General features: G+C 46.9%; 1 protein-coding gene across 10 annotated transcripts; it reads right to left on the bottom strand.

Moving 5' to 3' along the window:
* Window positions 1-23,755: 23,755 nt before the first annotated feature.
* On the bottom strand, window positions 23,756-138,767 carry RNF144A (ring finger protein 144A). 10 transcript variants are annotated; one of them, XR_004352760.1, is made up of 11 exons: window positions 138,571-138,767; window positions 114,431-114,616; window positions 62,376-62,521; window positions 50,238-50,342; window positions 50,055-50,115; window positions 44,077-44,284; window positions 39,878-40,028; window positions 35,277-35,366; window positions 31,259-31,455; window positions 29,918-30,746; window positions 27,805-27,929 (listed from the first exon to the last, which is right to left on the bottom strand). XR_004352760.1 is itself a non-coding variant. In XM_032652610.1 (9 exons), the coding sequence occupies exons 3-9, from the start codon at window positions 62,508-62,510 to the stop codon at window positions 27,798-27,800; spliced, it is 879 nt and encodes a 292-aa protein (XP_032508501.1). In that variant the 5' UTR covers window positions 62,511-62,521; window positions 114,431-114,575; window positions 138,571-138,767; the 3' UTR covers window positions 23,756-27,797. The 10 variants fall into 10 exon arrangements, 4 of the variants coding, with proteins under 4 accessions (XP_032508501.1, XP_032508500.1, XP_032508498.1 ...); XR_004352763.1 differs by having other exon boundaries at window positions 39,878-40,025; XR_004352758.1 differs by having other exon boundaries at window positions 114,431-114,575.
* Between the last annotated feature and the right edge of the window lie 5,412 nt (window positions 138,768-144,179).

Raw genomic sequence — 144,179 nt, 5'->3', positions numbered from 1 at the left:
TGGCTGCGCCCGTGGGCCATGGCTGCTGAGGCTGCGCGTCCAGAGCCTGTTGCTCCATAACGGGAGAGGCCCGCGTACAGCAAAAAAAAAAAAAACCAAAAAACAAATGATTTCATGTGATCAGTACTCTTTCAAAGCAGTACAACACTGAGATATAAAGTAGGGAAAATATCCACTTTATCAGCTAGAAATAAGTCCACAATACTCATTGAGATTTTCAAGGTAAATAAAACTTATTATTTAGAGAAATGAATCCCAGGGAGATTCATCAATACATTTTTTTTTAAAGCTTTAAAATGAAATCTCACTCCTTTTTGGTGGAATTACCTCTGGGAAACCGAACATTAATCCCTTTCTGGTCATTTTTTAAAAATAAGTAAATGGTCTTCAATTTTGTCAAGTCCACGGGGCTCCATAGAAATGACTTGAGGGAGGAAACTATGCTTTGTTCATTTCTAGGGCTCTGTCTCACTCTGCTTCCTGCCAGGTGCCTTCCTGCCACGTGCCTAGGACCAGGATACAGAGGTTCTCAACAAGTTGAGAATTAAATGACCCGCTAGTAACAGCTATGTCTACAAAGCTCTCTAGTTCTAGAAGTGTTCTCACACCCCCATCTTTATCTGATCTTCACAACATCCTTATGAGCTGTTTTAGGAAGGGGTAGTCTTGCTTCCAAGGGAAGAAATGGTGGGCAAAGGCGTGAAGTGAGGCCCAAGACCATACAAGCAGAAGCAGAACCTGGGGTCTTCCGACTTTCTCCTTCTAATTCCTAGCTGGCAATAAGGCAACACACTGCATCCCAACCCAGAGGCTAAACGGAGCCGCTCAGAGTGAATGAGAAAGATCTGGAATCACTCTGCTCACTATGCAAAGAAGTCTTTTTACTTATGAAACAGTTTGCTTTGCAGCCCAAACATCTCACCCTTAGGACTGGTGAGCAAATGTTTCTGGTCCCATATTCTGAGTAGAATCTGGCAGTAGAAGGAAAAATATTAGGTCCCTTCATTAAAGTTTTAAATAGAGCTCCTTTTCATCCATGCATGGATTTGTAATCAGGCTAGACCGTAAGATACAATACTAACCACTGCAATGACTAAACCCAGTTAACTTTATACATGTTTATTTCAATGAATGGAACCCTTAGAGGATTCATACTCTTGTCCATATTTTACAGATGAAGAGCAGATGTGGAACCTGCAGTTCAGAGATGGAGCAGAGTGGGTCCAAGGTCCCACAGGCATTAAGGGGCAGAGAAGATGGGAAGGCAATGTCTACCTCAAAGCCTTTCAAAGGATTAAAAGTGGCTGAAAACACTTTCGAAGGGAGAAGGCAAAACCCGTTTAATTTTTTCTTATTCTCACTTCCTGGGGGTCTAAAGGGCACAGTAGTAAAACCTTTCCCAGGTGAGGCCACCGAGGATGAGTGAGGTTGAGTGACGTGCCTGAGGTGACTGGCAGAGCAGGGACCAGAGTCTCCCCTGAGCGGGTGTGTCTTTGGGGTTCCCTCTCATTCTATTAAGGAGAAAGGAGCCTATGGGGAGAAAACATTGTCTGGGCAAGAGCAAATCTCCTGGCCTGAAAAACAGAAAGCAGTTACTGAAGGACTTCTAAGGTGGAGGCTGATTTTCAGATTATCTTGAAAGGGGACCTCTTCAAACAGGTGTGTCCATCTGGGATGTGGACCAGGTGCATGGGGAGGAGGTACCTGTCCATCACCTGTCTCTGGACCCCAGGACGGGATTCCACCTACTCGCAGTGTGGCCCCCGGGGACCAGGGTGAGGCGATGGCCGCAGAGATCTGGTCTCAGTCAGAGACGTGCACGGCAGGGTCTGCTCAGCTGCCCTAAATATCACACGGTCCTTTCTGAACCTCAGCACTTGCTTTTTCTTTCTTTGCTGCCCTTCTTGTTTTGGTTAATTTAAGGGAGAAAGAAAAAAAAAGTATTCTGAAAGAAGTTGAAGGGAAGCTAGGTGCGTACAGGGTGGAAGGACAGGAGACAGACACAGAATTCGCCACTTACATGGCAAACAAAAACGACAAAATAAAAAATAACAAAAGACCTCAAAGCACAGGCCCGCCAGAAACTGGAAACACGAAGTGCTGCAGTGCCACCTGCTGGCTATCTCTTGGCACTGCACGCTGGCCGGCTTCTCAGAAACGCAGTGACGCTTGACTCAAACCCCAATTCCAGAGATTGTGAGCTCCAAGCTCTCGCCCACTTTTTCCTCTTGCAAACTTCTTCCGGCCTCCGTGGGCCCTCCTCTTCAGATGAACCTTGGGCTTCCCTCCATGCCAGTCCGGACCCTGCGCCAGGTTATTTCCACGAGTGTGCACACACATGCACATATTTCGCCCACCGCAAACACTTTGTGAGGTCCCTTAACGGCCCAGAAATGACCACACCAAGGAATTCACCCTCCACCACCTCCGGGTTCTCTCACCCTTCTTCCTGCTTCCATGTGTCCAACAAGAACCAGAAACTCCTCTCCAGGGCTGATCTCAGCTAGAAAACTTAAATATGTTCACGAAAGAAAACCTTCCTGAAAAACGTCACAATGCTCCACAGAGAAGGATTCTCCTGAAAACATTTGCTCCATCTTATTACACCTCGAAGCCCAAAAGGGCCTCGCTGCCCAAGTGCAGGGCAGCTCCCTAGAACTGGACGCCACTGTGAGCGCAGGTCTCGTTCCCCGCTGGTCCTTCTCCGCCATCTCCCTGCAGACCAGCCTTCTCTCTGCTCCTCAGGTGGGGACACCCCAAGTTTATCTGGCCTCGTGAGCATTAATATGACTTCGGACTTCCTTGAGAAGGACTCCGAATGGCCTGCCATGGGTTCCTGCCCATTGCCCACATTCTTTAGGTGGATGAGGGGTGTGTGGATCGTTTTACAAGATGCTGGCCACGCTGTGCAGCCATAAGGAAGCCCCCACCACCACCACCACCAGCAGCAGTCCTTGGCCTCGAGTAGATACTCGGAAAGTCCACTGTTCTGTGTCCTGACCAGGATGCCTGTGGTCAGTCCCGCTGCCTCCCTTCCATCCCCACCCTGTGCTCAGAGCCAGTGAGTAAGTGAACGAACAGGTAGAGCAGAGTACCTGTTACTCCCCTAAATCCTCACACTATGTGGCGTCCAGTTCAGGATCGCAGGGTCTGAGTACACGTACCACACGCCTTCAAGCTCAGCTGGTCCTACTCTCTCTTTCAAAAATCTGTAAACCAGAATAAAATAAAATCATTATAAGGCATAGGGCACGTAAACAAATGGCATGTCCATCCTCGGGGCTGAGGCTATGATTTGAGAATAGATTTGGGAACTAGAGACATAAAACTTTCTTTTGAAAAATCCCCACTCATGGCTGTTTCTGAATCTTTCAAAAGCTGTGCGGGAGCAAAAATCTTTGCAATATTCATTCATATACTTGTTGCTTCTTCAAAACGATTGCATCTTTGCCTAAGCCAACTTTAATTATGAGGGGAAAGTCTTTCTGTTAGGTGAGAGATGTTGTCAGTGGCTTAATTTTAACCTTTCTGGTGGGGGTGTAACCTTATTCCATTGCAGGTTTGGTTTGCAATTTCCTGGTAACTAGTGATGCTGAACACCTTTTCATGTGTTTATTAACTAATCATGTATTTTATATTGTGACATGTCTATAGAAGTCCTGTGTCCATCTTTTAAAATCGGGTTGGTTCCCTTTCATTATTGATTTGAAGGAGTTCTTTATATATTTTGGATATAAGTTCTTTGTCAGATACTATATCGTAAATATTTTCTCCCCGGCTTGTCTTTTCATTTTCTTTATAGCCTCCCCTTTCGAGCTTTAGTTGTGATAAAACCATTCTATCAATCTTGTTCTCCCACGGTTAAAATTTTTGTATCCTCTCAAAAAAATATTTGCTTACCCCAAGGCCACAAAGATATGCTCCTCTGTTTTCTTTCAGTAGCTTTTATGCTAAATCTATGATCAACCTCAAGTCATTTTTGTGTAGGTTGTGGGGTAGGTACTGAGGCTCAGGTCTTCCACATGGAGTTGTTAGGAAAACTCATGATCGAATTGTCCGGGCACTCTTGTTAAAAGTCAATGTACCACATTTACGTGCATCTATTTGGAGGCTCTCTATTCTACTCTTTTGATCTATTTGTCCAAAGATGAATAAGCCTATTTTGTAAAGAGCAAGCCAGGGAGTATTTTAGATTTTGCAGGCCATGTGGTCTCCGTTGAAAAGACTCACCTCTCCACTTGTGGTGTGAATTAGTCAGAGTGTGCGGTGTGGCTGTCTTCCAGGGGAACTTCTATAATACTGAAAGGCAAATTTCACATCGTGTCACAAAATATTCTTCTTCTTCTGATTTTGTCAAACTTTTAAAAATGTAAAAGCCATTCTTACCACTGTACAACAGCAAACAGCAGGCTGTTTTTGGCTCACAGCTGTGGTTTGTCAACGCATTTTTGTCTATCCTTATCCCCAAACCACAGGGTCTTGATTACTGTAGTTTTATAAGAAATTTTAAAATCGTGATGTGAGTCGTCCAAGTTTTTTTTTTTTTTTCAAGATTGTTTTGTCTATTCTAGGTTCTCTGCATTCGCATATAAATTTTAGAACCAACTTTCAATTTCTATATGAAACATCTGATAAGACCTTGAGAGTACGTTGAATCTACAGAGCAATTTGGGGAGAATTGACATCATGACACTACTGGGTCCTCCAATTCGTGAACATCACATCGTGTATCTCCCTTTCGTTCAAGTCTTCTTCAAGTTCTCTTACCAATGGGTTGAGATTTTAAGAGTAAACATCTTATACGTATTTTGTTAAATATATTTCTAAGCATTTTGTATTTTTGCTGCTGTTAAAAATGGATTTTTAAATTAAGTTTTCAAATGTTTGCTGCTAGCCTAGTGAAATACAATAAATTTTATATATTGACCTTGTATCCTGCAACATAACTAAATTTATTTGATGCGTCTAGTAGTTTTGTGTAGATTCCTTAGGGTTTTCTATGTAAGTAATCGTATCAGCTACAAACTAAGACAGTTCTACTTCTTATCCAAATCTTTATGCCTTCTAGTTCTTTCCTGTCTGTTGCATGAACCAGGAACTCTAGTACAATGTGGAATAGAAATGGAAGGATTAGATAGCCTTGCCTTGTTCCCAGTGTTACGGAAAAAGCATTCACTATTTCACTGTAAATTGTAGGTGAAGCGTCTCAACAGACCACAGTAGTTCCTGCCTATTCCTAGTTTGCTGAGATCTCTCACACAAATGGAAGCTGACTTTTGTCAAATGCTTTTGCAATATTCACTGAGATGATTGTATGATTTTTATTTTTATTCTGTTATTATGGTGAATTATACTTTTGGTATATTTTTGGTTTTCAGTTACTAAATTTAATGAGAATTTTCGCATCTGTGTTTCTGCAGTTTCCTTACATTCTAATCTTTGTCAGGCTTTGGTATCAGGGTTATAAATAAGTTGGGTAGTATTCGCTCTTCATCTAGTTTCTGAATGAGTTTGTATGTAAGATTTTTTAACATTTCTTCTTTAAATATTTGATAAAGTTTACCAGTCAAACCCTCTCAGCCTGGAGGTTTTTGTTTTGTTTGTTTCGGGAAGGTCTTTGCTTATAAATTCGGTTTCTTTAGTAGATGTAGAGATGTGTGGATTTTCTATTTGTTCTTTGTCGCTTGTGGTTAGTTGTGTTTTTTTTCAAAGACTTCTCTATTTCATCTAAGTTGTCAAATGTAGTGGCATGAATGTGTTCATAATCTTACCTTCTTTTTAGTGTCTATGATTTTTGCTGTGATATGTTGGGGTTAGCCAAAAAGTTTGATTGGGTTTTTCCACAATGTCTTACAGAAAAACTGGAATGAACTTTTTGGCCAAGCCAATAGTTTCTTCAATTCCTGATACTGGTAAAGTCACATCACTTTAGCATTTCAAATCTGAAAAGATCATTCCACTTTGTAGGGTTAAAGTGGAATGGGACCAGAGCTTTTGACTCACCTTTAGTGTGTGCACATCACATGGTACCTCCTTAAATCTTTTCCTTGAGCCACACCTGTTCAGGGAGGGACAGTAATTCTGTCTTTGACTTCTAAGAATTATTATAGTTCCTATGTTATAGTAGTAGTAATAGTAGTATAGGTCACATGTTGCTTCCACATTAAACCGTAAATCCTTTACTAACTATATTTTCATAGCCTAGCATGTCCATAAAGCCTTAATCATAAAAAAAGAAAGGGAGGGAAGAAGGAAGGAAGGAAGGAAAGAAAGAAGGAAGAAAGGAAGGAAAGGAGGAAGGGAGGGAGGGAGGGAGGAGAAAGGTAACGTTTGTGTGAGGATAATCTTAATAGTTCATATTGCCCTATCTTTAGAGACAAATTTTAAGAGCCTTTCCAGGGTAAACACAATGCTAAAAAATATAGTAGTGAAAAGATGCTCCACATTGTACATCATCAGGAAAATGAAAATTAAAACAACAATGAGGTACCGCTACACGCCTATTGTAACAGCTAAAATCTGGGACACTGACAACAGCAAACACTGATGAGTTTGTGGAGCAACAGGAACTCTCATTCATTGCCGGTGGGACTGCAAAATGGTGCAGACACTTTGCAAGACAGTTTGGTGGTTTCTTACCAGAAGAACACATGTTTTCCATATGTCCAGCAATTGCATTCCTTGGTACTTACACAAAGGAGTTGCAAACTTATGTCCACACAAATTCTTGCATGCAGATGTTTATATCAGATTTATTCATAATTGCCAAAACTTAGAAGGTAGGTGAATGAATAAATGAACTGTGATACATCCAATGTAATATTTTTCAGTGCTAAAAAGAAATGAGCTATCGAGCCATGAAAAGACATGGAAGAACCTTAAATGCACATTACTAAATGAAAGAAGATAATATGAAATACTACATACTGCGTGAATACAACTAGATAAACTTCTGATAAAAGCAAAACTATGGCGAGAGTAAAAAAAAAAAAAATCAGTGGTTGTCAGGGATTGGGGGACTGGGGAGAGATGAATAGGTGGAACACAGAGGATTTTTACGGTTGTGAAAATACTGTGTGTGATGCAATAATGGTGGATACATGTCATTACACATTTGTCCGACCACAGAATGTACAACACCAAGAATAACCCCTAATGTAAGCTATGGACTTTGGGTGATGATATGTCAGTGTAGGTTCATAGATTCCAGCAATGTGCCCTCTGGAGGGGGCTGTTGAGATTTGGGGCAGGCATGTGTGTGGGCGTGGGCAGACGGTAAACGGGAGATCTCTCTACCCCCAGCTCAGTTTTGCTGTGCACCTAAAATTACTCTAAAATACTGTCTTAATAATAATAAACCAAAAGGCTATCATTCCAGAGGGATGCTCAGTTACAGGTGGCTCTGATAGTGATGAGAACAAGTTCTTGATAAAACACCTCAACCTTCTTGCTCACAAGAAGGACAGGACACCCTACAGGACACCCATGGCCAAGAGACCATGGTTAATTTGCAGTAACTCCCTGCAGGATGGGCGGCGCCACAGACACCTGGGGACCAGCCGCTCTTAAGTTATGTGCCCCCCACCTCCAGTGCACGTGTGTTTAGAAGCTGGGCTACAACTAACAAGGAATTATTCTACTGATGACTGCTTAGGTTGGACTACTTTGAATCTTCTCTAGTTATTATATTTAGGAGGACTGAATACACCCAAGCTAATGGGGCTTCAAGGAGTTTAGTTTCACCCTCACCACCTGGTCGAAATGCTCCCAGACCTTGGAGATATCTCAGGTTCAGTTCCAGACCATGGCAATACAGCCAGCAGCACAATAAAGAAAATTACACAAATTCTTTCATTTCCCAGTTCATGTAAAACTTATCTTTACACTATACTGTAGTCTATCAGGTGTGCAATTGCATTATGTCTAAGAAAAAAACAATGTACTGAACTTAATTTAGAAAGACTTTATTGCTAAAAAATGCTAACTATCATCTGAGCCTTCAAAGAGTCATAACCTTTTTGCTGATGGAGGGTCTTGCCTCGATGTGGATGGCTGCTGAGTGATCAGGGCTGTGGCTGCTGAAGGCTGGGGTGGCTGCAGCAATTGTGTTTTTCTTGGATGGGCAGGATTGGGATCTTAGTGCCCTGACCAGGGATAGAACCTGCACCCACTTCACTGGAAGCGCAGTCTTAACCATTGGACCACTAGGGAAGTCCCAACAATTTCTTAAAACAAGACAACAATGAAGTTTGCCGCATTGATTAACTTTTCCTATCATGAGAGATTTCTCTGCAGCATGTAATGGTGTGTGGTAGCATTTCACCCACAGTAGAACTTTTAAAACTGAAGTCAATCTTCTCAAACCCTGCCACTGTTTTATCAACTAAGTTTGTAATATTCTGAACCCTTTGTTGTCATTTCAACAATCTTCACCAGGAGTACATTCCATCTCAAAAATAAACAAACACTTTCCTTGCTCATCCATGAGAAGCAACTCCTCATCCTTTCAAGTTTTATCATGCGATAGCAGCAATTCAGCCACGTCTTCAGGCTCCACTTCGAATTCTACTTCCTTTGCTGTTTTCACCACATCTGCAGTTACTTCTTCCACTGAAGTCTTGAACCCCTCAAAGTCATCCATGAGGGTTGGAATCAACTTCTCCCAAACTCCTTTAATATGGATATTTTGATCTCTTCCCATTGCTCATGAATGTTCTTAATGGCATCTAAAATGGTCCTTTCCAGAAGGTTTTCAGTTTAATTTGCCCAGATCCATCAGAGAAATCACTGTGGCAGCTATAGCCTTACAAAACGTATTTTTTAACAAGACTTGAAAGTCAGAATCACTCCTTGATCCACGGGCTGCAGAATGGGTGTTGTGTTACCAGGCACAAAAACAACATTCTTCTCATTGTACATCTCCAGTCTTGCTTGACTGAAACTTTACGTCCGACAATTAGTTAACTCCTCATTTCTTTTTCCTCTCAGCCCCTGGGAACCACTATTCCACTTTTTGATGCTATGAATTGGACTAATAGATACCTCTTGTAAGTGGAATCATGCAGTATTTATCTTTCTGTGACTGACTTATTTCACTTAGCATAATTGTCTTCGAGGTCTGTCAGTGTTGTCATGTGTGGCTGAATAGTATCCCAGTGTAGGGATACACCACATTTCCTTATATAGTCATCTGTGGATGGATACTTGTTTCCATACCTTAGCTATTGTGAACAGTGCTTCTATGAACATCAGAATGCTAATATCTTGTCAAGATCCTGATTTCAATTGCTTTGGATAAATATTCAGAGGTAGGATTGTTGGATCTTACAGTAATTCCATTTTTAATTGTTCGAGGAGCCTCTATACTGTTTTCTGTAGTGGCTGCACCATTTTGCATACCAACAGTGTACAAGTATTCTAATTTCTCTGCATCTTCACTAAAACTTGTTTTTTGTTTTTCTGATAACCGCCTTTCTGACAGGTGTGAGGTGACATCTCATTGTGGCTTTGATTTGCATTTCCCCCATGATGAGTGATATTGAACATTTTTTCATATACCTGTCAGTGCTCATATTTAAAACATGGGATAAACTACCCACTTCTCTGGGATGCCAGAGGAATTAGACATCATGGAAAATGTACACCTACTGTTTTGTCCCTAAGATTCCCCCCACCTCATCCCACTTCTCAGGAACCTACCCTTCCAGCTCTCCCAATTCTACAAGGTCAAGACGAGAGTAGCCATTTTTACATTTGGTCCAGTCCTCCTGACTTCAGTTGATGGAGCCACAGGAAGACACTTGATCAGTTTGTTCCAATCAGAGTTCTCCTCCAGGACTTTTGATTTGGAACTAAGAGATTCGAGCATCAACCTAAATCTTCTTTGAACAGAGGGAATATCAACTTAATGACAGTTGTTGTCAGGACACTGATGTGTGGGATACTGACAAAGTCAGGCTTCAGGGAGAAAGATGTCCATGCAAGGGAGAAGGAGAGAACATTCTGGGTCACTAGAAAAGCCACCACCTTTCTCCATCCCAGTAAAAGACTCACTTGAACACCTGCCTGTTTCATTGTCATGAATTCATCTTTTTTCTTGTGGGCTTAACAGAACTGAATGGGGTACTTGCAGCCCAAAGAGTCTGAACACCATGAACAGGGGTCATGGTTTACTGGGTAAGAGGTTCTGCCTCTGGGGTTGGAGCACCTGGAAGCCAGTTCTGTTCCATCACTATTAGCTGCCTGACCTCAGGCCGATTCCTTCACATTTCGAAGCCTCATGTGCTCAGTTTTAAAGTAAAAATGAGAGTATCAAACTCATAGAGTTGCTCAGGGGATTAAATTTTAAAATATGTCTCCCAAAGCACTAAGTACCATGCCGGTACTTAGCATGTTGAACACTCAGGAAATGTTAGCTTTTACCATTATTATTGTTACAGCCAAGAAAACGTTCCGACACCTACAAAGCACTTTAAACGTAATAGCAGCTTATAGTTACTGCAGACTGAAGCCTTGAATTTGTTCTGGCTCCCAATCTATTCTTCAAGATTACCAACGCTCTTCTTAGGGCAAAACTAATGGTTTTGAAAAAAAAAAATCTAACCTGAATTGTCTGCAGCAGTAGACATTAGACCATTTCTTCATTTTTGAAATCTTTTATTCTCCACTCCTATTTTCTCCCTCTACCTTGCAGATCACTTCTTCCGAGTCTCCCTTCTGTGGGCTGTTTCCTCTGACGAAGCTCTAATATTGGTCTGCTGCCTTGGGCTTTGGTAACTGTTTCAACACCTCTTTGGCTCCCATATCCTTACTGTCCATCTATATAACAATGGTTCCGAAGTTAATCCCCTGCCCTGATTATTTTCCTAAGCTTTGTTCTTTTATATCTACCTGCCCTTTGGACACTTCCACTGGGTACCGCATGGGCACGTCAAGCTTAACCTGTCCATAACCGAACCCACAATCTCCCTCCCAACCCCATCTTGCTCCTCCTCCTGTATTCACCACCCCAGGGCATATGCACATTCGTCCAAGGCCTTGAACCCAGAACAACAGCTGCTGCTTTCTCCCTGTTACCACCACGCTGCTACAGCTAACTGCCACGTTTTATCCTATGAACATTATTAAATTCATCCTCGTTTCTCCAACCCAATGACCAATGCCTCCATCATGACCTTTAGCGTCGCTTCCGTAGATTACTGCCAAACTCCGTTTTGTGTTCTCAAATCTAGTGTGAGTATTCACTCCGTATAGATGTGCCCTTTCGAAGTTGCAAAGCTGAGCGTGCCTCTTGCTTACTCACACCTTACCCACAGGATAAATTCAAACATTTTGGTTTTTCCACCTCTGTTCAGTACTTGGACCACATACACCTTACCCATAGGATAAATTCAAACATTTTCGTCTTTCCACCTCTGTTCAGTACTTGGACCACAAACAATTCCAATTGAATTTCTGTCACTGTTTTGTTTTTATATTATTAGTCTTATTATATTTCTGTTCCCCCCAGAAAGAAGAATTTCTAGAGAAAGGAGATGTTCCATACATAGACAGGAGCCTACCAGAAACTATGTCATCCCTAATATGACTGCCCTGATACATGGTGGGATCAGAAGCTCCCCATTTGAGCTGCTTAAGAATTAATGAAGCTGCTGATAGAACTTCACCACAATCAGCCCTCTGAGCAGAAGAGAGAATTCCCTTCAAAGTCAGCAGAGATTCAGAGAAAGAAACTGGATGTATCTCTCTCCTCCCTCCCCTGGTCCATCTCACTCAACACCACGCACGCTGGTATCAGTGGTGAACAAACCTTTATCGTTCTTTATTTGACTCTCCACCTGAGTTGTCTGTAATCAACTTGTTTTAACTTGGGACCATAATGTCCTTCATACCAAGGATGCAGTGTCTTCTGTGGCCTTTCTTGGTTGAGATTGAAGGCCCCGTATCTAATCTTCTTTTTGTCAAATTCCCCACATCATTACAAAGAACACATCTGTGACTGATTACATGGATGGCCCCCCATCCACCCCCTTTGCAATGTGATTTTACAGCTACTCACATCAAGAGGCAGAATGTACAATATTTCCCTATTTCTTAACTCTGGAACCTTCTTGAGATTTGCTTTGGCAAAAAAATAAAAAGGAAACAACAATACAAAAAAAAAAAAAAAACCTCAGCAGAATTAAAATGAAACAGTTTCAAGCCTAGACCTCCAGGGACCCTGCGTGTTTCTACTCTTTGTTCAACCTCTGCCCGGGTCAGCCTGAGGACAACACTTGCCAAACCTGCTAGAAACGGGCCGCCCCGTGAAGCGAGGCCAAGTCAGTTCTGGATCAGCAGAACCATGAACCCCGCTGACCCGAGCTAATCACAGGTGCTTGAATTAGCTCTGGGAACACAGGAAGAACTGCCTCCCTGACCACTAGGTTCACCGGCAATGAGAAATACTCATTATTTTAAACCACTGAACTTGGGAATGATTATCAATAGCAAACCGATCTACTATCACTTATCTTTTTTTATCTGTTACAGAGTAAAATGGGGAACATTCCTGTCACACAATATGTATTTGATAGGTAACATCTGTCAAAGGCACAGAGTGTCTAATGGACAGAGTGGGGACTCTTCCATATCAACCTCTGAGATTCTAGAAATAGTTCTCATTCTTTTTTTTTTTTTTTTTTTTTTTTAAACATCTTTATTGGGGTATAATTGCTTTACAATGGTGTGTTAGTTTCTGATTTACAACAAAGTGAATCAGCTATACATATACATATGTTCCCATATGTCTTCCCTCTTGCGTCTCCCTCCCTCCCACTCTCCCCATCCCACCCTTCCAGGCTGTCACAAAGCACCGAGCTAATATCCCTGTGCCTTGCGGCTGCTTCCCCCCAGCTATCTACCTTACTACGTTTGTTAGTGTGTATATGTCCATGACTCTCTCTCGCCCTGTCAAAACTCACCCTTCCCCCTCCCCATATCCTTAAGTCCGTTCTCCAGTAGGTCTGCGTCTTTATTCCTATCTTACCCCTAGGTTCTTCATGACATTTTTTTCCCTTAAATTCCATATATATGTGTTAGCATACGGTATTTGTCTTTTTCTTTCTGACTTACTTCACTCTGTATGACAGATTCTAGGTCTATCCATCTCATTACAAATAGCTCAATTTCATTTCTTTTTAAGGCTGAGTAATATTCCATTGTGTATATGTGCCACATCTTCTTTATCCATTCATCCGATGATGGGCCCTTAGGTTGTTTCCATGTCCTGGCTATTGTAAATAGAGCTGCAATGAACATTTTGGTACATGACTCTCTTTGAATTTTGGTTTTCTCAGGGTATATGCCAAGTAGTGGGATTGCTGGGTCATATGGTAATTCTATTTGTAGTTTTTTAAGGAACCTCCATACTGTTCTCCACAGTGGCTGAACCAATTCACATTCCCACCAGCAGTGCAAGAGTGTCCCCTTTTCTCCACACCCTCTCCAGCATTTATTGTTTCTTGATTTTTTGATGATGGCCATTCTGACTGGTGTGAGATGATATCTCATTGTAGTTTTGATTTGCATTTCTCTAATGATTAATGATGTTGAGCATTCTTTCATGTGTTTGTTGGCAAAGAAATAGTTCTCATTCTTATGTTGGGTAATTTATGAAGAGCTATGATAGCCTTACCAGAAGTAAGTATGAGATATAATTCTAGGCCGCAGCATTTGGCCGAAATCATGAATTCCAAAGACTAGGTGTGCTAACCAACCGACAAAATCCACAGCAGGAGACTTACACCCGAACTGTGCTCCTCAGCCGGCTGCGTGGTAATGGAATCCCACCTTGGCCTGTGGGAATGTGTGCAGATTGATGCAGGAGATAAGCAATCGGGGGGGAAAGCCTTGGCTGAGGTTATTATTTTGTTCATCTGGGAAGAAAAACCTCACCATGGAACTTGGCTTCTGCATTTTCCCTCAGAATATGATTAATTACTCTCTAAATAATAAAAGTCTTCCAGGAACAATAGAAGGCAGCTACTACAGAATATTCATAAATATTCAACTGAAGCCTGGTGGGAATGTTATACTCCCGTCAGGGTTCTGTGCTGACATTGGAAGTCAGACCCCAACTCAGAGACATAAAACTGTGCAGAAAAATATTTACATAAATGAGCTTGGAATGAGTTGTCAGAGTGCCACATTCTGCTTTTGCCTGGACACTGGGAATTCATTTGGACCTGATAACGAAACTCAGGTCTGAAATGCTGGCAGCCTCTTTATTTCTGTGACCAGCTCACATGAATGTCAAGGGTGAACAGAACAGGTCTACTCAGGCCACTATCTTAGTAGAACTCAGGTCTTCAAAACATTTTTATTTGACTTTGAGTTCTATAGTTTCCATCTACCCTTTTAGAAATCATTTGGTGCCCATCTACTAGACACTAGGAAAAACAAAGTGTAGACTCAGGGCCCAAGTTCTCCCAAGGAATACAGGCACATAAATAGGTCATTACAACTCATCTTAAGTGCCAGCACGGCAACTTGACCAAATGCAAGGGGAGCATAGGAGGAAAGCGGGACTGCCGGAGCTGGTCAGGGAGGTGGGGCGGACCAGTAGCTGGATTGACAGGAAAGGCTTTATAGAGCATGGGACATCTGAGCAGGGTCTCTTGGAGGAGGTCAAGAGTTCTTCCAAGTGAGAAGAGAAGGCAGGAGATCCCAGGCATCTCTGACGTGGTCTGGGAAACAGTGAAGGACGGTGGGATTGTGGTTAGGGATCGTGAGCTAGAAAAATCAGAGCTAAATCTGAGGCAGTCACTTGGAGTCCCAGAAAAACACTGTGACCTCTCCCTCCATTTCACTGTTGGTTTATTCTGGCTGAAGTTTGTGCACAAGGAAAACACTCTGGAGGGTCTTGGAGTATTTGTCTGGCTGAATCCTTTGGAATTTGTGAGGAGCAAAAGAAACATCCAGAACCGCCGATTACCACGTGCTTTGAGAATGGCTGAGGGTCTTACAGACCCCCTCATCCACTGGGGACACCGCCACGCTTTCTTTGTCGAGCCCTTTCAGCTGTGACCCTCTCTGGGAAAGCAGAATGCCGGCATAATGCAACTGGAGCCTGTGGGGGTTGAGAGGACATTGGTGACTTTAGCAAGAGATGCTTGGAGGGGGCAGTGGGTGTAGAAGCTGGTGAGTGTGGTGTAAAAGCAAACGCGAGGATTGGAAATCCAGCTGTGTCACTTGGGAAAAGTGGTTCATCGGCAAAGCCTTAGGTCCTTGCCCCTGTGAGAGTGTGGTAACAGATGAGATCTGATCATTGCTTCTCAAATTTCTATGTACACGAAAGACCCTAGGGTAGCATCCATGCTCACACCCTGTATAGTTCCCTTGCCTCAAGTGGGGCCAGTCCTGTAAGTTGCTTCTAAACAAGGCAAAGACGTCACTCCCATGATTAATCTACATACACACACACACGTATATATACATATGTTTATACATACAAGTGCATATATACATGCTAGCACACACTAGAGAGTGACTTTCTTAGCTGATGTGATGATGTAAGCCACCATGTTGAGGAAACCCACGTGGTGAGGAAGTGCAGGCAGCCTCTAGGATCTGAGGGGCCCCCCGCAGACAACAACAGGCACATGGAAGAAAATGAATTCTGCTAACATTATAAATGAGAACAGAAGTGGGCTTTTCCCCAGTAGAGACTTCAGATGAGAACGCAGCCCAGCTGACACCTTTCTGGCCTGGTGAGACTCTGAGCAGTGGACCTAGTTAAGCTTCCCAGACTACATACCCATAAAAACGGTGAGATAATCAACACGCTTTAAGACACTAAGTTTTTGCTAATTTGTTACACAGCCATGAAAAGTTAATATAATGTACTCACCAGTCACCTAGGGATCATCCTAAAATCCAGATTCTAACTCAGTAGATCTGAGGTGGGGCTTAGTTCCTGCGTTTCTAAGTAGTTCCACATTTTCAGTAAAAAGGAGATAAGACGCCTACCGAGATTCCTTCCAACTCTAGGAATATACCAGCTGGAGAAGAAAATCACGTGAGGATCGAAGAAAAGAAGTTATTGCCGTTTGCAAATATCTAAAACTGACTTTTGCAATTTCACTAAAAACTGAAAAAGTATGTTGAACAAGTTTAAATGCATATGGGAGTATTTCATAGAAGTCATTTTCAAGAAATACTCAAGGCTCTGCAGGAGAAATGAAAAGACTAATGATGAAATAAATGTTGGAAAGAGAAATTACAACAAAGTGCTAGCTCTAACTAAATATTACATGTGTAATGGTGTACGTGGGTCCCTGTGCACAACTTACCCTGTTTCATACACAAACCGAGAATTATGAGGAACAGGAGGGTCTTTGGTAAACAAGTGGCCCCCGTGATGTCACAAAAGAAGCCTGAAACATGCTCTCAGCAGGGGGACCACAAACCAAAGAGCTTCTCCTTCTAAAACACTGGACCAAAGGCACAAGTGCACAGTCGCTGGGCAGCATGGGATAAGTTGGCTTTGTTGCTACCAGTTACATCGCTTATGATACATCCTCTCTGAGCCATAATGAGCTTCTCTCTCAAAATAATGAGCCGTCCTGCCTCCACGGTACCCACTCTACAAGAGGCATTGGGAAAATGAAACAATTCAGTGGAGAGATCCATCTTGGCAATCCTAAGGACACCTGCTCAAATCCTGGCTCCATGGAATACTGACTTTCACCGTGCGCAGCTCAACTTATGGTTTCTCATCTACAAAATGGGTGCAAAATAATACAGACTTCTAGAACGTTTGTAAGGATTAGAAAATGTTAAGGGTTAAGGTTTCTCATGCTCCATGCTAGGCAGTAAGCTTCTCTGTTGAGTGAGGCATCACAGAAGAAAAAGATTAGTCATCCCCCTGACCATTTCCCCATGGTTTCCTTGGCCAAGATCATCAGTTTCTTTTTTCTCTTTCAGCATCAAGAAAAGGTGACTCTGAGAGAGTATCACCTGAGTTTTGAGGGTGAGCACCGACTGTCCCTGTGCATCTACTTCCTCCAGGCTCTAGCTACTGAGGCAATGGGGCACTTTGGCAGCATTTGTGGGATGCGTAATTAAGCATCATAATTAAGATGGATTGAAGGAGGGGGAATATGAGTAAGAAGTGGGCACACCCAGGCAAGAATTGCTCTGCGTATCTCCTAACACTGGACGTTTTCATGATTCTCCTGGAGGAGGGCGCTTAGCACAGGAAGATCCAGCAGTGTTGAAAGCAGAGGACGGGAACAGTCAGAGTAGTCATTCTTCCCTTGGTCATCCTGAACCCTGTGGACAAAGTGCCACAACACGGCCCAGGAACACACAGTCCCTGAGTCCAGGTCACTGTAGCATGTCCAGCAAACCGTACACCCAGAACTCGGCTGCCAACAGAGCCAACTCTGCAATTTCACCTCTGTTGATCTTAAGTCTTTTTACTGATGTTCTATCCTTTCTGCTTCCACTCCACAGTCTGGTACAGACGCCCACCCATTTTAACAGCCTCCTAGTCACTTTCAGGCCTCCACTCCCTTCCACTGCAGGCTCCCAACTGGTAGCCATGCTTCTCATGCCACCACCAGCCTTCATCCCGAATCTCCCAGGCTGGCCAAGCCTAGTGGTCTTATTCTTGCTGCTCCAGCCCCTTCACCACCTGTGTGTCCCCAACTCCACCCCGGGAGGCCTGCTTCTGTGATTCTGCTCACACAGGGGGTGTGAAGAGGCTCCCCTCCCTCCTGTCTGTGCTCAGGGAAGCCCTGTTCTCTCTGCCCACCCCCAAGCCCTGCAATCCCTTCTCCCCCAGGAGTTGCTCTGACTTCCCCTGAGGGATGCTGCTCCTCTCTGCCCCTCACTGTGCTTCAGGGCAGGTATAACCTCGGTCTCTGCACCCCAGTGGCCTTGATGCCTGAGGGCAGAATCCCACTGCACGTTCTTTGGTCTGTGTGTGGAATTAAGGTGCTGAGGATGGAGAGAGAAGATCTGCCGAGAAGGAGCTGTGGGCTGTGGGCGAGGAGATCTCCCCGCTGGGCGCCAGGCTCCTCGTTTATAAGAACAGGTGATCTCTGAGGGGTTTTTCCAGCCATGGGATTCTGTCAATTCTTCCCTGGGGAGCTTCGTTAGGGGTCAAAGCTTCACTGAAATGCTGGTATTCGGGGTCTCCTCCATGAGGTAGGAAGAGAGAGCCAAGAATCAGTCCTTGAAGGGAGAGTTCTTCTGCATCTCCCTGAAGCTCTCCAGAGAATTCGCACTCCTGGGATATGTTATTGTCTTAGAATTGTAAAAGCATAAATAAGGAGCAGTATGGGAAGCTGGGGGTCAAAATCTAATTCTTAAGAAAGTAAAAATCCAAAAAACTAAAAAGTATAGTGTAACAAACACCCATGCACTTTTCAGCTAAATTAAAAAAAAAAAATTAAAACCTGAATCCTATAGAGCTCAGTTATATGTCTGGTGTGTGAAATAAACATCACAGGTGAGGCTGAGAAGTCTCTGATGGGTGTCCCCTTCCTTTCCTCACCCTGCCACACCCCAGTTTTCTAGAAAGTAACTGCCTTCCTGGATCTGTTGTGCACTGTTTCTGTTTGCAAAACTTCTACAGAATATATTACAATAAACCATGCAGAGTGGTTTATTGTAGTATATTTACAATATATAATATATATTATATATATAATAATTTTTTTAAGAGTGGATCAAGAAAGAAAAGGCAGGAGAATAGTGTGATGGGCAGCAGATGTGTCCAGCAGGGCAGACTTGCATCCCCCGCCAGCTGTCACTTCCTACAGGGGTCCTTGTGGCCACGCCTCCCAGAGTCCCTTTCATTCCTGTGCTGTGGAGATGACAGTCCTTGCAGACCTGTGAGCACCCAAATCAACCCATGTAAGGGAGTGAGCAAACTGCCCAGCTTATGATAGGGTCCCAATTCATAATACAAGTATAGTGACACTTTTGCTTCTAGACTGTCTGTATACTTCCAGTTCAATTTTTTTTATTAATTATTATTGGAGTATAGTTGCTTTACAATGTTGCGTTAGTTTCTGCTGTACAGCAAAGTGAATCAGCTATACGTATACATATACCCCCTCTTTTTTGGATTTCCTTCCCATTCAGGTCACCACAGAGCATTGAGTAGAGTTCCCTGTGCTATACAGTAGGTTCTCATTAGTTATCTATTTTCTATGTAGTATCTATAGTGTATATAAGTCAATCCCAATCTCCCAATTCATCCCACACACACCCCTTTCCACCTTGGTGTCCATATATTTTTTCTCAACGTCTGTGTGTCTATTTCTGCTTTGCAAATAAGATCATCTATAGCATTTTTCTAGATTCCACATATATGCACTAATATACGATATTTTTTTTCTTTTTCTAATTTACTTCACTCTGTATGACAGTCTCTATGGCCATCCATGTCTCTACAAATGACCCAATTTCGTTCCTTTTTATGGCTGAGTAATATCCCATTGTATAAATGTACCACATCTTCTTTATCCATTTGGCTATTGTAAATAGTGCTGCAGTGAACATTGGGGTGCACGTGTCTTTTTGAATTATGGTTTTCTCTTGGGTATATGCCCAGTAGTGGGATTGCTGGGTCTGCCAGTTTAAATTTAATGGTTGATTTTTTTAACCAAATGACCCAAGCAATTGACCTTCCTCCTGTAAACACACACACACACACACACACACATACTCACAGAGCAATTAATTCCTTCATTTGATAAGCATCTACTATGTCTCTACTCTGTGTCAGACAGTAGTAGGAGTTAGTGATGCAAACAATAAAAACCCATATTTATAATGTTAATTTCCTAAACTCCTGGACAAAACTAACAATCGAGTTCACTTTTCTGAAGCTTTCAAAATTTATTCTTTTTACATTTTGGGCCTTTCATAAAAGCTGTGATAAACAGAGAGAATCTGAGGAGTGAGAACAGACTACGCTCTCCTGGAGCTTTCCAGTGTGATGAAAACTGCATTAAATATATGGACATTCTGAGTGGATTCTCTAAGTCGATAAAAAACTATATATAGAATGAGTTAAAATATGTATTTAAAAAGACCCAAATAACTACCTAGGGGAACAAGGGAATGACTTTTGGTTTTCCCATATGGAGAATTTTACTCCGTGTTTCTTTGTGTTAAAGAGTCCAACACAGCCATCACCAGCATCCCTGGCAGCATGGGCTGTGATATCAGAGGGAAAAGTGGTCAGATCCGGCATGTTTCACGGGTCTTAGAATGAGAAGAGGGGGAGGGGCCCTCGGTGTTTTGTAGTTGGAGGATGTGAGTGACTATTCTTGGTGGGGCTGTCACCCACATCAGAACCGGAATTCATCAATGACTTGACATGTTGCCCAACACTCTACGATTGACTTGCTTTTTCTCATTTATCCTTGGAAAGGTCCAGGGAAGGATACAGAGAACAAACTAGTGGTTACCAGTGGAGGAGGGGCAACACGGGGGCAGGGGAGAAGGAGTGTGAGGCACAAACTATTGGGTGTAAGACAGGCTCAAGGACGTATTACACAGCTCGGGGTATAGAGCCAGTATTTTGTGATAACTGTAGATGCAAAGTAACCTTTAAAACTTGTATAATTTTTTTTAATTTAAATAAATATTGAAAAAAGCAAGTAGAAAAAAAAAATCCTGTGAAGTATTTTAACCCTCATTTTCAAATGAAGAAAGGGACCCCCTGGGTAAGTCACATGCCTAGGAAGTCACCCATCTGGGACCTGAGCCCAGGGTGCCCTGAGCACAGTGGCCACACTCTTGACCGTGATGCTCTGCCTCCTGTTCCGTGTCGGCCCCATTCCTAAAACACACACGCTGAGAGATGCTAGAAAGGGAAGAATTGTAATAAACCAGTAATGAGCAGGAATGGCTGTTTTTAAACGTCTGAGTCACCCACGGGCTGAGACAGAGCCCAACATTTGACACTCTCTTCGGATCTGACCACATCAACAGCTACGTTCTCCCCTAGGAAGAGGGCACACGGTGAGGTCGACCTTCGCAGCAACCCTCTTAGGCGCACAAGCCGTGGTCAGTACCGACACCCTCCTGCACCCTGCAATCTGGGTCGCTAAGAGGCTGATGCTGGTGAGTGCTGGTACAATGAGGAGTAGTTTTTGTGAGGAGGCCGAATCCATGTGCCCATGTGTATACACACACACACACACACACACACACACACACACACGCAGACTTATTTTGCTTAAAAGCAGTTTCCTTCTCAGCAGAGTGTCCTCTGGGGTGATTCCCACGTTCCAGGTCCAGAGAGGGGAGGGATTGCTTCAGGGCGGGGGAGGCTTGGCAACCTCCCACCTTTGGATCTCCTCTGCCTTCTGTGATCGGTCTCACTCGGGCAGTGCTGTCCACCCATGGGCCATGCTCCCTCTTTGGGCTGAGCTGTATTCCCCCAAAACATGTTGGAATCCTCACCCCCAGCACCTGTGAATGTGACCTCATTTGGAAATAGGGTCTTTGAAAACGGTCAAGTTAAGATGAGGTCATCCTGGATGATTAGTCCCTGGCGGGACTAATCCAGTGACTGGTGTCTTTATAAAAAGAAGAGATGTGGACACAGAGACAGTCAGGCACACAGGGAAAAGAACATGTGGAGATGAAGACAGAGGTTGGTTTGAGGCATGAACAAGCCAAGGAACACCTGAGATGCCAGCGAACCCCTAGAAGCTGGGAGAGAGGCTGGAACAGATCCTCTTCGCTAAGGGTTCTCAGAAGGGACCAAACCTGTTACCCGTTGATCCTGGGCCTCTGGCCTCCAGAACTGTGGGAGAAGAAATTTTTGTTGTTTCAGCCCCCCAGTTTGTAGGGCTTTGTTATGGCAGCCCTAGAAAACCGACACACTCCCCGTAGCTTTAGAATGAAGGTCAAGTCCCAGAGCTTTTCATGCTATGCCCACCGCAGGTGGACACTTGAGTGACAGTCCAGCCCCAGTGTGCTGGTCTGACCAAAGCCCTTGCACTTGCTGGACTGGGCCATTCCCTTGAACACTCCAGCCCTCGTTTTTGCTTGGCTGACCCTTACTCATCTCCAAGACCCAGTTCACATAGCTCATCCTCCTTCTCCGGCTGAAGGGCTGCAGGTGGCCCACCAGATCACTAATCATCATCTCCGATGGACAGACCTGCCTCACTCCAGACTAGGAGTCCTTGTGAGCAGGGACTCTGTGTCTTCAATGCTAGCAATGAGTCCCCAGTTCACACAACACTCCTCGCTCCATCTGCATCTCCAGATTCTAAGGGTGGTTTTTAAAACGTAGCCATAGAACAGGTAATTAACTGTCTATTTCTAGCCTTTCATTTCAGGTTAACGAGTGAGGTACATACATTCCTCCACGAGGTGCAGATGAAGCAAAGGAAAATCAAGGTGGAATACTCAGAGTTACTATTCCTTTCCCCTGCTAAACACACAGAATCCATATTTATTCTTTTTTTCCCAGTAGGGAAAGGTCGATCACTGATTTTGATGATGCTCTTGTAAACTTTGGTAGTTTTGCAAGTGCTTGTCTCTGTAGACATAAGCAGAGGAGCCAGGCTGGGATGCTTTCCGATGCCGCCTTCCTGGGCTGGCACCGGGAGAAGGAGACATGGGAGGATGAGTGGGCTCACCTTCCCAGCGTCCCAGATCGTTTTGGCTGCAAAACAGAGTTGAGAACATTCCCAAGAGAGAAAACCTCAGTGTATGTGGATGAACCTAGAGGGTATCATGCTAAGTGAAATAAGTCAGATAGTGAAACACAAAGAATCTATGATTTCACTTATATGTGCAATCTACAAGACAAAACCAACAAGCAAATGAAACCAAACAGAAACAGACTCATAGTTACAGAGAACAAACTGGTGGTTGCCAGAGGGAGGGGGCTGGTGGATGGACAAGATAATGTGCAGGAGATTAAGAGGTACACACTTCCAGCTGTAAGACCCCAGGGATGCAATGTAATATAGGGAAAATAGTCAATAAGATTGCTCAGCCATAAAAAGGAACAAAATCGGGTCATTTGTAGAGATGTGGATGGACCTAGAGTCTGTCATACAGAGTGAAGTAAGTCAGAAACAGAAAAACAAATATCGTATATTAATGCATGTACGTGGAATCTAGAAAAATGGTACAGATGAACCTATTTGCAGGGTAGGAATAGCGATGCAGACGTAGAGAATGGAAGGGTGGACATGGCGGGGAAGAGGAGGATGGAATGAACTGGGAGATTAGCATTGACATACATACACTACAGTGTGTAAAATAGATAGCTAGTGGGAACCTGCTGTATGGCACAGGGAGCTCAGTGCTCTGGGATGACCTAGATGGGTAGGATGGGGGATGGGATGGGAGGGAAGTCTAAGAGGGAGGGGATGTGTGTGTACGTATGGCTCATTCACTTCGCCATGCAGCAGAAACTAACACAACATTGTAAAGCAATTACACTCCAATAATAAAAAAAAAGATTGTAAAAACTTTATATGGTGACGAATGATAGCTGGTCTTACTGTGGTAATCATTTCATAATGTATAAAAATATTGAATCACTATGCTGTACACCCAAAACAAAATCCTAGTGTATGTTAATTACTCTTAAAAAAAAAAAAACAAAACCCTGTTTTCCCGGTGGTAGAAGTTCCCCTTCCCGTCCACCTCCAATCCTCATAGTATTTTCAATCTTCAAGACAGCAGTCAACTAAGAGTATAAAAAAGATGGAGCCAGACAGGATTTACAAAAGTAATCTGTATTCCAGCCAAAATATCTTTAAAAAGAAATCCCTTCTAAAGGGTGGGGGGGCAAACTACATAAGACACAATACACTTAAAATATATATTGAACTTACAAATCAAACTTTTCCATATGATTCCAAAGTACAAAACACAACATTAAAAGGCATTCAAACAGCTCTTTTATACATCACAGTGTTAGTGGCACAAAACGTACTGACATCTCAAAAACACAAACCAAACTTGTTTTTGTTGTTTTGTTTTTACCACCACTTGTCAAATACATAATGTATACATGTGCATGACTCATTCATGCATATTTTTATACAAGATTAAAATACACCCATGGTAAATGAGCATGGAATGAAGGAAAGGTCGGGTACCTACCCCTCCCTGAAGGCTGCTGGAATCTCGGAAGACAGGATTGTGCAAACCAAGGACGGGGAGACCACGGGCTTTACACACCCAAACAGCAGGCTCTCCTGGTTAGGACGCATCCATCATTCTGCTTTAATGCAGCCCCTTCTTTCCAGCAGGCATTTTTGACAATACCAGTCATAACTCTTGTTTACTTTCATAAGGGCTTGGGTTAACGATAAGGAATAAACAAGCTTTGGCATTTTTTTAAAGAGACCTTCAGGAAGCTTTATACATGCAAAATGTTTTCCCTTGATGATTTTACTGTGATTTATATACACATCCCGGGGTATTTATTAATCAACAAGAACCTGAGAAATATACAAAAAAAAAAAAAAAACACCCTGGTTCTTTCCAATCTTCTCATTTTTAAAGACGACCAAGGGAAAATGCTCTCTTCTAATTTGCGAAATAACCTTTAACATTTGTAACATAGGAGAGAAAGATAAAATCATCTTGGAGTAATTTTTGCATATCTGATACTCCCCTTCCCCCGGGAACTGGCCTGGTTGCTAAACCGGTTTTGTGCAATAATATGCTGTAAAGAGAATTTGTTCCCCTTTAAAAAGATGCCAGAGGTGGCGGATATTGTTCCCTCAGCCCGCAGCTCCCCCTGGAGGTGGAGCAGACACTGGTCTGGACAGCCATGCGCGCTGGCAAAGGCTCTGCGCATGCTCAGGTCCTAGGTCGGTCTCTGTCCCGTGAGCGTCTACAGAGACGCCTCTGAAGGCGCTGGTCCCCTGTGACGATGGCGAGCTCGGCCGGCCAGGCTGGAGGATGCAGGGCAGGATCAGGCTCAGAGACCAGGCATGGCCGGGGAAACCTCACAGCGTTGTCAGTTACCAAAGGGACTCAGATAACCCCACCCGGACAGGGGCAGAGTCAGCCGTGGTCTGTCTCCATGCTCTTCCACCCCTCCTCCTCAGATTTAAAGGCCTCTAAATGAATAAACAGACGTGTGCTTCCAGAGAGTCAGCAGGAAAACCACCTGTAAAAGTGTCATTTTTAATTAAGACCAGCTCCTAAGCATCGAATCCCCAGGTTTTACTGGGAGGGACCGAAAGGTCAAAACCCAAACCGCGGGCCACCTTCCCACATCCTGTTTACATCTGACATCAAGCCTGGTTCATACTGCATCCCCACAAACAACGGGATGGCATTCCTCCCTGAAAGAAAAGGAGTCATATGGGGGCGATGCAAGTCTATGTAAGGATCTCAATGCGATCCCGCTGGTATCTTTCTAGGGAATAGACAGTTTTAGTTTTGTTTTTACTGAATCAGACTGAGCACTCTGAGGCATGCCTGATGCAAAAACTCAGAGCAAGTAGGTGCCCGGCCGGCCCCAGAATCTCCGGTGTTCCCTGCCTGGGTCAAACCATGTGCTATGAGCAGAGGTAAAGGCACGGGGATGGTTGATGCTCTAGATGTGCACGATTTGCCCATGGACTCTTCTAGGAGAGACAAGACAGCCCGACTCGCTAGGAATAAAGGGACCTGAGCACTGACCCAGGGAATGCAACCTTTCCAAAGCCTCTGGTTCCCGCCCCAAAGGAGGGGGTACTACTGTATGGACCTCTGTATGCAGTGGGCAGTAGTGAGCACAGGCAGGATGACCTGGGATGATGAAGGCCTGCTCCGTGGACCACTGGACATGGGCCACGAGCCTGCTGTATTCCATACGAATTCTAAAGTGCACTCACAGATCATGAAGCCATCTCACGCCTGGGCCACCAACCTCATCTTCAGGCCTCCTGGAGTTGTCACTCTCTCCAGAAAAGCCATTCTACCTCCAGGGCCGATCAAAACGTCTCAAGCTGCAGAGACCTAGTGCCCAGGCTTCATCCAAAAAGACGGTCCCAGGCATGTTCTTATTGTTACTGAGTTTTCAAACTGCAGTTATAAGGAGGATTTTTTGCATGTAATTTTGACACAGACTGGGTTCCTAAATGGCTTCAGTTTCAAAAAGAAAATCAATACTAGAGGGGAAGAGTGAGGTGAGCCTGTTTCTACTAACTGATGAAATGTTAAGAAATAAAGACATTTCTCTGTGGGAAGGTAAACCAGGACCTGAGACAGGTACCCAATTGCAGAAGTCAAGGATATAAAACACCACCACACTTTACAAATGTGCTTGCCACAAGCAAACAACTGAGATAAAAGTCAGGTTTTGTTTTCATTTTACTCCTTTGTGGAATGCTTAGTAAGTTTTAAAAAAAAGTTCCACCATGATAAATCTACAACATTTGCCTTTCTACTATGTTTAGAAGTCCCAAGTTGGATGCGATCAGTTTGCTCTTTAAAAGCCATTATTAAAGTCAACTTTCTGTAAAGAACACACTGTCCAAAGGCAATTGATGGAGTTCCGTGTGTCTTACTGATCCGGGCATCCTGCTGCCATGGTAATCGACACACACAGCCTGTAAAAGACCGATCCAAATAACTAAGTGAAATGGAAGATTTTTTTCAGCAGGGTAAGCAACAGGATTTGGAACTAAGATGATTTCTCCAAATTAGCTTAGTCATTACAAAAACTGTGAACATCCGGAAGCTTCTCCCCCAGCCCCTGGGAGTCCCCCAGCCCTGATAGGAGGCCCCCCTTTTGGGCATCAATGTCACTATTTGCTTGGTTTTGTCTGCTTGAGGAGACTGAGGCTACGGCCAAACCACAGGGATTCTCAGCAGAACTATTTCCAAGTAAAACATTTGGTTTCTGAAGACATGAAAAAATATTTACTGATACTTGGGTGAAAAGAGAGGAGCCCTGTGAGCTGAGCTGAATCACCAGAGAGAGAAAGACAAAAGGCAAACCTAAGGATGGGCATGTCCCTTCAAATGCATCCGTGTTTTCAAAGAAATGCAATGATACAGGAAACACGTTGATGACAGTACACAGCTTACAGCATCCAAAAAGTCTCCACAAGTTTCAAGAAAAACACAAAGAGCGCATAAGGCTTTCTAAATCTCCTGAAAAGTGGCCGAGCCAGAAAGGTCATTTAACCGTAACTTCTTAAAATGCACATTTCAAGAAAAGGCATAGGATGGTTTCAATGCACCTTGTTGATTTTTCACTACTCAGTTGGAAAAAAAAAAACAAAAAAAAAAAACCAACCTTCTAAAAAGGATTTTACTAAACGCCATTAGTAATAAAAAGAGTTGTCATAAACAGAGTGCTTTTCTCAAGTCAGAACACTTGGATTCTGTCTGAAGTGAGATGCGATCCTTAAAAGACTTCTTCTCTCAGCAACGTGGCGCCAGCTTGAAGCCAAGGAGGAGACGGACAACGTTCTGCGAGAGAAGGTCTCCTAAGCAACACCAGACGTTCCTAGTCTACCACCACCTGGTGGTCCATACAGCAGCTCCCTTGTCAAGTCTGCAGAGACAGCCTCTGTGGGACGCGCCCCACCCATGCCAGCCTTGCCTCCCCCACGCCGGGGTGACTGCACCTGGGGCCTCCGCCAACGATCTGATATCAGTCCCTGAAATCACGGCATCCGGCGTGACACTGTGAAGCTCAATGGGGCACATAAGGCAAGAAACATGTTTAGTGAGAGGGGGACGGCGGGGTGGGGATGGGAGAGAACCACGCTTCCCGGAGGTGAGGTCTTGCTCCAGCATCACGCCTTCCTCTAGGTGGGTAGGGGGTCGTCGTCGCCTTTACCGCACTTGCACTTGCAGCAAAGCACAAACGGCGTGGCCAGGAGCAGGAAAGGCGAGGCCACCAGGAGCAGAAGCCCGAATCCAGCAAAAATGCCCACAACCTGCAAGAAGGAGACGGAGGGGCACAGGGTAAGCTGGCTGACCTGTAAGTTCGATAGCTAAAGTATAAACCACACAACGATCCGTGCATCCGTCATCCACCCACCTATATCCACCCATCTATCCATCCATCCATCTGTATCCACCCATCCATCCATCCCTCTGTCCACCCATCCATCCACCCACCTATATCCACCCATCTATTCATCCATCCATCTGTATCCACCCAACCATCCAGCTACCCATCCATCCATCCCTCTGTCCACCCATCCATCCACCCACCTATCCATCCATCCATTCATCCACCCACGTATATCCATCCACCTATCCATCTATCCATCCATCTATTATACACACAACATCCACCCATCTTTCCATACATCTTTCATCTCTCCATCTACTCGTCCATCCACCCATGCATGTTTCCATCATCTACCACCTATATCATCCATCCATCAATCCATTTATTCATCCACTCATCATCCATCCATCATCCATCTATCCAGCATCCACTCACCTATCCATCCATCCATCTATCCATATTTCCTTCCCTTCACTTCCTTCCTTTCACTCCCCCTTCCTTTTTCCCTTTTTTTCTTCCTTTCCCTTCTCTTCCCTTCCCTCCTTCCATCTAAATACCCAAACATCCATCCAATTATACATCCAGTTAACCAACAGGCTTCCTCTGAGCCAAAGGCTGTATTAGGGGCGACAAACACAGAGGCACATTAGATCTTGGCTCTCAAGGACCACCCAGTCTGGTGGAAAGAGACCATGACTACACCTGATAATAATACATTTTACAAAAACTGCCATTGGGTTCCAGGGTGTAAAGGGAGCCCAGGAGCCAGACACCTACATTAGCCAGGGGCAGGAGACTTTGCGTGCAATGGGAAATGGTTGAGATTATAAGGGTTATGAGGACGTGGGTGGTAAACAAAAATGAGTGGGATAAGGCATTCCAGGTGGGAGAACAGAAAGGCACAGGCGTGGTGCATTAGGGGGTGACCAGACCTGTGTTATTCCTGGAGTTTAAAACCCACCATTTACTGCTACGAATTTTGATTTTTTAAAAAAACATATATTTACCCCTAGGTATGAGTAAATCCCGAAGGAAATAAGCCTCAAATGTAGACATACCGTCATTCAAATCGGGCAGTGAGGCTGGACAAGGAAGCAAGGGGGGTGGTTCTTTAACTGGTCCCCCCTCCACCAGCTGCTGGAGTCCAGAATCGGAATCTGAAGGTGGAGCTCGTCCGCCACCTAGTGTTCATAGCGATAAATACATGAACCCGTTGGGCTCATGGTTCTAATCCTGACTCAGTGTGTTCACCTCTCTGGGCTTCAGTTTTCTCGATCATAAAATAAGCAGATAAAATAAAAGATCTCCAAGCGCTAGTATCAGCCCTGAAGTGTGATGCTACGCTTCAGCATCACAGCGGTGTGAATGAAAGTGCACCCTTAGATTCTGCCGGAAAACCACCTCACACACACACACACTCTCACACACACACACACCATGTTGTGTTTCTATATTAGACTGTGCTTATGCTAAGAATCTGTGTTTTCTGCCGCTTGGCTGAGTCCATTTGTCTGAACATAATGTCAACGGTGGAATTACGCGGTGTGGATTCAGATCACGCTCTGTTAAAATCACGCACACAGATATTTCGGAATACATAAAACCCCCCAGGAAGGCATCACTGATCTGCAGGGCATCTTGGATAACCTCAACCACCTGGGACACTTTCTCAGTCTCTAGGGAGCCAGGGACTCTCGCACCAATAACACACCAAAATCCTTCACCAAATGCTCACATTCTTGGTCAATAAGACCCCATCTTCATTTTCACTCAGGCTATCTTGTCTCTTTCTTTGCATGCCATTGAACAAGCGATGTTACCCAGTGGGTCCCAACTGGTGATGGGAGGGTACAGATATTGTCAGAGGGAAGTCAGCCAACAATAAAGAATGAGACAGGAAGTAAATACCTCACAACAAAAATAATCACTTCGTGAGCATCTTATAAGTACGTGTCAGGCAGAAACGATATACTGTAGGAAGACAAGGATAAAGAAGGAATCACGGTGAAACGAGGATCATTCATACTGGCAAACCCTGATTTAAAGGAGCGGCTAACCTGTCAGACAGTTTCTCAAGAGGGACACTCATTCAGAGCAGAACACAGTTTGTGTGACCAGCATAAGCCCCTGTACACAGCCTGGTGGCTCTGCCTTAACAAACGTCCAATATGTGTTTATAGGATGAACCAGTTCAATGGAATCTAGTAGCTTCTGAATCCTCTGCCCCCAGAGGGTTCTGTGACAAAACCACTCCAGGGCTTGGGAACACTAACCCAAGTCAAAGAGATGGTGAGATGAACGGGACACATTTAATTTACTGAAACTTGGCATTGGACACAGCCTGGGTGTCTGCCGCGCCCAGGCCTGAATGCGCAGAGGCCGGGCCACTGGCCCGAGGGCTGTGCTGGGGTATATGGGGGCTGCTCCCATGTCTCTTTCCAGTTCTCCATCCAATGACATCACCTTGGCAACTTGAAACAGCCATCCTGGGGGTGCTGACACCACCGAAAGCGACCAACCCTACAAAGTCAGCCCGCCCCCTGCCGCCCCATGGCCAGCTGTTGAATATCCTCACTGCGCTGGCCCTGTGTGTGTTCTGAGGCAGGGGATGAATGAGCTAAGGGGGCCGGTGGCAGCTGCGTCGTCTGCATGGAACGTTTACCGATTGCTCCCACTGCAGTCGTCCTCGCCCCACCACAGAGCCCCTCTTTTCTCTGCTTCATGAATATCTGCCGTTCTGGATTGGATAGAGTGCGAGAGAGTTAGGGTCTGCTTTTGTCCTCTGAGAGAATGGGTTCTCCTGTTGGGAGGAGGAGTTGGACGCAAATAATGAAAAACTTCTGCCCCGAAACAGAGTCAGGACACTGAAAACAGCCCCAGGAGAGGCGTCAGGTCCCGCAGGGGTCAGGCAGGTGGAGATGGGGGCCTGATCAGGGAGACACAGGAAGCTGTCTCTGAGGATGGGATCGCCGAGCTGCTGTCTGCAGGAGAAGGACCCCAGCAGGGAACGTGAAGACGGCTACCCGTGCAGTGAGCCTGGGAGTAGTGTTCGGGGAGCAGGAAGGAGGTGATGTGGCCCGAGTGGAGGGGTGCTGGGGGGAGTGGGAACCCTGGGGGCGGCCCAGGTCTTTTGTTCAGAAGATACGGAAGCTGGGGGTGCGCTTCCCGCCATGAGGGAGACCTGGAGAAGGAGGCGATCTTGAGGGAAAATCTAAACTTCTGTTTGCGCCTGTTCTAGCTGAAATGTACCGTTAGACGTCCAAGTGGAGATGGCCGGCAGCCAGGTAGGCACGAGGCTGTGAGTTCGGTGGGGACGCCAGGACGGAAACCGAAGTGAGGCAGACATAGCCTTGCAGTCCCGGGGGGCCGTGGGCTCTAGGAATGCACACAGAGGGCTGACACGACGTCCCCTCCCTGCCGTGGTCACAAGCGCTGGTCCCACCTGCCTATAAACGTAGAATAATGAAACCACGGTTGACCCTGGATAATAAATCCAGTCCAATTTTCTCATTTCACCAATGCAAAATCTATGGCCAAAGAGCGATTCCAAAGGCCCCAGCACTTAAGACAGAGAGGACTGGGCGTCTAGTTCAAGTACAAGACACAACTTGTGTGTATTTTCCTGAGCGTAGTGAAAAATACCCTCAGAACAGGTCACTGCGTGAGGCCCCTGCCCTGTAGCCTGGCCTCAGGGGGGCTGAGTGAGGACAGCTCCACCACGTGTGAACACAGATATCAGCAATCAGCCGCGTGTGAAATGCCACCCTCGGGCTAAAAGTGAGCTCTCTCGTTACAGGGAGGTGGGTCTCCTGCTCAGAAGAAAAGGAAGAGCCAGTGTGGGTGAGACTCCACCTTGTCAGGTGCTGGCCTCCTAAGGAAGAAGATTTACTTGACTGAGAAAGAAATGCAGCCCTTGTCTCTTATGCACGATGGCTGATTGCTGGAACAGCACCGGGAAAGGCAGGGGGCGCCGTACAACAAGCGTGTTTCCAGAGATGCTCGTGAGGGCAGGTGGAAGGCCCGGCCTGTGACCCCTCAGTGTGGTCAGGGAAGGGGGCAGAATTAGGATGTGCAGAGCTGGGCATGGACAAGACAGGGAGAGAGAGGGTTGGGTGATGAAGACCGGGACAACAGCGGGGCCACAGCAGGGCCAGGGAGAGGGACACAGCACAGCTGGGGGCTTCCGTCCCGAAGTCCAGTGAGTGACGAGAAGAAAAAGAGGAGGGGCTGCAGAGGGAGACCCAGAGTCGGGCCATGGAACGGGGGCCTGCCCGCCGTCCCAGAGCACATGGGCATCAGCGCCTACTACGACGTCCGGGTGCTAGGGAGACACTGAATGCAATTTTCCTGAGTAAATTGATGGAAGATAATCAAACCTGCATTTCTGCTTAAGAGACTTGGTGATAAATGCAAAGTGAAACTCCACTCGCGGATCATTGACGAAGCAGATCATGAACATGCCCTGAGCCAGAAGCCCGTTTGAGGGGTAAGGGAATGGAGGCTACCAATCGGATAGAAAGCCAGGAGACTCACAAGGGAAAGGAGGACTTTCTCGGCTTCCACGTGGATGCTTTACCTCTAAAAGCAAATTACGAGAGTGAAAGTTCCTTTCAGTAATGGAGATTCTGTATCATGTGCTGGGAGGTGGTTCTAACTATGAAAACTGAAGGCTTAAGAGCAAATTGGTCTTGTGATTGCACACGAATGTCTGCTCTGGGCGGGGCTCTTCCACTGCACACCATGTCCCTCGCTAATTCCCAAGCCTCTGGCCTTCGTTCCTGGTTTATATGTCACACGCTTTGCTAGTTTTCGTGACTCCCTTACTTTCCTTTTGACACTGCTCACTCATATTTTATTGTTTACCCCAAATCCAACACTAACGTGTGGACATCTGTCTACAGCCCTGCGTGTCTCCAGGGTTCCTCACACCCCAAGGAAGAGACCCCTGCACCCCGAGTGCCTTTGTTCAATTCCACGAGCACCGAGAGGGGCCTGAGATCGGGGCGGCGGCGGTGGGGGCTTCCTTTGTCCATGTGGCTCCAGGGGTGACTCAGAGCTGGCACTCAGCAGGTGCCCCTGGCAGGTGCCGACCGACGATGCTGAGAGAGGCTGGTGGGAGGTGCCCCCAGGATCCTTCCTCAACAACAGGGGAGGCTACAGACCCCCGTCCAGGCTTCTGCATTTCTCAAGGGCCTGTTCTCTAAATGACCGTTACCAGGAACCGCAACTGTTCCAGGACCCCGGGAACACGTGACTCACTCCCGGGGATAAGCAGGCACGAGGGCTGAGGTGTGAGCGCCCAGCCCAGCCTCGCTATTGGACAGGGTGACATGGTCTCCACAGCTCTCACACTCTCCTGGGAAGCTTGCCATGCTTTTAGGGAGCTCAGGCCACATGGAGAGACAGCTCCTTATGCAGAAAGAGGGCCTTTACAGAGGGAATCAAGTTAAAATGACATTACCAGGATGGGCCCTGATCCATTATGACTGCTGTCTTTATCCAAAGGGAAGTTTGGACACAGAGACAGATGTGCAGAGAGAAAGATGAAGTACTGGAGAGGCGCACCTGGGAGCTAGGACTGCAGGGAACGACCAGGGGCCGGAAGAGGCAGGCGGGGCCCTCCTACAGGTTTCCGAGGGAGCCCTGCCCACACCTCGACTCCAGACTCCTGGCCTCTAGAACCGTGAGGGAGTCTATTTCTGTTGTTTGGGGTGCTTTTTTTACACAGCAGAGGTGGAGGGGCGAGCACTGGAGCTGGCTGTACTGGCCAGGAGGACGAAATAAAATGCAGCTAAAATCCACTCTCCACGCTGAGGTCGGCAGACTGGCCCTTGGGCCAGATCTGGTCCGCAGTCCGTTTTGTTTAGTTTGGTGCTTACAACTTTATGGAGCTATAACTCACATACCTCACAACTCACCTATTTAATGCACAGTTTGATGGTTTTGAGTGCACTCACAATTGTGCAGCCTTCGCCACAGTCAATGCTACCACCTGATTGTTTAAAGCGTTTTCCTGGAATGCAGCCACGGGCCTTTGTTGGCCTACTGGCTGCGGCAGCTCCTTCCCTACCAGGCAGAGCTGATAGTTGCAACAGAGACCTTATGGCCTGCAAAGCCAGGGCCGTCTACTGTCTGGCCACCTGTGGACTCATCAGCCCTGCCACGCGGTCTGCAGTGAGGATCACCGAAGAAGCACACTTACGGGTGGTCTCCTTCTATTCCCACAAAACTGCCTGAGTCTCGGTTCCTGCATCTCCCAGACCGCCTGCTTCAAGGCTGTGCTGAGAAATGCCGACAATGTGGTAACGGTCGGAGCCCATCAAGGCTCTTCCCCGCACCCAGGAGCTGGCGCACACCTGAGTCCTGCCTGCAGCTCCCCTCGGTAGGCTCCCCCCGCGCCCAGAGCACACCCCGAAGATCGCACCTCATCCTGCAAAGCCCATGGGGTCAACTCTGATCATCTCTGACCACTGCTGCCTCCTGCTGTCCCCATGGACCTTTATGCCATAGTTCCTCCCATCAGCCCATCTCCGTCCCCCCTGCTTGCACTGTCCCCTCTGCCTTGTCCCACCTACTCCCATGGCCGGCTCCCCAACACTCAGTGCTCAGTCAAAAAGCAACGCCTCCAACAAGCCTTCCCAGCCACACCATCTAAAAGACCTCTCCCCAATCACACCTCCCCTACAGCTGAATCCACATCATATATATATACGTTATCTGTCCCTACATGGAATGTGGGTTCCATCAGAGAAGGATGCATCTATCTTATTCACTGGAGTATTCCCAGCTCCTAGAATACTGCCAGGCACACAATAGGAAATAAATATGTGTTGAAAGTATGAATAACTGCACCAGCTGCACAGACATCATCACCCAGGGACCTTTCCATTCTTTCCCTCTTACCCTTCTCTGTGACTGATTTGCTCACCTGGGAGCCTCTATGGAAAGCTCTTCCGTTAAAGGCCATGCAAGGACTGACTAAGCACAGTGGGTCATTACCAAGGTCAAGAGTAGGTGCAAGCAATCGAAAGCCTGATGTTGAAGAATCACCAGGGGCTAAGTGTGGTGCATATTTATTCCAGGCCTACTGAAAGCATAATCTTGGTCCAGGAAAAATTCAGGCGGGAACCTCATTTACTAGCTTTTTTCTATATAACAGACCTTTGACCAACTGGCAAGTCTCCTGGAAACCCCACACACGTGTACACACACACTCTCTCTCCCCCTCTCCCCCATAGGTCAGAGTGCGAGGTGAGCGGCCTCCTACCTGTGTCCGATGCCAGATGACAGATGCCCTGGAATGACCCAGCTTGTTCCTGCAGGGCCCTTTATCATAATGGATCAGAAGGAAGTCATCCTGAGAAGGAAGGGAAAGAACAGGGGTGGGTGGGACAGTCCTCTCTGTCCAGTGAATGAGTCCTGCCTGGTCCCAGTCTCTTTTTTTAAAGCTTTAATTGGGGATGTGAGAGAACGAGGACAACAGCAGAGGAAGAACGTACACCCAGAGGGAGCTGCTGCCACCCCAGGTTCCTGTGAGTCCCCGGGCTCTCCATCCTCCGTGGAGCGTCCCCGACAGACTGCTCACGGGCCACTAGAGGGAGCCCTGCTCCAGCTTCGGTCTCTGCTGCAGCCTGGCTCCCCCACCCCCACCCCCGCCGGGCTCGGGGACTCTGTGCTGACGCAGGACTTCTGAACAAGTAGGTCAGAGCCCCCTGCTGCTCCACGAGCTGCCCCCAGCCCTGGCTGTGCTTTACTCCACACGAGTCTCTGCCTGTGCATCTTCCCGCCACCCTGGCAGGATTATTCCGGGATGCAATGACTTCCTTTATGTCTGGTCCATCCTCCGCGTCCTGAAAGTCCTTCTTCTCAGCTCAGACCAAGAAAATGTTCTCAGTACTCAAGAGGAGACCCACCCTCCACCTCGGACTGTCTAGAAGTGAGAGACAGCTCGAGGGAACATCCTGCCCACCCTACCACCTCCAGGTGTCCTCACGTCCCACCTCCATCTCCAATCACCTTCCCCTGACAACCTTCACCAGACCGTCAGGTTTTTGGAGCCGGGGCCCTGAGCTGATGTCAGTCAGCCGCTGTCACCACATCCCCGGCTCGGTGCACGGCCCCCAAACCTCAGCGAGCAGCGACCGAGGTACAGGAGTGCGTTTTCTGGACAAAACCCTCTGCTTCTCCATGTACAGGAGGTGCCATTTTCTCTCCTATCGTCCATAAAAAGGACCAGCTCAGTAAACAGCACAAAAGAGAGGCTGACGCTGTTTGTTCACTTAACTGAGGCTGTAAACAGAGCCTCTTTTTGAGAAAAGGGGAAATAAGCACAAGGCCCAGCGTGTCTGAGGCGGGAAGTCACTCCTCCGAGGGCCGGGCAGAGCCGGGGTCGATGGTGTCCTTTGGTCCTTAGCGGCCCCGCTGCGTGGTCCTCTCAGGGAGCCTCCAGTCTGATGATTTTATAGGTCGGCCTCGTGGAGCCTGAACACACGCTGGAGCATCAGGAAATCCTGGCTTTTTGGGGGTCGTGGCGAGGGCCCAGACTGCCACCCCCCCGACTCACCCCCTGTCCTAGACCCTCATCTGTCCAAGGAAGCACAGGCGCGGGTGAACGCACGCTTCTTCTGGCTGGAGCTTGTCCTCTCTGGGGCCATTTCTGATGACTTCTGTCCACGGAGACTCTCTGTTCCTCGAACTCCTAATTCTGTTTTCTTTCACCCACACACCACGGAGAGTAACGTCCCACTTTAAGCCTCATTTTCCCAGGCTGCCTCTCACGGCGTTGCTCTGTAGACTCCTAACAGCCTTTGGATTTGTTTTCTGAAACGCAAGCTGAGCTGCTCTGTGTGACCCAGCTGAAAAGTCTTCAGGGCTCTCGCCTGGCAAAGCTGGACAAACCCGGGGACTGCACGTTACAGTCCCTGGGGTCGCCTGGGAAAACGCGGATCCTGACTCTGGGTCGGGGCGGGGGGGAGGTTGTACCCCGGTCACAGATGCCCCACGTGGCCCTCATCAAGCTGCTGTTGGACCAGTGTTTGGGGGGCACGAGCCCCCGTGCCAGAGGTCCAGCTCTAGCTCGGCACGGAGACCCTGGTCACGTTCCCCGCCTCGGCCAGACACAGACCACGTACAGGCCACATCCTTCCTGACCACGTCCTGTCCTCTGGAGGTGACCCGTCTCCCACATTCTGCCCTCTGCCTGGTCAGCTAACTCTCCATAGCTGTGCCCACACCCCACTCCCACCCCAGACCCAGTGACCCGCCCCGGAGGGGCTGCTGGGGACTCCACACCAGCCGTCTTGTAGCACTGTGCTCACGAGGACCAGGTGCTACTAGGGGCTTCTCAGTCGGGAGGTCACCAGCCCCTCAAGGTCATGGATTTTGCCAGCGACAGCCTGGCAGCCCAGGCCTCCATGTGGAGTTGAGTTGCCAACACTCACGGCATGCTTCCTGAGCAAAACAAAAGCCTTCTCCCTAACAAAAGCACTCCAAGATGCTTTTACAATATAAAAGTGATTTCATCGTGACTTTTAAGTTCCTGGATGAAGCCCTTGGGTATACCCGCCGCAGGGCCTGCCAGGAACCTAGGTGCGTGGTGAGAGTGAATGTTTCCCTTACATTGTTCAGAGAAGCCTCATCAAGCTTCTGGGTGGAAGCAGAAACAATGGTGCCGGCGAAAGAGCACGGTGGACCAGATGCTCGCAGATAACAGTGAATTCCTCAGAGAAGCTCCACCACGGAAGGGGTGAGACTTCCTGTCCTACTCTGGCTGACAGTGACTGGTCGTACCCAAGCTGTTGGGTCTTAGGGTCTGAAAGATCAGAGAGCGGATGCCGAGTCCGTTCCTCACTCCTTCGGTGCTTTGGGGAAAGATGGTTAACCTTCCTGGACTGCTTCTTAAAGTCAGGAAACAATCATTCCACCTCTCACAGAAGGAGTGCCCGTATGAAACAACAGGGCTGTGCAGCGCATGTCACAGATAGGCTAACCTTCAGCCCACATAAGCATCACTTCATAAACAGGGACCATCTACCACCAACTCCAAAAACGATAGAAGGCGAGCGGGTCCCTTCTGTCTGTAAGCGGTGAATGTTGGGCCCGCAGGGGCAGCAGAGAAGCAGTGCAGTCCTGGGCCTCACGGGTGAGGGCGGGGCCTGGCGGGGGGGCAGGGGCAAGGATGAGAATGGAAAGAATCACCCTAAGATGACTGATAACTCCGGGAGGTGTACGTGCCCAGGAGCCGGTGCTCGGAGAGGAAAATTCCCGAGAGGAGGGAAGGGGGCCGTGTAAGCCCCTCCTCCGTCTCAGAAGCTCTGCTGCTTCCAGACACACGTTCACACACCTGCCCTAAATCACGGCTACTGTCCTTGATTGACCGCTGCAGAGCAGACCCCCTGTCCCTCAGGGTCTGTTTTCTGTGGTCACAGGGTCACTTTTCAGCAGCTCATCACCTACAGAGGAAAACAGGCCACCCTTGGCCCCAAGGACACTGACCTTCAAGGAGGAAATTGCCCTGTGCTACCTCTGTCCCTGGTCCGGGCAGAGTCAGGACACAACGGGGCCTCTGGCCGGCAGGGACTGTGCTTTAGAGCCGAGTCAGACGGACACACAGACGGACAGAGAGGGTGTCTCTCCAGAGACCAGAGCAGAGAGAGAACAGCTTTGGGCTCAAAGGGGACAGACCTCGGGGAGGTCACGGTAGCAGGGGAGGTCACAGCAGAAGCAATGCTCCCTCTAGAAATCTGTGTCTGTCCATTTCTAATACTTCCCCCCAAAAATCTACCAGGAGATTTGATAACATGAGGTAAAACTGGCTTTCATTTCCTTCCCCCTTTAGGAAAAGTTGATAAGGAATTGCAAATTGCAGGCCAGACTTTAGATAATATAACATAATTTAATAATCAGTTTTCAAAAAAAAGAAATACAGTAAAATGCAAATTACATATATATATATTATGTATAATACAGGGAGACTATATATAGCCTATATATGATATATAGAGACTATATATTTGGACTATATATATAACTATATATATGATAAATAAAGAAACTATACACATAAAGCCTCTGAAGGCCCTAAAGACTTTTTAATGCTTCAGACATCATTCTGAACAGCAGAGACAGTGCAGGGTACACTGGGGAGATGGTGGCCGTAGGAGGCCAGAAACTTCCATTCTGCCAGACGGCAGAGGGTCTGTATGCTCTTCTGCCCTGCAGGTGACACGAGTGTCACTAAAGTAACTGCCCCGCGCCCAGCATCCGCGGTCCCCTGCCTCCATCATCCTTGCTATTCCAGTAACGGCCCTTGCTATGGACTGTTTGCATTCCCCAAAATCCCTGTGTTGAAGCCCTGACCTGCAGTGTAATGGTGTTTGGAGGTGGGGCTGCCGGGAGGTGTTTAGGTTCAGAGGAGGTCATGAGGCTGTGGCCCCCGTGATGGGATTCATGTCCTCATAGGAAGAGGAAGAGAGTCCAGAGCTCCCTCTCTCTGCCAGGTGAGGCCACAGTGAAGGCGGCCGTCTGTACACCAGGAAGAGGCTCCAGAACCTGATGACGCCGGCGCTGATCTCAGACGTCCAGCATCCAGCACGGAGAGATCAACGTCTGTTGTTTCAGCTCCCCGATGTGGGGAGATGCTGAGATACTACCCACCCCTTTAACACCCAGGCTGAACCCCAGCCTGAGCTGACCCTTCGCTCCCAGAGCTCCTGCACCAACTCCCATCTTTGGATACCACTGCATCCAGGGAGCTCACATTACCATAAATACGCACAGAGAAAACGCCTGACAGTGTAACTTCAGCGAAGCGGCTGGCGCACGCCTCCGGCTGCAGCCCGACCCCCAAAGCCCCCGCCGCGTACTCACGTCCAGGGACTCGAGGCAGTACCAGCAGAAGGCATGCTTGCAGTTCTTACACATCATCTGTGCGCACCCTTCATCCCGCTCGATGTAGACCTTGCACTTGGGGCAACGTTTGATGGGCGCGTCGTCCTCCTCCAGTTGGAAGGTGGAGCTGCTGAGGGAGAAGCTGCATCAGGGCTGTGCTCAGAGGGCCACAGGGCCAGGAGACACCTGCCAGCACAGGTTAACCCTGGAAGCACTCGCTCAACTAGAGGGACGGAGGTCACCTGTGAAATATGCTGAAACCAAAGAGACTGGAACTCTGGAAAACAATCACCGAGAAACTGTGAAGCAGCCAGTTTGACTTGGGGAAGAGAAAAAGCAAGATCAGCACATGTGTAAATTTAGACGTGCACAGACAAACCAGAGAAGCTAGGGCCAAAGGCTTAGAATGGAGGTCTCTGAATAATGGGATTATGGTCGAATCTTATGCCCTTATTCATATAATTGTATACTCTCCTAAGGGTTGATAACACATGGTATGTTCTTTGCCATTATCAGAAAAAAATATTAAAAAACACACACATACACACTAATCGCTTATTAAGATCTACTTGGCTTGTCTGTACAAAACTGTTTTCCTGAGAGGTCTGAGCAGGCCCACAGGGGTGAGCATGGTGGCATTTAAGCTTGGGGTCAAGTGCAGCTCGTCGGCACACAGGCTGGGTGGCAACCTCTCTGAGGCCCAGCCTTCTGGTCAGTGTGAGTGTGACAGATGGGGTTATGCATGTGTGAAGGGCAAAGGGCAGTGCAGGCCTGTGTGAAGTGCCCAGTAATTGGCAGCAATGATTCTATGCTGTTCATAAAAAGACAGCCTAGGTATCTTTTTAGGTTGACTGTAGAACGATGTCCATCCCATGCTATTCATCTTAAAAGACAGCTAAAAATATGCAAACATCTGGAAAAAGAAGCCATCAAGGGCAGTTATCACTGATTATGGGGCACGTACTGTTTGAACTCACTGCAGCTACTGAACGTCACCAGGAGAAAAATGATTTCCCATTGGGATGAGCAGCCTTTTCAGAACCTAATGCATTCACGAGTATAAATTCACCACAAGTGAGCAAATTCTGGCACCCTGAGTAAATTCTGGCTGAAGGATCTTCCACAAGCATCATAGTGAATGTCAGCCTTAATTATGTCATCACTTTACACGGTTGTCTGAGGATCAGTGAGCTTCCGAACAATTGCAGTCTCAGGGTTTTCCTAAGCTCGAGGCTCCTACACCGTGGGGCACGTGCCCCAGCTTAATAGCTTCTTGTTTCGTTCACTAGTACAAGGTGACCAGGTAAGACGACCTGGAAGGAAGCAGTATGTCCTCGTGGTCAGGGGGTCTGGAGACAGAAATGCAAGCCCTGGCTGGGCTGTGTACATACTATCAGTCTCCACGTCTGCAGACATGAGGCAAACTGCATCCGTCTCAGAGCGGGGGATGAAGATGTAAAGAGTTTCTCTGTGCTGAGCACATAGAACCCAGCACGTATATAGTAATCACTCAATAAATGCTAGTTGTTAGTAATACTTTTACTGAAAGATAATACAGCTGTAGCTCAAATTCATCTCTAATTTAACAGCAAACTGCGGACCAGCCTGGCTGCACAGAATGAGATTTACAGTGAAGCAGGGTTGTCATAACACGTGCAGGTGCCTCCATGGGGACAGGCAGGGGCCAGCCGTGCACAGACGCTAGCTGCCTCCTTCTGGAATGAGCTTGATTTCTAACAAAGGCCAAAGTCAGGAGGTGCCAAGTCCCGTGATTAAGGTTGACTATCAGGTTAGAAAACATTGCTTTGATTTGAAAGCCAGGTGTGACCTTAAAATAATGAAACCAATTTTCTCATGTGACTCATAAACTAATTTTGAAGGAAATGCCATGAACAGAGGCCACGTTAGTGGAGAGTGGAAAGTGCCTCTCAGGGAGACTTTTCAAGCAGAAACAGTTAAAATATGTAAGTTCTGGTGCATTGCGGCATGGAAATTATATGGTATAGACAACAGTTTTAACATTTTCTGGTACCTTAATTATATTTAAAATGATTATCAGTAACAACTACTACTCTACACTCAAACTTGTGAAGGCAGGTAGGAGTCTTTTGACAGTTTCATCACAATTTACGTGGTCTAATGTCTTTAAGGGGCAAACACACAACATAAATGAGTGGGGCTCGTCAGGTGATGGGTGGGAATGGGGGTTAAAGGAAGATTTAACTTAAAGGAAAAAAAAAGTCTGTTATATGAAAAAAAACGGTGTGTCCTCAGTTATAAATGGTAGTTGACAGTCAGCCCAGGGGCCAGGGAGACAAGAGGGAGTGGTGAGGACTGTGGCAAAGTAAAGATGCCAGAAACCCCAGATAAAGAAGGGGTTGCTGCCCAGCTCCAGACACCTGTCTCCTGTGTGGGATGAAGTTCCATGTGGCTGGATAAGCCAGAAAGTCAGATTTTGGGGGGATAAAATCTTTGTTTTTTATATTTTCACAAAATGAGATTTGTGAGTTCTTATTCAAATTGCCCTTGTGTCAGTTTCTTAGGTTGCACAACCTGATTTTTTTTTTTAATTTTGTTTGTTCTTGTTCTTTCTAAGGTATATCACGGATGATTTAATATACACGTATGTCGTGCCACCGTGACACGATTGCAGTCTTTGGGCAATGACCTCCATGAAATCAGAGCACCACAGATGAAGAAATACTAATTCGTCAGGCTCCCAACACCCACCACCCTCCACCTTAAGAAGGTTTTATGGATCCCTTCTCCATCCCTCCCAAGAGCAGGACACCGGCTCTTCCTGACTCCTGGTTTCGCTGGTTCTTGGAAGGGAGGAGCCCCTCACTCACTAAGCGGGGCCTTCTCTTAAACAGTCACCCGACTGCTTCACAAGGGCACAGCCCCGCCTGCCCTCTACCTGCTTCTTCCCCAGCCTGGAAATCCAGCTCTTCCGGTTATGTGTAATCTGTCACACTCGCAGTGTGGCTCTCCTCACAAAATTATGAAGGATCAAGACCCTAAGTATAAGTTAAGTGATCATTCTAGCGTTTCGGCGCCTGCTGTATGCCAAGATTTGGGGTGACAACGCCCAAACACACACAAAAGCTCAGCCTAGTGGAGGGACTGGCCACATAAACAGATGAACTAACAGCCAACAAGGCTGGTGCTGTCATCAATGCAGACGATCTCCAGGGGGGACACAGAGGATGGGTCTCCAACCCTGCCCCGGGAACTGGGAAGCTCGACAAAAGAGGGGACATGAGCCACATCCTCAAGGGTGGCAAGGAGTCCCCAGGGAAAGCAGGAGGGCGAAGAAGGGACATTCCAGGCACAGCACACAGGTGCAGGCGGCAGGGGACAGGAGTGTGTCCGGCGCCGCCACGAGGGTCCCTGGGTAGGTCGAGCTGTGGTGAGAGGGGTGGGGGCAGCAGCTGGGGACAGAGGAAGACAGGCTGGTGACACCTTCAGGTGGATGGTGAGATTTACTCCACCAGGAACTGGCCTCAACAGGCGCTGGGCCACCTGTATCTGATTGAACCAGATGCCACTGCAGATACTGGAGGACAAAACAGCTGAATACGATCAGTTTCTATGCTTCAACCTACTAAATTTCAAGGTACACAGAGTGATGCTGTGGTGTCCACCTGGCCATCCAGGCTGAGGGTCTGGCGGGGGACGGGAGGGCAAAACCGCTGTAGTGGTTTACTGCATCCTTCCTGCCAAGGCCCCCATTTCAGGGGCATGTGGCCCCCTTGGCCTCAGGCACCAGGATCCTGTATTTGGCGATCCTTCTGGTGTTTCTAACCACTGCCCTCCCTCGTTTCTGCTCCCACACCCCCATTTCGGATCATCTTCAGCACAATGGAGTCTTGGCAAAACTTCAGGTTATCACAGGACTTAAAACCCTGCATAGGAACTGACTATTCATACGTTTGCCTTTCTGGATGGGCAGAGTGTACTCTGTTTCTTATGCAACTTTATATTTCCAGAGGCTGGAACAGTGCCAGGCACATAATCAGTTCTCAACATTTAATAATAAACAAAGCCAGGTCTGAATGAGACCCAAGAGGAGACTGACCTTGGAGACTGACCGGGGTGCAGCCCTGTCCTCCCCAGAGGCACATTGAGGGAGAAGCCTGATTCCATCTCCCAGCCTGCAGTCTGTGCCCCGAGCGTACCTGGTCTCCCCGGGAAGGAAGGTGATGGGCATGGTCTCCGGGCAGCCTTGTCCAGGGTGCCAGCTGGCTTTGCAGGCGGAGCAGAATTCCGTGTCGCAGGCTTTGCACTGCACCAGCTGTGGGGTCTGAAGCCCCATCTCCTGGAGCTGGCACACAGCCTGGCAGGTGGACGCCGGGCACCAAGTCCGACAGGGGTCCAGGAGCACCTCTGGCACAGGGAATAAAAACAGGCAAGTCAAACTCCGCAGGACCAAGGATCTGGCGGGGCTTCGGACTGATGGACACGGACTTCACGTATTTAAGGGAGAAAAGGAAATCAAGGTCAGACATAACATCCCCTTCACGATCCGGGACCCATCTGGCTCTACCTCCTCCTCCCCAGGCACTCCCCACTTCCCACTCCACTCACGTGGGGGACAGCAGATCCCCAACTACCCCCAGAGTCCTCGTGTCTCAGGAGCCCCTACATCCTGGAAGCCTTGTGGTCCAGGGACCACGTCCTGCTCGCTGCCCGCCTGCCCTGGGACATAGCTTCGTGAAGTCAGGCCCGTCCTTCAGGCTCATAGCCTCACAACCTAGCCCAGTGTGGGGCGTGCGTCGGGCATCCCAAAATACCGGTTAAGGATGGAAGGAAAAGAAGGAAGGGCGATGGCTGATTCTTCTTCCCATCAAAGGTCAGACCTCTGACTTATGACTGTCTCCCTCCCAAGTTCAAATCTAAGCCCTGAGCTAAGGACTGTATGAAATTCACTCTTCAACAGCAGGCTTTCCCTCTGAAGTGGAGCCCACATCACTAAGAAGCCTGTTTGATGAAATCAGTCAGGAAGTTGATTTTGAAAAACAGAACACCACAACCCTCCCATTCCTTCACATCTGCTTTCGTATCTCGCATTTCTTTAAATAACGGTCCCGAGCTGTCCTTCACGTAAGCCTGGTTACTGGTTCCTTGGACCCTTTGTCCAGTGTGACTGGACTCTCAATGCAGGCCAGCGGGAGGGAGAGCTGGGCAGGAACCCACACGGATGCTGATGCAAGGCCAAAACGCCGCGAGGGAGGCCAGAGGATTCCAGGGTGTGTTCAAAGGCCTCCAAGTCAGCCACTGAGGGTCGCTCTTGAGAAGGAACGGACTGCATTGTGCTGGGAACTTGGAAGCAGTGAAAGGCGCTTGCAGGCTTCTCGGCCACGTGACCAGTGACGGCCAGGGTGGGTGGGTTCACCCACATCAGAGACAGGATTTGTAGGCACTGGGAACTCCAACAGGCTGGGGCTGTCATGAGCTGCAGGCGTCTGGGCCTCACCTCAACAGGCCACCTGCGTGTTTGCCATGCTCCCCAATCAAATGTGGATTCAGCCCGCCATGAATGAGCTCCTGTCAGGTACAACTGGACTAAAACCCATCTCACCATCCAATCCGGGGGCTAACAGTAAGTATTTCAGTCTTTGAGGGCCATGAGGTCTCCATCCAACTACTCAGCTCTGCTGTGGTAGCACAAAGGCATCTGTGTTGATCCGTAAATGAGTGTTCCAATAAAACTTGATTTTTAACCCCAAGCCAGGGGCCGTACTAATTTGGCCCACTGGCCATGGCTGGCCGACTCCTAACCTAATCTAACTTTTTTTAAAAGGTGAATTAATCAACAGCACAAAAGTATCAAATTGGTAGGTCTGGCAGAAGCTTTAGAAGACTTGCTAATACAGAGGAACACCTGCATTCAGGAAAATGTGATACTTTTTAATTGTTTTTCTTTATAATAAGGTAAAATCTTCCTGAGGCACCTAACAGTGAGCGAAGGAGTTAAGTTCGCTCTTGTCACGAAGAGCTGAGAGTGGCGGCTTTTCTAAGACTGTTTCTGGCTGTCCGATCCGAGGCAGTGCTTTTCTGGGAAAACGCACGTGTGTGGGGCAGCGGCCTGCAGGCCCCTGGGCTGAGGAGGCAGGAGGAAGGCAGAGGGAGGGATGCAGAGGCGGCCTGGGGCACCAGGGGAAACACCAAAGGCCGCTGCGCCAGGGTCCTGTGCCTTTTAGCAGGCGGCCCTCCCCCTCCGTCATCTGGAATTTCTCTAAGAGCTCTGCCTCCGGTACTGGTATGCTGGTGGGTGAGCCAGGGTTTGCCGCACCTACATCACGGGGCCCCTATGTGCCCGGCCCCCGAGAGCAGTGCTGCGGGATGTGCGCGCTCGGCCTTCCAACAGCTGGACACGGGCAGGTACGTCCTCAGCGGGGTCTGTTTCCCTGACTACTTGGCAAGGTGTTTAGTGCTGTCGCCCCTAAAGGGACAACACTGTCCAGTTTAGACCCTTCCAGTTCCCACCGCTCCCCGCTTCTGCTCTGAGGAGCCTGTGACATCAGGAGGGGACCGGCAGAATCTCTGCCTGCATCTCACGGCAGAGCGCCATCTTCCGTCCACTCCTCTTAGATGGCACGCGTGGCTGCAGGCGGGGAGGGGGGGGGGAAGCTTTTCATGAAAGGCCCAATTATATCATGCAGCGCACAGCAGAGGAGACCCAGTTAGGGTTTCCATGGTAACGACTTCAACTGTGCGACCTGTGTCCTTATGGCACCGCGAATCCCTATGGGAGAGACTCCCTGTGGGAGATGTGGAGGGCAAGCACTCTGCCCCATGGATCTGCTAGCTCAGAACACCCTTCTGTCGTGCGCCCTTCACACATGCCCCTGTGGGCACAGCCTGGGCTCCTCTCTCAGACGTCTATTAGAATTCTACATCATCATCCCGCTGCTGGAGTCTGCCAGCTGGTTGTACAAGATGGGACGCAATCAACAGGAAAATCCACACCGGGCAACAGCAGAGGTTTTCTTTCCAGGATGTGTATATACATACATATCTATGTCTGTCTATCTATCTATGTATTACATATATATGTTATACTATACATTGTATACATTATATCATACGATATAACTATTATAAATATTGTATCTTTTATATATATATATATATATATATATATATATATACATATTTGTATATATTTTCACACAAGGCAAGCAGTGTATTTTCTGGCACACTAGAAGAAACTCATCTTAACTCCCATCTCCCAAAGGTATATTCATAATAGATTAATGAAGCAGTTCCCTAATAGCTCTACTTATCAAAAAGCCCAACTCTTTTAAAAGATGTTTTTCTTTCCTTTCTTTTTTTAACATCTTTATTGGAGTATAATTGCTTTACAATGGTGTGTTAGTTTCTGCTGTATAACAAAGTGAATCAGCCATACATATACATATATCCCCATATCCCCTCCCTCCCACCCTCCCTATTCCACCCCTCTAGGTGGTCACAAAGCACGAGCTGATCTCCCTGTGCTATGCGGCTGCTTCCCACTAGGAATCCATTTTACATTTGGTAGTGTATATATGTCCATGCCACTCTCTCACTTCGTCCCAGCTTACCCTTCCCCCTCCCCGTGTCCTCAAGTCCATTCTCTGCATCTGCGTCTTTATTCCTGTCCTGTCCCTAAGTTCTTCAGAACCATTTTTTTTTTTTTTTTAGATTCCATATATATGAGTTAGCATACGGTATTTGTTTTTCCCTTTCTGACTTACTTCACTCTGTATGACAGACTCTAGGTCCATCCACCTCACTACAAATAACTCAATTTTGTTTCTTTTTATGGCTGAGTAATATTCCATTGTATATATGTGCCACATAAAGATGTTTTTCTTTCTTAAACACAACTGTCCTTTGAGAAGCACACTGTGAAGGGCCCAGCATCCCCACTCATACTGGTCCATTCTCACTGCCCTGGATATATAAACAAATGCCTACAGCGTGGTGTGGTCGGTGCCCAAATAGGAGCTCGTGTGTAGTCCAGTGGGGAACGCAGGCAAGGGTGATGGACCTTCCCTGGAAGCTTGTTTGTTCCCAGCCTTGGGGGTCTTCCAGTTGGGAGAGTAGGTGCTCAGAAAGCACCTCACAGCCTCCCTCCTGGCTTCCTGCTTCCCAAGGACCTGGCTGGAGGAGTGGGGAAACTCAGATTAAAATCAAGGCTCTGATATAAGATGAGACGTGCAAAGTTCACAGGAAGACAGTGTTTGAAACTTTAACCATAGGACTTTTTAGTAACTAACGGTTGTCAGAAAATCATGGCAACTGTCACTTTTAATCCAGTCACCATCCTCATTTGAAAATGAATTTCAAAGGGAGGGAGTATGTTGAAACTTGCTCACTGATCCTGTCTCAGAATTTGCTCAGTGACCAGCTATAATCAAGAGCTGTATTTTACTAGCCCTAACATTTTTTTTTTTTTTTTAGCCCTAACATTTTAACATCTCATTCAGACCGGTCTCTGGTCCTATTAAGTCCGAGTCCTTTTTGTGTGTTTTGTTGCTTTGAACGTAATGCTAGAAAAATGTTTTAAAGTGATGGGTTTGAGAGATATTTTTTTAACCTAAGTCGAGTTGGGTTCATTATTATGCAAAGGAAAAAGAAAATCTTGGACTAAGCTAAAGCTCGGAAGAAATAACACAGTTAAAATTATTATGTAGGAATATTTACCCAGCTGCATTTTTAAATTCAATGTCATAGAAAGTTCATTTTCTTGTAACCCAAGTAACTGCCAGTTTCTGTCAAGATTCCCACTGGAAAATGTTTTCAGAAGACGCTCAAAGTCTCAGAAATCCAAATTAATTTTATTGCTCCACATACTGACTTTTGTATCACATGGCATTATATTTAAGCTATAAACTGCCCCAAACAATATATGGCATTTGACTAAATAAACTCTTGAAAACAAATTTCAATGCCATCAAAAATCCTGTTTGATTTTTTTTAGGTTGGCCACACATTACCTTTTTTTTTTTTTTTTCTTTTTTCTTGAGAAGTGAGCCTCAAGAGGAAATGCAGCTATCTTTAGCAGTTCTTAAAAAAAAAAAAAAAGAAAAGTTTCCACATTCAGCTAAACTAAGAGTCTCTGGACACTTTCCTCTAGTCTATTCCGCATTCCATTCCCATCCTGATGGTGTTTTCCTGTAAACACGCCACCCAGGGCTTCATCTCTCATAAATGCCTGATCCAGGCAAGGACTGAGAACCAGTCAAGGAAGAGCGGGGAGCAAACTTCCATGCTCACAAGCTGAGCTGAAAATTTTACAGTCGGGGTGCAGCATCTTCACAAAGTTTTACATACAGAGCATCTTCTTTCTACCCGTGTCTCATTCTGCTCCTTTTCAGATGAGCCCAAGGTCCAGAATATACATGAAAACGAGGCCAAACAGAATCCACAGACTCTTTAGAATACCATGTTATGATCCTGAAGTATTTCAGACAGCAAAGAGAAAGACCCATCCCGGACGCTCAGCGTGTCTGAACTCTGGAGCGGCCCGGCTCCAGCCAGCAGGGCTGGGCAGGGCACTGCGGGGGACCTGGTCCGCACCCCACCCCACTACCCGCCAGAGATGGAAATCAGGGCACATCAGTGAGTCTCTGTGGGTGTCAGGTTAACAGACAACCTTGTCGGGCTGTTGGGAGACTTGGTGAACTAAGGACTCAGCACCCACTGGTCCCAGCGTGCACGACGCAGCCTGTGAAGGCGACGGACATGCGTGCGGTCAGGATGGCGAGCGCCACGATTCCACCCTGCGTGACCTCGGGACTTGCTTCCAGGCCTTTGTATCTCTTAAATTCTCCGGAGGTCAAAGAATTAGTTCTCAGACTGTTAGGCCTTAACCTGGCTGGAGAATAATGCCCCACGAGGGTCTCTTTAAACTACCCCCAAAATCCCAAACCCCTAGAAGCAAGCTGTGTTTCACGAATCTTTCCTGTTCCTAACTAGATCCCCAACAGAGGCCTTCCAACTGTGAGCTCTGCAGAGAATTCAAATGACAGCCGAACTTTAGAAGTCTAATTTACATCAATGTTTTCACTTCTGCTGTAGCCAAATGATATATAATCACAATCACCCAAAGCACTCCCCGAAGTTACCCGGATTCTGTCACGGGCTAAGGCACTGGGGCACCTACCTCTTTCAAATTGTAGCTTTTTGTATTTTTGCATGATTTCAGCTGCAACCATACACTCGATCTAAGGGAAAAAAGAAAAAGGAGTATAACAATCTGAGGGCTAGACTCCAATGCCAGGTCAGCCTAGACAGAACCCATAACCCCCGATCCGCTGTGCACCCCAGTTTTCCCAGCTGAACGTGCCTCGTTCTCCTGTAGGTGGCCCTGTTTGGGGCAGGCAGCATCAGGGCAGCTAATTGCAGTTTCTAATCCTTCTTTGATCAAGAGTTCCACGTACTGTTTCAGGCACTGAAAAAAAGAAAAAACAAAACAGAGAAATATCTGTAAACATCTTTACTTCCCTAAGGCTGAAGGAGCAGTGAGGCATTAAAAAAAAAAAAAAAAAAAAAAGGGCAAATCAAAAACATTGTTCCAATGCGTTTTTTTGTATATTTGCCGCGTAGCCACAGCAACGACCAAATTAGGGGTTGTATTCACTCAACAAATATTTGCGGGGTACCTCTTCTGCACCGGGGCTAGGGATGCGGGCTGGACCCCTGGGCCCGACCTCGGCAAACACCATGCCAGTGCGCCCAGGGCAGGAGCAGAGGCATCGAGGGAAGCAGGGAAGCCGCGTCCCTCAGACACACGTCAGACGTCAGGCGCCACGCTCAGTCCCCTATATTCCATTGTTTCACGTGCTCCTTAGAATATTCTTGCAGGAAAGGTGTGACCATGTCATCACTCGGGTGTGAACACTGAGTCACCAAAGAAGGAGCTGCCAGCTAACCCAGACAGCAAGGGCAGAGCCCAGATTCCAGCCCAGCCTCGCCTGCCTCTAAGTCGCCCCTGCACCCCACACCGAGAACCCAGGTATGGCTGCCCATCCTCCTTCAGGGACCCCTTACTTACTGGGAAATTACTTGCTACCACCTTCCGCTACTTGGCAGTCTGGCTGGACATCTGAAGTAAGTCAGAAAAATCAGTGAGGGACACAAAGCAAAGTTCATACCGAAGTGAGGAGGCCTTTCCCAATGCCAGTTTACTCTTGGCTTCACTGTCTGCTAGTTGTAAAAATCCAGTACTCCCTTAAAAAGCCTTTGTAAACAACAAGTAGAAGAAAGGTCATTACCTTCCCTAGTTGCAAGCTCACTACCATTTGTGACTGAGACAAACACTGAAGCGCTTACATCAGAACTCAAAGAGCATGGGAAACCAGACCTTTCAGTGAAGGGACAACAAGGCACAATACCTCACCAGCATCTCCAAACCTCCTTTCAGCCACAGCCCAGTGGAACACTGGGGCTCATAATTCCACCACCACTACACTATTATAATAACGCTATTACGTGCCATAGCGATTCATCAAGAAAAGACATAGACTGTTGGTGGGAATGTAAACTGATACAGCCACTATGGAGAACAGTATGGAGGCTCCTTAAAAGACTAAAAATAGAACTACCATATGACCCAGCAATCCCACTGCTGGGCATACACCCAGAAGAAAATATAATTCAAAAAGACACATGCAGGGGCTTCCCTGGTGGCACAGTGGTTGAGAGTCAGCCTGCCGATGCAGGGGACACGGGTTCGTGCCCCGGTCCGGGAGGATCACACATGCTGCAGAGCGGCTGGGCCTGTGAGCCATGGCCGCTGAGCCTGCGCGTCTGGAGCCTGTGCTCCGCAACGGGAGAGGCCACAGCAGTGAGAGGCCCGCGTACCGCAAAAAAAAAAAAAAAAAAAAAAAAAAAGACACATGCACCCCAATGTTCATTGCAGCACTATTTACAATAGCCAGGACATGGAAACAACCTAAATGCCCATCGACAGACGAATGGATAAAGAAGATGTGGTACATATATACAATGGAATATTAGCCATAAAAAGGAACAAAATTGGGTCATTTGTAGAGACGTGGATGGATCTAGAGACTGTCATACAGAGTGAAGTACATCAGAAAGAGAAAAACAAATATCATATATTCACGCATATTTGGGGAACCTAGGAAAAAGGTACAGATGAACCTGTTTGCAGGGCAGAAATTGAGACACAGACGTAGAGAACAAATGCATGGACGCCAAGGGGGGAAGCGACAGGGGGTGTGGTGATGGGATGAATTGGGCGATTGGGATTGACATGTATACACTGATGTGTATAAAATTGATGACTAATAAGAGCCTGCTGTATAAAAAAATAAATAAAATAAAATTCAAAAATTCAAAAAAAAAAAAAAGTAAAGCACATAAGCTGTTTCCTAAGCCTCTTCCTCCCCCCCACAAAATGTCTAATCCATTTCATTATAAGAATGCATGGTTACTAGGAACGGATGGGTCTAAAATCAGATCCAGCTGCACTTTCCACTGGTTCTGTGCTTTGAACAAGTCTGCCTCTCTACCAGCCTCATTTTCTGGATCTGCATTTTAGGGTGGTTCAGCATACATCATGGTGGAGTCGAAAAAATATTGTGCAAGGGAAAGAGGTCGAGGACTTCCCTGGTGGCTCAGTGGTTAGGGGTCCGCCTGTCAATGCAGGGGACATGGGTTCCATCCCTGGTCTGGGAAGATCCCACATGCCGCGGAGCAACTAAGCCCGTGCACCACAACTACTGAGCCTGCGCTCTAGAGCCCATGAGCCACAACAACTGAGCCCACGCGCCACAACTACTGAGCCCACGTGCCTAGAGCCCGTGCTCTGCAACAAAGAGAAGCCACCACAATGAGAAGCCCACGCACCGCGATGAAGAGTAACCCCCGCTTGCTGCAACTAGAGAAAGCCCGTGCGCAGCAACGAAGACCCAACACAGCCAAAATAAATAAATAAATAAGTAAATATATTTATGTTAAAAAACAAAAAGAGAAAGAGTCTAGAAGACTACGTGGACAAGAGTGTATGCTCAATATATAAATGACGGTTGATCTAAATGAGTAATTCTCACCATTTTAGCAAACCAGAATATTTCATTCACTAAAGACTCTAAAGATGGCAGTTTCTTTAAAAAATAGAAATCAAGGTAATCCTCGAAAAGACCCATCTCCTACAGCCTCTCTCAAGAGCACTGAACAGAACTCTAAGACTCCACGTGTCAGTTGCAGCCTAGGTGCCTACGACCCAAGGGCCCTGTATGCCTCTGTCCTATCCAAGCTCCCTGTGACCACGCGGGCCTTGAACTCAGGTTTTCCCCAGATCATCTATGTTTCACCAATGCAGTGATGAGGAAGAGAGCTCCAGAGAACCGAGTAAGGATGAGCCGAGTCCTGGCACTGCCTCTGAGGCCTAAGACGGCAGAGGTTTCAGAGGTCAACTCATCAAAACCAACAAAGGAGCTTCCCAGAACGAGGGAGGGGCAGAGGAGGAGGGAGGGGGTCACGCCGAGCCTCTATCAGGCCTGCACCTCTTCAGGAAGACGGCACCAGGGTTTGGTGGTGTGCTGAACCCCTACAGCAAGGTCTGTTCACAGTGGGAGGTGACTGGAAAGCGAATGTCCTGTGTGGGGCTGGGGGCAGAGGCTGAGGAAGAGAAACACCGCAGGCTTCAGAGCTACAGAGACACCTGGAATCCCTGTCCTTCCAGGCAGAGCCGCGGACCGGTTATGTGAAGAGTTTGGGCCACAGCCCCCTTGACTACAGAATACAGATGCCCATCTTGCTGGGCTTTTGCAACGGTAAGAAAGAAACTATGTAAAAGCACCCGGCAGAATTCCCAACACACAGACCAGCTAAGTAAGAGGGACCGCTGTTACCTGCGGTGTGTCTATCTGGGTGATAGATGTCTTACAGTCATAGGTGAAAAGAAAGTCAAAATCTTAGCAACAAGATCATTATTTTACTTTTTACAATTAAGTTTGTCTAAATTGAGTCTCTGGAGGACACTGGAATGCCGTAAGCTGATAAAATGCTGAAAACTCTCCCAATACTGTACAGAGAAGTACACGATGAGAGCAGGTTTACAAATTGCAACATTGAAAGCTGGTGTGAAGCACACACCCGGGGGGCATCTCCGAGTCTGAACGACGCTGTTGAAGAGACTGCATGTATCGACAAGCAGTGCGTCACGTCTGCGGAGCACTACCCAGGAGCGTCCGTCCTATGCCATTAGCAGGCCGCTGTGCAATTTGCAAAATGACTGTGCTCTGGAAGCATCCATTTGTTTACTATATAAAAAGAGATGAGGATCCAAGTGTCTGACCAAGCATCCATCGAAAACAAGCCCGGGCTTCTTCCAGATATAAAGCAGACCATGACTCACAAGCTATGTTTTTCAATCTAATAGCAAAAAGATGTCTTGAAATGAGCACAAAAAAATGCCAGAGAAACCTCAGTCAAAATATACATGACAAAGGCAGACACTGATGTACTGATATTTCCCACTATCATATTAGTTATAGCTCTCTGTAACCAAATGCCTCAGGACCCTGTGTTAATCACTACCTGTGTTAGCCAACTAAACAAACGTGAGGCTCTTAGGAGGTGTTAATCACTACCATTTTATGGAGGAGAGAACAAAGCTCAGGGAGGTTAAAAACGAGCCCAGAGGTGGAGTCTGTAAGTGTAGGAGCTCGAGCTCAAACCCACGCGTGCCTGACTCCAAAGAGGTGAGGGTTTTGTTTTTATAAACTCGTGTCTTCTTCCTCCCCAATCAAGAATTCTTTCAGGGCTTCCCTGGTGGCGCAGTGGTTGAGAGTCCGCCTGCCGATACAGGGGACACAGGTTCATGCCCCGGTCCAGGAAGATCCCACATGCCGCGGAGCAGCTGGGCCCGTGAGCCATGGCCGCTGAGCCTGCACGTCCGGAGCCTGTGCTCCGCAGCGGGAGAGGCCACAACAGTGAGAGGCCCGCGTACCGAAAAAAAAAAAAAAAAAAAAAAAGAATTCTTTCATAAGCAATCATTTATTACTTATTTTCTGTTACCTCATGAGGTTTTTTTTTTTCTTTCAGTACAAAGCATTGTATGCATTTTAAAGTGGCAAAGTCTGAGTCAAACTAGACTGTGTCTTTATGTGTCCCTGATGCTTGGAGGCCAGGACATTCCATGACATCAAGACCCCAAGGCCCCTGTGGGAAAAGATGCGGGTGCAGATCCTTAAGACGCGCTGTGCTGGGGCTCCAGTGGGGTCCCACCTCAGGGGCGCGGGTGGTCAGGAAGGCATCCCAGAGATGGAGAGCTGGCCAGAGGGACAAGACGTCCCAGCGAAGGAGCATCTACCACACAAAGGGCAGGAGGAGGGAGGGGGGCTGTTGAGAGCCGCAGAATGTTCCAGGCCTTTCGTTTTCCACTCTGTCGTCCAAGTCTTTGAAACCCGGTCCAAAGGCAGAGGCAGCACTGCTGATCTGCTAAGGTACCTCCGCTGTGCCAGAATTTTTCTGCCAAGGAGAAGGGGGCCACACAGACACCTCTGCCTGATGTAAAGTCTGCAGCAAGCCTGAATTTCATCTGTTTTCTCCCTTGGAGGCCTGCTGGCTACTGATGATGCTAACAGCTGAAAGAAACCTCCAGAAACTGTGCTCAAAGGTGCTTGAGTAGCTTCTGCTTACCAAGATCCACTGTTTACAAACAGTCCATGCAGGCAGGTCCAAACAACTGTGGTGGGACCTGCACGAACAGTGTTCAAACAGCAAGGACCCTGGAATCCCCACCCTGGGTTGGGATGCCAGCGAACCCGCCTGCCAGATGTGTGACTGGAGCCGGAGCTGTGCCTCTCTGAGCCCCCGTCCTCCACGGTGTGGAATGAGACAAGCCTGGCGGACAGAAAAGGGTGCCTCTACAGTCGGTGCCCCAGGGTCCGCAGTGCTCTGGCATGGTGCCCGCACACGCACCACGTGTCCTGCCCGGCATCCCCTCAGCCTCCATCACTGAGGGTCTGCTTACATTCTTTCTCCATTAGAAGGCAGGCTCTTTGAAAGCAAGAACTGTTTATCTCTCCAGTCCCTGTGCCTGTGAGTGCTGGTAGAATGCAAGGGATTAACAACGCCGCAGGGAAAGGCAGATGCCAACAACTGGGGAGCTGAGCGCTCACACACACGACAAGCCGACACCCGCATGAACACGGACACTCGGCAGCCGTGCAGAGTGGGGGAGACCCAGGGCGGCGCGGACCTCAGGTCACTGCCAAAGAGCAGCTGGACGACGTGGCATCCCAGGCATCTCCGCAGGCGGAGAGGGCAAGCCCTTCCTCACAGAGCTGTCCTCAGGGAGGCGCGAGCCACGCCTGTTACAGCAGGCATGACAAGGATGCTTCATGCATCACCCCCCCCCCCGCCATGCCACCAGGGGCTTGAAACCTGAGCAGGCCACCCAGCCGGCCCCCCGTGGTGAACGTTCTGGCAGCAAAGCTGCTCCAGACTGCAGGAATGTAACTTTACCCAAAGCAGGGGAGTCCAGAGTATGAAGGTTGCTTTTGTAAAAATTTTAGAGGAAAAGAGAATTCAGACGTACTTTCTACCAAAAGAAAACCCCCAGAAAACAAAACCCAACTCTCATCTATGTGTTCTCTTTGTCCTCTGCTCTTGACAAGCAACAGGATCTGCTGTCTCCTGGACTAAAGCTCCCCTGAGCTCCGACCCCTCGGCTTTGCTGAAGACCAGGTGCAGCCCCACGGTCAGCCCTGCTCCAGGTAACCTCGGTGCTCTGCTCCCTGGCTGTCCTTGGGCCTTTCTGGGGAGAAGACACCATTCTCTCCTCCGCAGGGAGGGCGCTCTCCTCACCCTCAGGCTTCTAAACGAGCTGCAGGAGACGCCGTGTGTGTAGGACAAGGTCTCTCTTCTCCTAAGCCGCGGAGAAGCAAGTATGAGCGTTTCACCAAACCACACCTTCATCACCAAGAGCTCCCAGGGAAGGCCAGACAGAGCCGGCTGTGGTGGGCAGGGTTAACATATGGAAATCAGAGTCAGGGACACAAAGGGGTCCTCTGTTTCATCCACTCAACAGATATTCATTTACTCTGCACCAAAAGTCCAGGAGGCCGGAAATGCAGAAGCAACAGATAAACCTTGGGTTGAACTCTTCCTGAAAGTAGAATGTGTTTCGTGTGCATGTGAATTTAAGGCACGTGAGAGAAGGGGATGCAAGGATATGACGAGTTTGAGGGTCTGAGGGTGTGACAATGGGAGTACATGGGCAACTGCTCAGAATAGGTGGTACCTGAGGGCTAATTCTAACAGAGGGGTACTCTGTTCACCCAGTCTCGTTAGGTTCAGCTGTCTAGATTTTCCAAACGACTGAAGATTATTCCATCGAATGGAGAAACCGAGACTTTTGTCTTTTATCTCATGAATAAGAAGGGGCTGGGGAGACCGAGAATGCCCATTTGGGTGTCTTGCCATCAATGGGGCAGGGTTCCAGGACCCTGACTGCAGCAGGATGTGGGTGGGCCTCCTGCAAGAGAACAGGGAGGTCGGCTTTGAGCTTCCGAATCAAGGGCACAAAACGGGGAGAGAGAAAGAGGGCCCCAAGTGTCCTTCCTGGGTAGGAAGGTACTGAGATCTGGGGGCGTGAGAAGGAAGCCCAGTGCCTGTGACCCAGGACATGGCCTGCAAATGCCTCCCAGCAGCCCTTCAGTTCTTTGTTATGTTTGTCAGCAAAGCTGATACCAGGAGTCAGCACTTTCTTCTGTATGGTTAATGCACAGGCATCAGGTTTTAATGCGAAAAGCAAATGCACCAGAGTCAAGGCACACCCAGTGAACGTTCTAGAGCAGCTGGTCCCGTCTTTCTGAGCTGTGGTGTCCCTTTGAGGAGATGGAGAATCCTGCCCACTTGGCAGGGTCTTATGGGAAGTGCGGCCATGTCGCAAGGCACGGGGTAGACCACCGGCAATCAGAGAAGCTGTTCTTTCACCCACAAGGGGAAGTTTTAGAGGGACCCTAAATCCAGACGTAAAAATGAAAACCACGCCTGCGGAGCCTGTGAGCAGTGCCCCAGCTCGCCGGCCCCAAGAACAGGATCAATGACGGTCACACAGCCAAGGAGGCCAGAGGGTTCCCTGGGAACACACGTGTCTTCTTTACCCACAAGTTACTGAGAGAGATGCCCTCGCTCTACCTGTGGACAGCGCGGGGTGAGGACGTGCCGTCTGCAGCTGCTACCATTTTGTTACCATCACTGGAAGCCCCAGCTCTGCAGGCTTCCTCGGTCACAGGCAGGATCCTCATGCCACCGGAAGCTCTTAATGCCTACACAAAGGCAGTGCCAGTGGGGCTGGCAAGTGACAATGTCCGTGCAGTCTGAGAGCTCAGAGACTAAAGAGTCCCACTTTCCTTCCCTGCACAAGGGCACCAGAGAAGACGGGGAAAGGGACTCGCCCAGGGCCCCCCATTGTTAACGGTGGGGCGGACCCTAGAACTAGTCAACACTTGTGAATTACAGCCAAGCGCCCTTCCTGCAGTGTCCAAACTGTGGCTGTCTACGCAAACAATGCCCTGCCGAGAAGCTGGTCTCACTGGAAGATTCGTGCATTTTCTAGGCCCAAAGCTTTCTGCTCCTTGCACATCTCTGGCCTCATGCGGGAGGCGGATGACCCAAGCTGCCCTGCTCTCTGCACATCACCATCCAAGCACAGCTGCACATTCACATCTTTCTGGCCTGATGCCCTTCTAGTCCCTGCCAGTTATGTCACTGTGGGAACCCCTCACAACACCCCGTCCTTTGCCTGCCCTTCCTGATGGGGCTCTATCCATCACGCTTTCTTCAAATGACCCCCTGAAGCCTGCCGGGTGAGTTCCCTTCTCTGTGTGGTCACATACCTCTGTTTATACTGCGATTACAAGTCTTTCCATCCCAATGACAGCAATCCAGACCTCTCTCTCACCTACACATGGGATCAGGAGAGCAGAGACTGGAAGCTTTCATCTCCCCCAGGTACCCAGGGCACCTGGCACAGGCTGGCGCTTGACAAGGACTGAAGAATGGAAGTGACCAAGCACCCACTTTGTGCAAAGCTGATGGGGATGTTAAGGTGTGCAAGTCAAGGTCCATCTCCTCACGTGATGGATTTCTGGATGAGAAAACATAACTAAGGGAAAGAGTCAGAAGTTCTGGGTCTCGGAAAACAGACATTTCCACCTTCCTGATCCCTGGGGCGTGTTATTTTGAGGGGGGAACCACAGCACCCCACGTCTTTGAGCCCCAAGTCCCCCCAACCTTCGGAACAAGAAGATCCCCTCCAGTGCTGCGAGCTGTCACACTGACCCTGCTTTGTCAGCAGTGAAACACCATAAACGTTCTATGTTATAGGATGCTGCAAGTATAGGGGAGACCACAATGGCCTTGATGGGCTTCATTTTAGCTTAAAATGTCATACATTTTAGCTTCTGGTCCACGGGGCATCTCCCAGGCCACCAGAAACATAGGTTGACGAAATGGAAATGGGATTGGCTCTCAGTGCAGGATCTTATTTTAAGGTCATATTTTGACATAAACGTCAACAACCCTTTCTCTCCTCCCAGTACTTTTGCACAGAAACTGTTGGTCATACTTGAAGATTTCACATTTTTGCACACAAATGTTCAAGTTTATCTCTTTAAGTTTCATTTTCACACTCAGCCAAAACTTGACCATTTGAGCTACCTGGTGGGAGTCACATCTCCAAACCCCTGGAGCTTAGCATCATACCTGGAACGTGCACGGGGCTGGGAGGGTCCCTCCAGCCACTGAGACCCTTGGACCAGTGCATCCCTCTCCTACCTGTGTCACGCCCCACCGGCCCCATGCACAGGCTCTCCATGACCTTTGAACTCACCCTAAAGCCACCAGGCACCCTATAAACAAGGGAAATCCCCCAGAACATGTGTCATGGTCACGCCACGTTAGTACGTGGTAGGCACACACTTCTGGTGCTCGAGGAATCTGGGGATATGCAGGTTAAATCAACAGCTGTCCCTCGTGTGGGTTCCTCGGGGCTTTCTCTGTGCTCTTGGGCACCCAGAGCGTCCCAGGGGTAAGGGTACAGAGAGGGACACGGCATGCTGTGTTTAGTAAATCCACTGAAACACACAGATTGTCTGAGTGCATCTTTGAGGACAAGTGTTCCTCAGGACACACGCTTGGGGAAAGCTGCCCAGAGCTCCCTTGAATCCCTGCGGTTCTAAGTCCCAGTTCAGAAGCGAGATGGAGAGGATCTGAGCCTCCACGTGGCAACTCCTTCACACGTCCTTCCTGAACCTTAGGGTAAACTCCGTTCAGCTCCATTATACAGATGAGGCGCACAAGGGAAGCTGAGGTCAGAAACAGCCTGCGTTTCAGTGCCCTGACGCCTGACCCCAATCACTAGGCTTTCCCCTCGAGCCCCTTCCTCCTTGAGGTCAATCTACCTCAGACCTAAAGCCCATAATTCTCTAGTAGTGTTTTATTTGAAGAGTGCCCCCTTTCACCTTTGCACAGTTTTCTCTCTTCACTCTTTCCTACCTTCCCAGGTCTGTCCCCAGGAAGAAGACAGTGGCAGTTCTGCTGGCTGGGGGGCCCTGAGGCCTACACAGAGGGGACAGCACGTGACAGAAGCCCGAGGGGACATGGGCGCCTTCCCCCAGTCTGCGACACGCAGGTGTTTCCTGTGCTTCACGGTGCAGGGAGCTGCAGACACAAGTAAGCCTGCCTCAACATCTTAATTTTTAATAAATGGCTGTGAGAAAACAATCACAGCTGTCACCTGTTTCTCAGTGCTCCCAGCAAACCCCTCTTTGAGAAAACAATGTTATTTTCCTCTATTCACAGTCCCTGACTTAAATTAAATGTTTGATCTGAATTAGACTTGCCTATTTATTTTCACTACTATGCTCTAGAAACAGAAAACTAAAACAACAATGACAACAAATGAAAGTCTGGGTAAAACCATGCCAGGGTGAATGGGCGACCTCACAGTGGAAGAAAAGAAGTCGCGGGCCCATGAGGCCCTCCCCACACGACGCAGGCAGGGGACACGAGTGGCAGCAAGCTCGCCTACAGGCACATCTGCAGAGGGGAATCAAGCCAATTGGTTGAGATTGCGGAAAACTCCCCTTCAGGCAAGAGGGAGGCAATTCTTGCATAAAGAGAACTCTTTAATCCATCCCCACGCTGGACCATCTCATCCTCCAGAAATGAAAACGAGTCCAATTCTCTGTGTTCATTGGCTGCACGTCTGTCTTTCCACCCACCTCCCCCCAGGGCTCTCTCCCTCCCAACCTTCCCCAGCTTAGAAAAAGCCCAAAGCAACTTCCGGTGGTCCAGGTTGAAGTTACTTTCCTGGGGCTTCAATGAGGCACATTTCTCGGCTGCTAAGCACACGGCTGAGGCTGACTCTGTGCGGTTCAACGCAGCTGCCTCTCCCGATTATCTATCATGGGCCCCGCTGCAAACCAGGCATTTGGGGGCAGAACTGTGCCCTCAGGAAGCCAGTGTCTAACAGAAAGGGAAGTCAGAGACCCGGACTTAAACAACTGAAAGCTCCGTCTCATCTGTAAAAGGCAGATGATGCTGTTGAATGCACACAGGTCCCAAACAGACAAGGTCTGTAAAACAGAGACAAACAGAATAAGGTCTGTAAAATAGGGGCAGGAAGAAAGAAGTCTCTGAAAATCAGGAGGAGGCTGTCGGGGACAGAACCCAATCCAGACATCTGAACCATACATGGGAAGGCCGTCCCTATAGTCCATTTATAACAGTAGTCAAATTCAGAAACTTTTTTAGTTTTTCACAGTTTAAAGGAAAATTGTTTTTTCCGGACTTTTCTTTTTTCTTTTTCTTTTTTTTTGTATTTCTTGAATGGGAAGAAAAACCAAGCAAAATTAAATGAGACAAACTGAAAACAAACCCTACACCCTCATTTTTCTCTTCTGATAGGTAAAATGCTGGGTCTGAGAGAGGCCTGATGGGAACAGAAGCCCCTACAGGCATTAAGAGCAGGCCATTTGGCCCACGGTGACGCTGGCTGCATCTTCAGGAAATTCAAATGTGATTTCAAGATGCAGCCTCTCCAGCTTAGCACTAAAGCAGTGACGGCTGACACGGAGAGCTGACTATTCTACCGTACACACTCACCGGGCCAGCACCCCTGCAATCTCAGGCATGTCATTGTTCAACTAAATTTAAAGGGAGCTGTGGTGAAGCTCTGCCTTTCCAGAAAGGAGCGCACACGCCATGCTCAGGGTTTCTCAACTGCGTTCCCAGCTCCTAAGATTCTGTTTAACTGATTGCTTTTGCACCACGAGCGCCTGCCATCGAACCTGCTTGGGGAGCCTGACTGATTTGGAGGAGAATCCCTCCAATAACTGGGTAAAAGTGAGGGCAAAGGACTGCATGGTATCTCCAAAAACAAAAGTGAAAAAGGCTCATCCTGAAATTCTTTTAAACTGGCGTTTTCTGCAAGACCCACCAGGGTACAGAAGATGCATTGGCACTGGGCAATGGTCGTCATCTTCTCCACTGGGTACTCCCCGAGACACAGCTTGCAGGACACCAGCGGGTCTAGGGCCAGGTCCCAGGTGGGCCGGCACCGTGCTGTGGTCATGGTAGAGCAGTCTGAAATGAGAGAAGCACAGGCCATCAGACACTTGTGGCCTCCACCAGAACCGAGGCAGGGGTCACTCCTGGCTGAAACTGGGGCTCTGGGGGGTGGCCAAGTGAACACTGAGGGGCCCGGGGTTTTAGAGTCCTCGTCTGGGTCCTCTGAGAAGTTTTAGCCAGAGGTCCCCGATCTGAGTCTGTGGGTGATTCCCTTCCCGTATTGATGGTAATATTCAAAACGGCGAGTGATCTACCCGTCGGCATCCTTCCCTCCACCCCTCCGATGGGTACTGAGGAAGACACTGTCCACTAAATGAAGCACCCAGCTCAGGAGGGCAGAACCTTAGCAACCCGGCAAAGGACGCTTTTGTTAAAATAGTTACTGATCAGATCAAAGTGTTCTCCAGTCTCTGCTGTAGGGATATCCCAGGGAAACCAGTTGGTGGAGTTCTGGCCTCTCTGTGCCCTCCCAGTAGAATGGTCCTTCCACACTGGCTTCTGTCCTCACCGCCCAGGTGTCACCTGACCTTCCAGAAGCAGCTCAAGCACCACTGCCTCCGAAGTCCTGGAAGACTGTCTAAAATGTAAGCTTCAGGGAGGCAAGGCCCTTTGGCAGATTTGTTCATTTATGTGGGTCAAGTGCATCCAACAGTGCCCGGTATGTGACAGACACCTCACAATCACCCATGGAACAATCCTCACTTCCCCACCCTCCCCAACATTCTCTGTGCACATCCACCCCTGGTCTGTGTTCTCCTGATAACAGGCATCTTCCTATTGCTATGTTACACACCGATTTCCACTGCTTACTGCTCGAGGGAAACAGAGAGTGTCCAGCTCTTAGCTCGGCTCTGACCCACGGTGGCCTCAATAATTTCCTGTCGATTGACTGAATTCTTGCATCCAGGGAAATGGCTCCTTGCTCCTAGCATACCCCCTGCGACGTGATTTAAGCCTTACAACACTTACTTTGCACCTGTGGTGGGTAAGTATGTGCTTTATTCTACCAGCACCCCCTGGCCCCCCAAACTCAGAACTGAGAAAGATTCAGTTAAAATTTCAGATAAAATCCACGGCTATCCAAACTCTCACTATCTGCTATCCAAATCTCAGGACCTAAATTGATTTAGAGAATTTGGTATCCTTCCCTACTGAACCCCTAACCTCACTCTCTAAACTGAGGCATGAAAAGATTTGGAGAGCAAGACACACCTACATTCCCCCCGAGTTTGTGAGGCCATGAAAAGAGGGTTTGTCTTGTTCAACTCCACATGTACAGCAGAAGACTGTACACATAACGACAAAGGTACACACATGAAGGGAAAGAAAACAAGACAAAGCAACACCAACCAACGCCCAGAACGTACACAAAACGGCTCTCGGATCCTGGAAAGTCTCAAAGATGTGTGAGACAGAGTTCCCCACCTTAGGGTCTTCGGATTCAACTCAGGAACATCCTTTGCCAAATAAAAAGCTAATTGATAACACAAGGCAGAGTGTAGGATTATGTGTGAAATCAGTGCTCAAGGCACTCGGGAAAACTGGAGATCAGCCTGGGCTAGAATCTTCCGAATAGAACTTTGCAGGGGAGATAAGGCTTGAGTTTTAAGGGGAGGTTACATTTCATACAGGTGAAAAGGGGGTGGATATCAAAATAAGAGAGAGGAGTATCCCAGCATCTTTCACCAGGCAACAGGGTGTGGAGGCAACACCATAGGGGCAGAAGGAAGTCTGCTTCTCCAGGGCAAACAGAACACCCCTATCTAGTAGGGTGCTGGCTTACTTGACCACTTTCAGCCTCAGTCTGCTCATGTGTGTGATGGGGCCACAACCTCCATCTCCCAGGGCTGGTGCAGGATTAGCAGAGATCATATGAAGAACCTGACACACACGGCAACGCTCAGTAAACCCTCGTCCCTTCCCCTGGGATGCCTCATTGGGCCATAGTTTATCCACCTGTGAGAAGGCCTCTGATGATACCAACCAGGGGCTGGGTGTGCAAGTTACTTCTGGGGTCAGGGAGCTGTCATGATACTTTTTTTTAGAAAAACATTATATCCATTTCTCGTGTTTTGACAGTCGCAGCTCACCGGGTATCACTAAGCAAATATTTACTTAGGACGAACGACTGTGGGTTCTACGCAGGGCGCTGGGGGCGGGGAAGGCACGTGTGAGCTGGGGAGGAGACTCTGCGATGGTCCTGGGAACGCATGGAGGAGGTAAGACACAGTGACACACGACCCAGGCGCATGAGTGATGTCAGAGTGGCAGAGCAGTGGAGGAGACCCTGACCTATAAGAGCTCAAGCAAGTGAGGGGAGTTACTGAATTCCGGTGGGAATCGGCATTGGGAGTGAGGGCGGGAAATCCGAGGTCGGGGTAGGGAATGGACAGCAGCCTCCTCCCAGGACAGTAGTATCTGTGGGCGACTTAGTCCAAAGTAAGTGCACTTTCCATTGTTAGAAAAGAACTCTGACGCAAATTCAAGTAATTTTGGGGTGGGTTGGAGCCTTCCGGCTAATTTAAACAAACATGATCATTTGACCTTAACCCAAGGGCACCAGAACACTTAGGTGATTTGGGGGTCACTCAGTGATCCGGGGGTGCAGAGGGTACCAGAATCAAGGCTCCTCGTGTCCCTGAGTTCATTTTCATTTGGAACATCTCCCTCCATCTTGAATTTATGTTTATTATGATTATTTTAAATGTCCAGTGTTGCCTGGATCCTGGGCTCAGGTGCCAAGACTTTTTTCTGTATGTTTCTCCGCACCTTTTTCTGTTTTAATCCTTAATATCTCTTAAAGCTCACAGTACAGAGTGTCAACTGTGTTTTGATTAAGACTGTTAGCTAAGCCCCAGCAGGGATCACAAAGCTTTACTGGAAGCATTGAGAAACTGCCTAAGACTGGAAATGTCCCCAAGAGGACAGAGGTTGCTTAATTGGCTTTTCTGTCCTGGAGAGCTGGGGAAAGGCTGCAGTGGACACTGTCCAAAAGGTCTGGGGTCCAGATTCTATAGGGCACTGAGCAGCAGATGACATGTCACCCAGCAGACCTGGGTCCAAATTCCTGTCCTGCCACTTGGTCATGTGATTTTGGAGAAATTACTCAACCTCGAGGAACTTTAGTGTTTTTCTCTCTGTAAAACTTACACACCATCACCTCACAGGTACACTTGTGAAGAGTGAGTGAGAAAGAATACGTTTAAAATTCCTGGTAAGTAAAGGTCATTAGGCTCTGTCGGGTTCAAGAGCTTGGACATTAACCCATATGAACCGAGGGGAGGAGAAAAACTGAGAGATGGTAAGATGGACTTAGTCTTAGGAAGTTCACGCTGATGGCCGTCATTTTTGGAAGAAGCAAACACCAAAACCTCAGAAGCCTCCTGCTTTATCATCTGCTGTGCAGGTTGCTCCAAGGCTGGACATCACCCCAAATGGCAGAAATCAGGGACTTAACCCTTTGACATAGTCCTTGAAGCCCATGGCCCTGACCCCACTCACTGCCTTTCACCCTGGGCCACTCGTCCCATCCTGGCTGGTTCCTCCCCAGACAATTCTGTCTCCCCCAGCTTCTGAGCTTGGCTCCTTTCTTGTTTATAACGACCCTCAGTTCAACTTGCAAGGCTTGATCTCTCACTTCCTTTCTTCCTGGACCATGATTTCCACTTGACCTGAGACAGTGTGGCCTCCACTGCCCTGGGCACAGGTTAGCCGTAGCCTCTCGCCTCCCAGCCCCATGATTCAGCCTTGAAGCATGTCAGACACGGTCTCCTGGCATCTTGTCAGTATTCTTTCCTACAGAGTAGACATTCTCTAAGGTGAGCGCACAATCATGGTTCAACGGAAACAACAACTGGACATATTTTACCAAAAAAAAAAAAAAAAAGGATACATTGTCTAAGCCCATCACGACCTTCCCGACACACAGGATGGGCTGAATATGATTTTGCAAACATTGAACAGCTGCAAACTTGAAACAGGAATTTGCAAAGAAAGTCACAATGCACAATAAGAGAAAAAAAGTGTTTGTTTTCCTAATGTGAATGTCAAGTAGAAGGAAACAACCAACTATTTTGAGAACATCTGGTCAATTATAAGCATTATTCAATCTAAGCAACTCAAAATGTTTATAAGGCAAGTTACTTATTAAGCGCGACTGGGTTATGCAGAGGGTGCATTGTGATGAGAGGTATACAAGGATGAGAAAGAGCTAGAAGGGAAAAGAACCCACTGAGGGAGATAGTCTTAAAAGTACGATGTGGTTATTTGGCCAGGACCATCGCACCTGGGCTCTGGGGCTGTGGATTCTGCAGGTCCCTATTCACCCACTGTCACCCCTTCAAGACAAAGTAGGGGAAGGGAAAATCAAATTGGTGTCAGCCAATCACTACCCAACTTTTACTCTCAGGACTGCCCTAAAGCCGGCAGAGGCATGTTGGTGGTTCTTCCCCAGCCGAGGGGGCAGGGGGAGTCACAGCCATCTGAGTTTTCACTAGCCTTTCAGGGAACTCCCATCTGCAGTGAAGTCTAAGAACCACTGGGCTACATGATTCCACAGGATAGCCTCTCCCCCGAGGACCCTCCCACCCTGAAGCCCAAAGGGGCTTAAGCCCAACACATGATCACCTCTCAAAAATGCTACACTGGGCTTCCCTGGTGGCGCAGTGGTTGAGAGTCCGCCTGCCGATGCAGGGGACACGGGTTCGTGCCCCGGGTCCGGGAAGATCCCACATGCCGTGGAGCGGCTGGGCCCGTGAGCCATGGCCGCTGAGCCTGCGCGTCCGGAGCCTGTTGCTCCGCAGGGGGAGAGGCCACAACAGTGAGAGGCCCGCATACTGCAAAAAAAAAAAAAAAAAATGCTACACTGTGCAGCCTGTGTCTGCCAGGCACGGGGTTAGACTCTGCATATCAGCCTCCTGTATTCTTTGCCATGACTCCCTCCGGGGAAGCGTGGCCTTTCCACATCTGCCACGTGTGTTAGTTTGTCCCCCAAATCGAAAAGCAGTGCTTTCTACCCTGCTGGACAGTGCTGGTCACAGGCAGACAGCCCATTACATACACATATATGTGCATCAGGCATTATGGGAACCAATTTTATACATTATTTCACGTATCCGCACAGTGACTTTGAGGCTTTAGTAGTTGTTACTATTCCAATTTCAACAATGAGGAAAGCAAGACACAGAGAAGGCACGTAACCAGCCTGCGAGACGTCCTTTGTATATCCTATGGATTGCATGAGAAGGGAGCCTTCTGGGTCTGTAGACAAACTAATTCCAGTTCTGCCATGGAGCTTCCTGGGCCTAACCCGAGTGCTTCCACGTTGGCAGCAGGGTGGAAAGCTACAGCTTCACAATTTGGAGCTGCCAGTCACAGCAGAAACATGAGAATGGTTGCTGGGTAGAAAATTGACTGCAGGGAGGTTGACTTATCCAAGTGTATGTGGTTCCATGAACCTTCAGGAACGTGTCTGAATGTCACCTTCTCCAGAGGAGACGATGCTGCTCCCAGGTATTCACGCAACTAACGTGAAAACTTATATTCACATGAACACCTGTGCGTGGATATTTACAGCAGCTTTATGCATGATTGCCAAAACACGGCCTCAAACAAGATGTCCTTCAGGAGCTGAACGGATAAATGACCTGTGTGACATCCAGACAATGGAACATTTTTTCAGGGCTAATGGGAAATGAGCTATCGAGCCATGGAGAAACATGGAAGAACCTTCAATGCATGTTATTAAGTAAAAGAAGCCAATCTCTCTGAAAGGCCACAGACTGTCTGATTAAAACTATATGACATTCTGGAAAAGATAAAATTATGGAGACTGTAGAAAGATCAGAGATTGCCTGTCAGGGAGAAAAGGATAAACAGGCCGAGCACAGAGGATATTTTAGGACAGTGAAACTAGTCAGTATGATTTGTAATGGTGGATGCATGTCATTATACATCTGCCAAAACCCACACCAAGTGTGAGCCCCAATGTCAATGGTGTGGGCAAAGTCATGTCCCCCACAAAGTTCCTATGTTGAAGCCCTAACCCTCAGTGTGATGACTGTATGGCCTTTCGAGGCAATTAAGGTTCAGTGGGGTCATAAGGGTGGGGTTCTAATCCAGTAAGGCTGTGGCCTTATGAGAGAGGAAGCTCTCAGCATCGTCCTCTCTTTCTCCTACAGGTGAGGACTCAGGGAGAAGGTAGACACCTGCAAGCCACAAAGAGGGCTTTCACCAGCATCTGAGGAGAACCCAACCCTGCTGGCTTCCCGATCTTGGACTTGTAGCCTCTAGAACTGTGAGAAAATACACTTCTGTGTTTTAAGTCACCCAGTCTATGGTGTTTCGTTATGGCAGCCTGGGCTAATACAGCAAGCTACGGACTCTGGGTGGGAGGGATGTCTCATTGTAGGTTCATCGCTGTAACACTGCATGTCAGCAGTGGTGGAGACCTCAGACTCTTCTATATGGTACCTCCCTATACAATCTGCATCAACTTTCTAAATATAAGTCCAAATCTGTTAACCTAAAGGTAAATTTAAAACCAAATCTGTTCATCTAAACTGCCCTAAAATAAAAAGTTTATTTTAAAAAATTTGTTATTTTCATTTAAACCCGAATAAGCCTATTAACATGCAGACTCAACTGGAATCTTTTAAGAATCTAAGATTTTAATTTGTTTTAAGACCATGTTTTCCCCAAGCAGTATTATTTTTATTTTTTAACTTATTCTTTTTTTTCTATTGAAGTATAGTTGATTTACAATGTTGTGTTAGTTTCAGGTGTACAGCACAGTGATTCAGTTAAATTATATATATATATATATATTCTTTCTCAGATTCTTTTCCATTATAGGTTATTACAAGATATTGAGTATAGTAAACTGTGCTATACAGTAGGTCCTTGTTGATTGTCTATTTTATATAGTAGTGTGTATCCATTAATTCCAACCTCCTAATTTATCTCTCCCCACTCCCTTTCCCCTTTGGTAACCATAAATTTGCTTTCTATGTCTGTAAGCCGATTTCTGTTTTGTAAAAAAGTTCATTTGTGTCATTTCTTTCAGATTTGACTCCAAACAGTACTATTAAGTGTGATACTAAAAATCAGAGGAAAACGGGATTAAATATAATTGGGCAGATTCGTGTGCTTATTTTTAACCATCAAACCCCGTGCGGGTCTTCAGGTGGTAATGAACACAGTGGTACTCCAAGAGGGCCGTACAGTATGGCTCCACTGGACAAAGCACAAAACACGCTCTCAAGCACAACCACACACCATCAAGGTTAAAAAGGGAAGAAGAAGCTACTTTTCAGTCATTTCGCTGTCACAGGTTCCCCAACATTCAGACTTTGCAGGGAAAAGAGCAAAGAGGAGACAATCAACAAGGGGCCCAGGGACCAGAGAGAACTCTGGCCTGTCCGAGCTGCACTCTGCACAGGAGAAACAGCCAGAGACCTGTCAGGCACAGGTAAGGGTTTCCACTCCGCACGTCATAGAGGCCCAAGGTCCCTTACCATAGACAGGACGAGGAAACTTGCCTTCACTTAACCTGGGACCTTCCGTTTACTTCCCTCCTGCCTCCCAAAGATTCGGACCATTTTACAAGCATATAAACTCACCTCTGTTAACCGTGGCCCAGAAGCCTTTTTGTGCTAAAAGCATGGATGTCTAAGGCAGTCAGCCATTCCCGGGCAAACAGGTCCTGTTGCATTCGGCTGCCCCCCCACCCCGTCCCTGAGGCCCCATCCAGCAAGGCAACCCCCTTGCCAGGCTGTCCCACAAACCCATGTCCCAGCCGGGCCCCGTGTCTGAGGAAGGTAAGCCTGTTTCCCCTTGAGGTCTTCAGTCGGTTACCCGACACTGGTGTCCCTCAGTCACCTTTTCCGTAAAATGGGGTTTTTAGTTTTGTCTTTTTTTTTTAATGCTGGGAAATACTTGCATTCAAGCAGGGAAGGGAAGGCAGAGGTCTGGCCCGATGCTCTATTCCTTTAATGCTGTGGGATCTGCCCCCGGAGCTTCTCTGCTTGTAGTTATCTCAAGTTCAACATATTTCAGCTTAACCCCCTTCTAGATGTCGTTTGGAGGGCGAAGGAGATCTGCTTCCCATCGCCACTGGGCTCTGGGGCTCTGACTGCCTTGCCTACAGATTCATGGCTTGATAAATTTGTCATATTCAAAATCTTGAAATGTACTAAAAGTGGGTTTAAAAAACCATCCACGAATGGGTGCTCTGCACCTTTCAAATGCACCTGCACAGGTGAGAGCGAAGAGGAGCTCCTTCACCTGGCGCATCCTGACTGTGATGCAGCATCTATTCCTGGGCGCTGAAGTACACAGTGGGGTTGAGGGGAAGGTTGACTTAAACGAGCTGCTTCCTTCCACAGAGCAGGCCCACCTCCTCCCTCCATCCTACCCTGGTGCTCTGGGTCTGTGCTTCTCTTGCCAGAAAAAACGTCTGGGCTGGGGCGAGGCCAACACAGTGAGTCTTCCTGCAGCAGGGTCCGGAGCCCGTCCGGCTGCCCGGGGTGCAAAAGAGGGAGGCCCACACAGACACGACAGAAAGCCGGCTGAAAAAGCCCTTACAGACATTTCCAGCGCCAGCCGGGGCGCCGGCCTTGAGACGCTTCCTCCCTGGCCTGGGCAGACCTGTGCACTTGCTTCTGGAAGCTGCCCCTCTGTGGGAGGCTTGGCTTACGAAACAAGTGACATTCACGGCAGAGCACTCACTCACAACGCCCCAGTATCTTCCTCATCACAGACTGCTTCCCGCAGGCGGCCCAGCCCAGCCTGGCTCTCTGACCTTGGTCCAGGAATGAAAGGAAGAGGGAGACACAAAGGGACTATTATTCCCACCGCAAACGTCACACTTTGGCTACCAGCGAGCAACAACTTTAAAAGTCAGACATAAAGGCATTGCGTTTTAAGGCCGATGGGGATCATCATCGGATTGTGTGTCCTTTTAGAGATGATTTCCTTGCTCCCAGCTGTTTAGGGATTTGCTAAGAGGTCGCACGGCCACCTCACGCCGTCCCACCGCCTTCTACCTGGTCATGAACTACCCTGATGGTACTATCGCCAAATCTTGCCAGTGACACAGTGAATCATTATCTCCACTTTTTATTTTTCAGATAAGGACACAGAGAAAAGAGCAACAGAACATGTCCACACATGTAGGATAGAGCACGAACAGCATGGGCCACGCCCATTCCCTGCTCTAAACATTCCTAATCACGCTCTGCCGAAGAAAAGGCCCTCAGTGGGGCACACGTGTCCTCTGCGTCCCCCCGCCCCTCTAAGTCAGTCCTGGTTGATGGGAGCACGCTCTGGCCAGCTCAGGTGGGGGCAGGACAGGTGCGTGGCTGTGTCCTTCCAGGCACCACGCAGAGGTCTTGCTGCTAAGACAAGGAGCCTGGGAAATTCCTCGGTGTGGAGCTTGTCGATCCCTTGGGTTAACAGAACAAGACGTGATGGAGTAGGGAGCACGCAGTGGGATGGACACGGGCCTCTGTGAAGATTCCAGAAGCCGGGGTTCTCATGTCAGCATAGCTGCCCACCGACCATGCGACCCCCGGGACCTGTCCTGGACCCTCCTGGATCAGCAGCCTCACCTGAGCGCTGGCTTGGGCCTGGCTCGCTGGATTCCTCCAGGCCCCTGAACCCTCCCTCATTCCACCCACCTGGGAAGCTGTCACCCAGCTCTCAGCAAGAGTGACTGCTGCTGTGACTGCAGCAGCAAAGGGGGGCTTCGGCGGGGGGGTTGGGGAGCGATGCATCTCAGAGAGAGAGAGAGCTAGAGGATAAAATGTGCTCTCGAAGGATCGATCCTGCCACCACAGACCCATCTCAGAGCTCAGGTACTCCTGCAGCTGTGAGCCCTGTCTGTCCACGAAATCATCTCAACACTCCTGCCTGCCCTTTCTAAGAGCTCACCACAATTCCACCTCAAGCCCCTCCCATCCCAACGCCTATGGTTACACACCCCAATCCTTCCACGTACTCCCGATCGGTAGTTAGCCAGCCGGCGTTAGGTTTCTGTAATGATCCAAACACTGTTCTAGGCACGGGATGACAAGGGCCAGAGGTCTCACCCACACAGCACGTCGGGCAACAACCAAAGCCTTTTCTCCGGTTGAAGCACCTGCTTGTGAAGACCTCAGCATGAAAGAAAAGGGATCAAATAAAAGGTATACAATGACAGGGCATCTGTTCAAAGAAACCTTGCGGGAGTCGAGCAGAATCACCCTTTTATCAATATTGAGCTGCAGATGGTTTTGGCTTCCTTGATGTACTTTAGCCAGAAAATTAGGTAAAATTTGGAGCGTCCAAATACATGCAGCAGATTTCTTATTGTACCCATATATACACTTCTTTTATCAGGTTTATTTGGATTTTGTCTTTGCTTCTTAAGAACAGATGAGAGGAAGGGGTATTGCTAAAAACAGAGTAAGTAGATACGATAAACTCCACTCGGGTAGTTAGAGCTGATTCATGTTTTCAGTGAGGAGGCCAGGTATCTGCCAGATTCTCTGAAGACAGAGCTGGCAGGATGACATGTAGGACTCAATGAGGGGCCTGAAATAACCAAGAGGCACACATGGCCCAGCCTGAGGTTCCGGTGGTGCCCCTGCAGGCCAGGCCACGGCACGTGCCAGAGCTCTGGGGTCGTTCAGGGTCTGCATGCCCGAGAAACGTACATACACATATACCCCTTAGTTTTCAAATGTACACGATATCATTGGGATGAACTAAAATGTGTCCCTAGGGGAATTCACACCTGGGACAACAGAAGGCAGTCTTCCTTCGATCATTCATTAAACAGGTATCTCGGAGCGCTTTGTTCCAGGCACTGCTCTGGTCACCAGAAACGTTAACAGTGCACAGAATCTACAAGCACCCCTGCCCTCTGGGAGCTAACACTCCACTGGGGAGACAGGAAATAAATAAGGTAAATCGGTAAATCAGACAGTGCGTCAGCCAGTAATGCGTGTGCAGTGGGCAAAACAAGCAGGGCGGGGGAGATGTGCTGAAATGGTGTCCAGGGTCCCCGACAGACCAGCGGGGCAAAGGCAGAGGCCAAGCGACCGGCGGGAGACAACGGCAACTGTCCAGGTGAGAGACGGGGTGTGTCCGGGTGATGCCATGAGAAACAGGCCGAGGACAAGTGGTCATACTCTAGACCTGCTTGGAAAGAAAAGCCGCTAGGACGAGCTGACAGCCCAGGTATGGCTATGAGAGAGACAGGGTCCAGGACAGCCCCAAGACCTTTGACCTCGCAAGTGGAAGGACTGAAGGACAGAGCTGCCCTTGCTCAAGTCTGGTGGGCGTGGGAGGAAGGTGCCAGGGTTTCTCCATCATTTACCGCCAGCTGCAGGATCTCAACGAGCCCCTCTGAGCCCAGCTCAACCGCTTTCCCAGGAAGCAGACACGGTGGGTACACGTTACCAGCAGGCAAGGCAGGCTCTGCAAGGGGCAGAAGCCCTCCAAGTGAAGAGCAGAGTCTGCGAACCAGGGCGAGGCCTTTTCTTTGTACAACCTTCAAGCTAAGAATGTCTTTTTGCATTTTGAGAGATTATAAGGCAAAGAAAAACACAAGCAAAGAAATGTGGGCGAGCAAAGCCTACAACACTCACTATCTGGCCCTGCACAGAAAAGTCTGCCAGCTCCTGATTTACAGGTCGGCATCCTGCATTCCGTGGGTGGAGCCAACTAGGACTCCTGGATGAGGCTCAGAAACAGGAAATTCCTACAAGAAGTCCTCCAGGAGAGCAGGCCCAAGGTCAGGACCAAGGCCAGGGCCTGAAAACAGCATCCTGGAAATGTCACTTTAAACACCCGTAACCGTGAGCAACTCTCCAAAGCCTGAGGTTCGAAGAAAGGAAGTGAAAGAACTAGAGGTTTGGGCCCTTTCTCTGCTTCCACATGTATGACAGCCAAAGGCTGGACACTGCCTGAACAAGACAGTTCTAAGTGCCCCATCCTTTGTGCTCTAGTTCATTGAGACCCAAGGGCTCCTAAGGATTTGTCCTAGAAAGACCACAGCAGGCACAAGTCAGAAGGTCCAGCGCACACCCTCAGCATCCAGGAGACTTCTTGTGGGAAAGCAAACAGGAAGCTTTAAATCCCGCTTCTCCTATTTGGAGCAGACCATGAGGTGATTGCTCACACAGGGACCAGACACATAAAAGTGCAATCACCTCGTGGTGTGAGCCACACTCAGTCCCCATGTTTTTAGATCTGGAAGCAGTAACCTCTGACACCTGCCAGCACAGGCGTGGGAGAGACATGCAAATCCCATGTGCAGAGCAGGAGTGGTGTCCCCTGCCTTGGACCCTGTAACACTTCTGTGACAAGTATCTTCCCTATGCTATCTCCAAACTCTCATTTATACCTTTGGGTATACTCAGAGTTCACTTTTAATCACCAATAAATTATAACCCGCTGTGCCCCGAGTTGGGCAGAATCCACATCACTCTATGCCTTGGGGGCTCAGCTATTTTCTCATTGTAATAACGGCCTGATAACTATTAAAGGACCCCTGTGTTCAGAAAACAAGAGCTTGGAACAAGCCTAAAGAATCCCATGTCACTTCACCAGTATGATGATTATGACAATAATATCGCGAATCTTTGTTTTCCAAAGCCCATGACCTACAGACTATCACATCTTTCACCTTCTTCCAATCATCTGATCGCCTACATAAAACCCCCTGCATCCCATCACCTCCGGTCCCCTGCCCCTCTTTATGTTACCCCAGGCAGTGTCTACATGCACTTCTTTATTTATGTATTGTTTTCTTCCCCCTCGAAAGTAAGTTCCATGAGAAGAGTCAGTATTACCATCCGACAGTTTAAAAAAACCTACTCAGAAAAATATGGCTGTATTTAGTTCTTTCCTTTACTGCCTAGTTAACTAGGTGGAAAAAAAAAATACCAGCCTCAGTGGGCATTACTTATTTCATCGGGGTGAAGAGGACATACCTATTTTCTGACCTAACAATGCTGAATAGCATCTCAGAATGCCCTTGTGATTGCCTGCAACGTTTCTGAACTTCTATTCAAAAACACTTTCTATTGTATAGTCGATAATCAACACTTCAAAGAAGGAGATCAGCTCAGTTATCTTCATTTAACAGATAACAGCAGAGGCTGAAGAAGAATAAAACATTTGCCAAAGTCTCAAGTTAACAGATGGCAAATCCAGAATTCTCACCCCCTTCCTGACTTTCCAAAGTCACATTCTCTTCCCGCACCAACGTTTCCACTACTCTCAGGTCCACCGAACACTCTCAAGGCACCCACTGCTCAGATTGCTGACGGGGTGGCAGAGTCTTCCCTGGGGCTTGGAGAGGCCCCTTCACTCACAAGAACTCCACTCACGGCCCCTCTGCTCTCGTCCACTGCACACAAAAGCCAATTGCTAACCTGGCTGTTCCACCTTTAGATGACAAGAGGCCACCGTCTGAGAAAAAACGCCACTGCTGTTTTAACCTAAGAATTTTGAAAGTGTCATGTTTTGCACATAAAAATGTCCTTTCCGTCACCGAGAGTCCTTCAGTTGTGAAATGAGGCATTTGGCCCCATGATGGTTAAGGACAGTCCATTTAGGCTAAGATACCGAAATCAATCCAGCGCGCCACTTCCTTGATGAGATGATGAGTCATAATCTCACAAAAAGCTCCTCTGTCTTCCCCAGGCCCAGTGCCAGAGTCTGTACTTTCTAATAATCAGGAGAAACAATCTATCACCCTACTGCGTTTCCTAACCTCTTTGTGAAGAAAGCTGGGTCATCAGTATGTCCTTGGACAGGACTGAAGACCAGGGGTCCAGAGGTGTGGCCAAGATCAGGGAGTCGGGAAGGGTCCTGAGATCCACGTACCCAAGCCCCAGGCTCAACCCTCGCCCACGATTCTAGAACTCATATTCCAGTAGGGACGCAGAGAACACCACAGCTGCTCCAATCTCTCTTTTCTGCCCCTGGCTAAGGAGACCCCAAGTGCAGATGAGCTTACTGGATGGAGAGAGAGATACCCAAGTCATGACAGAGAGATGGGATCACGGAGATGCCACGAACCCCTTCTTGTCCCTCTCCTGTTCCAATACCCCGCCTGTCCCCACTCTCCAGCCTTTAGCTAGACAGCACTGGGGACTCTATTAAATATCAAAACCACAAAACTTACTCAAAATTAGTTCTGACATGGTGGTGATGATGCCCGACAGGTGCAGACACAGAGCTTCAATTTAGAGAAGAGTCACAAAGACAGAAGGAAGGCCCCAGATGAACAGGGTCAGCACTCTGCCTGCAGAACTACTTCACCGTCTCCTGAACGTGCAGCTTTGTTCAAAGCCCACCCATGAGGGAACCGGATGTAATCAAATAAACTGACGCAACCTTTCCTGCAGGGAAACAGAGATGCCAACTTCAGATAACTCTCAAGAAAACGCTAGCTTCCAAGGTGGGCAACATTCCTGCTGGGAATACCCATAAGAAAGCGAGTCTAGAAAGCGCATATACTTCCAGCCCAGTGTTGAAACCTGAGTTGTACTCCTCGGACCGGCACACGGTGTTCCTGTGCGTGGAGCCTTCCTTCACGGAGAACAGACATGGAGAAGTCTGTTTCGGGGAAGGACCAAGTTGTTGACATGATAATGGGTCTAAAGGGACTACGTTCTCTCAAAGACATACAACTCTTTGGTCACTTGAGAATCATCAGTGTAGAATTACAGCACCCAAAATAATAGGACCCGCTATGTCCAGCCAACGTTTTCCTCTTTCACAGGTTATTACAGGCCTCTGATGCATCAAGGGCCGTCTGCATGCTTCCTGACATTCCAGAAAGGAGCAGGCTCAGGTGCTCCAGGGCCATGGAAGACCACACACACCCTCGCCCACGGGCACCCAGATCTCATCTCCAAGTCCGCTCGCACCTGCGCAGAGACGATGAGGGATGGGAGCCGAGGGGCTGTTTCTCCGGGCTCCGCAGCAGCCTCACGTGTCTGCAGGACACTGTTTCATCAGGTCTCTCCTGCTTGAAAGCTTCTGACCACTCCCCAGCAGTGCAGGTGAAATGCAAAGCCCTCAAGCCCCACCTGCACCCACCTTCCTCTTCCTCAGAGCCCATCACTGTCTGCGGCTTATCTTATTTATCTCGTTTATCCTCTGCCGTCCTTTCCTCGAGGAGGCTGGTTTTCATTGGCTTTTCTCAAACTTGCATCCAAAGGCCCTGGCACAGAGGACGTGTCCCATGAAAATAGGTCAGCACAATCTACCTGATGCTCCAAACTCATGCCTGGGAGAAAGCCGGGGTGACTGGGTGAGAGGGATCTCTGCTCTACTAGAAGCTTTTCTGGAACAGGAAGGATTTTATGTCCATGTCATATCCACTACCTGGTATTATGGGCTACATGTGGAAAGTAAATATTTACTGAGTGGATGTCTCAATAACTACTAAATTAGCAATTTGGTGTGACTTTTCTCTGCAGTGAAATACAATTGCTCATTTTGGCCCAGTTAAATTTATGTGAAAATTGTCCAAAGAACCACGTCCAGTCACCTGTGCTTTGGTGTGAATTCACGTGGAAAGGTGCCAGCTCTCTCTTCCTGGGAGCCAGGACACTGGCCGTAGCCAGCTCTGTGACCTTGACCCACCTCCTGAGCACTCTGCACCCTGATTTACTCACGTGGAAGATGATAGGGCTGATCCTCCACCTATAAAATCAACTGCACATTTTTTGAATTATAATAATCTGGCTATAGTCATGGAGCCACTACTTAACACACATGGCTAATGGTAATACATAATGATAGACCACTACTGAGAGGCAACAGTCAATATTTTTCAAGGACCTTAAAAACGTTCAACTCCTTTGATCAAGTAACACCGTTTCTGGGAATTCATCCATAAGAATAAAAAAATCAGGACTTCCCTGGTGGTGCAGTGGTTAGGAATCCGCCTGCCAATGGAGGGGGCACGGGTTCGATCCCTGGTCCGGGAAGATCCCACATGCCGTGGAGCAACTAAGCCCGTGCGCCACAGCTACTGAGTCTGCGCTCTAGAGCCCGTGAGGCACAACTAATGAGCCCACATGCCACAACTACTGAAGCCTGTGTGCCTAGAGCCCGTGCTCCACAACAAGAGAAGCCACCGCAATGGGAAGCCCGCACACCACAATGAAGAGTAGCCCCTGCTCGCCGCAACTAGAGGAAGCCCACGCACAGCAACGGAGACCCAACGCAGCCAAAAATAAATAAATAAATCTATTTAAAAAAAAAAAGAATAAAAAAAAATCAAGGGCATTAAATGTTCATTATAGCATTTCCCGTAATATTAAAAAAGTTTTCAGAGCATAAATATATGCTTTAAAAAGAAATACCAAACCAGTAAAAACAGAAGAATGGAAAAGTACGAGCCACAGAATGCTATTTTACAGTCTTAACCAATGGCTTTACAATATAATTTTGGATAAGAATCATATGCTATGTTAGCCACCACAGACAAAGAAAGGATACACACCCACACAAGTAAAATCACTGCTTCATTAGAATGAGGAGACATTATGTTTCTTCCTGGCAATATTCCTTTATATATACAATTTCAAAAAATTCTGCAAAGCCAAGGTAAGTCAAAATAAATAACAAAATTATTTTAAAAAACAGTTGCAAAACTTATTCCAGTTAACTTCCTTTGTACAGTTTTAGAAATTGAGAGATAAAAGAGCAACAGTAATAGAAAATGATCAAAGTACAAGAAGTAGTTCACAGGGAAAGAAAGACAAGTGTCCCCAGATGGACTCATTCCTAAGAAGAGAGATGCAAATTCACTGCGTAAGATGCCACTTCTCAACTCTCCAACCGGCAAACATTCAAACGTTTGACAAAACACTCGTCCACGAGGCTGTCGGTCAATAATTGCTCTCCTGCCCGACTGGTTGGAGTCCGAGATGATACAACACATCAAAAGGGTTTTGTTGTCAGAATCTACTGACACTTTACCTACATTTATCCTTTGATCCAGAAATCCCACTTCTCGGGCATGTGACCAGTGTATATGTGAGCAAGTTTGTCATTGTGGTCTTGTCTGAAATATCAAAAGATTAAAAACAATCCAAGTAGGTGACAGGTTAAATAAACTGAGGAAGTCCACCCTGGAATGGATTACCAGGCTTCTGTAGAAAGAGGAGAAACATTCCATGCATTAAAATGGGAAGATTTGAGCAATGTAGTAAATTTAAAAGGCAAAGTGTAGAACATGTATTTTGCATACTGAATGCTGTGTAAACTTCATATGTATGTTCGTATTTATTTTATTTGCATATGGATGCTGCAGGCACTATGGAGAACAGTATGGAGGTTCCTTAAAAAAAATAAAATTAGAGCTACCATATGATCCTGCAATCTGACTCCTGGGCATATAGCTGGAGAAAACCATAATCCAAAAAGATACATGCACCCAATGTCCCTAGCAGCACTATTTACAATAGCCAAGACATGGAAGCAACCTAAATGTCCATCAACAGATGAATGCATAAAGAAGATGTGGTATATATATATATATATATATATATATACAATGGAATATTACTCAGCCATAAAAAAGAATGAAATAATGCCATTTGCAGCAACATGGATGGACCTAGAGATTATCATACTAAGTGAAGTAAGTCAGACAAAGACAAATATATGATATTTATATGTGGAATCTAAAATAGATACAAATGAACTTATTTACAAATAATGCCATTTGTAGCAACATGGATGGAAAAACAGATTATCATACTAAGTGAAGTTAAGCCAGATAGAGAAAGACAGATCTCATAGGATATTGTTTATATGTGAAATCTAAAAAAATGATACAAATGATCTTATTTACAAAACAGAAATAGACTCACAGACATAGAAAACAAACTTATGGTTATCAAAGGGGAAAGGGGATAAATTAGGAGTTTGGGATTAACGCATACACACTACTACATATAAAATAGACAACCAAAAAAGAACTACTGTAGAGCACAGGGAACTATACTCAATATCTGTAATAACTTATAAGAGGAAAGAATCTGAAAAAGAATATATATATATATAACTGAATCGCTTTGCTGTGTACTTGAAACTAACACAGCATTGTAAATCAACCATACTTCAACAAAAAAAAAAAAAGAAAGAAAGAAAAAGAAAAAGAAAATGGAAAAAAAAGGAACACTGGATGAATACCCGAACCATAATTAAAGCAGTTACCTAGCGGAGTGGGCTGGGCTAGAGGGTGGAGGGACTGACCGGGCACAGAGGCAAACAGGACTCTTCAAATATTACCTTTAAATAAATTGATTGTGAACTATATGGATACTCCTGTTTAGAGATTACAAAGATTTTAATGAAATAAACTTAAGTATTTTAATAACAGTAACTTAGAATAAACAGAGGGTCTCTTGCCTGGTCTTAATTCCATCAAGGGATAATGCCTATTCATTCTACACATAGACTTGCCTACTTAAAGTCAGAGGATGCATTTCAAAACTGTATAAGAGAAAAGTTCCAAATGATATTTTAATAGTGTTTTTCTTCTCTGAGCTAGCTCAGAGTTCCAAAACTGTCAACGTATATCTGCTCTCCTCCATGTCTCTTCCAGATTTAAAACCTGGCATTTATTTTATTGTTGAAAGGCTCAACATCCTCTGATCAGCTGCCTGTCAGTGCTAAGTTTTCAGACAAGGGCCTGTCAGCTCACAGAGTAATAAGACTTTCACAGTGTCAGCCTTTGGGGGAGGATTCTATACTTCCCACAAGGAAAAAAAAGCAACATCAATTCAAATAAAGATTAAGAAATAATAATAACAGCTAACATTGACTGAGAACTTGCTAGGTGCACAAATTCATAAGCCACTTAAGCATACAACAGCTGTAAGAAACATCACCCCTCATTTGCAGGAGGGCCGGGGTACAGGGAGGCTGAGTGGTGGAGGTGGGGTGCATCTCTCGGCGGGCAGGACCCAGGCCTGTTCTCTAACCACAAGGCGTACGTCTTTATTTTCTGAATGCAATGAGACCGCACGTAGCGCTGGTTGTCACGAGGCAGCTATAACCTCAGCGACACGCGGGACCACGTTCCAGTCGCCGCTCTTGCTTTTTAAGAATCCTATGTGTTCAGTTACAACGTTGCTGGTGAACAGGGGTAAGTGAGCTTGCCATCCCAGTTTACAGAGTATGAATGAGATGGAGCCGGTAAATGGGTGGTGTCCAAGCTACCATCAATAGACGAGCACTAAGCATGGCCTGGGAGCTGTGGAGTCTAGAATTCTTACCCAATCTTAATTTCTATATCCTTCCTTCCACTAGTGAATAATGTGCTATGAAAGCCCAGTAAAGGTGTAGACCAGAGGCTAGCAAATGTTCCCCATAAGGGTCAGACAGTTCCTACCGTAGGCCTTGTGGGTCATAGAGAGGCTCCGCAGCAACGGCTACACTCGGCAGTTGTAGCCTCAAAGCAGCCAGAGGCAGCTCCTAACCCATGCGCAGGGCTGTACGCCAATGAAACCAGGGGTCAGGATATGGTGTAGATGCCTGTGGGGGAATCCTGCCGTCCTTTCTGACCGTCCCGCTGCTCTAACGTGGTTCAATACTGTAACAAAGTTTGCCTTTGTTTTTTTTTGAAACCATTTTTTTCTGAATGCCTGAGCCTGCAGTAAAGACGCTACACAACCTGATGCTTTGCCAACTATAGCCCGAAGGAACTGTGCACCGAACAGCCCGCCTGGCTTCACGCAGGACGGGGACCCAGTCAAGGTCAAGAAAATCCTTCCATTCAGGCCACGTGCTCTAGTGTTTATTTCTTGCAGAAGTCCTGGGCCTTTGCTCGCTCTGTTCCAAGGGCGTGGACGTCCACGCCTCTCCTCCACCTAGTGAATCCGTGCCCCCCTCACCATCCAGCTTAATGGCATCTGCCAAGATCACTGCAGTGCGAGGCATTATGACCCTCCCATGAATCTCACTGGCCCCAGGTCCGAGGTACCCCGACCACAACTTATTCAGACACAACGTCTTACCTCCATGCTCAGTATCTAAGACCCTCCGGACAAAGCTACGCCATCTTGCCTTGCGCTCCTGACTCTTACGTAAGCATTTATTCTGTGGGTCAATGGCAATAGGATGGCTTTACCATCCCAGTACACACGCGAGGAGCTGAGAAGGTGCAGTACAATAACCCGTCCAGGCTGTGGTTAAAGAGTTAGTGGCAATTCTGAGAGAGGATCCTAAGTCTCTTTATCCAAGGAGCCTAAGACATCACAGGAGCCTAGTCTGATAGACAGTGGCCTTTGCTGAAAGTGGACAATCTCCAGGACCAGAGGCCACTGGGTTTGAATCTCAGCACGGCCACAGGATGGTGGCAAATTACTTAAACTTAACGTCAGCTTACAGTTACCACGGCACTATCTTAGGCTGTATAAAATGCATACTGCTTCATTTAATACTTCCACCAACTGTGACGTATGCACTCTTATCCCCATTTTATAGATAAGAAAACTGAGGCACTGAAGTGCTGCAACTTGACCAACATTAAGTGCCAGAGCCTAGTTCCAAACCGAGGTGTTCTGGCTCCAGAATCCCACTCTTCCAACCATAAGCTCTAGGGCCCCTTGGGCCTCACTGGCAGTGGTGTCCGTTGTTATTGATCATTCAACACATGCTGTTATTACGATTATTCTCTCCTCATTGGCAGAGGATGTACACCTCTCTAGCTAAGGCGGGTTGGAGAACTGACCTCATCAACTCTTTCCCGCCCCATCAACTGCTCTGCCAGCCACAAGCATCTACAGGAGGTCTTCCTCTGGGAGTCTGGGCCTGGACACAGCCCAGGGATGGGCCTCCTGATCTTGGCCTTGGTAGGTGTGGACAGTGCCCTCACGGAGGGTCAGACACACCCTGGAACACTGCTGGCTGCCTTGTCAACCGAGATCACAGCAACACCTACAGCCAATGGTAAGATGGTGCATAAGCTAGAGAGGCCAGGAAGTGGGTGGGGAGGACCTAGAAAGGGAAAGGGTTGCCAAGGAGTCTGATCCTACGCTCCCATCCCCAGAAAGAGCAATTAGCCCACAGAAGAAACCACCTGGGGCTGTTTCTGCTCAGCCTGACCCACTCGAAAATTCTTCTAAAAGGGAAAAAATCAGTTACAAACACATGAAGACTTGCAGTTTAAGAAGGTGAGGGGTGCGGTGAATGCCAGAAGTTACATAACATCCTTTCTGTAGGCTGGGGGAAAGCTGTCTTCCGAAGTTTGACAAATGAACAAAGAAACGTGGCAGCATTTCAGACTGCCGCCCAGTCTTTCTGTGGAACTGATGTGCCCACGAGTGAGCCCATCCCAAACCCTGGCTCGTGATGAAGAGGAGAAGGTGGGGAGGGGGAGGGAGATCATGTAAAATTAGCATCTTCTCAGCTGTGTGCTGAGCTGGGGCTTCCAGGATAGCGGAGGGGCTCTGTGGCTCCAGCCTGATTTGCGGTTATTGCATAAGGTTGTGGGCCTGGGGGTGGGAGCCATTCCTCCCCAGGAGCCTGAGAACAAAGAAATGAGGCTCCTGCCCCATGGCCCACCGCTCGGGAACCAGGCTGTGGTCTCCCCTGTGTGCAAGCCAGTAAGAAAAGACCAGAAAGAAAACTGCATTAAATTCGAAAGAAGCCAACAAGGAATCCAGAAATATACATGCTGTACTTAACCTACAGCAGAGAAACACGCAAGGCCTCATTCAAAGGTAGAGTTGCAGTTAAGCAGAGTTTACTCCACACTTGCTAACACAGTAAAAGAGGAGGGACAGCTTTGGGAATCACACTGTCCAAGCCCTCTTCCATACACATCACTCAGAGACAAGAGACCTCCATGGCCACGTAGCAGAGCGGCAGAATCTAATCAGAAGACAGGCCCCTAATCCCCAGGTCAGCGGAGGGGCCGTACCAGCACAGTGAGATTGGAGGGCTGTCTGCGTTGAGAATAAGCTGTTCACACAGCTGAAATGAGGGGCAGAGGGCATGAGGTCTACAGAGAAGGGTCAAGGAAAATGCTCAGTAACGCTGACACTGTATCTTGTTTTTATCCAGACCCACCCAAGAACCCAATCTGTTTTTCACTCTTAACCATCACGTCTCAGAGGTAGCTCCGTATTTTAATTTTGCAGCATTCATCATCTTCCTGGCATTTATGCAGAGCAAGATTGGAACTACCATGTGTACCGGATGCCAATCGGCGGGACCATCCCCCAGCCATCGCATCACAGCCCCGTCCTGGGCTCACAGCACCAAAGAAATCAGGTCGACTGGAGAAACCAGACAGCTGGAGGAGTATTCAGATGGGTTCACGATGGTTCACAGACTCTTGGAAATCGGAGAATTAAGAGAACACTGCACAGCCCTCCCTAGAGGCCCCCGCATAACTTCCGGGCTACGGTGAACCTCAAGCCAGCTGGAGCTTCTGCAGCCAGGACAGAAAAGGACAGTGGGCAACCAGAGGCACCAGCAATAAAGTCGGACAAGGTGCTTATCAGCATTCCTGTTTCTCTAGATTTGCCAGATACTTCACAAAGTGTATGTTATACTTTGTAAGAAGAAAAACAAGTAAGAAAAATGTGGCAAAGAAGAAAAAAATTTAGGAAAGTAAGGTAGAGCTGAGTGATTTTAGCGCACAAAGTTCATGTCCCCGAGGTTTTTGTTTGTTTGCCATTTTTTTTTAACAAACTTTCTTTTTTTTTTTTTTTTTTTTTGCGGTACGCGGGCCTCTCACTGTCGTGGCCTCTCCCGCTGTGGAGCACAGGCCCCGGACACGCAGGCTCAGCAGCCATGGCTCACGGGCCCAGCCGCTACGTGGCATGTGGGATCTTCCCGGACCGGGGCACGAACCCGTGTCCCCTGCATCGGCAGGAGGACTCTCAACCACTGCGCCACCAGGGAAGCCCCAAACATTTTTTTCTGCAATAAATTGTGTGCAGGCCATGCTTCAGGGGCAATACATTTAGCTCAAAACTTCAAACAGGGACTTCCCTCGTGGCACAGTGGTTAAGAATCTGCCTGCCAATGCAGGGGACACGGGTTTGAGCCCTGGTCTGGGAAGATCCCACATGCCACGGAGCAACAAAGCCCGTGCGCCACAACTACTGAGCCCGTGCGCCACAACTACTGAAGCCCATGCGCCTAGAGCCCCTGCTCCACAACAAGAGAAGCCACCGCAATGAGAAGCCCACGCACTGCAACGAAGAGTAACCCCCACTCACCGCAACTAGAGAAAGCCCGCGCACAGCAACGTAGACCCAATGCAGCCAAAATTTAATGAATTAATCAATTAATTTAAGAAAACTTTGAACAGGGACAAGGTCTTGGGAGAAAGGCAGGGAGCCCTGGGTCCCTTGAGAAGTCTCCACAGGGTGAGGAAACTCAGCCCCTGAGGTTGTGCAGGAAGAAGGCCCACATCCCCACCCCCTGGGCCTGCGGGCCGAGAGCACGTGTCTGGAACCAGATGACCTAGGTCACACCACCTGCGGCCCATGCTCTCTGGGGACCTTGGGCAAGTTACTCAAGCAACCCAGCCTCAGTTTTCCCATCTATAGAATGAGGATAAGGAGATGTGCATTAGTTAGTTAGGGCTGCCTTAACACACCACCACCGACGGGCAGCGGAAACAACAGTCATCTATTGTCGCACAGCTCTGGAGGCTGCAAGTCCCAGGGCAGGCTGGGGGCAGGGTTGGTTCCTCCGCAGCCCCTCTCCTTGGCTTGTACACGGCCATCTTCTGCCCATGTCTCTTCACATCGTCCTCCCTTTTGAGGTGTCTCTGTCTCCAAATTTCCCCACTTGATGAGGACACTCATGATGTTGGGTTAGAGTCTCTGCCCTAATAACCTCATTTCAACTTAATTCCACCTGTGAAGACCCCAAGTGACTCTGCTGAGGGCCCTAAACTCAGCCAGTGCCCTTCACGGACTAACCATCAATGTCATCATCACTCCCAGAGCTCCATCCCTGGTGACAGGCTGTCACCAAGGCCGTGTGCAAGCCCTGCACCAGAGGCAGGAGGCACAGCCCGAGGCACAGGACCCCACCTGTCCGGCAGGACGGGTCACACTCTGCCAGCCTCACGCTTTCTCTGCAGGGGACGGGGTGGCCTGGAAGGGCAGCACTCGGGGACACAGCGTGGCCACCATCACCCTTTCTGATGCTGGAGGAGGAAGATTTGCAGAGCCATTGCCCACTGCCCCCTAAGTTCTAAGTGCCTCCTTTGTCCTGAAGAAGAGTGAATTCGTTTTTCTAGACATGGTGGCTCAGCTGACTTGTAAAGAACAAATTTACAAGGAATTCCGGGCGCTATTTTGTATGGTTGGAGAGAATGACCTTTGTGTCAAGCATGTCTATTTCTGTGACAAGAGCAGGCTGGGTCAGAAGCCCCTCATCCCTGCCCCTGCCACAGGACACACTAAAATTACTGAACGGGCTTGTGTTTTCCCAGAATCAGTCAAGGGTTTGCCCGGCTGTGGAAGTGAACAGCAGTTGGCTCAGCGGGGCCTGCCAGCCAGGAGGGAGTTGCGGCCCTAATTCCCACCTGGCTTCCTTCTGTGCCCTAAATGTTCACCGCACTCCTCCTTTGACCAAAATAAAATGAAAGTGTTTTTGCCGACATATTTCAACTTGAGAGTCATCCTGGAGGATATTGTGACTCTGTATTTTCTAATGCAAATAAGGAAAGCCCAAGGGCCCTGGAATGTCTCTCTGCCAGCCCTCAAGACAGTGGCCCAGAGAGCGGAAGAGACTTGACAAAGGGACGCACTCGGGGTTGGCAGGGATGGGCTGTCTGCGGACCGTAAGTCCAGTACGTCTGCCCCTGCCGTGCTGTCTTTGCATCAGACTGTCCCAGGCCATAATATCCTGTCTTCATAGAAAAGTTCCCTTCACTCCGTGTCATAGTGGCAATGCAGGGGGAATAGTAGTGCAGTGCAGGAGAGGGACACAATTTAAAAGCAACTAACAACAAATCCCACAGAACTAAGAATCCTTTCAAGAGGGAACCATTTCTCGGGCCCCAGAGATGTCAGCGACTTATCATTGCAAGCAGTGACCCGTTTCTGAAAAGCATCAGTGTTCTTTGAAATGCTCATAGGAGGTCCGCCAACACACAGATTCCAAATTCAAATAGGTTAGCGCTTTGAGTTTAAAAGTACATCCATGCCCTTTAATTCATCTGATTCTCCCAGCAAGCTCTCGGCTTTTCCCTCGTTTCGCACATAGAGAAACAGAGCCTACGGAAGCATCTCAGCTTGGCCTCCCCCAGAAGCAGAAGCAGTTTATTTGGGAAGTGATCCCAGAGACCCAGCTGTAGACGTGCAGAGTGAGGCAGGAGAGGAAAGGCAGCCAGAGCAGGATTCATCAGGAACAGCTCCCCCCATGGGTAATGGGGGCTTCCTCCCCACAGTTGGGTGCTGCAGGGGGCGGGGCGGGGTACAGACCACAGGAGTCACTGCAGACTGGGGGTCTCCATCCCCCCACCAATGGGAGTGCCCAGCTCTGAGCTTCGGGAAGATTTCCTGGGGCAGGTGACAAACGGGCTGTGCCTTTCTGTACATGAGGAATTAGATGTTTCACAGAACATCTTCCAAGCTTGATTTGGGGTAATTTGTCAGATAAATTAGTCTCTAATTGGAGACAGAACAACCTAAATGCACAGAGATGGGTTAGAATTTATTAGAATACGTGTCTGAATTGATGAGAACCTGCATTCAGGGGGATGGTGATGGAAAAATGCAGGAGCATAGGATGGATGGGACAGTCAGTGAGGGAAGATGCCAGAGGGATGCGGGTAAGGATCGGGGGGCTGGGGAGGAGGAGACCGAGAAGTATCCCTCAAATGCCCCTCGCAGGTCCTGGAGACACTCTTGACACGGTAACAGAAGTCAAGAAAGCAGGGTTGATTTGAGAACAGGAGTCTGTGCCGGGCAGAAACATGGACGTTACCAAGACAGAAGGGCTTCCAGGTGGACACACAAACCCAGTCTCTGTATCCCAGGTCTGTCAACAGGGAATCGGGTAGCTCATACACCTATCTGGGTACCCACAGCCCAAGGGACCACCTGGCATGCCGAAACCTGCCCAATGGCCCTAACCACTAACCTCCTAACTGTCCTGTTCACAGAACACCCTCCTCAGTTATTATTCTACTAGACAAACTTGAGGTTCTTCAGACCACCCCAAAATAGCCTCCAGTCACTCACCCTCTCAGACCAATATTGATTGGACTTCATAAATGCAAGGGAGGAGGTCGTTAATTTAGCTACCATTAGCCTCTACCCTAAAATGTTCTTTTTATAACAGATTGTTTTGGATATTTTGGTGATTGGGGATTTCTCCAGTGGCAATTTACCCTTCTCCCAAAACAACCCTCAAAGCACAGCCTTTCCCGTCTCTGGGAAGCCCAGGGCTGGGCCATGGCAACTGGATACCGTGCAGTCTGCCGGCTGTGCTTGTGGTCTGGGTCCTGCATCCTAGCCAGAAGGTGAAGAAAATACTCAACATGGAGAAGATACCCCCAATCTTAAAATATCCTAGAGCCCTTCTGGCCAATTTGTCACAATTAAGACTCACACGGTCAATTAAACCTCCTCTTTTCTTACTATGTAGGAGTTAAAAAAACGAGGCAAACTCAGGGCCTCACGAGGGCACAGCAAGTGCTTGCTGAGTGAGGACTTTCCTAATACTGAACGTGGGATTTTGGTTTGGGGACAGTCTTCTTTTTTCTTCCCTTTTCTTTCTTTCTTCTTTTTTTCCTTTTTAAAATAACACTAAACTTTTAAGTCTCTCAAAACTAAAATGCAAATCCTGTTTAAAAACTGGAAACGTAATAAATGAAAACCCCAAGAAACACATACCTGATAGTTAAAACAAAGATGTCCTTCTACTATTACAAAGTTACTTGCAGAAAAAGAAAAAGGTTGTGCTTATTTCACTGTTCACCTGGAAAGGGTAGACAGATGGCTTCATCTAGGAAACCCTGAAGGTAGAATCCTATAATATTTTCCAAGAACTGGTGCCACTGGCCTATCAGCCCTGCACATCTGGGGAAGCCACCTGCACGCGGATCAGCTGCCGTTTTACAACCTTGTCCAAGACTTTGGGAGGTTCTGCCTTTATAAGAAACTGGTCCCCCAAACTTTATCAAGGCCCTAAATGTACAGACCTTTCTGTAACTGAGAGAAATCTAGCCTCCCCAGGGAAGGGGGCCTGGTGCTGCCAGCCCACGCACCCCAAGGCTCCCATCGGCCTTGGCAGCTGTGGTGGGTAGCGGGGAGTGCCGGCGGGGAGCCCTGCACAGACACCTCAGTCTCCCCAGCAGGGTCAGAAAACCTGTCTCGTATCACCGCCTCAGACAGCCCTCCTTCAACAGCAAAGGACACGTCCTCATTTCCTCACCAGCCCGATCACTGCCCATTCGTCTGCAGAGTGCTTACGCTTCTGTAATATGCTCAAAACAGCCTCGCCAGCCAAGGTGAAGGAAACAGTTCCCACCTGAGTACACGTGGCTACATGCAATTCCAAACGAGGGCCCGCATAAACACGCACTCGGGACCCCTTTTTATGCAGAAAACCCTGCTTTTGTATCTCATCTCCTTACTCTCTCCTTGATCTCAAACCATAAGCCCTGCTCCAAGTAAGGAGAATTCACACTGAAACCAGTGTGTTCCTTTGCCCCTGCTTTTTTGTTGTTCCTTTCCATCTCCGCTACTCTTGCAATGGTTTTCCTTTAACCCTACTCCTCTTTTCCGGGCCACTTCATTAATTCTTCTACAGCTCTGCCTCAAGCTGCTGAGGTGGGCCAGTCGGTGAGCAAGGAAAACACTAGACTCCCAGAGGGACCCTTCTCCAGTGCAAAACCACTTCACTCTGCATAGCCTGTGTGCCTGACGCCTTCCCCAGCTGAGGATGCTCGGGACCAGGGACTAGATTAAATGCATCTCCGTGATCCAGTTCCTCATCCAATGACTGGCACGTAAAAGACAAATGAGCCAGAAACCCTGAGTTTTATCCCTGGACAGGTCATGAACCAGCTGGAAGACTTTTACTCATCAATAGGAGGGAGGGAGGAAGGGTGCGGAAAAAGAAAGAAAAGTGGAAGAAAGATAAAGAGAGAAGGAGGAAGGAAAGGGAGTTAGTTAAACCATGTGGTTTATTTGGTTCTCTTCTCTTGTAATGCTCTTTCGTTCCGTCATTTTCTTTCCAGACGTGGAGCTCAGGCAGGGGACATCTAAGCAGACATCACACAGTTGACTACACAGATTCGTTCTGAGAAGGGGGAGGAAGCCAGACAAAGGGTTTAACTTAGGAGGGCCAGGTGCCGAGGAGCAGCGCGACATGTGAGGAGAAGGTGGGGGCACGTGGAGGGCGCTCGGCTCCATCAACACCTTCAAGAACAGGAAGAAGCCGACACGGGGGATCTCTCTGATCAGAATCCGCTGCATGGTAACTTGGTGCCCTAACAGAATGAGTGGAAATTATTTTCTCGCTAAAATGCATGGACATACTTCAACCCAAAGACCCCTTGCTTGGCCAGTGAGGGTGAAAATACACTCGTGCAAGAGTTGGGCTTGCATCGTTAGGCATTTAAAGTCTGTGTCCTCGGGGAACTCACGATGCCACCTCGATCCCTCCTCTCAAGGCCCAGTGCCTCTCTGTGGAAGGGACAGAAAAAGATGTTCTCACGTGCCTCAAACACAGAAAGCTGGATCTCAACAAGCAATCTGCCGCTCTCAGACTTGCTGCCTGATTCCAGGCCACGCGCAACTCTTCCCCTGTCCTCTGCTTCCCAGCGCCGAGGACGGCCCCGTTATTCTTCCGTCTTTCAAGATGAACATTATGATCATGCGGTCTCCCTAGACCAAGACCAACCAAAGACTCCAAAGGTCCAGCATTGGCCTCATGATGGCACAAACCATGGAGAGGGCAAAGGGCCGTCCAGTCCGTGTGTGAGGGTCTTCACTGGGCCCTGGGTAAGACAGCATCCAGCCTCAGGAGGTTTCCAACGCAGGTGATAGAATAAGACACGTGCACAAATAACTACACAACATAGAAGGGAAAAGAAGTGATGTGTTACTGGTTGCCCAGTAAGTGTTAGGAGCTTTACCTATTTACATTAATTTAGCCATGACCTCAGTCCAATGGGATATTTGTTACCCTAACTTTACAGGTGAGGAAGCCTATTGTCAGAAGGTTAAAGACTTCTCACAAAATCTTACATGTATTTAGTCAACAATGGGAGATTTCCAAATGCCAACCAGACACCATAGCTAATGCCAAACACTCTAGGAGTTCCCAGAAGAGACACAGCGTTTCCAGAAGAACTCATCGGTAATGCTTCACGGAAGAGGAGCTATTTGTGTGTGGCTTTAAGGGACTAGTAGGATGCTGCTGTGCGAGAGGAAAGAGATGCCAGGCAGGAGGACCAGGGAGTGATGGAAAGTAACAAACCACATGCCGGAAATGAAAGCACGACCTTGCTGGAGCCACCCGCATCGGAATTCCCATTTCTTAGTGACATGTGTCTCTTGAAATAAAGTATTACCGATGTCATTATCATGCATGTCCCATCTCTCCAAATACATAAACATCTCTGTGAAGGCTGGATCTATGCCAAATATCTTCAAATCCCCAAAGGTCCACTCCCAGAGCCTTGAGTGTAGTCGTCACTTAACGCAAATCTTAAATGAGCAGATAGCATCCTGAGAGGCACAGTGTACTGTTACAGGAATTCAACGGCAAAAATAAAATACCTCCACCCCTTAGAAAATCATTGTTTTTTTTCCTGGGCTGACCTCACTGCATATTATCATTTTATCATCTGAGAACAACGAAAGAAATAAAACGCAATCTAAATATATATCAAATACCTCTGAAGCAACCAACCTCCCTGTAATGCAGTAAGAGGCAGTGAGAAACCCACAGACTGCTTTAACATCAGACTTAAAAAGGAGAAAAGCATTTATTATTTCTTTTCCAATTGCAAAAGTATGGCTTGGTTTTAAAGAGAAAATACAAGAAAAGGCATAAAGAGTCAAATGATAAACTCACAAACCAAGAAAGACATGAAGGAGGCCAGGTTTATTTCAAACACCTAAGCAGGCTGTTTTAAAGGTTTCTTCAATACCACACACACACACACACACACACACACACACACACACTCACACCCTAAACTGGCATTACACTGAGCAATGGCTTCACACAATCCCTTCACTGCCAAGTTCAAAATAAAAGGCAGACAGTACTTTCTTCTGTTCTTCCTTTCATACTGAAGGTAACAAACAAACCACTTGTGACTGTGAACACGGCAGAGCTCCCGACACCCTGCCTGCAACACCTCGCCCATCCAGGGCAAGGCGAGTAAGTACACACACAGCCACATGCAGGGCGATTTGCAAAGACAGGACTGCCAGCACCTCTTCCTTTTATAGGTGAGGAAATTGAGGGCCAGTGAGATGAAATAAACGCCAGGCAGAAAGCAAGCCCATGGCTCCTCTGACTTCAGTAATTCTTTCCCTGAACTCCAGCACGTCTGAGTCATGACTGCTTTCTCTTCACGTTCAAGATTGGGTTAAATTTCTTCAATGACAGGTCTTGGTCACCACTTTCCATAATGCGTGCCCGGCCGCTCTCATTGCCAGGAGGAAAGGGCAGCGTGTAGGGATCCTCATGGACATATGCCGCCACTCAACTGCTAACAGAACAGAAGCAAAGGCTCCCTTCTGGGTGAGCCTTCCAAGCATCAGAGCAGACTCTTGCGATGCTAAGTTTCAAAAAATAAGAACATAGGCCAGCGTTTATCTGGAAACCTCAGAGGGCTTGGCTCTGCTATAAAGACTCTCTTCCAAAGGCACCAACGTCTCCATCTACACTGTACATCTTCCCTAGCCCACCCCAGGGGAGAAACAGAAACAAAAATAAAATTAAAGGGTTTCAATAAACAAGAAACCAAAACAAGGCACAGTTGACTTTTCCTCTTCTCGTGTGTCCGTGTAGTTTTCCAAAGGCCTCCACTGTCATAAATCACCCTCTCAAGTATGAGAGGCAAGCTGCACATTTCCAAAGAAGAACTAATTCTTAGACTCTCAGAACGTGAGGGCTGGGGAGATCGTAGGAAGCAAAGGGTCACAGAGAAGAAGTGGCTTAGAGGAGAAACGCGTGATCTCTGTACCTGCAGGAAGGTGAGATCAAAGTCCTATTTGATGCCAGACAAGTCTTGGGGGACCCATGGGACTTGGGGCTCCACTGGCTGTTCCAGCTACAATTCTCCTGCCCGGACGTGAGCACGCAAACGGACCCAACGCCTCCATGCTCTTAACTAACCATCAAATTCTGCAGAGGTTCTGTGTTTCTCTCCCACTGCTCCATCCCAGGTCTCAATTCCTCCTCTTCCTGTCCACCTATTCCTACTCCTGGGAACCCCAGACCTCTCATTAGGAGAGAGGCTGTGAACATTTCAAGGCATCCTAAGAGTCCAGGGATGTGGAATTGAGAGCTCCCCGGGTTCAGGCCCGGGATGCTTGTGCCGTATAAGATCGCCGACCTGGCCCGGGGCTGTGACTGGGCTGCAACAGCACCTTTTACAGGGATCCGGAGGCCCCTGTCCTCGCAGGGTAGGGATGGGGGAGGGGGAGGTGTGTATTCCAGATAAGTCACTGGGGCAACTTGACGGAAGCATCGCACGTTCCTGCTCTAAGGGGAGAAGAGGACGATCAGAGGAGAAGCCAGCCCTGCTCGACGGTGACCGAGCCACATGCTGGCTCATCTGAAGTAGGATTTAGGGGGGCTGACCGATGGGGAAAATATAATTCTTAATTCGGTACCCAAAGTCCTCTCAGATGGCCCCCCCGCTCTAGACCTTGACCTCTGCACAACCCACCGCAGTGTTACTCTGCACCCGTACACTCAAGCCAGATCATGACCCCGACCCTCTCCTGCAGGGTCTTGAGAGAAAAGTGGCAGTTTCTCCACGTTTTCATCCTTTAGGTCTTCTAACGTTTGCCTTCTGCAAAACAGAAGCTTAAGACACGTGTGCTGAGTTGATCTGGCCTCGGGAGAACAGGCACAGGTGTATAAAAATGTACAAAAGTAAAAGACAGCGTGCCCTGACCGCTGGATGAGTGGAGGGCGGAGGGCGACGCAGGGGTAGATGTGGAGTCAGGTAAACATGGCCATTAAGAGGGGGTCAGCACTGACCAGCCCTATGGCACAGGCCTGACCTCTCTGCGCCTCTGCTTCATCATGGGAAAAACAGGAGCATAAGGCCTGTCTCGTGCGTGAGGTTTCCGCGAGGGATGAACCAGCCTCTCTGTGCACAAAGCCACCCACGGCCTGGACAGAGGAGACCCGCCAATGCCAGCTGCCTGAATCCGGTGCTTCATGACAGAGTCAGCACTGAACTGAAGGGAAAGGGCTTTTAAATGATTCTTAAAGAAAAAAACAAAACTCTAAGCTCCCTAATATTGAATATAAACACACCACATCCTAACTGCAAGGGTTTTTAAGAAGTGGTCAGTGGGGCTGGTCATCCTTCACGGTCTCAGGCACTGGCAAAGCTAGCCCTTTCAGCACACGGTGGCGGTAGCCCAGGAGGACAGAGGTGAAGCCTCAACTCCTCGACAGCCCGAGGCCACCAGGCTCCCGACACCTGAGCCAAGGTCCAAGAAGATGGCATCAGGCTGGTGAATGTTCGTGGTGAAGCCGGGCATGTGGAAGAGGCGGCGAGACGGCACTCTGGCCTTCCCCCTTCACGTTGCTAGACAGCCCGCCTGCGTCTGGACAACCCGCCAGGCCCCTCAAGCCTCTGACCCCCGGTCTGTGTGTCTGTGCATCTGTGTGTCTGTGTACCTGTGAAGGCAGGCGGGCTGGCTTAGGACCAGGAAGGGGCCCCAGGGTTTGCACAATGATTTGGGGTAGAAGGGAAGGGGGTTCTGCGTCCTCCACCCCAGCTCAGATCACACATGATAGCTGATTTGGAGGGAAAAAGTTCCACTGCCAAAACAAAAGCAGTTTGTAACATGTGGTCTATATTCGTTGCTAAGGCCCCTGTGGGTCTGAGACCCTCTGAATGAACCCTGCTGCTGTGGACAGCCTCTAGGTCTGGCAACACCACCTGCCCTGACAACAAAACCAAGGACCGAAAGGCCCCCGTATTCCTCTAAATCCCGTGTTTTCAGGCACTCGCACCCTCCCGGGGTCAGCGACACCTGTGCAACGTGCGGGGCAAACCCCTCACATCTCCTACCAAGATTCACCGGACTGATTGGGAGGGAAGGCCAGCCTGGGACCCTCTGGGAAGTCAACTGTGGTCACACGGATGTTCCCAGAATAGTGGACGCTGAGGCTCTGGCCTGGCCCAAAAAGCCACATCAAAGGCCCAGGAACTTGCCACTATGATTCAGGAGAGGCTGCCATGTCATCAGCTAAAGGTGCGAGTCCCAGCCTGACTGTGTGATGCCCAAAGGGGCCCAGAGCTACTCCGGAACCGCAGACGGGTCCCGTGGCCACTTTCTCAAGGTCAGTGCCGAGAAGCCTGAGGGGAGCTAAGGACCTTTCTTCTTAGAAACTGTTCTACCTGCAGTAGGGCTTTTTTTCTCCCTCACTGGGTGATGAGAGAGCAAGGAGAGCTTGTCTGTTTTTTGTCCGTCTGTCTGTGTACACTGTCTCTGTCACAGCATTAACGAGTTAGCCGGGCTTTGTGTTTCCATCATTCCTGTTTACTTTCTGGACCTTTCCCAACTTCTACAGGAGCAGCAGTGCAGAGCAGGGGGCCTACGGAGGGGCTGCAGGGGCAGGGCTGATGGGACGGGGCCCGGCATCCTGAGAACAAGCGGGCCTGTCCCCTGAGGTTGCCACATGACAGCCACTCTACAGACTGCCGGCGTCCCTCTGTCAGCTCCACGCACAGGGCAGAAGCCCTCTGGGGATTTACATGCTTCCTGGAACGTCCCCTGCTGCTCCCACCCCAGTCTGTAGGTGACTAATGGGACACATCCAAGATTAGGTGGTCTCGGTCCAGGAGAAAAGCTGAGAACCTGTATCGGGCTGCTGACCAGTCAGGACAGGGTGCTGGGAAAGCAGGGAGTGTGAGGTCCCCACGGGGCCTACAGGGTGACACACAGGGTGACACACAGGGTGACACAGCTCAGAGACTGGAAAGGGTGGAGCAAAGGATACTGCTTTTATTACAACAAAAGCATTTCTAGAATTAGCTCTCAGAGCAGCCCTCTAAGTGTTCTCTGGGATCTATGAGAGGCCCAGAACCGAAAAGGCTCAAAAAGTTTAAGTGTTGGGCTTCCCTGGTGGCATAGTGGTTGAGAGTCCGCCTGCCGATGCAGGGGACATGAGTTCGTGCCCCGGTCCGGGAAGATCCCACATGCCGCGGAGCAGCTGGGCCCGTGAGCCATGGCCGCTGAGCCTGCGCGTCCGGAGCCTGTGCTCCACAACAGGAGAGGCCACAACAGTGAGAGGCCCACGTACAGCAAAAAAAAAAAAAAGTCTAAGTGTTGAGAGAAATTACAGTGTTATACAACCCCATAAACATCGCTGAGAGCCAGAGCCGTGCCAGAGCACTGTGCAGAGCTGCTTGGGAGAACACAGAGACGAATCCCATGGGGCAGCCTCCCTGGCAGAGGCCACAGCGCCTTCCGTACATCAGGGACTTGGAGCCCAGGACCAGCGCCAAGGTGAACGCGAGGTAGAGCACGTTCCCTGTGAGTGACCCCATGGCAAGCCCCCTCCTCTCCATCACATCCTTCCAAATACCCATACTGCGCACACACATGTAAGGGGATTCAAGAGAGAATTTTTGAACTGTAAACGCAGTCCGTTTACTCACTGACTAAGTGCACGGCCTTCCAGGCGCTGTCAAAGCCCAAGGAAATGCACGGTCTTCCCCACCAAGCTCACAGTCTACTCAGAGCTGGTTAAATCCTGATGACAAGGAGGAGGGACACGGGCTCCAACAAAAGCAAATGCAGGGGACAGGGGAGGGGCTTCTCCACCGAACTGGGTCTCAGTACCAGCTTCCTGCAGACACTGGACTGAGGGAAGGGAGTAACAACTGAGAAATCACTCCTTGGACTCCAGCCAGGTGCGTGCCGGGGGGCCTCAGAGCAGACAAGGCCGCAGGTAGGCTGGAGCTGCCTCGTGGGTTCAGATCAAGACTCTTATCTTGGTCCTTGAAGCCCTGGGAGCCAGTGACGGAGTTTTGAACAGAGGGTATGTTTATCATTTTAGGACGATTACTCCTCGGCAGTAATCCAGTTAGATTACTGGGGCAGAGAAACCAGTTAGAACTTTGCTGAAGATCAGTAACAATTTGGAAGCGGCCTCTCTGTTTTCAGTAGTGTATGTACATAGTGAAAGGCTACCAGAGAACGTGTGAGGGCATGGGATCTAAAGTGGCAGGCCTTCCAGAGTGTGATGCTGAGGCAGCCCAGGGCCCCCAGGGGCCAGTAGATTAAAAAAGAGCATCTTTGAGGATATACCGGTAGTGAGACGAAAAGAACCCCTAAGATTCAAGAGACCTAGACTCAAGAGCCGATCGCACATTAACTTCACAAGCTCTTGGATGACTCCACAACCCCTGGAAGCCTCAGCGCCCTCATCTGTAATTTGGAATTAATAGCCACCACCCCACGTCTCATGGGGCGGTCACGGGGACTGCATAAATGAAACGGGAAAGCATCAGGGGCGTCTGCGTGGGATCATCAGGCAGGGAGCTGGAGGCCCTCTGCTCTCCGCCCCCTGACTCTCTAGTTCAGCCACTTCACAACTATTTCGGGTCCATACATGTGCCAGACACTGAGGCTACCGAGACAATTAAGGAAGGTGCCGCCCTCAAAGAGTTTACGAGAAAATAAACGACCATTACTGTGCATCTTGTCCCAGAAAAATAGAAACAAGAGAGGAATTTGCCCGTCAGCAGCCATGACTCAGTCCTCTATGGATCACACCCCCCCTTACCATGTAATCTGGGATATTCTGGAACAGCCATAAGCCTTGAAATGATTCAGAGGGGACCACCTCGTTGTCAAAGGTCTCAGAGGGCTCAAGGCCATGTGATATTTTTATAGCTTCTTTTGGAGTCAAGAGCAGTACAGATTTTGTACTTACTCTGAATTTAACCAGCATTTAAGCGTGCTGATTATAGCTGCAAATACACTTTCTGCTCCTGCGTGTGACTGGAGAGTGGCCAGGGGAGAAGCCTTGGAAATTTACAGAACAGAAATAGCATGTGGTCTGTCTGCTTGAAGGAATGGGTCCCTCTGTGACCAGCAGGGAGAAGACCAGCAAAGGGCCTGAAGCAAACCCAAGACAGAGAATAAAATGAGGCTTTTTGTCACCATCTCCCTGTTACCAGCCACCTTTTCCCCAGTCTGGGAGACCCCTAAGAAAGCTGACAACAGACCCGGGGCTGGGGTTTCAGAAGACACAGGGCGCAGCAAGTCTAGCTGGTGAACTGGGGTCACCCAAGCAAAACGTCTAGACCTGGTTCTGAATATAAAGAAAATAATGAAAGTGGAAACGTGGAAATTGCTTCCTAATTGGCTTTGCACGAACGAGCAGCTGTCCTGGTTGTGGAAATGAACTATTAGCGGCAGGAAGGCCTAGAAAAGGATGCAAAGACCTGATCTCTGCTCCAGCCCCTAGCCAACCTGGGGACCCTTTGAGGTCTCCAGCTTCTCCTCTGCTGAGCTGGGAGCTAGAAGGAAAGGGCTTGTGTAGGGTCTGCACTTCCCTGGCTCTCCCTGGGGGCCAGGGTGGGGAGGCCTTCACTGGCACAGGCTACAGGTGCCCCAAGTTTGTTCCAATCTGAGCCTGTTTATTTTTGAGACATCAGGCTTCCCGAAGATTCTTTGAAGAAAGGATCACTGAACCACCTCCCCGAAATAATTGTGGAGACCACGTGCTACATGAGAAGCACGATTTCCTTTAAGCAGAACACCACAATTCTATATCCAGACACATCGGCACTGCCTGGCAGGGAAGCGTGCAGAAGAGAGAGTGTGATCTTGCCCCATAGGGTCTGGCATAGTGCCAGATCCCAGAACTTCACGTCACTGAGAAAAACATGGGGCAGAGAGGTTCCTTTTTAAAGAAATACGCACTTGGACTTGTTTTTGTTTTTTTTGTTTTTTTTGAGGGAAGAGGGTGTAAGTATCTTTATAAATGTTGATATACTATAGAAAATAAGGGTAAAATGAAATTACAGAATTAAAAAATCTAGAATACCATGTTGATAAGAAGCAATGTCAAATGCTGTTGTGTCCTCTCTGTATGTCTGTATGATGTATGAAGGAAGCCCCTCTGTTTACATACAGGTTACATCTGGATCAGGCATCTGGTCCAAACTGACCAACAAATATTTCTTTACACTAACACTTGCTGCACCCATTTCACTGACCATCTACATAAATGTCATGAAAACCTTCCTAGCAGTAAGGGGTTATCAGCCACAGGGATGCTCCCAATACTGAAATGGGCTTGGAAACCATCCATATCTTCAGTAGCAACAAAGATTCAATTACTTTAAAACAAAATAAATGGGACACATCTACTTCTCTCAGTATGATGAATTAGATTCTGCAGAGGTCTCTCACACTGGAAGATAACTAAAGTCCAGTTAAAATACTGAACCAAAAATAAATAAAAAAGTACCCCTAGCTTATATGCCTCCAAGTTAATTGCAGTGTTCTGAGGCTTTTGTGTATCTTGAGAACAAAGGAGTTAAAATATTTATTTTAGACCTTAGATGTATTTATGGTAAAATTTCAGCAGTTTCCACTAAGAGAAGAGAAATTGAATATATAACTGCCCAATGTAAAAGGAGGAAGTGGAAAAAGAATACAAACAGACAAACATGCACTTTAAAAAAACAAGCAACAAAGAAAATAGTATAAAAACAATTTAGTAGGGGCTTCCCTGGTGGCGCAGTGGTTGAGAGTCTGCCTGCCGATGCAGGGGACACGGGTTCGTGCCCTGGTCCGGGAAGATCCCACGTGCCGCGGAGCGGCTGGGCCCGTGAGCCATGGCCGCTGAGCCTGCACGTCCGGAGCCTGTGCTCTGCAACGGGAGAGGCCACGACAGTGAGAGGCCCGCGTACCGCAAATAATAATAATAATAATAATTTAGTAGGAAAATAACCAACCTTAAATCATGTAAGAAATAAACTGATTAAACTCAATAGCCAAAAGAAATAAATGATAAAATTGAAATTTAAAAACAGAGATACACATAAAACCATAGGAAACTGGAAAGATTGGAAGTCAATGGATGGAGAAAGGTGGTCCAGAAAAATGCAACCCAAAGAAAGCTATCAGACAAAAGAAGACTTAAAGCAAAAAACATAGCTAGAGTAAAAGAAGGCAATTATGTAACAATAAAATACCCAGTTCTTTACACAGCTATAGTAATTCTAAGTTTGTATATATCAAATAGCTTCCAAATATAAAAAGCAAAAATAAAATAGCTTCTGAAAAGAAACGACAAATATACCACCACAGTGGGGAAATCACAATACATTGTTTAATATAGCAAATATAGAAAATTAGGAAAAATAGAGGTGATATGAAAAGCACCATTAACAATCTGAATTTAATAGACATAGGAACTCTCATAATCAACAAACTGAAAATCCACAATCTTCTCAAAAATACACAGAACATTTACAAAAACTGACCTTACACAGGGACGTATAGAATGACCAGCAAATTTCTAGTAACTGGTATCATGTGGATCATGTATTTTGACATCAGTGCAATTAAGACAGACATCAAGAATGAAAAGATTCTCCACGCTTGAAAATCACAGAAGACTCATCCATAAACTCATGGGTTTAGAAGAAAATATTGAACTTAAAAAACATGTAGAACTAAACATACTGAGAATATTGTTTAGCAAAACCTATGAGATGCCATTAAAGCAGTATTAAGAAATTTATAATCTTAAATGCTTATATTTAAAAAGAAGTCTAAAAGTTATTGAGCTGTCTCTGGCTTAAGAAGTTAGAAAAGCAACTGCAGAATAAACACAAAGCAAGTAGAAGAAAAGAACTATTAACAGGTAAACAAAAATAAATAAAACACAAAGTTAAAATAGAGTCAACAGAGTCAAAAGTATTTTTCTTTGAAAATAATAAAACATACACTGTCTGGCAGATTGGTCAAGGAAGAAAAAAGAGATATGGCCCAATTAACATATTTGTAATGAAAAAAATGGATAGGGATTTTAAACTAAATGAATAATTTTACGCTAATTTTAATTTGAAAAACAGGTAACTAGGAATATACTCCTAGAAAAATATAATTTAGGAAAACTGAAAGAAATTCAGTTTAAAAAGAAATAGGGATTCAGATCAGTTTAAAAGCCTCAAAAAAATCAAATAGATAAAAATCTTGCAACAAGGAAAGCACGAGTTCTTGTTTTTAGCTGAGTACTACCAAAATTTCAAGAGCAGATGATTCAAATCATACAGAAAATCTTGCAAGAAATAGAAAAATAGAAAGTAAATCCTCTTTAAATCAGACAAAAAGCAGTTAAAGAAAGGAAAAATAGAGGCCAAACTTACTCATGAGTAAAGAAACAAAAATTTAAAACAAAATAAGAGCAAATAGAATCCAGATGTGCATCAGGCATGTATTTAGGGGGAAAAAAATAAAGCCGAACAAGCTAGATTTATCCTAGGCATAGAAGAGAGTTTACCATCGGAATGAGCCATACATGTAAGATAACATAGTAATAGGAAAACAGTGAAAATCATACGATCATCCTAATAGATGCAGAACAGCCTTTGATAAAACTCAGCATATACTTATGAATAAAAGCAGAAAACAAAACTGTAAAACAGAAGCATAAGGGAATGTTCTTAACCTAATAAAGGGTATTTGGGAAAAAAGTGATAGCAAACAACATTCTTAATCAAATTAGAACACTCCTTATAAAGATTAAGAACAATGAAGGGCTATCTTCTATTGCTCCAATTCATTATTGTGCTGGAGGTCCTAACTCAAACAAGGAAAACAGGAAAAAGAAAATGTGAGAATTGAAAGGAATAAACCATACTTTAATTATTCACAAATGGCTTTTTACATATAGAAGGATCCATAGACAAAATATTAGAAATACTAAAGGTTGAGTTAAGAGGCTGGATGCAAGATCAGTGTATAGATATCATTACAGTTTTATCCTCCAGCAAAGACGCCATCTCTGAAGGCACCCCAAAACTGAGGTGGCTGGAAACAAACAAACATGTCACATGTACCTAGGAGCATACAGCAAATGAGTAAGATCTATGTACAGAAAAGTATAAAGCTTTCCCAAAAAACATTTGTGAAGACAAATATATGGATACTGACACAATGTTCATGGATAGGAGAACTCAATATCAAAAAAAGTCAATTTTTTCTCAATTGATGTATAGATTGACTGCAATCCAAGCAAATTCCCCACAGGTTTTGTTGTTGTTTTTATTGTTGCTATTGCTGTTTCATAAACTAACTCTAAAATCTCTATAGGAGAGCAAAAGTCCATGTACAGCCAAACATCACCCAATAAGAGGGAAAAGATGAAAGGACCAAATATCAAGACTTCGTAGAGAGCTACAGTCATTAAGAGCAGGCAGCACTGATACAGAGGTGGGCAAATTAACCAACATACAAACAGAGACAACACAGAAAAACAAACCCATGCACTTAGGGAAACTCAATATATTACAGACTGTATATCCCAGATCAATAGAAAAAAAGGATTATTCAATAAGTGGTACTAGGAGAATTATTATTCTTTATGGATAAAAATAATCCTGGATTCCTCTATCACACACAAAAATTAATTCCAAATAATTGTAAAACTGATAAAAGAAAATAAGGGAGTAACTTATAACCTTGGGATACAGAAGAATATCTTAAGTGAAAGGCTCTAACTATAAATGGCCAAGGTTGTATACATTAAAATCAAGAACTTCTGTTCATCAAAAAGCACCTTGTGAAAATATATGGCACAAAATAGAACGTAATATTTTTAACAGTATGAATCTTCAGAATATATAAAGAATGCTTTCAAATCAATGAAAAAAAATATACAACCCACTGGGAAACTAGAACAAGGAGATGAACAGTCCTTTTACAATAGATGAAACAGATGATAATTAAATATGTGAAAAGAAGCTCAATATTATTGGTACGTTAAGTTCACGTCACTATTAATTTGTCAAAAATTAAGAAGTCCAATAACACCAAGTGTTGGGATAAGGCAGACATGAATCTTAAAGGACACTTTCATTCACTGCTGATGGCAATGTGCATTGGTGGTATAATCACTATGGAAATCACCAGGACATTTTCATGTAAAGTTGGTCATGAATTAGCCTTTCTTCAGGCCCAAACTCTCCTCCTAGGTATATAACCAAGGAAAAAAAGTGGTGTACGTATAGCAGAGATATATGTCCAAGAATATATATAGCAGAGTATTTTGTGACAGTAAAAGACTGAAAATAACTCAAACACCCACTGACAGGAGGAAGCATGGATGTTAACCTTATCAGATATTATGTAAGCGAGATGAATAAATATAGCTACATGGAACAAGGTGGTTAAATCTTAGAAACAAAACACTGAACAACAGCATGACACAATTTTTAATGAGTAACATTATATATACTTTTAGGAGTACAGACTACCAAAAATAGCAAGGGAAGATTAAATGATAGTGTGGGGAAAAGCAGTAAGATAGAGGAAAATGGCGACATCAATATCACAGTGTTAATGATATTTTTGTTTAAGAGACAGGTTCATGGATATTCATTAATTATGCTTCATAACTCACATACATAAAGTGTTGTATGTACTGGATCCGACTTTAAAAGATCTGCACATTTCTTTAAAAGATCTGCTTAGAATGGTGTTGTCTAATCTGATTCAGATTTAAAATGAGTATCTTTTCATGGGTACTAAATTTTCTAGATGGGGAAATTTAAAAAAATAAAAATCAATAGTGGTTTCCTCTGGGGAGGACAAAGAGATGAAGCATTTACATTTGTATTTAATAACCTGTCTAGGGCTTCCCTGGTGGTGCAGTGGTTGAGGGTCCGCCTGCCGATGCAGGGTACACGGGTTCGTGCCCCGGTCCGGGAGGATCCCACGTGCCGCGGAGCGGCTGGGCCCGTGAGCCATGGCCGCTGGGCCTGCGCGTCCGGAGCCTGTTGCTCCGCAACGGGAGAGGCCACAGCAGTGAGAGGTCCGCGTATCGCAAAAAAAAAAAAAAAAAAAAAAAAAATAACCTGTCTATATTTTAATAATTTTACTACATGCATATACGTATTTAAAAAATTAAGTACCCAGCTTAATTGGTAAGCTTTAGGAACTCGAATTTGGTGGTTATGAGCAACAATAGCTCATTGGATTCAGAAAGCTCATTGTTGATTCATCATCAATGAAATTAAAGAAAACAAGGATGTCCGGGCTGAGCTGGTGGCCAGCTCTCTGAACGGATGTCCTGGACCATGCCCACACCGCCCCCCAATCCCACGCCTCCATCGGCCCGGCCAGGGAGGCAGCTCTGGGCGCAAGAAGTCCAGATTCAACTCCAATATCAGCTCTTAAAGTCTACAGGTTTCATGATCCTTTCAGTAAAGAGGACATCCTTTGGGTCCTGTCCTATAAAAGAATAAGAACCTTCCTCAGATTATGTACTTGTAATTTCTTCTCTATTCTATTGGGAGCTTTTTGATTCCCTAAAAACGGGGGGAAAAGGACGATGAAATGTTTTCCCCTGGCTAGCCCCCTCTTCAAAGATTATGAAATATGATTTTTTTCCCCATCTTGGAGCAATTTATACACAAAACATCCTGCTTCTCGTTAATGCTCACATTCAGTTCACTCACTCACACAGTGGAGAAGTCACAGTCTGCTCTTCATTCTGATGTTTCAAAACCCCAGAGTTCACTTGATTTTCTTTCTGGGGGATATTAGTGATAAGATTACACTCTCTGGTGTTCACTTCAGCTTGCACCACAGTGTTGAACTTGAACTGAGCAGAGAGAATCCAGAACACAATTACGGAGTACCCTGTGGTCATCTTATACAGCCTACACTTCCTAATACTTCTAGGGATGGATGCCCCAGAGCCCAACTGGCCTCTTCCCTCACCACACCAACCCCGCCCACTAATGGACTTCACAGTGATGTTCCAAAACTCCGCAAATAATTCATCACATTTCAATATATATGGCTCCTCCCATAGCTGGGTAGTTACTACTGGCACTCAAGATGTCTTGCAAACCTAAATAACTTCCTGTTGGCATGGCTGCAGAGGAACTGACATTCTAATACATTGCTTATGGGACTGCCAAATGTTACAGCCAATGTAGAAAACAGTTTGGAAGTTTCTTGTAAAGTTAACCATATCTAGCAAAAAAAAATTTAAATAACTTTGTTTCTGAAATTTCTGAACCAAGATGTTCTCCCAGACTTCCTAATCCTCCCTGCTTTCCTGGTGCTGGGAGTGCATGCAAAACCTTCTTTATCAGGCAGAAAGGTCAAGTGAGATTTGGAAGTTGGGTGTCCTGGCTTTGTTGGGCTCCACCACCAACTTCCAGCTGCATCATTCTGAACAAGTCGCTTTCAGTCTTAGTTTTCTCAACTGGACAGTAGGAAGAACAATAGCTATAATCACAGGAGAGCTGTGTAAGCTAGTAACAGTACACAGTGCACATGGAGGTTCATGTATGAACTCCAAAGCGATATACCAACGACAGCTATTAGCAGCCATCAGTAGATACCTCATCTCTCCCTAGACATTTGGACAGTGGCTTCAGAAGCCAGAGAGTAAATCAAACTCTCTAGGGTTGTGGCTTCTCCCTGCCATGCTGGAAGACATCCCTTAGCCAGATCCTCCAAATTCCTGCAGCCCTCCCTAGTAATCAGAATATCCCTCCTCAGAGAACAAAACGCGCATGACTGCGGGAATGCCTAGCCCTCCTCACAGCTGTGAGCAACGTGCTTCCTGTCATCTTGTTTGCATCTTCTGTGGTTCCAAGGTCCAGCCCCACCTGCACACACACTACCCTCACTGCCCCTTCCCTCAGGTCCCAGAGGAGGCTGCAGGTGGTCATTTCATTTGCATTTGGTTCCTAACCAGTAAATAATAGCTGAAAGTTGTTTACACATCATGAGAAATGTTCCCATCCTTCACGCACATCTGATCCTCACAAGGACTTCCGGGTAGGTAGGGAAGCATTGCTGTCATTCGCGTTTTGCTATGAAAATATCCAGGCTCTGAGACGTCAGTGACTTTCCCAAGCTGCACTGGGCAGTTAGTGGTGAAGCTGGGCCTAGACCTGTCTTCTGACCCTCTGTGTCCATCACTTCCTACCACACCACAAAGCCTTGAATTTGCTCTGTGTGGCACAAAGCAGAGATTTTCTGGTTTTGTTGGAGAGGGGCTGGGCTATAGCCAAAAACAACCATTTACAAGTACATAGGCCTTTAGCACATTCCTCAGTTGCCATTAAAAATTATAGAAGAATTTTAAATAGTTGCAGAATATGTAACTTCTGGCATATTGAAAATATTGCCTTTTTAAAATAAAGTAGCAACAGTTTAAAAAATGTAATTTTCAGTGTATCATTTTTTTTAATATGCATGAATAGCTGAAGCAATCCTGAGAAAGAAGAACAAAGCTGAACACTTCTCAATTTCAAACTATATGATGCAGCTATGGTAATCAAAACAGTATGGTATTGGGTAAAACAGACACATAGATCAACAAAACATAATAAAAATCCCAGGAATAAACCCATATGTATAGGATAAATTAATTTTCAACAAAGACACCAAGAATATACAATGGGGAAAGAATAATCTCTTCAATAAATGGTGTTCGAAAAACTGGATAGTCACATGCAAAAGACTGAAACTGGACCCCTATCTTACACCATAAATCTAGAAGAAAACCTAGGCAGTAAGCTCCTTAGCACCAGCCTTGACAATGATTTTTTTTTATTTGACACCAAAAGCAAAGGCAACAAAAGCAATGTAAACAAAAAAAGTAAACATCAAACAAAAAAGCTTCCACACAGCAAAGGAAACCATCAACAAAATGAAAAGGCAACCTACAGAATGGGAAAAAAATTATTTGTAAATCCTATGTTTGATAAGGGGTTAATATCCAAAATATAAAAAGAACACATACAACTCAATAGTAAAAGTACAGGGCTTCCCTGGTGGTGCAGTGGTTAAGAATCCACCTGCCAATGCAGGGGACACAGGTTCGAGCCCTGGTCCGGGAAGATCCCACATGCCATGGAGCAACTAAGCCCATGCACCACAACTACTGAGCCTGCGCTCTAGAGCCTGTGAGCCACAACTACTGAGCCCATGCGCCACAACTACTGAAGCCCGTGCACCTAGAGCCCGTGCTCCGCAACAACAGAAGCCACCGCAATGAGAAGCCCGCGCACTGCAATGAAGAGTAACCTCCGCTCGCCTCAACTAGAGAAAGTCCATGCACAGAAACGAAGACCCAACACAGCCAAAAATAAATAAATAAATTTATTTAAAAAAATAGTAAAAGCATAAATAATCCAATTTTAAAATGGGCAAGGAACTTGAATAGATATTTCTCCAAAGGAGATGTACAAATGGCCAACAGGGACATGAAAAGATGCTCAACATCACCATTCATCAGGGAAACACAAATCAAACCACAAGGAGATGTCACCTCACACCTGTTAGGATGTCTATTATCAAAAAGACAAGAGTTAACAAATGCTGGCAAGGATGTGGAGAAGAGGGTACCCTTGGGCACATGATGGAGATGTAAACTGGTACAGCCGCTATGGAAAACAGTATGGAGGTTCCTCAAATTATTATAAATATAACTGCCATGTGATCTAGCAATCCCACTACTGGATATATGTCGAAGGAAACAAAATCATGAACTCAAAGAGATATCGGCACCCCCATGTTCACTGCAGCTCTATTCACAGCAGCCAAGGTATGGAAAAACCTAAGGGTCTGTCGGCAGACGAATGGATAAAGAAAACGTGATATGCGTGTGTGTGTGTGTGTGTGTGTGTGTGTGTATTTATTATTATTATTATTATTCAGCCTCAAAGAAAGAGGAAACCCTGCCATTTGCAACAACATGGATGAACCTGGAGGCTATTTCTCTGTCTGGTAATAAGCCAGACAGAGAAAAAGACCACATGATATCACTGACATGTGGAATCTAAAAAAAAGGAAAGAAAGTAAAACTCAGAGAAACAACAAAGAGTAGAAAGGTGGTTGCCAGGTGCAGGAGGGTGTGGGAAATAGTTAGAGGTTGGTAAACGAGTATAAACTTTCAGTTATCAGATGAATAAGATCTGAGGATCTAATGTACAACATGCTGACTATAGAGGCCCCTTGTTTAAACAAATACACTCAGAAAAAAAATTTGAGAAAAAATACATTCATTTCAATGCACCTCTCCATAGAAAATACCTTAATACATGATTTTATTATAACCATGTTTCAACTATGTGTTTGTCCATATTATTTGCATATTTAGCTCCTTCCAATAACTTAAGAGATGACAGTTTTCACTGTCAAACCAATGAGCCAATGAGAATTCCTTTCTATCAGAAAGATTTTACCTTGTTTTTAAATTCAGATAAGTGTGCTTATATATAGATGATAGATAAATTATGGAATACACCCATAAAGTCAGCCATTAAAATAAGTAAATTCAGGATTAAAATGAGATTGAGATAATTCAATTATGCTATGCAGTTTTCAATCACGATCATGACTAGATACTAACGGTTTCCTCACTGATATTAATCAAGCAATGCTAAATGTAGCTAACATCATAAGTATGATAAAAGGATGATATTTCTCTGGTAAAAGTGCTTGCATGTGTTTGTGAAGCTCTGTTCTTAGGCTCTGGGGAATAATCCAAAAAGTACTGTATTTTTTAAATCGGGGGGAAAATATTCCATTAATTTTGTTAAGCCACGTGATCAAACTTTTCCTTTTGACTGTTTTCCCTGCTTTCCATCTTTTCTTTGTATTAGGAGCACAAGAGTGCCCAATGAATCTGTGCAAATCACTTTTTAAAAAAATCCTATCACTACCCTTAGCAAATCATAATGGTTCCCGACCAGCCACAGGAAAGAGTCTAACTCCAAACCTGCAGGGTCCAGCCCGAGTGGCCTTCCGTACTGCCTTCTCATCTCTGTCCCTCTCTCCTCTCCATTCAGACATGTCTCAGCCGTGAAGGGATCTAGTACTCAGCACCCACTTCTCACAGCCTCACTTCTGCTCTGTCCTGCGCTCAAGTTTTGGGAATTGGCGTTCCATATCTGCTTGTTAACACTAGTCAAAGGAAAACATAACAGCAGAAACCCGCCCCGTGTCTCCTCTTCCATCCCTCTTGGCCCAAGCACATGACCTTGCACATAATAGATGCTCATTAAGTGTCTGCTGCTTGGCTGTCTAGAGAAATCCACACTGCCCTAGGGAACAGACACTTGCTTCTCCTTGATCAGTGGTTCTCGTTGCCTCTGCACTTTGGGATGGGGAAACACCGAGAATGCTCACGGAGACTTACCCAGGAAATACTGACTTGACAGCAGGGCTTAGAGGATAGCACATATAGCTCTCAAAACAAAAAAAAAAATTTTAATTAAAAAAACAAAGAAACTGCAGTTGAGACAAATGTGGAAAATGTGGTCATTAAGCTTTGTTTGAACAGGACCTTCCACCATAGCATCTCAGAACAGCATCTCTAAGTGTTTCTATTTCTAAAAATATTGCTCGTGTAACTACCTCAGTCACTCCAAAACCATGAGAAGTTAAGTAGGGTATTGATATTTTCGATTCTAGTTAGAGTTTTAAACGACCTTTGCCTTAAAGCTTCACCAGCCAAGAGCAGGGTTGAGCCCAGCTGTCCCAGCTGCAGCTCTCCACATGCCGGCCATTCCCAAGGCTGAGTCAAGGCCAAGGCTCAGTTAAAGTTTCTTAACAGAAGATTTATTTTCTTACCAATGACATTCTCCACTGGAGGAAGAAAGAAAAAGAAAAAATGAAACTGTCTTTTAGATACAGCTACGTCAATGACAGAGTGTGAATTGGGGGTGGTTTATATCCTACGGAGGCCGTTTCTCTTTATAAAACCTAACCATTTAAAAATATCTTTGCTTGTGCTGGAATGCCATTTTCTGGTATTTTGGCTTCTTCAATATGAATCTTTTGTAACTATGAAGCCATTTCAGCTCTTGGAATTTGCTGGAGACAGATTCCCAAGCAGAACGTCCTGGGAGGTGGGAGTGGGCAGATTCAGGAAAGAATGCACAATTCCACTTGGCCTTGCAGTGCATTTGTTCCAGGGTGCTTTCATGTTTTCCTCATACCTGAGGGAACTCTGTCTCTGGACCAGCAAATGTACTGCAGAGAGGGATGCAGTAGCCCTAAAACGTTAAAGTCGAGATTAAAAAAAAAAGAAAAATCCTCTTGTGTCCAAGGCCTATGAAGAAGGGGAAGGGTGGCTTCAAATGTCAGCTGTCACATTTCCTGTGTCTTTACTGCACTGATGAGCCTCAGCAAAGAAATGTGTTGGTAAGAAATAAGCGATATATTCCCAGTATTACCAGAGGAACATTGGTAATATTGGTATCTGGTTTGGGATTCAACAAGAGTTCTCGAGCAGGCCCTTTCACAGTGCAGGCAGTGAGGGAGCTCCCTGGTGGCCTAGTGGCTAGGACTCCCCACTCTCACTACCAGTTCAATCCCTGGTCTAAGAACTAAGATCCCACAAGCCTAGAGGTGTGGCCCAAAACATTTAAAAAATAAAGGGCAGGCAGTGAAAAGGCAAAGCGGGGTGATGAGAACCTGAGGCTCGGGGGAAGGAACGTTGGAATTTAGGTTCCCGAAAGCACCCCAAATCCCCAGGTTCAGGCACACGGTCAGCCCACTACCTCTGGTCTCCCCAGCCATTCCCTCCAGTGTCCCCGGCCAGACAGCTCTGGCCCTTCTCCTGCACCTCCAATCCCCCTATCGCCCAGCCCAACCTCCTCCTCACGACCGATGTCCTCTGTCCTCAAGTCACCGTGGTAATCTCCAGGTGACCTGGGCCATCTCTCTCCTGCAGATGCTATTCCTGGGGCCACCCCTTTCAATCTGTCCGTCTCTGCTCAGCCAAATGACAATTCAATTCTTTTTATTTTTAAATTTAATTGGAGTACAGTTGATTTACAAATGTGTGTTAGTTTCAGGTGGACAGCAAAATGAATCAGTTATATATGTATCCATCATTCTTTTTCAGATTCTTTCCCCATATAGGTTATTACAGAATACTGAGTGGAGTTCCCTGTGCTATACAGTAGGTCCTTGTTAGGTATCTATTTTATATACAGTAATGTGTATGGGCCTAGACATTATCATACTAAGTGAAGTGAGTCAGACAGAGAAAGACAAATATCAGAGGATATCATGTATATGTGAAATATAATTAAAAATTGATACAAATGAACTTCTTTACAAAACAGAAACAGACTCACAGATCTCCATAATTCAATTCTTGAGCTATTGTGTGTGTGTGCCCTCAACTCCACAGCTGAACTGTCTAGAAAAACACACAATCTCACTGATGAGTCCAGGTGGACTCTTACGACTAACAGGTGATCTCTGCACCTTCTTCCCCTTTTCCCCAAACTTACAAGCCCTCCTGCACCATGGCACTCTCAGCTGGTGACCTTACTTCCTATTTCACAAAGAAAATAGAAGCGATCAGAAGAAAACTCCTCTTCTGAGCACTACCTCGGCACCCATGTATCTGTCATTTAGTCCGTCCCCCACCAGTAACTATCTGCGCTCTGCCTGAAGCAAACAACTCCACCTGTACACGAACGCACCTCCCTCACCCACTCAAGACATGCTTCCAGCAACCCTCTGTCCTATATTATCAACTTTTTACTCTCTACTGAATCATTCCCATTGGCGTATAAATAATGTTAATGCTTCCAACTCAAAACGAATTCTCTTGGCCTGACTCACCCCACCAGGTACCACCCCATTTTCGGCTCCCCTTTGCAGCAAACCTTCTCCAAACTGCCGTCAACAATCTCGGTCTCAGAGTTCTCCCTCCATCTTTCCCTCGGTTGCCATAGTCACCAGACCCACATGACATTTTGCTGTTTTTACCGAAGGCACCAATGACCTGCGTGGCACTGATCCAAGAGTCAATTCCAGTCTCTGTCTCATCTGGCCCATCCACACACTGGGCACAGCTCATCATTCCCTCCTTCTGAAGTGATTTCATGTGGCTTCCGAGATGCCTCACCCTTGGATTTCCCCTCCCTCTCTGGGGGCTGCCTCTTGGTCTCCCACTTCCTTTGCTCCTCCTAAAGCCGGAATGTTCCAGGGCCCAATCCTGGGAACTCCTCTCTCACTAGGATCTCACTGACCTTATTCCTTTACATCCCAACTGCAGGCCAAAGACCCCCATTGTACCTCCAGCTCAGATCACCATCTTCAACTATCAGATGTGGATATACCTGTCCACTCAGCATCTCCATTTGGGGGGATATTATAATCTCAAACTCAACCTGTTCAAAACTGAACTTCTAACCTCTTTTGGCACCAAACCCTCCCCACCCTGCAGACTTCCCCATCTCAGGTGGCGACAACTCCCTCTAGTTGCACAGCCTAAAATCTCTGCCATCATGATGGACTTTCCCTTCTTCTCAAGCCCCACACCCACTCTGCCAGGACATCGTAAAGGCCCTTTCTTCACAATATAGCTGGAATGTGACCACGTTTCCCTACTTCCACGGCTACCAGTGGCGCAGGCCACCAAATTATCTCTTGTCTGACTTACGACAATGGATTTCTCTAATGACCTCTAAGTGGTCTCCTGGTCTACCCCCCATCATGCAACACTGATACCAGAGTGAGCCTATCAAAATGGATCCCGTCCCTCCTCTGCCTAAAAACTGCACTGATTTCTCGTCGTAAAGCCTAGAATTCCCCCCATAGCCCGCGAGGCTAACGGGTTTCTGTGACCTCCTGACCACTGTCTGACCCCACTGCCCGACTCACTGCTTCTGCTGGCTCCCCTGCCTCTCGGTGTTCCCCCAACGTGCTGCGATGCACAGACTGGACCCTGGGCCTTCACACCCACCTTTTCTTCTAGCTCCAAGTCTCTTGTCCCAGTCGGTTAAATGGCTAATTCCCACACTTCCTTAAATCCACGTTCAAATGTTGACTTTTTTATGAGACCTCCCGGAGCACTCCATTTAAAACTCCACCCCTCTAAACTTGGTAGCTTTTTATTTTCTCCACAACACTTATGCCAGGGAATGAGACATGAAATTTCCGTCTTCACATGGTGGTCAGCCTCTTGGTGCCTGTCCCCACCCTCCACTCACACGCCCCCCCCTCCCAACCTGGAATCTCCATGAGAGAAGTTTGCGTCCGTTGTGCTCACCGTGGGTCCTGGGTTAGAACAGCACCTGGCACAATACGGCTGCTCAATCCATATGTTCTGGACAACTTAGTGAATCACTGAGACCCTAGGGACGTCACTTTGATCTTCTAAACCTGTTTCCTGGTCTACAAAACCGGACTAGCAATAAAAGCCTCGTGAGCTTGTTAAAAGCAGAAAATGAGGACCCGTGTGGTAGCCTTTGTAAAATATTAATTACTATAACCACTTAACATAATATGTTGAAGACCATCCTCAAAACTCATTCAGGGGAAACAAACTAGGCAATTGCTTATTTGGTGTGGTTTAAGAGGTACAGAAAAACCCAACCAGGTTGGGGTCTTTCCCAACAATGGCCTGAGAGCGCACCAAGAAGACATAAATGAAGGTTTTCAAGCTTTCATTTTCCAATGTCAAAGTTACCTTTGAGAAGTTCTGATGGGAGGAGAGGAACGGTCTTCTGGCCAAATCCTGGTGTCCTGATGTGCTCAGCTGGCCCTCCCTCTCATGGCAGGCTGCCCATCTGGAGTAGTGGGGGAAGATCTCTGGCACTGGGGTCCCTGCAGACCTGGGGGATGGGGAGTGTATCAGACTCAGCAGGGTGAACACCTGGGGAGCAGGAGAAGGGCACAGGAGCTTAGAGAGCAGGTTGGGGGTTGGCAGGGGGCAGCAAAGATCATTGTGCTGATTTAGAACCCAGCATCAGCCTTTCAAATCCCCAACCCAAGGGGGAAAACTATTGATATAACTACTAGAAATCTAATCTGATCAACATTTGGAAGGTACCACCGGAGAAGAAACTAAGGTTTATGGTATAGGTAATCAAATTCCACAAAGAAGTTAACAGATAAATCTACCAACACAGATAATTCTCAGATAGCAATGTGTCCCTGGGTCTCCATTTCTGTCCCCTCCTTTTCCAATCACAGCCATTCAGGTTTGCCCCAGTGGGACTCCTACAGGCAGAGGTTTAGGGCCATAGAAAAGTTTAAACATAAGGCAAGATTATGTTAATTGTAATCCCCAGGGCAACCACTAACAAAACAACGGAAAAATGTATAAGACATGAACAACAGAATTAAAATGGTATGCTAGAAACTAACACAAAAGAAGGCAAAATGGAGGAATAAAGGAACACAAAAGACATAAGATCCATAAGGAAAAAAAGCAAAACGGCAGACATAAATTCTATCTTATCAGTAGTTACACGAAATGGTCTAAACGCTCCAATCAAAAGGCAGAAATTGGAACAATGGATAAATAACATATGCTGTTAGAAGAGCACCAAAACAGAATCAAAAAGAATAAAATACTTATGAATAAATTTAACAAGGTATGCAAGATCTGTACTTTGAAAACTACCAATCTATCATTACAAGAAACTAAAAACTAAGTAAACAGAAAGGACATCCTGTGCTCATGGGTTGGAAGACAATATTGTTAAGACAGCACTACTCCCCAAATAGGTCTTCAGATTCAATGCAATCTCTATTAAATTCTCAGCTTTCTTTTTTGCAGAAATTGACAAGCAGTTCTTAAAATTCATACAGAAATCCAAGACATCTCACATAGCCAAAAGAACCTTGAAAAAGAAAAGCAAAGTTGGAGAATTCACACTTTTGGATGTCAAAAAAAAAAAACCGCTATTGTAATCAAGAGAGTATGATACTGGCATAAGGAAAGACATAGAGAGCAATGGCTTAGAATTGACAGTCCAGAAATAAACCCATACATTTATGGTTAATTGATTTTCGCCAAGAGTGCCATGACAACCCAGAGGGTAAATGATAGGCTTTTCAGCAAATGATACTGACATTCAGAAAATGAATCTCTACACAGACCTTACACCTTTCACAAAAATTAACTCAGAATGGATTGTACACCTAAATGGAAGAGCAGAAATTATAAAACTCTTAGAAGAAAGCATAGGAGTAAATCCTTGTGACCTGAGATTACGTACTAGTTTCTTAGATATGTCACCAAAAGCACAAACAGCAAAAGAAAAGTTAGATAAACTGAGACTCCATCAAAATTGTAAAGTTTTGTGCGTTATAGAACACCATCAATAAAGTTACATCAACCCACAGAAAGGGAGAAAACATATACAAATCATGTATCTGATAAGGATTATATAAAGAACACATTCAAATCAACAATAAAAAGACAAATAACCCAAATTAAAAAATGGGCAAAAGATCGGAATAGACATTTCTCCAAAAAAGATATCCAAATGCCCAATAAGCACATTTAAAAATGTTCAACATGGTTATTCAATTATGGAAATGCGAATCAAAACCATAATGGATACCACGTCACACCCACTAGGACGACTAGAATCAGACAGAAGATAACAAGCGTGGGCGTGGGTGTGGAGGATTCTGAACACTTACACATTGCTACTGGAGACTGAAGTGCTGCAGCTGCTTTGGGAAACAGTTTGGCAGCTCCTTATAGGGTTAAACACAGAGTCACATATGGCCCAGCAATTCCACGTCTAGGTATGCACCCGAGAGGATGGAAAACAAATGTCCACAAACAACCTGTACATGGATGTTCATAGCAGCAGTATTCAAACTAGCCACAAAGTGGAAACAGCCCCAATGTCCATCAACTGGTGAATGTGGAAACAAGGTGTGGTATGTCCACAGAACGGATTTGAAATGCTACAATAAGGATGAACTATGAATACATCATGCTAAGTGAAAAAAAAAAAAAAAAAAAAGTCAGACTAAAAAGGCTACAAACTGCAAGAAAACATGTATATGGAATATCCACAACAGGTAAATCCAGAGGGACAGAAAGGAGATTCATGGTTTCCAGGGGTTTGAGCCAAAGCAGAGTAAGGAGCGACAGCTACTGGATCAGGGATTTGGGAGGGAACTGAAAATGTTCTAGAATTAGATGATGGTGATGCTTGTACAACGCTGAAAACCCCTGAATTTTATACTTCAAAATGATGAATTTTATACTATATGAATTACATCTCAATGAAACTATTATTGAAAAAGAAATATATCAACTGGAAAAAATGTAAAGGCATAATAACTCCAGAATTTCCCAAGTTTCTCTCTCCTCAAGTACAGCATCTGCTCATCAGAAATGCAACACCAGCATCTGAACTTGGCTTATTTTTAGGCATCTATGGTCAGGAAGCAAAGAACAAAATCAATTCTGTCTTTCTAGTCACTTCAAAGTAGGGCATCCGAGAGCAGCAGATGTTTCCATCGGAGTAGACGTGAGATACATCCCAATGGACAAACCCACATCTCCTCTGGAGCTAGCGCTTCCTCCCTGTGCTTTTACTAAAATGACAAGCTTTGCCCACGTGTGGCCTGAGCAAGTGAGCTTTCCTGCAATGCTCCTGACCAGCTCCCAAAGCCTACAGCCTTCGATGTGGAGGCTGAAAGCTCTGAGCTACCCCCGCCCGTCACCTGGTCCCTGCACAGAGCAACCCTGTCCACCTGCAGGAAACTCCTCCTCTGCCCTGAAGCATCAAGGTACCAACTTCAGAAAATATGACCCTGTGTTTTGCACATCTTTTCTCTGCCTGTACTTGGCAATCAGTAAGAACCCTTCAAACAAAAGATAATACAAAAGTCTGCTTTACTACATGTTTCTGGCATTTTTCCCAGGTACGAAGGGCCAGTAAATAAAACTATAATCTTCAGCAAGAAAGAAAAGCTCTCGGTTAGCTGCTGCAGTGACAACAGAAGACCTTTAGCTACATTAGAAAAAGGTTCATGAAAAGAGGCTGCATGCAGAGCTCTCTGCCCGGAGGCTGCGCTGTGAGCCTGTGTGTTTTCAGGCTGCCAGCAGGTCGGAAAACCCCTGCCCACCTTCCAGAGCCCCACTCTGGGGGCTGCCTTACGCTGGCATTGCCTGGGCTCCACAAACAGGCAGGGGTTAAAGTACTAAAGTGCTGCAGTGTTTCCCACGGTGGTTCTTCAATCACATGTTTCGTGGAAGTGGTGGCCACCTCCAGCCTTGGCTCAATCCTCCAGGTGTGAAACAGTGCCCTTCACAGAGCTCTGCTTACAGAGCTGCACAGATTGTGATCGGTCAGTCCCCATCCTAGGTCCCCACAAGTCCTGCTATTTTTAGTGCTGGTGTTGCAGAGAACTGGGAATATATGTACTGGGTTTTAGCAGAAACACCTATAGTGAACATTTATCAGTTATTAACCTTTTTTTTGCACTCCTACCATCTGCTGAGATGCTGGGTAGGAATGATACAAAAATGGATCTGGCATGATCCTGATCTCAAGGAGATCAGAATTGATAGGAACTTTTATGCCCACACATTACTCTCCTGGGTGATCAAACATAAAAAAAACATTACTTTTTGTCACTGGAAGAAATATGACACACCACAGCCTAGGACCAGGCTTCTTGTTTCCTAAGTCTGTGCTCCTCTGGAATCTCAATTTCATTCCAATATAAATTTAATAAATTCACCCTTTTATAGGAACAGGGATGCTACATCAAATAACAAAGGTCTCAACTGTTTGGAATAACCTGAGAAAGCCAACCTGGTACAAAAATACGCATTAAAGGAATTATTTCACCAACTGTATGTACATCAATATATAAATGGGTCCTATTAGTGAGTTATATATAAGATTATTCCTTGTTAAATTAATTCACCAAACAAAGAACAGCTGGAATCACTAAAATAACCAGGCTTATAAGAAAAAAACTGGGGAGATTCCCTGGTGGTCCAGTGATTAAGACTCCGAGCTTCCACTGCAGGGGATACAGGTTCGATCCCTATTTGGGGAATAAAGATCCTGCATGCTGTGCCTCATGGCACGGCCAAAAAAAACAAAAACAAAAGAAAAAACTGGGGTTAGCGATAACCACTCAAAACATTCAGAATTTCATAATACATATACGCACACCCACATATACATATATACACATACTGCAGGACTGCTTGGCCCTGCTGAGGGAGCACTGTGGTCAGATCTAGGGTGGCAGGGGGCCAGGCGGAGCACTCCCCCACCTCCACACAGCAGCTCAGGTGCAGGCACACAGTAGCAGGAAAATGGACTTAGCCAAAAATGGGTTTTGCCAGGTGATTACTAAAGTGGGAGAAAGGGCCACATTTCAGAAAGAAGAGGATTGAAGACATAAGTGTGGCAGTGAACGCTGAAAAGAAAGTAGGGCTGACGATCCTGTGGGGATGAGGTATTTCTGAAGACCAGGAGCAAAAGGATTAGCTGCACTGAGGAACGATAGTGATCAGAGTGGGTGCTGGATGTCAGGTGTCGGAATAACCAGGTATCACTTTGGGAACGGGCAGATGACAGAATGCTTCACAGCACTCTTTGCAAGATAAAAACTGGAAAGTGACTTAAATGTCCATCAAAAGGGACAAGCCGAATAAATAAGATGGTGTCTTTCATATAAGTGAAGGAGCTGGACCTGCAGGCATTGGTATGAAGAGATGTCTAAGACATAACAGTAAATACAAAGGCATAATACATAACAATGTGTATAATAATCCCATTCACAAACATAAGTTTTAGTTATACACTCACACACACACACACACACAATTTTTCTAGAAGAATGTAGACAAAAACAGTTAGTAATCACTTTATACTAAAGAGAATTTTACTCCTCATTTTATTCCTAATTAAACTTTTTTTTTTACTTTCTACATTTATAACTCTAAGTTTTTAGAACTAAAGATTTTTGATGTAGTCTATTACCCATGAGATGCTACACATTGAGAGAAAGTAGTTATTTTTCTTTGGCTTCACACAGGATCTCATACTGCAAACTGAATTAAAATCCCACAAAAAGCCCCATTGCTTTGCATTCCAGGGCTCCCAGAAGCAAATCCTTAGAGCGGGACTGGCTCTGCCATGGGCACAGGGATTAGAGTTAGTGGAGGCTCTTCCTTCTTCCTGTCTGTCTCTACACTGAATGGACATTGAGACTCAACTGGTTATCAGCACAGACTCCAGCTCAGAGTGAGATCCTCCCACTTACCTACAATTCCATACACACAAGTACTCAAAAGAGATCCAAAGGCAGTCCCTCTACCTCTTCCCAATCTTTCAATTTCCAAATCAAAACTGTCTTTTAGTTGCTGCTGGGCTTGAAAGTTCCTAATTCAAAAATCCGTGTAGTTCTACTCGGTTCAGCTTCTGTGGCCACAGCAAGTGGAGGTTTTCGTATGTGCAATTTGTTTGACTCTGAGATGAATAGAGGTCTTGTCCGGCGTGTATAAAGCCATCTCTGTCTACGGGCATTGTATACTAATAGCATCACACACTGGGAGACAGAGGGCCCCACAGCCATCCCTTTGGAGTCGTCCTGCAGTTAGTTATTTCACATTTGTCTTCTCTGGGGGAAAATAAAACACGGTCTTCAGCAATGGAGATATTTGTCAAATTATAGCTATGGAACAGATTCATTGGCTCCTTAACTATCAATTAATTAAATGATTTTCAATTATCTTGTTGTGATAAAAGGCATTTGGCTAATACCATCATCCTTCCTGATTCTAAGAAACGACTCATAAAAATGAAGCTAATTCTTAGGTTTAAACCTGCGCACAAAGAGCAGATTGATTTACCCAACTGGATACTGAATTAGGCACAGATTAAGCAGCTTGTTATAGTAGAGGCATCGCCACAGGAAAGAATGGTTTATTTAGAATGGTGAGATAAAACACACACCAACTTTAAGAACTTAGAAAATAACTCCTTTGACTATGTAGCTCTGAAAAGGAGAAAGAAGGATCTTTATGTGCTGATAAAGAAAAATCCAAAATAAGTAGAAAAAAAGCAATATGCAGCATTTCCCACTTAAAAAGGGAGGTGAGAGGGACTGGTGTGGAAGTATATAAGAAACTGATAGCAGGTGCATCTGGTTCAGAAGATTAAAAGCCTGGGGCAGAAGGAAGAATTGCTTTGTACTGTAAAAGTTTTTATACTGTTAGACTTTTGAATTTTTAATGTGCTATATATGATTTTTATTGAGGTCCAATTCACATAACATAGAATTAACCATTTTAAAGTTAACAGTCCAGTGCATTCAGTGCACTCACAATGTTGTACAAGCAGAACCTCAATCAAGTTCCAAGATAGTCGCATCACCCCAAAATAGAACCCATTACCTACTAAGCAGTTAATCTCCACTCTCAGTCCAACCGGTCCCTGGCAACCAGAAATTGGCTTTCTGTCTCTATGGTTTTACCTATTCTGGGAACTTCATACAAAAGGAATAATACAATATGTGACCCTTTGTGTCTGGGTTCTTTTGCACTTCATTTTTAAAAACTAAAATTTAAATACAATATTTCCTGGAAAAATTCCACTCTAGTCATTCATTATGTTTTTCAAAAATATTTAAATGCCTAATATATGTAAATCCATTATATCATGTCTCATAAATGACAGAACAATGAAATTAGCCATGAAAAGATTATTCAGCTAATTATGTTCCACTTCAAAGGACAAAAAGTTATCAGTCTACTGAAGAAAAGTTTGAACACCTGCCCTATGCAGAATATCCTGCAAAGTATCATGAGTAATTTAGAAGGAGGAGAAGGTTAGATTCAAAGCTGGAAGGGAACAGAGGTTTCATTCACTTATAGGTTAAAAAGTCAAGGCCCAGACCCACAAAGTTCCCCAGCGTCACACCGCAGTTCTGAGTGCCCTGGTTTCCATTGATATCCTCTCCAGTCTCACAGCCAACGTCTTCACAAGGTTTGTTATTGAACAAAGGAGAGTAAGGCAGAATAACACATGTGGGCAGAAAACTGTGAGGGTGGAGACCTGAGGTTTCAGCTCTGACACATAAAGAGTTGTCACTCCCATTCTCACACGAAAGGGCTGGACAAACCCACAATCAGAAACTTCTTGGACCCATCAGAAAACTGAGGGCGCAGGGCAAACCAATCCCCTGAAATCTGGAGAGGTCACAAAGTCACAGCCAGGATCTGCTCACCAGAAGGAGAATCCTCTAGGCCAAAACAGATAGGATCACCTACATGGTAATTTTCATGAATTGCTAGAAGTTATGTATGAACTAGACTGAGCGAGAAAGAAACAACTAGGGGCCACAGTCTTGAGGAGGCCCCCATGCTTTGGTGGGTTTGACCTCTAGGAATCCCACCAGGTTCTCACAGTGAAGAACCAAGAAAATTCACTCCTGGTTCTAGCTTGGAGAGGGGAAGAGTAACCAACTGAAATATGCCCGGATGGTCTACATAACACAGGCCCATTCTGCAGCCGTCACCTAACCTGAAGAACAGCAATGACGCCACTCCAGTCCTGTCTCACCCTGTCTCACCCAAGGAGGAGCAAAATAGCTAAGAAACTCTTGTGAGGAACACAGCCCAGGTACACTGTCCTGCTGAAAGACTGAGGCTTAATGTTGAGAGTATAGAATGCTCCCCTGCCTCGCAACTTACAGCCCCATTAACAGGGCACCAGTATGGTAACAGTGAATTACAGGTGAGAGGGCTGCAGGAAACAGACACTCTCTAATGATGAGTTCTTAGGAAAGTTCTTAGGAAACGGCAAAGATGTCAGGGAAGACAAAAAAGTTCACAAGAGGAATTTGAAGCCTCTGGCACCTACAGCTACAGCACACATTAAACACAGCTCAGCTCCTACCAACATTAACATAAAACCTCACCCTAAAGGCTTTCTACCTTGGTTCCTACTAACAAATGCATCATGCTCAGCTATCAACAAAAAACCCACAAAGCATACCATATGCAAGAGAAATTGCAATCTGAAGAGACAGAGCAAGCATCAAGCCCAGACCCAGACATGACACAGATACTGGAATTATCACACAGGGGATTAAAATAGCTATGGTTAATACAATAAGGGTTCTTTTGGGCAGCGTAGACAAAACACAAAGCCAATGGGTTATGTGGACTGAAAAAAAATGCACAACCTGAAAGTTGAGAATTATGTTTTATTTGGAGGATTTTCTGAGGACTTAAGCCTGGGAGACAGCCTCTCAAATCACTCTGAGGGACTGCTCTGAAGAGGTAAGGGAGGAACCAGGATTCATAGGAGTTTTGCAACAAAAACCCAGTCTTCAGAACATTAAAAGATTACAGTTAATTAAAGAAAAAACAGACATCTCAAGTTAATGAATTTAGTGCTTTTCTATGTATGGGAAGATATAAGAGTCTGGACTCATCCCGAAACCATTCCTTTGATGTGCACCTCAGCTATCTAGGGCCAGTGTCCTACTTTTCTCCACCCTAAATCCCCTCAGGGTACACAGTTGGTGGTGGCTGCAGTGGCTGATGGCTTGATGGCCGCAACACCTTTTGTCTACTGATGTGGCAGGTGACATTTTTCACCCACAGTTATGTAAACATAAAGATGGAATTTTTTTAAAACATCAAAGGAAACGCTAGAAAACAAAACATTGTAAAGAATGAAGAATGCCTTAGTCGGGCTCATCAACAGAGTAAGCACAGTGAAGAGAAAAGTCAGTGAGCTTGAAGACAGGTAAAAGAAAGTTCCCAAACTAAAATGCAAACCAAAAAGAAAGAAAGAGAGAGAGAGAGAGAGAGAGAGAGAGAGAGAGAGAGAGAGAGAGAGAGAGAAAGAGAGAGAGAGAGAGAGAGAGAGAAAGAGAGAAAGAAAGGGAGGGAGCGAGGAAGGAAGGAAGGAAGAGAACATCCAAGAACTGTAGGAAAATTTCAAATTTCAACAGTAGGAAAGTTCCCAAACTAAAATGCAAACAGAAATAAATAAATAAATAGATAGATAAATAAATAAATAAAAGAACATTCAAGAACTGTAGGAAAATTTCAATATACATACGGACATATGCATATGTCAGAATATGACATATACATAATTAGAACACCAGAAAAAGAAAAAAGAGGAAAATATTTGAAGCAAGCGTGGCCGAGAATTTCCCAAAATCAATTACAGACACCAAACCACAGATTCAGAAAGCTCAGAGAACATCAAATAGGAGAAATACCAAAATACGTACTCCTAGGCATACCATACTCAGTTGCACAAATCAAATACCAAATGAAAATCTTGAAAGAAACCAGAAATGAAGGAGAAAAAACACTGTACCTATAGAGGAGCAGGAATAAGAAAGTAGATCTGACTTCTCTACAGAAACCATACAAGCAAGTAAGTGGAGTGAACTATTTAAAATGTTGAAAGAAAGCCACTACCAAACTAAAATTCTATTTCCAGGAAAACTATCCCTCAAAAGTGAAGGAAAGGGCTTCCCTGGTGGCGCAGTGGTTGGGGGTCCGCCTGCCGATGCACGGGACGCAGGTTTGTGCCCCGGTCTGGGAGGATCCCGCGTGCCGCAGAGCGGCTGGGCCCGTGAGCCGTGGCCGCTGAGCCTGCGCGTCCGGACCCTGTGCTCCACGATGAGAGAGACCACGGCAGTGAGAGGTCCACGTACCGCAAAAAAAAAACAGTGAGGGAAAAATAAATAACTTCTTCAGACAAGCAAAAATTGAGGGAATCTACCATAAAAAATGTAAAGTTCTTCAGAGAGAAAGAAAATAAGTCAGAAATACAGATCAACATAAACACAGGGAAAGAGTTAGAGAGAAAATAAATGAAGGTAAAACATAATGTTTCATTTTTTAATTTTCTTAATTGATCTAAAAGAAAATTATTTAAAGCAGGAATAGCAACAGTGCATTGGGTGACTACAGAATATGGATAAGGGAAAAGAATGACAGTGAAGTCATAAGGGCAGGGAGAGAAGAATCAGGAATACTTGCTATAAGGCACCTTTCCTACATAGCAAGTGGTATAGTGTTATCTGAAAGTTGACTTAGTTTAGTAAAATATGTATATTGAATACATACATATATATAATATATATATATATATATATATATATATATATATATATAGCAAACTCTAGGACAACCACTGAAAAAGGTTAAAAATAAGTATAACTGATATGCCAATAGAAGAGATAACATAGAATAATATAAAATACTCAAAACCAGAGAAGTCAGAAAAAGGGGGAGAAAAAAACAAAGAACAGATGTCATGAATAGAAAACAATTTCAACTATGGTAGGTATTAATCCAGCTATATCAATAATCACTTTAAGTGTGAACGGTCTAACCATACCAGTTAAAAGTCAGAGATTTTCAGAGTGGATAAAATAGCAAGACTCAACTATATGTTGTCTAAAGAAACCCACTTTAAATAAAAAGACTCTGGTTAAAAATAAAGGAATGGAGAAAGACATAACATGTTAATGATAAAAGAAAGGTGGAGTAGCTATGCTAATTTCAAACAAAGCTGAATTCAGACCAAGGAAAATCATCAGGGATAAAGAAGGACACTACGTAACAATCAAGGAGTCAATTCTCCAAGAAGACATAAAAATACTAAACGTGTATGCACCTAACAACATAGTGGCAACATACAGACGCAAAAACTGACAGACCTGCAAGGAGAAGTAGACAAACCCACTATTATGGCTAGAGGCTTCCCCACTCCTTTCAGCAATGGACAGATTCAGCAAGAAGAAATGCAGTTAGTACATAGCTGACCTGAACAGCACTAAACAATCAACTTGATTTATCTGACACATAGAATATTCCATCCAACAACAGCAGAGTACACATTCTTCTAGTTCATATGGAGCACTCTAGGCCATAAAACACATTTTAACAAATTAACAAAGACAACAAAAATCATACCGAGTATGCTTTCACTTCACAATGGAATTAAATTGGGAGTCAATAACAGAAAGATAGCTGGAAAATCTGGAGATTAAACAGCACACTTCTAAATAACACATGGACCAAAGAAGAAGTCTCAAGAGAAACTAACAATATTTTGAACTGAATGAAAATTAAAATATAACTTATCAAGATGAGCAGAATGTAGCAAACACAGTGCTTACAGGGCAATTTATAGCATTAAATGCCTATATGCCAGAAGAAGAAAGATCTAAAACCAATAATCAAAGCTTCCTCTTTAGAAAACTAGAGTAAAGAGAGCAACTTAGGCCTAAAACAAGCAGAAGAAAAGACATCATAAAAACTGGAGCAAAAATCAATGAAATCATAAACAGAACAAAACAGAGAAAAGCAACAAAACCAAGAGCTGATTCTTTGAAAGAGCAATAAAATTGATAAACACCTAGCTAGGCTAAAATTGTGATGGTTAAGATGGTACATAAAACGTAAGGAGTGTGAGCTTTCAATAAGAAATGCACGTAGGACTAACCTCAGCCCATAGCCTGTATCTGCCATGCCTACCAGCAATGCAGTGGTTTAGAGCATTTTCACGGAAAATTTAAAGCAAAACAACAATCAAAGGAGAAAAATAAGGAAAGGAAGAAATGTGGCATTATTTCATTTAGACTGTTCTCAACAGAAACAGCTGAAAAGCTAGAGAAAATAACCGCCTTGATGGGTCTAATACTTTCCATTTCTGTGGACCAGAAGGGCAGTATTGTATCCAACCAGGACGTGCTTCCCAGATGGAATTTGAGTGCATTTAGAGGCAGTATTTGTCCGAGTTCCCAGACCCCTCACCACTTCCTCACATCTCATACCTGGCTGCCCCGGTCCCTGTGGAATTCTGAAGACTTATTCGTGACTCTGCCTTTTGGATAGAGCTTAAAGGCGTTTCTTCAGGTTTTCTCATTGGCGATTTATGAAATCCTCAGAGGAGCCAAAAAAAAGAAGTAGCCCTAGTACTAGTCTCACTTTTTAGGTGAATAAAATGGGACCGTTTACAGAGAGGTTAAACAGATATATCTTTGCAGAAGTGACCGATGAGATGTGAAGTCTGGGGCAGGATTCCGAGCCACCGGGCCTGCAGTCCTGCTCCGTTCGGCTCAGGCAGTGACCATAACCACAGAGCTAGGAGGTGCCCGGACTTCACAGGGCAAGTCATGGTTCTGACATGAACTGTCACTGCTGGGATGCAGGGGCGTTAGCTACAAGCAAACCTGAAAGAGCCCCCTTTTGGGAAAAATGTCAGTGTTTGTGTTGCTTTATCGTGTTTAACAGAAGGGACGTCTACTAGTTTACACTCATTTCTCTTCAAGCCCTGGAAGCAGAACGTCCACTTGAGACACAGAGTTATTTGCTGAAATATATCTGTTGTATATGAAATAATAAAATTTTTGAGGGGGGAGTGCAGAATTTATAATTAAATGTTTTTAAACTGAAGTGATTCCACTATAATATTAAACAGAACCACAATTTAAAAAATCAAAAATAGAAAAAAATGTCACAATCCTTGTGAGTTAGGATTTCCTTTCTGTAGTATATTTTCCATCTTTGTACACATATCATGCATACAATTCAGTCTCATAATTGTTTTCATTTAATGATATATTTTAAACATTTTCCCATGACCATAATCTCTAAAAATCTTACCAAATAAGAGCGGGATATTTGCTTATCCATATTTAGATGTTTGCCATTTGGGGCTATTATTAAAAACACACAAAGAAACAAATGAAGAGCATTTGGGCCTAAAGCACTTCTTTTTCTCCAGATTTAGTATCACTTCCTTGAGCAAAATTCTCCAAAGTGCAAGTGTCTGAAGTAATTCATGTGGTTACAAATAAAAATCATGCATTTATCCTTCAGTCATCCCTTCCCCCAGATTAGACCTAGAAATTCATTCTTCCTGCTGAGGCAACATGATTTATATTTAAATGCTCCCTGCTCTGCAGCAGGGCTCACTTCATCATATTAGCAAGTGTTCCCCGTAGCTAACTTATCTTAGGATTGTTTTTCAATTAAAAACAATTTTAACCCAGAAATTTTTTATCTTACTACCCAAGGTATTTATTATCACACAATGGTAGTTACACTGTAACTAGACTGATCTCTAGATAAGCAGTGTGGTATAAAGTACATAGGGTCCGTGGAAGGAAAGAGCCACACACAATCGAAGCTAAAATGATACAAACTACATTTGCAGCTTCTAGATGATTATTTTTATTAGCAGTTCATCTAAGGGTTTTTGTCACGTGGGGTCAGTTTATAAATGTCAGTGGTTTTAAAAACTACCATATGGTAGTGTTTCAGAAAAAAGAGAAAACTTTTAAACCTTCAGGCAGTATCTTAATGTCCCTTATTTATTTATGTTTTTAACGTACTGAATTGCGATAAGTTTAGCACACTGAAGCTGGGTGTAAAAGGCCCTGTGCTGGGAATTCAAAAATGAGTGATAGGCCTGGCCTGCCATTTAGCGAGGAGCATGTGATAAATAAATGGGGATGTCTGAATCTCAGAAGGCAAAAGCATGGAGAGCAGTGCTTACCTCAGGGATGTTTTACTCCCAGAGGCCCCACCATGAATCATGCCAAACACTAAAAAGTACCCTCATTTCAGGTTAAATATGATTTTCTATATAACTGTGTCTTAACTCTCAGCTGACTAAATGACAGTTATATTTTGTTGACATAACACGACACGGGTGTTACCATCAATTTTGGCTTTTCAGGTTTTGGGCTTCTTTTTGTTTCTTGTTTTTTTATAATACTTTGGAGCTAATACTTGTTTCCAGGATTTTAAAATACTCAATTTTGCAAAGCTCGCAGGCCCTAGGCACCGTGCCTGCTGTGATCGCGAGTGAAAGGATGCTGACTCAACTCCGTGTCATCCACAAAATGCCAGGGCAGTTCAGAGCCAGGATGAGGTCCGAAGGGGCCACGCAGAGCTCCCAGGAACCGGCAGGAAGAGAAGCAGCTGGTGAGCCAGGATGACCACAGGAGAAGGCAGAGTGCCGAGTCAGGAAAACGGAGGTGAGCCTGGGATGCAGGGAAAAGCAGGTGATGTGGAGGCAGAGGTATCCTGGGTCACCCTGGACCAAGGCAGTGTGTCCAGTGACTGCGGGGAATACAGCCAGCCAAGGACAGCAGGCCAGAGAATGGAAAAGGCAGGCGAAAGAAACACATCTCAAAGATGCAGGGGAAAAAAAGCTGGCAGCTCTGAAAGCAGGGATGCAAACAAGGCAGGCACCGTTGCCGGGAATGAGGACGACAGCTCTCCGGAGGTCAGCTAGAGAAGGATGCCTGGGTGGGTGGCTGACCAGCTGGAGAAAACACTCTAGAACATCTTAGGCGAGATGTGTGGACTCAGGCCAGGCACAGGTGGCAAGATTCACCAAGAGGGGACATGTGTGGGAGAGGATTCTCTCAACCAGTCTCCATTGGGCATCTAGTGGTGGAGGACTGGTGGATACACTTGACCTGATCCTGGACAGCGGGTGGCCAGAAGCCGATGTCCCAGGGCAAGCCAGGTGGACACTGTGAGCCACGGGGGACTTGGGAGACAAAACCAGGAGGGCGGCTATTAACCCGAGTCCGGAAGTTGACAGTGGAGGCAGATTTCAATGATCAAGGAGCTTTGTAAAGAAAAGTGTTCATCTAAGGCAAGCCCCTCCTTTTACATATAAAACATAAAAGTCTAGGACTTGCATCTGAATTGGTACTGAATGGACTCAGTGGAATGTTTGAATCTGAATAGCGAAGGCTGTGGAGAAGAGGATGGGCCGAGCTGGGCAGGAATCTCAAGCATCCAGGACTAAACTCAAGAGAGAACCGTCCAGTGACAGTAAACTCGACACAAGTCAGGCCCAGACCTGCTCCTGGCCGGCCCCACCAGTGCCGAGTCCCCGGGTGACCAGGTTCTAGAAGGGGGCAGAGCTGGGCTGGTCACAAGGTCTGTCAGCTGAAAAAGAAACTCACCCCTCCAAGTCCCTTTGGACCATCAGTCCAAGGAAATATCAGGAGAGCCGCATCAGTAATTTTAAACGTTCTGGTATCCACATTAAAAATAAAATGTAAAAATAAGCAAAGGAAATTCATTTTAGTAATATATTTAACCCAATACAGCCAAACTAAAATCATTTCAACAAGTAATCAACTTCAACGTTATTAATGAGATATCTTGCATTCTGTTTTTCACACTAGATCTTGGAAGCCAGATGCTTTCTACACTCAGGACACAGTTCACGTGGAACTGGCCACAGTTCAAGGGCTCAGCAGCCCCACAGGACCAGTGGCTGCTGCCTGGACAGCCCGGACCTCCACCCGCACTCCCCTCTGCCTGCCTGCCTTTGGTTTGCTCCTGCTGTACCAGGAAGAGGTCCCCAAAGACAGGCCTTATCTGTCAGGCCCCAGGACACAGCTCAAGGCCTCCAACCAGCGGCCCCCTCGGGCAGTCGAGCTGGTCCTCCTGGACAAAGGCTGGACCAGCTGCATGTGGCTGGGGGCAGGAAGAAAACAAGGTCACTATCAAGGAAGCATGGCTTCAGGCCAAAGGAAAAGAATCCTAGGAGTGATTAAAGTATTAACAGATAAGAACTGCTCCCGGCCACTCTGCTATAGGAAGGGTACATTCATCGAAGGACAAACTGAAAACCTTTCCTTCAGAGACTTATCACGTTTGCACATTCCACAGCCCAGGACCTGGCTTAGGGTGAGGGCTCAATAAATATTTATTGAGCATATTAAAAAGCATGCACCTTACGTTGGAGCAATTTCACAAATAGGAGAAATGGAGAGTGAGCAGTGTTGCTATATGGAAATTCCTACGTGTCCCAAGTGGCTGTTTTTAGTGAAACCGCAATTTGTAAAATTACAAAAGTTTATGAGATTGATACCTGTCCGTCCTGTTGATTACTGAACAGCACACCCTATCTTGTTCTAGAAACGCCTCACCAGTCCCCCCGCCCCACCCCCCATGGCTCACCCTCACTGTCTATTCCTTAATCTGCCTTTCAACCCCCAGGACCAAAACCATTTTGCCAAGTGAATGAATGAACAAGAGGAAAGAAGGAATGACGAGATTGTTTCTGGACTCGAACATCTTTGAAGGAAAAAGACGCCTACTAAGTTCAACAAATATTTACTGGGCACCTACCATGTGCCAGGTGCTAGAGGGATGCAGAAATGAACAAGAAAGACTGGACTGATTTCCTGGCCCTCATTGCACCCCAAACCACAAATATCCACGGGAGATTCAGGTGTGCTTGCACTACACTGGCGAGACACCACGAACATTTAAGCCACGTGTACAGTGGTCTGGATCTCATCCCATATGGATTCTTGCCTTTCAGAGAAGAGCAAGTGAGAGCAGCAAAGACATTGTATTAAATCACAGTCTAGCCACGCACCACATCGGAAGCTCTGTCCTGTCCCGTCCACTCAGGGACGCTCTCCCTGCTCCCGTGGTCTCTCACGTTCTCAGCTTCTCTTACTCCCTGGAGTTGCCGGCCAGCCCACCGCAATGAGACAGAAACAGAGGCAGCCGTGGTGCTTTTGGAAAGGGTGGTTTCCATGATAAAGAAAGACAAATGGATCTGACACCAACTGCCCCACCTCTCCGGCTACCTAAACACGGGGTGTGAGTGCAGCCTGGAGAGCCATCTGGTCCCAGGGTCCAGGGCAAGATGGTGCAGACACAGGAGACCCTGGGTTGTCAGAGCAGCTGAACCAAGGCCAGCCACCAGCCCCTTCCGTGGCTTGTCACAGAGGACACAGGGAGTGTTGTGTTGCTGGCCAGACATACAGTAACATACAAGGACATATGCACATGTACTGCATGGCACTGGGAGATGTGTGTTATGGGCTGAACTGTGTCCCCAAAAGATATGCTGAACTCCTAGGTCCCAGCGTCTGGGAACGTGACCTTATAAGGGTCTCTGAAGATGATCAGCAGAGTGGGTTCACCCCAATATGACTGGTGACGAGCCATTTTGCCTATCTTAGTCCATCCAGATATCCTTAACAAAAATTCCACAGACTAGGTGGCTTCTAAACAACAAACATCTATTCCTCACAGTTCTGGAGGCTGGGAGTCCAAGAATAAGGTGCCAGCAGATCTGGTGTCTGGTGAGACCCATTTCTGGTTCAGACAGCAGTCTTCACCATGTCCTCCCACAGAGAAGGGGCGAGGGAGCTCTCTGGGGTCTACTTTATCAACACAAGGGCACTAATCCCATTCATGAGGGCCCCACCCTCACGACCTCATCTAAACCTATCACCTTCCAAAGTCCCCACCTCCTAGCAACATCCCACTGGGGGTCAGGTTTCAACATACGAACTTGGGGGGCACACAAACCCTGGGTCTATAGCATCACACGTCTACCTGAGGACAAGAGGGAAGTTAGTAAGGTCTCAGTGAGCAAGACTGGGAGGAGCAGGGAGAATAAACACGGAAGCAGAGGCAATTTCTTAGGGTCCCACGAGCGGAGGGACTAAAGATCCCGTTTTTCTTCTTTCTCATACATCCAGCCCACCCACCACTCTACCTCCCGCTATCTCAGGCTAACGTTTCAGCAGGACACAAAGAAGAAGAAGCAACTGCGATCCCAGCAGGGACACCCAGCTCTGTCTGGTCCACACCAGCACTGGCGCCGCCTCACCCCTGCCAAGCGATTAGGAAGAAATATACAGTTTCCGCCAACAAATTCGGCTCCCAAGGCGCCAGCTCTGAAAGCCTTCGGGAAGCTCTTTGTATTCCATTGTCCTAGGACTGTTATGAGCCATGCATGTGGTACCGAGAAGTACCGTGTGGCAATCAGGGTGTCAGGAAAAATCAGTTTATGGGACTGTTTGTTTCTTTATGTTCTTAATGGCATATCCAACAGCCAGCCCCCCAGGGTGTCTGCAAGCCTTCCCACTTCCCAGAGCAAAGCTGCTCTGGGAACACACAGCCTACAAGATGCTCTTGAATGCAAACTGGCCCCATGCACCAAAGCAGAGGGGAAGGCACTCAAAAAACAGACCCCTCGGGGACAGAGAAGACACTCACCACTATGGATTATCTTACATGCCCTGTAGGTCCAGAACCTCTAACAGCTCTGTTCTTCTATGTGACTCGAGGGTCCCCACCACATTCACCTGGCAAACACTCCAGGAACCCTGATCACCTCTTTACCTAGAGCACCTCTGTCTCCCATTAGAAAGATCCAGACTCATGAGGCTGATGGAGCCTCACCCTCAGCCCCGGGTCCCCGACATCCTCATGAACACATCCTGCAGTGTCCTGCTCTGTGGCCTGACCTCCCCAAAGAGAAAACATCTCTCGATTTGCTCAGATCTTGCTGGAGAACAGAATGTGAACCCTGATCCCATCTCTTTGTCGATAACCTGCCTCAGCTTCCCTTTTGAACCAGGTTTCTCTATCTTGGATTCAACCACAGAGCAAAAATTCATTTAGAGAGAGAACGATAGGCACTGAGGGAATGCAAACATGAAGAAGTTCCTACCCTTGTAGAGCATATAATTTAGTAAAAGAAATGATAAAGTTACAGGAAAATTAGAGTAGAGAGGTTTAAGAGCAATTACAGGTTCTGAAAAAACGTTGCTGTGGAAACACCTGGTAGAGAAGAGGCTCCCAGCTCACGGGAGAAGAGGCTGGGGCCTGGAAAGAAAGGAGCCTGGCTGGAGCCCCAGTTCTGCCATTCCGTCCTCTCTGCTCCGTGCCTGCATTTTCTCATCTGCAAGACGCCAGTGCTGGAGGAGTCAGCCTCTACGGCTCCCACGTTGATGACCCCACAGCTTTAAGAAAAAGGCAACATGTGTGCGAAGCCTGGAAGGATCATTAGGAATTTGGCACGTGGAGGTGGTGGGAGAATGTTCCAGGGCCTACGTGTGGAAGCTGCGGACAGATCAGCCTGGAAAGACAGGCTGGAACCAAGTGGGGAAGAATCTCAGAAGCTCGATCCAGGGGCACATGCGTGACTTAACAAGCAACGGTGTCTCAGCAGGAAAGTGACAAGAGGTCAGTGGTGAGCCTGGAGGCGGACACCACTGGGAACCGCAAAAGTCGTCCCGGGAAAGTGAAACAATATCTGCATGATTCTGGCCTCAGAACACCTACTAAAGAGACTGTTCTACCTTGAGGTCAAAGAGGCCCCGTAATGCAGAGGTCTGCGCACTTTCCACCCATGAGCAGGGCGGGGGAAAGCAGCCTCTCTGCCCAGGAGGCTGCCCTTCCTGTAGGGTGTGTGGGCAAGCCTCCCCGCGGAGAGGGCAGCAAAGGGTGGCCAGCGGGGCTGTTCTGGAACGTGGGAGTGCCTGAAGACCTGCCGGCTACAGAGGACAAGCAGGGAGGGGATGCACACACCACCTGACGCTGGCCAGGGACCACGTCCCAGATGCAGAGACAGACCGTCAAGGAACGGCTCCCTGGCTACCCGTGGAAGTCCGAAAGGCATTCTGTTCTCCTTCGATGCAGCCTGCACAGCCCACCTCCCTCCAAACCACCTTTAAACGCTGCCACCTCAACATCAAACATGCTGTTTCAAACGACTGTTTGAAAACTGACCCTTCGGAGGCCAAAACATGTCCCAGGTCAACCATATCATAGGGTTCCATCTGCTGGGTCTGGAACTCCCTGCCCCACCAGCTCTGCCCGGGTTCCTGCCTGCAGGGTGGAGCCGGCAGGAGCAGGGGTGACCCCAGTCTCACTGCCATCCTTCGCTGGGGCTCACTTCCAGCTCGGAGCTTCCCCACTGCAGGCCCGGCTGCCATCACCTGGGGAATCACAGCAGCCTTGCTCAGGTGACCCTGCAGACAGAGCGTGGCGACGCTGGGTTGTAAAAACCATGGCTGCTGCTGGGCTTCCTCTCATCTTCCCTGCAGCCTCTCTCCTCTACCAAGGAAACTGGGGGCGGGAAGGGAAAAGGAGGGAAGACTTCTAGGACAGAGGCTCCAAAACCAAAGGACAGAAGTCCCCCGCACTGCTGGGATGGTCCAGGAGATTCCAGAAGTGAAAGCAGCGGCGTTGCACCCAGGAGCTTTGTTTGAACAGGATTCAGAGATAGCCGGGCCACCCTCCAACAGGACAGGGGCTCAGCCCCGCTGTGCCGGCCCGAAGTTCCCTTCCCACCCCAGGCAGTTTCTTGCTGTTCCCAGCCCCAGAATTTGACCCTAATCTTCTCATTCGCCTGGTTAACTGGGACTCATCCTTCGGGTCCTAGCCAGCATCAATGGCTCCAGCGGGCAGGCTGCTCACCACGCCCCACTGCATGCTGCACACCGAACCCAGTGCTAGAACAATCTGTGACTGTCTACCTTCCGCCCCCCAGACCGTTGCCTCCTCAAGGTCACGGAGGATATCCTTTTCCACAGGACTCTGAGTTCCATGTCAGCTTCAACATGTACCACGTACCTGGCCTTGGACGCCACAGCTTCTCCTTGTCCCTCTCACCTTGGTAGGTTGGGGACAGTAGAGATGCCTATCCTATGGGCCAAGTGAGAACTGGGTCCGAGCATACAGAGCACTTCCTATCAGCACCTGGTGATGGAAAACGCTAAATGAACACCCACTGTTCCCTGGCTCTCCAGGGAGCCAAACTCCAGGAGACTATAATATGTTGGTTAACATGCTTCTTCATGCTATCCAGGAACTTATTTTTTCTCTGTAACACTGCATCCAGCTTGTCCACTTGCTTCTTGGTGAAAGCCCTACTCTGCGTCTATCTATAGGCCATTCAGGAAACACAATCCGATTCAGGCTTTAGATTCCAGGAAAGAAGGAAGATGCCAGACTCTCATCACCAAGGAGCCACCCTCTTCAAAGCCCATCTCTCAAATTATCATCTTTGAGAAAAGCCATTGTTCTGAAAGCAAAAATATATATATAATGTTTTTTCTTGCAAAATTCTTTAAAAATGGTTGCATTGGCAATATTGATGCTCCTGGAAAAGACCTTTAAAGCAGCACATTTTTATATCTGGATCTTGGAAATCATTTAGACCAACACCTTAGTTTCACAGTTGAAGGAACTGGGGCCACACAGGGAGGTTAAGACACTTGCTCAAGGTCACAGAGCTAGGTCAGAAAGTTGTACAAGCTCTGCCTTTTGGCCCGAATCCCCAGCAGGTATGTTGCTTCCGTTTAATTTCTTCATCTAATTAAGAAAAGGTATTCATGTGTGTCAGTAATGCAGAAACAAAGGAGAGAGGAGGCTGGTTCCAGAAATGATTGCCTCACGTGACTTTTCCAGTCTTAAAGGAAAGAACCTTCAACTTAGTTCTCGGGTCTCCAAGGTAGGAAACTACCCAAGGGAATACGGGGAGGGTCCATCTTCCGTAGAAGCATTCCATTCTACTCACAGCCCCGTGGCTGCCTCTGATCTTCCACACCCCAGGGATCCAGGGGAGGTCCGTATTGGCCAGATGCGCTGGAAGAGTCTGGGGGGCTCCAGACCACCAGACCCCAGGGCAGCTGACACGTCTTCATCCTCCCAGTTCTAGGGTGGAACAGGAGAAAGAACAGCAGACCGTCGGGAGAGCTGATGCCAGGCCCAGGCCAGCCATGGCCCTCTGTGTCGCTGGGGCCCCTGACCTCCCCGCTCCAGTCCACAATGTCCTCCGTCACAGTGGGCCGGCTGGCCTGGTGACCTGTGCTGACCAGCGAGCTCCGTGATGCTCTGTCTGCGGGTACAGACTTCCCCTGTCTCTACACCAGAGAGAAAGGCTCTCAAGAAGGAGAAATGTGCACAAAAGAAGGCAGTGGGGACAAATTATGAACCACAGCGGAAAAAACAGGCAACGTGGCTCCCGGCGTCTGGCCCTGCCGCCGTCTGGCCTAGCGGCACGTTCACCCGCTAAATGCCAGCAGCTTCAGCTGAAGTGTGGGCAGTCCCTTCCAAGTCCAAAACAACATTGAGTCCACAAGCCAAGCCCTGAGCTCAGGTGAAGACCTGGATGCAGGGATTACACTCGATCAAAGTAAGGGCACCGGAACACGCTTCTAAAACACAGGGATTGGTAAGTGCTCTTGCAGGTTTCAGTACCCCCATCTTCACGGCCCGTGGGCGCCCATACCATCATCTGCCGGCTGCAGCTCTGCCCCCCGCACTTGAGTTCTCCCTTCATCAGCTCCTCTTCCAAGCGTCCTGACACTTGAATCAGAGCTTCTTTAAACAAACTCCCAAACCCCAGTGGTGCTGGATCTGGAAAAGGCCCCTCCCATTAAAATTAGGTCATCTGCACCTTGTTTTCTCCTGAGGTTCTGAATCCATGCCTGACCTTTCATAAGGGGCAAGGGCACAGGTGGGAGCCCACGCTGGGGACTAAAGGCGACACACCCCACACTGGACAGTAAGGTGCGGTCCCCATCCTTCAACCCCGCCTTCACCACTCTAAATCCGGGCCCAGCTCACTCTCCAAAAGCATCAATGGCTCCCACTGCCACAGGATCAAGGCCAAAGGAGCCTGGAATTCAGAATTTCACGATCTACCCTCATCTGACCACTCTAGGCATAATTCCTTTGCACTCTCTAAAAAATAATAAAAGCAAAAATTAAAAAGGTGCTGGAAAACTGCAGAAGACCAGGTCCTGAGTCTCAGTACCAGGAAAGGGAACACTTGGGCTGCAGGCCTGTGGGAAAGTTCGAGGGTCACACTTTGTGTTTCTTCCCCCTTCCTCCGCTGGGCAGTTCCTTCTGGCCTGGGGCCCTTCCTGTCACCTAGAACCTGCCCCTCCTTCAAGCTCTGATCCAGGACCAGGCTCCCCAGCAGCTGGGACCCTCCTCCCCCTGCCTCTACCTCCTGGGCACTCACAGAGCTCACAGCTCTTCAGGCAGGTGTCCACACACAGCACTTTCCTTCTCACACTTTACTATCCGCACAGCTTATCTGCCAGCTGCCCCTGGCCAGATTCACTGGAATGTGTCCTTATCAGATCCCCAGGCCCGCTCCTAGAAAAAGGCTTTCCTCCCACAACAGTTCAAAGCAAGATGTGAGGTCCGTTTTTAGTTCAGGGACCAGAGCTCCCTCCCCGCGCAGGGCAGCAGGACCCCCTGGGGATACTCCCCTGGGGCTCCCTCACCCCGCCTGCCCTAGGCCTGGCACAAGGCCAGCATGGGATACTTGTTGAACGAGATTTTTAATATTATTATAATTGTTCACTGGGAAAAGGGCAGGCAGAGAGAACTTCTGGAGTGCCAATCCAGAGGTCTGCCTATGGAGATCGAAAGGGTGCACGAGGCACCCGTTCCTCCCCGCGACCCTGAGCCTCCAGGCTCGCAGGAGCGCCCAGAGCTGGGTGCCCAGGACAGTACGGGGAAGCTGGGGAGCCACCGCCGGAGGGTGGGGCGGGGAGACCCGCAGGGAACTTTCCGCGCGCCCCTGGGGAGGGGACGGCTTGGAGGAGCGAGGCTGGCGGCCGCGGGCATCGGGCGCCGGGATGTGCCCCGCGGAGGACGCGGCGCCGGCCCACTCTGGCCGGGCTGAACCTTCCCGACGCCCCCACCCCGCCCCGCGCCCCGGCGGCTCGCCCTCGCCAGACCCCGTCCACCGCGGTCGTCCGTCCCGCGGCCCCCAACCCAGGGCCGCTCCGGGACCGGCCGGAGCGCGCGGACGCGGCGCTGCAGACCCGGCGGACCGGGGAGGCGGGCGGGGTCCCGAAGGGGCCGCGGCACTGTAGCCACCGAGGGGCAGGGCCAGGGTGGCGCCCTGGGCGCGGACCGGCCCTCGCCCCTGCCCGATCCCGGCGCCCGAGGCCGGCTCGGCACGGCCACCTCTCTCGGGCCCCTCGGCCGCGCCCGGCTCCCGCGAGGCCGACACAAAGGGGACGCGCGTCACCCACCTGGTCCCGCGCGGCAGGGGCCCCGGGGCCGCCGCTCCTGCTCGGCCACGGGCGGGGTTCCGCGCGCCGTGCCTAAGTCCGCGGTCCGGGGCCGGGTGTCCGCGCTGCGCGTCCGCCGCCCCGCCCGGAGTTGCCCTTTATTCCCGTCCTCCCTCCAGCCGGGGCGCACGGCCCGCGGGGGGAGAGTGGGCGGCGGCGCCGAGTGGCACAAAGACGCGGGGAGCACAGGCTCGGCCCGAGCGCCCCCGCCCGGCGCGCAGCGCCCCCTGCCGCCCGCCCGCCGCGCCCCGCCCTGGGCCGCGCAGGCCCGCAGGGAAACCCGGTGCCCGAGGACCACCCGGACCCCACGCCGCCAAGAGGCACACAGGGCGCGTCGTCCGGCGGCAGCCAGAAGACTGCCCCAGATGCCAATGCGCCCGGAAGAAACGATCAGCAAGACAGGAGAGAAATGGGTGATCCCAAACACTCTTAGCGCGGGTGATACAAAGAGCACTGCCTCAGAGCAGATCGGGTCTCCCAGAACCTGGGCTCGATGCCCCGGCGTGTGGGAACATTGAGATGAAGGCTGAGGGCCTTTCCACGCCAGCGTCACGTGAAATGTCTTTGCATCCCACTACCTGATTGCTTGGACGGACGGAGAACTGGAGGCAACTTGTCTGGTCCTTCCTTCTGGGGATTCCCGAGATCCAGGCACAGCAGTTTACTTCCTATGCTTAGGGTTTCTAGCTTGTTAGAGCCAAAGATCTTTGAAGGTAGAATTTTCCTGTAAGATTTCTCTTTGCCACTCCCGCTAGTAGCTGGAAGTTGCACCAGTGCTAAATTATATGTCTCAGGCATGCGTATCTGAACAAAACCTATTGGTGCGTATGAAAGAATGCCTCCTTCAATAGACAGGCTCTTTTCTCCAGAAGTATGGGAAAACCCACCACCATAGCTTTCTTCAACACGAATTCTAATGCCATCACCTACGGGCCTAGTGACCTTAAGCAAGTTACTTAACTTCTCTGTGCTTTGATTTTCTTATCTGAAAAATACAGATGGTCATCGAGATCTTGGCAGGGGTTGATAAGGCAAATATGCATAAAGCAATCTCAACATAACTGGAAAATTGTAAGGATTCCATAATCCTTAGCTGTTATTTGTCTCATTTTCCCCCAAACTACAAGATTCTTAACTGTCTTGACACTGCATCATTTGTCTTCCTCTACTACATAACTGTCTTTTTAAAAATCATGATCATAATCATAATAAATCTTCTCATCTACATTGAGAAGTTATTCCAGTAAATATTTTTCCTCCCCAAATATGAATGAGCACTTCTGATGTCTTTGTCTAATTCTTTGTACAAATGTCATCTTTCAAGGAAAAGGCACAATGGCAAGAATTCTAACAACACTTGGTTACACCAGCCTCTCGCCAGAAGATGAAAACGATTCTGCATAAAGGCCTGAGCTTCACAGAAAATAGATTCACCCCTTCTATACACTGGCTGTGGTACCAGGAATGTACTGGTGCGATACTGCTTATGAATGAATGATTAAATGAATGACAGGATGACAGCAAATAGCAGGAAGGAGGATGAATGGGCCCATACTGAGATGCAGATGTTTGTATGGTTAGCAGGGGCATGGGAATGGGGATGGGGGGAGGGCTGGCAGGAAGAGGGCTGAGGTGCAAAGCCAACTTCTTACCCAACTGAGTCACTGAGTCCTTAAGCAGTGACGTGTGTGTGTGTGTGTGTGTGTGTGTGTGTGTGTGTGTGACTTCATTCCCATGTTTTTTGTTTGTCTTTGTTAACCTCATCTTTGCCGGGAAGATGGGGAAAAGGACACCATTGTTGACAATACAATTTGCAGCAGGCCATACGCTGTATCTCAAATGTCGTTTTTCTCTGTGAAGTCTTCCCAATCCATCACTGCTTTCCCCATCTCCAGGAGTCTGAAGTTGTATAATATGCTGATCATGGCATCTCTTAGACTTCATGCTTTGGATATTTACTGCCTGATTTTATTAGGTTGTGAGATTCTGTAGAACAGCAATGAAGTAATTTTGTATGGAATTTCCCAGAGGGCCTTGAGCATAGTAAGTGCTCAATAAATAAAGACTAGAGTCATCTCCTCTGAGCTGTGCCACTGAGCAACCTTCCTGGTTCTCTCCAATGTCTCTCAAGGTCACGTCCACCCATCACTGGTTGGTTTTCTGTCCGACTGACCCTCTGCACAGGTCAGGGCTCTCAGCCATCTCACCCAGAGGTTTGTCAGGTCAAGATCACTTTAAAAAATACCCTTTGTTGCTAAGCGTTTGTGCCTGTGGGCAATGTGACTCATCATTCACTCTCTATACAAACCCCTTTTTGATTACCTACTAAGGGCAAGATTCTGTACTAGATGGTTACAGGCTAGGGAATCAGTGCCACAGTAAATAAATGGTCCAGAGGCTGGAGAAATGGAAGTGCATTATGAAGTTCCTCCTTTACATAGAATATTGAGTGAAGCTCAAAATTCACACTGGTGGCTTAAAACAGAACAATTTTAGACAATGGAGTTTGTATGAATTCATAATCACACATTCTGAAAGTATAGAAAATTCACATTTCTTTAATTTTTAAAATTAACTTAAATTCAATTCCTCATTTCTAGAGTAGCAAGTAATCAGAATGTCAGTTGTTGTTCTATTTCTCTCTCCCTAGAGGCGCACAGGAATCTGGGGGATTTTACAGTGCTGAGATATGGGATGTAACCTGTCCTCTTCAGCCCATCACCCTGTCCATCCAGCAGTCCCTTCTCCAAGCCCTGCAGTCCCTTGCAAGCAGGCTGTGCTCAGCTTCTCTTCCAGGTACACAGGAAGCTGAGAGGTTCACCACCTCGCAGTGTGATGCCAAGTCTCTGCCGTTCTCAGGGCTTCTTGGGAAAGCTTTCATCGTCCCACCCCTGCCTCCCTTCCCACAAAGACCTCCTCTCTTTCCTTCCCAGCCTAGATGTCCCAAAGAATCTCTTCTGCAGGCGGAGCATCCGCATAAGGAGCCCGGAGAGACTGTCTTCAGGCAGCTCTGCCTTCTGCTGTACAAAGACCCCTGGAGCTAGAAAAAGTGCAAGGCTCCAGGTATTTTCCCAGAATACGTGAAGAGAAAATGCAAAAAAGCAAAACTGCCTTAGCGTCACAATTAAGTGTGTGGTCAAAAAAACAAAACATGAGGCTTCCCTGGTGACGCAGTGGTTGAGAGTCCGCCTGCCGATGCAGAGAACACGGGTTCGTGCCCCGGTCCGGGAAGATCCCACATGCCGCGGAGCGGCTGGGCCCATGAGCCACGGCCGCTGAGCCTGCGCGTCCGGAGCCTGTGCTCCGCAACGGGAGAGGACACAGCAGTGAGAGGTCCGCGTACCAAAAAAAAAAAAGCATGATAGCTTAAGGAAGAAAAACAGAACTTCAGGAAAGAAAGTACAAGTAAAGGGGAAATTTATCCTTGCAATCACTTAACAACAGCACTGCTAGGGGTGAATTGTGTCCCCCAAATTCATAGGTTGAAGTTCTAACCTCCACCACCTCCTCATATGACCTTATATGGAAATAGGGTTGTTGCAGATGAAGTCATACTGGAGAAGAGTGGGCCCTAATCCAATACAACTGGTGTCCTCATACAAAGGGTAAATTTTAAGACAGACAGGCACACAGGGAGAATGCCATGGGAACATGAAGGCAGACATGAGGTGATGCCTCCACAAACTAAGCATCACCAAAGATTCCAGCTAAGCCCCAGAAGCTGGGAGAAGGCCTGGAACAGATTCTCCCTCTCAGCCCTCAGGAAGAGCCGACCTGGCCGGTCCCTTAATCTCAGACTTCTAGCCTCCAAAACTGTGAGAAAATAAATTTCTCTTCTTTAAGCCACTCAGCCCATAGTATTTGGTTTCAGCAGCCCTAGCACACTAATACAAGTAGCTAGAAAGTGCCCATGGGTGACTACGATTTAGAGAAGAATTTCATAACAAAAATAACAATGTCACACCAAAGCGATATAGTACATGCTAATAAGCAAGAAGGTTACCATGTTAATAAAAAAGTAAAGATAGTTTTCTGGCACTCTCTCAGAAAGTAAAATCATTTTCTGTCTTGTTCACCACCAACACCAGCACAGTAAGAACAAGTGCTGGGCACTTGATAAATATTTGTCGAAAGAAACAGATGAATCTTGTCTTCCAGGACTCTCTGCTACCTTGTACTTCTATAGGGCTCAGATGCAAAGGCCATAGGTTCTACGCAGACATTTAGACCAGAGAGAAAGTTTAATCTCATCTTTTTGTTTCACACATAGAAACACTGAGGTTTAAAGTGGCCCTTGAAGGTCCCAAGATCACTGCCAGTTAGTGACACCCACGATACTATTACTCAAGGTTCTTGGCTGATTCAGTTATTTTCATGTTTTATTATATTGCTTTTCTAGAACAATCAATGGGATCTGACCCTTGTGGCTTGACAGAATTTTAAAAGGCTTTTCCAGTTCTGAAGGAATGACTGTTCTATTCGACATTAGATGGACTTAATTGTGGGCAGACATTCGATGCTCACTAAATATCTACGTGCTTCCCCACATCTCCCAGCCCCTTGCAGGTAGGAGGGGGCACGTGACTCATTTTGTTCACCAGACTGTGCACGGGACTGTCACTTCTGAGCTGAGGCAGAGAGAAGAATTTCAAGACCTCTAACTGACCTGGCCTGGCCCCATCACAGTGAGCACACAGGCCACCTAGTGAGACGGTTGGACCCTACAGTGAAATCAGTCTGGGTTCCTGGGTTACCTCCTGTTAGGTAATTCTTCTGGTAATTCCCAGAAGAATGTACACTTGCATGTGTTAAGCTATGGAAACCTAGTCTACACTTACTAATGCCTTCGTTCTAGACTTGCTGTCGAGTCACAGTAATTCACTGTGGGTCTTAAGGAGAGTCAATGTGCAGTCCTAGGTAAGTAGAATGAGTCATCAAGTCTTAGATGTGAGAGCACGTTTGAGGCAGGTGGCCAGGAGCCAGAGAATATGGGAACCTGGAAGGAATGGAGGTATCAGAGAGGCAGAAAGGCAACACCGTGAGGAAATCAGGCGAGAATCAGAACAGAGATTGTGGTGCCCGGAGCTCATTCCTCGTGCGTGTGGCCATGTGGTATAATGTCTTAAAGGTTTACAATAAAGGCTGAGAGGGGAACAAGACATGAGCTCCGTCCAGTGGACAGGGTTTGGGTGAGATCTGACAGGTCGATGCAGCAGTGCCTTTGCACAGACCCGCCTATAGAACCTGCGCTCTTCCATCCTACCGTGGAACCATGGTTCCAGGCAGCACTCACTCCCCAAGCTGCCTGGAGTGAGGGGGTGTTGACAGCTCACTTCCTGGGAATTCTCCTCTGCCAAAGGAAGCTGCCTCACCCAAATGTCTGGAGGCAGTGCTTCCAATCATCGGTCCATTGGGAGTTAAAGGCCTGCTCAACTGCATTAATTTGGAACAGTCCTGAAGGGTCCCAGCCAAGTCCCATCAGCTGAAGCTCTATCGCAACCTCCTCCCAGGCCCTCTTCTCCCCACTCCCTATGAGAGCCATTCAGAAAGCATTCCCTGCCAGGAAACAT

The sequence above is a fragment of the Phocoena sinus genome, chromosome 13 (genome assembly GCF_008692025.1).
Source record: "Phocoena sinus isolate mPhoSin1 chromosome 13, mPhoSin1.pri, whole genome shotgun sequence".
In the NCBI taxonomy this organism is placed as follows: Eukaryota; Metazoa; Chordata; class Mammalia; order Artiodactyla; family Phocoenidae; genus Phocoena; species Phocoena sinus.
This window is presented reverse-complemented; position numbering and strand designations above follow the sequence as displayed.

Coding starts and splice junctions, on each gene's coding strand:
- RNF144A (XM_032652609.1), bottom strand. CDS start 62,510: ATGACCACAGCACGGTGCCGGCCCACCTGGGACCTGGCCCTAGACCCG. Junction 44,285..50,054: donor AAAGCTACAATTTGAAAGAG/GTAGGTGCCCCA, acceptor TCCCTGTGCCAG/AGGTGCTCCTGGACCCCTGT. Junction 40,029..44,076: donor TTCCTTCCCGGGGAGACCAG/GTACGCTCGGGG, acceptor CTTCTCCCTCAG/CAGCTCCACCTTCCAACTGG.